At 33.8% G+C, this 142,560-nt stretch overlaps 13 protein-coding genes across 50 annotated transcripts; 5 read left to right on the top strand and 8 right to left on the bottom strand.

The window, feature by feature from the left end:
* The first annotated feature begins 26,835 nt into the window (after positions 1–26,835).
* LOC112747644 (uncharacterized) lies at positions 26,836–31,901 on the top strand. Of its 23 annotated transcripts, none has more exons than XM_025795794.3 (10): positions 26,836–27,225; positions 27,984–28,132; positions 28,810–28,925; positions 29,063–29,133; positions 29,309–29,376; positions 30,210–30,387; positions 30,503–30,587; positions 30,723–30,777; positions 31,136–31,274; positions 31,455–31,901. In XM_025795794.3, exons 6-10 carry the CDS (start codon positions 30,211–30,213, stop codon positions 31,557–31,559), a joined length of 561 nt encoding a protein of 186 aa, XP_025651579.1. In that variant the 5' UTR covers positions 26,836–27,225; positions 27,984–28,132; positions 28,810–28,925; positions 29,063–29,133; positions 29,309–29,376; position 30,210; the 3' UTR covers positions 31,560–31,901. The 23 variants fall into 23 exon arrangements, with proteins under 23 accessions (XP_025651579.1, XP_072074585.1, XP_072074581.1 ...); XM_072218484.1 differs by having other exon boundaries at positions 26,839–27,225; positions 29,072–29,133; XM_072218480.1 differs by having other exon boundaries at positions 26,839–27,225; positions 29,072–29,133; positions 29,260–29,376.
* On the bottom strand, positions 31,743–39,991 carry LOC112747643 (DNA mismatch repair protein MLH3-like). Of its 3 annotated transcripts, none has more exons than XM_025795785.3 (25): positions 39,684–39,991; positions 39,548–39,599; positions 39,375–39,422; positions 38,738–38,892; positions 38,563–38,620; positions 38,173–38,230; positions 37,958–38,050; positions 37,715–37,880; positions 37,572–37,587; positions 37,238–37,458; positions 36,887–36,956; positions 36,718–36,798; positions 35,145–36,506; positions 34,967–35,048; positions 34,769–34,878; positions 34,274–34,347; positions 33,970–34,167; positions 33,594–33,638; positions 33,472–33,525; positions 33,276–33,379; positions 32,983–33,031; positions 32,802–32,861; positions 32,636–32,708; positions 32,275–32,360; positions 31,743–32,197 (listed from the first exon to the last, which is right to left on the bottom strand). In XM_025795785.3, the coding sequence occupies exons 1-25, from the start codon at positions 39,813–39,815 to the stop codon at positions 32,117–32,119; spliced, it is 3,528 nt and encodes a 1,175-aa protein (XP_025651570.1). In that variant the 5' UTR covers positions 39,816–39,991; the 3' UTR covers positions 31,743–32,116. The 3 variants fall into 3 exon arrangements, with proteins under 3 accessions (XP_025651570.1, XP_025651568.1, XP_072074571.1); XM_025795783.2 differs by having other exon boundaries at positions 31,743–32,180; XM_072218470.1 differs by lacking the exons at positions 38,738–38,892; positions 39,375–39,422; positions 39,548–39,599; positions 39,684–39,991 and having other exon boundaries at positions 31,743–32,180; positions 38,173–38,268; positions 38,563–38,608.
* Positions 39,992–65,013: 25,022 nt separating this feature from the next.
* LOC112747642 (uncharacterized) lies at positions 65,014–67,532 on the top strand. 2 transcript variants are annotated; one of them, XM_029292829.2, is made up of 2 exons: positions 65,014–65,234; positions 65,723–67,532. In XM_029292829.2, the coding sequence occupies exon 2, from the start codon at positions 66,047–66,049 to the stop codon at positions 67,181–67,183; it is 1,137 nt and encodes a 378-aa protein (XP_029148662.1). In that variant the 5' UTR covers positions 65,014–65,234; positions 65,723–66,046; the 3' UTR covers positions 67,184–67,532. The 2 variants fall into 2 exon arrangements, with proteins under 2 accessions (XP_029148662.1, XP_025651565.1); XM_025795780.3 differs by having other exon boundaries at positions 65,022–65,294.
* Positions 67,533–78,230: 10,698 nt separating this feature from the next.
* Positions 78,231–82,367, bottom strand: LOC112747639 (uncharacterized). Its single transcript, XM_025795773.3, has 4 exons — positions 81,535–82,367; positions 79,486–80,271; positions 78,855–78,902; positions 78,231–78,781 (listed from the first exon to the last, which is right to left on the bottom strand). Exons 1-4 carry the CDS (start codon positions 81,715–81,717, stop codon positions 78,470–78,472), a joined length of 1,329 nt encoding a protein of 442 aa, XP_025651558.1. The 5' UTR covers positions 81,718–82,367; the 3' UTR covers positions 78,231–78,469.
* A 1,432-nt stretch (positions 82,368–83,799) lies between these two features.
* On the bottom strand, positions 83,800–85,940 carry LOC112747640 (amino acid transporter AVT3C-like). The gene has a single exon (XM_025795775.3). The coding sequence runs from the start codon at positions 85,357–85,359 to the stop codon at positions 84,082–84,084; it is 1,278 nt and encodes a 425-aa protein (XP_025651560.1). The 5' UTR covers positions 85,360–85,940; the 3' UTR covers positions 83,800–84,081.
* A 5,831-nt stretch (positions 85,941–91,771) lies between these two features.
* Positions 91,772–96,102, bottom strand: LOC112747638 (pentatricopeptide repeat-containing protein At2g17525, mitochondrial-like). Its single transcript, XM_025795772.3, has 2 exons — positions 95,957–96,102; positions 91,772–94,203 (listed from the first exon to the last, which is right to left on the bottom strand). The coding sequence occupies exon 2, from the start codon at positions 93,978–93,980 to the stop codon at positions 92,088–92,090; it is 1,893 nt and encodes a 630-aa protein (XP_025651557.1). The 5' UTR covers positions 93,981–94,203; positions 95,957–96,102; the 3' UTR covers positions 91,772–92,087.
* Positions 95,813–99,933, top strand: LOC112747641 (probable protein phosphatase 2C 47). 4 transcript variants are annotated; one of them, XM_072218486.1, is made up of 5 exons: positions 95,943–96,082; positions 97,610–97,820; positions 98,094–98,288; positions 98,647–98,852; positions 99,132–99,933. In XM_072218486.1, exons 2-5 carry the CDS (start codon positions 97,611–97,613, stop codon positions 99,685–99,687), a joined length of 1,167 nt encoding a protein of 388 aa, XP_072074587.1. In that variant the 5' UTR covers positions 95,943–96,082; position 97,610; the 3' UTR covers positions 99,688–99,933. The 4 variants fall into 4 exon arrangements, with proteins under 4 accessions (XP_025651563.1, XP_072074587.1, XP_025651564.1 ...); XM_025795778.3 differs by lacking the exon at positions 97,610–97,820 and having other exon boundaries at positions 95,813–96,082; XM_025795779.3 differs by lacking the exon at positions 95,943–96,082 and having other exon boundaries at positions 97,436–97,820; positions 98,101–98,288.
* Positions 99,934–106,248: 6,315 nt separating this feature from the next.
* On the bottom strand, positions 106,249–107,119 carry LOC140179045 (uncharacterized). The gene is made up of 3 exons (XM_072217376.1): positions 106,881–107,119; positions 106,517–106,768; positions 106,249–106,456 (listed from the first exon to the last, which is right to left on the bottom strand). The coding sequence occupies exons 1-3, from the start codon at positions 107,117–107,119 to the stop codon at positions 106,249–106,251; spliced, it is 699 nt and encodes a 232-aa protein (XP_072073477.1).
* Positions 107,120–108,641: 1,522 nt separating this feature from the next.
* LOC112747636 (glutamate receptor 3.6-like) lies at positions 108,642–113,487 on the top strand. Of its 5 annotated transcripts, none has more exons than XM_025795769.3 (7): positions 108,642–109,223; positions 109,676–109,958; positions 110,064–111,418; positions 111,504–111,781; positions 111,885–111,916; positions 112,014–112,420; positions 112,519–113,487. In XM_025795769.3, exons 2-7 carry the CDS (start codon positions 109,691–109,693, stop codon positions 113,035–113,037), a joined length of 2,859 nt encoding a protein of 952 aa, XP_025651554.1. In that variant the 5' UTR covers positions 108,642–109,223; positions 109,676–109,690; the 3' UTR covers positions 113,038–113,487. The 5 variants fall into 5 exon arrangements, with proteins under 5 accessions (XP_025651554.1, XP_025651553.1, XP_025651555.1 ...); XM_025795768.3 differs by having other exon boundaries at positions 108,670–108,814; XM_025795770.3 differs by having other exon boundaries at positions 108,760–109,123.
* Positions 113,488–114,069: 582 nt separating this feature from the next.
* Positions 114,070–119,184, top strand: LOC112747635 (glutamate receptor 3.6-like). 3 transcript variants are annotated; one of them, XM_025795764.3, is made up of 7 exons: positions 114,070–114,796; positions 115,234–115,516; positions 115,633–116,984; positions 117,070–117,347; positions 117,497–117,528; positions 117,634–118,040; positions 118,389–119,184. In XM_025795764.3, exons 2-7 carry the CDS (start codon positions 115,249–115,251, stop codon positions 118,878–118,880), a joined length of 2,829 nt encoding a protein of 942 aa, XP_025651549.1. In that variant the 5' UTR covers positions 114,070–114,796; positions 115,234–115,248; the 3' UTR covers positions 118,881–119,184. The 3 variants fall into 3 exon arrangements, with proteins under 3 accessions (XP_025651549.1, XP_025651551.1, XP_025651550.1); XM_025795766.3 differs by having other exon boundaries at positions 114,116–114,796; positions 117,634–117,988; XM_025795765.3 differs by having other exon boundaries at positions 114,116–114,796; positions 117,634–118,044.
* An 880-nt stretch (positions 119,185–120,064) lies between these two features.
* On the bottom strand, positions 120,065–124,364 carry LOC112747634 (serine/threonine-protein kinase/endoribonuclease IRE1a-like). 3 transcript variants are annotated; one of them, XM_025795762.3, is made up of 7 exons: positions 123,933–124,364; positions 122,356–123,809; positions 121,507–121,679; positions 120,971–121,217; positions 120,483–120,786; positions 120,265–120,386; positions 120,065–120,193 (listed from the first exon to the last, which is right to left on the bottom strand). In XM_025795762.3, exons 1-7 carry the CDS (start codon positions 124,254–124,256, stop codon positions 120,154–120,156), a joined length of 2,664 nt encoding a protein of 887 aa, XP_025651547.1. In that variant the 5' UTR covers positions 124,257–124,364; the 3' UTR covers positions 120,065–120,153. The 3 variants fall into 3 exon arrangements, with proteins under 3 accessions (XP_025651547.1, XP_025651548.1, XP_029148658.1); XM_025795763.2 differs by having other exon boundaries at positions 122,356–123,835; positions 123,933–124,328; XM_029292825.2 differs by having other exon boundaries at positions 120,065–120,386.
* A 1,823-nt stretch (positions 124,365–126,187) lies between these two features.
* LOC112747633 (protein PIN-LIKES 7-like) lies at positions 126,188–133,032 on the bottom strand. 2 transcript variants are annotated; one of them, XM_025795759.3, is made up of 11 exons: positions 132,667–133,032; positions 129,197–129,391; positions 129,040–129,119; positions 128,819–128,943; positions 128,512–128,633; positions 128,133–128,354; positions 127,882–127,995; positions 127,511–127,611; positions 127,366–127,418; positions 127,088–127,273; positions 126,188–126,647 (listed from the first exon to the last, which is right to left on the bottom strand). In XM_025795759.3, exons 2-11 carry the CDS (start codon positions 129,332–129,334, stop codon positions 126,523–126,525), a joined length of 1,266 nt encoding a protein of 421 aa, XP_025651544.1. In that variant the 5' UTR covers positions 129,335–129,391; positions 132,667–133,032; the 3' UTR covers positions 126,188–126,522. The 2 variants fall into 2 exon arrangements, with proteins under 2 accessions (XP_025651544.1, XP_025651545.1); XM_025795760.3 differs by lacking the exon at positions 132,667–133,032 and adding an exon at positions 129,474–129,960.
* Positions 133,033–137,713: 4,681 nt separating this feature from the next.
* On the bottom strand, positions 137,714–141,108 carry LOC112747632 (uncharacterized). Its single transcript, XM_025795758.3, has 5 exons — positions 140,807–141,108; positions 140,010–140,127; positions 139,336–139,435; positions 138,642–138,728; positions 137,714–138,012 (listed from the first exon to the last, which is right to left on the bottom strand). The coding sequence occupies exons 1-5, from the start codon at positions 140,865–140,867 to the stop codon at positions 137,872–137,874; spliced, it is 507 nt and encodes a 168-aa protein (XP_025651543.1). The 5' UTR covers positions 140,868–141,108; the 3' UTR covers positions 137,714–137,871.
* Between the last annotated feature and the right edge of the window lie 1,452 nt (positions 141,109–142,560).

Here is a 142,560-nt window from a genome sequence, read left to right as displayed (position 1 = left end):
CGGGTTTAGAGAGTATGGAAACTTAGAGATACATGAGGGTTGTCAGTGTACTTATAGTGGTGAACTCATAACAACTGTTGGAGTGGTTCCACCTTTTAAGGAGGATAACCGTCCTTTTATCTTAGGGAGGTTGAGGTATGACTCTTGGAAGTGGGTTGAGAGATTTTAGAGGCAGTTACTTATTTTGAATAAGTGTTATCTGCCAGCTAATCTAACTCCCGACTTCCTTTTAGTGGAGTTTGCGTAGAAACCGACCTCTTCGGTAGAAGTCGGTCGCGAAAGGAGGTCAATCTTCGGATTAGGCCTCTGTCTTATTTGGTCTTGGGCCTCAGTGTTGGGTTAGGGTATGAACAGTGCCCCTACTCGAGTCCAAGCCCTTTTATGAGTTGGGCTCTAGTATACAGCTCGGGGTTGCAGCCGACTTGTTGAAGAACTGACGTGATTTTCAGGAGCCGACGTAATTTAAATTTTCTTAACCATCGCGTCTAATCAAACGTTGCGTCTCTTAGAGGTTTGAGCATTTACACGCGGGGGCGGTTACATTGGTAACAGTGTAACTCTTAAATGGTTGTGTCATTTTACTTTTATGCCCCTAACGTGCTTATAAATACTTTTCCTCTTCTTCCCTTGTTTCGTTTCTAAAAACTTACTTACGCACTCTGTACTGAAAGAAAGCTTCCTTTTTCTTCGATCAACTGCTGTTGTACCTTTGATCCTTCGAAAGTAAAGGTCAGTTTTTTCTCTTATCCTCTTTTACAAATACTTTTATTTGCATGTTTTTTTTTTTTGTTTTGAGAGGAGTGCTGACCATAGGATTAGTGATTCTGTTTTGTTGAGGATCTAACCCCAGGCCCCTTAGAGACCCTGTTTTTTATCCTTTTTTCTTTTCCCTTTGTAGGTTTCATGATCCTTTTCTTTTTAGGAAAAATATGTCTTCTGTAGAATCCCTCGCTCAATGGGTAGATGCTACGGTTCTTGGGGAAGAACCTTTTGTGGATACTGACTATATTACCGACCTTTGTACGCATCACAGGATTTGTGCTTCTGATGAGGATGAGCTGAGATATGAACTGATAGCTCCGGGTCCGGAAGACCGGGTTTGTTTTGGAAGAGCTTCTGAGGAAGACCCCCATTTTATTTTTATGTATGAGAGTTTTTTGACCCGTTTGGGCGTTCTTCTTCTTTTTTCTGACTTTGAGATAGCCGTTTTATCTCATTGCCGGATAGCCCCTACCCATCTTCACCCCAACTCTTGGGGTTTTTTGAAAATTTATCAATTCATCAGCCATGCACTAGATTTTCCGACTTCTTTGAGGATTTTCTTTTTTCTCTTTCACATGACCAAGCCCTTTAGTGGGCAAAATAACAAACAGCAATGGGTGTCTTTCCGGACCATACAAGGCCGGAGAGTTTTCACCCTTTTTGACGAATCTTTTCATGATTTCAAAAATTTCTTTTTTAAAGTGCGATCTGTTGAGGGTCACCACCCTTTCTTTATAGACCAAAATTTTTCTCCCCGCTTTTTCCTGTACTGGCTAGAGGCCTTTCCTTGTGAAAAATATAATTTGGACGATTTATACGAGGTGGAGCTGGCCATTGTGGGGTTCCTCCGAAAAGTATGGGGGAAGCCCCTTATCTGTATACAAAAAAGTTCCTCCAGGGGTCTCCGACCTTTTTCCAGGCCCAATTAGGTAGCGTCCTATTTGTTTGTTTTTAGTCTGGTGATCGCCCAAGTTTTTTTTTTCCGACTTGTTTACTGACTTTATTACCTAATGGTTTTTGCAGAGATGGCGAAGAAGAATTCCAGAGAATCTTACCAGAGAGTCCAGGAGGCCAAGGCGAGGTCCCGCGCTAGGGTTGGCAGCGCTAGGGCTGCTGGCCCTCCTCCTCCTCCCCCTCCTCCTCCTCCTCACAACCTGGGGACCCCCTCCCGACCTATTCTCATATCCTCTTCAGCCTGTTCTCTTCCTTCCCCTCCTCCTCGATCTTCTCCTGAACCAGAGACGAAGAAGCGCAAGACTTCAGGGTCTAGCTCTTCTTTTGAGGCTAAGTCTGATGCGCCTCAGTTTGTTCGGAATTATATCTATCTTCATACTCGTATAAGTATGGATGATGCTTCTGTTTGAAACCACCTTAATCTTCTGGTTCAGGGGAGTGTTAGGGCGGCGGGGGTGTGCACTAAGCTTCTGGATATTTTTTAGAAGACTCCCCTCTGCTCTTTGGGTTCGTCCCTGAGGGTTGAGGAGTTAGAGGGGAGGATTCTCTTATATCAAGAAGCTGAGAAGAGGTTGAAGGAGGAGGTCGCCGAGTTGAAGGAGGAGATGGATAGTCTCCGGGAGAAGGAGAAGAAGTTGATGGACCGGTGTGCCATGGCGGAGGGTCTGAGGGAGAAAGCGGAGCAGAGCTATTCGAGCTTGTTCCAAGACCTTGTGGAGGTGAAAAAAGATTTTGTGAGAGCTCGGGATGCCTACGTGGAGCTAGAGGACTCTATCACTGAAGGAGCCGAGGAGGCGTGGAGGATACTTAAAGAACAGGTTGGGGTTATTGCTCCCGACCTGGATCTCTCTCCTTTGGATCCTGATAAGGTCGTGGTTGATGGGGCTATTGTTTCTCCTCCCCGACCTGTGTCCGAATCCGAGCTGAAGACTCGGGGACAGAGGATAATAGAATTCCCTCCCCGACCAGGAGATGCCCCGAGTTCCTCGAAGGCTTCTGAGAAGGGTTCCGATCATCCTACCCCGTTCTCCGTTGGTGCTGCTCTGACTTTTCTCCTTGGTCCTAATGGTGCTCCGACTGCTCTTTCTGGCTCTGGCGACGATCTTCCTCTTGGTGGTGGTGACCTTCCTTCTTCCAATTGATTTATGCGATGGCTATATGGGGCCCGGCCTGTGGGTCCCCCGTTTTTAAACAATTTTCGTATTTATTTTTTTGTTGTGGCTGTTGATACTCTGACATTTTTTTTGCCCTTTGCGACCGAAAACAAAATTAAAAATACCCTTTTTTGGATAAAGGTTTTAGTTATATTTGCGTTGGCCTGCATGCTTTCTATTTAGGTTTTGAGAAAATCCTTTTTTGATCTTTTTCTTTTGTTGAAAACCCTTTGTTTTGGGAAAACTTTTACCTTAGTTGGCTGTCCCTTACCTAAGTTATCTTGAACTTTTCTTGAAGGCTTGGGACAGTCTTTGCCTTTGGTTTTTTATGGATCTTCCTATCCTTTTTTTTTTGGTATTCCTCGTACTCAATTTTTCTATTGATTTTCTATAACTTAGGTTATTTTCGCGATGCATTTCATTCTTCTCAGACTCTATGACTTGTAAGTCGACTAGGGTCCGAGTTTCTACATGATCTACTTTTATAACCTCTTTACACCGACTTGTACCTCGTCGTTTTATCCTGACGACAATCTAGGTCGGTTCATGGGATTTTTATGTTTTGTCGAGCATAAGTCGGCACGTTTCGTAGAGAGTGAAAGCATAAAAAGGAATTTTGTAAAGAGATATGGGAAAAAGATCTTTATTCGAAGGTACTTTTTTGCTACTAAGGGTTTTGACAATTTTTGTTGCCCCTTAGTCCCCACTTTGATGCCTCGTTAAAAACCCCTCTTCAGGAAAACCCTTTCTTTGGGAAAAAACCGTGAAGTTGGGAAAAGAGTACATCAGGGAGTGGGGTACGCTTTTAACTATAGTACTTTTTCATGTTACAAGCATGCCACGACCTAGGTAGCTCGCTACCGTTTAAGTCGATCACTTTATAGTAGCCTTTTCCTAAGACCTCCCTAATTTTGTATGGTCCTTTCTAATTTGCCGCGAGCTTGCTATCCCTAGATTTGTTGACTCCTATGTTGTTTCTGATCAAGATCAGGTCGTCTGGGGTGAAGCTTCTTCAAATGACCTATTTGTTATATCTGTTTGTCATCCTTTGTTTCAATGCTGCCTCTCTTATTTTGGCTTGTTCTCAGACTTTAAGGAGTAGCTCAAGTTCTTCTTTGTGTCCTTGTATGTTTCCGACTTCATCGTAGAAGCTCACCCTTGGACTTTGCCCGTTGATTTCTACTGGTATCATGGCTTCTACGCCATAAGCAAGTCGGAAGGGTGTTTCCCCTGTGGCAAACTGAGGTGTAGTCTGATAAGCCCAAAGTACTTGTGGGAGCTCCTCGGCCCAGGCTCTCTTTGCATCATGCAACATTTTCTTCAACCCTGCCAGTATGACCTTGTTTGCTGCCTCGGCTTGTCCATTTGCTTGTGGATGTTCCACCGATGTAAACTGATGTTTGATCTTCATGCTGACTACCAGGTTTTTGAAGGTTGAGTCATTGAACTAAGTGCCATTATCAGTGGTGATGGAGTGAGGTACGCCATACCTGGTGATAATATTTTTGTAGAGGAACTTTCGACTTCTCTGAGCGGTGATGGGGCCAATGGTTCTGCTTCCATCCACTTTGTGAAATAATCCACTCCCACTATTAGGTATTTTACTTGTCCCGGTGTTTGGGGGAATGGTCCTAGCAAGTCCAACCCCCATTTTGCGAAAGGCCATGAGGAAGTTATGCTAATGAGCTCCTCGGAGGGAGCTACATGGAAGTTTGCATGCATTTGGCATGGTTGGCACTTCTTCACAAATTCTGTGGCATCTTTTTGCAAGGTCGGCCAGTAGAACCCATCTCAAATTACTTTTCTGGCTAATAACCTAGCCCCAAGATGGTTTCTGCAGATTCCATTTTGAACCTCCTCTAACACCTCGGTTGTCCTTGAGGTCGGGACGCACTTTAGTAGTAGTGTTGATATTCCCCTTTTATAGAGGATACTTTTCACCAGGGTTTAGTTTTGTGCTTCCCTCAGGATCTTTTTGCCCTCTTTTTCCTCTTTGGGGAGGATGTCGAATTTTAGATATTTGACTAAGGGCTTCATCCACCCAGGATCTGACCCGGTGACTTCAAGAACATCTTGAACGGCCTCTGTTTTGACCACAGAGAGTTCTGGGAGAGTTTGTTGGTTTAGGCTTCTGTTGTTTCCTCCTGGTTTGGTACTTGCAAGCTTAGAGAGGGTGTCTGCCCTGCTGTTGAGGTCCCGAGTTATATGCTTGATCTCGGTCTCTTCAAAGCGCCTGAGATACTCCAAGGTTTTGTCCAAGTACCTTTTCATGTTGGGGTCTTTAGCCTGATACTCTCCGTTTATTTGGAAAGTCACCACCTGAGAGTCGCTAAATATCATTACCTTAGTTGCACCAACTTTTTCTGCAAGTTTTAACCCTGCAATCATGGCTTCATATTCTGCCTGATTGTTGGAAGCTGGGAACTCGAACTTGAGGGAGACTTCTATTTTCATTCCCCCTTCATTGACCAATATTATGCATGCACCACACTTTCAACCTTGTTGGAGGATCCATCTACATATAACTCCCACATAGTGAATTTTTCCTCTTGGTCTCCTGCGTATTCTGCTATGAAGTCGGTGAGGTATTGAGCTTTTTTTGCCGTCCGAGTTTCGTACTTCAGGTCAAACTCGGAGAGTTCTATTGCCCATTGAACCATTCTTCCCACAATATCCGTCTTCTGAAGGATCTGCTTTATGGGCTGGTTCGTTTACACCTTTATTGTGTGTGCTTGAAAATAAGGTTGTAGCTGTTGTGAGGCTACTACTAAGGAGTATGCAAACTTTTCAAGTTTTTGATACTTTAGTTCAGGGCCTTGTAGAACTTTGCTGGTGAAATACACAAGATGTTGCCCGACCTCATCTTCCCGTATTAGAGCTGATGCTACAACTTTGTCTGCTACGGACAGATACAGGACGAGTTCTTCCCCGACTATGGGTCGGGTCAGAATGAGAGGTTGGCTAAAAAACCTTTTGAACCCCTGGAATGCTTCTTCGCATTCCGGAGTCCATTCGAATTGGCATCCTTTTCTTAGTAGAGAAAACAGTGGAAGGGATCTCAGTGCTGATCCCGCCAGGAACTTGGAGAACACCTTATTCATCAACCTTTGGTATGTGGTCCCAGCATTTTTTAATCCAAAAGGCATGACCACATAGCAATAGTTTGCTCTGGGTATGATGAATGAGGTTTTTTCTTCATCTGGCTCATACATCGGGATTTGATTGTATCCCAAGTAGGTATCCATAAACGACAAGTATTGATACCCAGAGCTCGCATCTACTAAGGTATCAATACTGGGAAGTGGATATGGGTCTTTGGGGCATGCCTTGTTCAGGTCGGTGTAATCGACGCACATCCTCCACTTGTCGTTTGGCTTTCTTACCAGCACTACATTTGCTAGTCATGCCAGATACTTGACCTCCCTGATGAAGTCGGCCTCTAAGAGGGCTTGTACTTGCTCCTCCACCACTTGAGCTAGTTCTGGTCCGAGCTTACGCCTGTGCTGCTGTACGGGTCGTGATCCGGGGTATACTGAAAGCTTGTGGGACATGAGTTGAAGGTCTATCCCTGGCATGTCGGAAACTTTCCTGGTGAAGAGGTCGAAATTATCTCGTAGGAGCTTTATCAGCCTCTGTTTTAAATCTCCACCTAGAATGGCTCCTATGTTGGTATTTTTTCCTTCTTTTTCTCCAATTTGAACCTCTACGGTTTTTCCCCCCGGTTGCAACCGCAGCTCTTCTTTAGCTTTTACCCCACCGAGCTCTATGGTGTGAACTTCCTTGCCCTTTCCTCTGAGGTTCAAGCTTTCATTGTAGCACTTTCTTGCCAATTTTTGGTCTCCCCACACCATCGCTATTCCCTTAGGCGTTGGGAATTTTATGCAAAGGTGAGGGGTTGACACCACCGTTCCGAGCCGATTTAGGGTAGTCCTGCCGATTAAGGCATTATACGCTGACCCGACATCGACGACTATAAAGTCAATGCTCAGAGTTTTGGAATTGTCCCCCTTTCCAAAGGTCGTGTGGAGGGGTATGTATCCTAGTGGCTTTATTGGCATGTCTCCTAGTCCATACAGGGTGTCCGGGTAAGCTTTTAGCTCCCTTTCATCCAACCCTAGCTTGTCGAATGCTGGCTTGAAGAGGATATCAGCCGAGCTCCCTTGGTCCACCAAGGTTCTGTGGAGATTGGCATTTGCCAGGATCATGGTTATCACCACCGGGTCGTCATGCTCGAGAATGATCCATTGCCCATCCTCTTTGGTGAATGAGATGGTTGGGAGATCGGGAGTCTCGCTCCCGACTTGGTAGACCCACTTTAGATGTCTCTTGCGAGATGACTTGGTGAGCCCTCCTCCTCCAAATCCCCCTGAGATCATGTGTATATGTCTCTCAGGGGTCTGTGGTGGTGGGTCTCTTCGATCACTGTCGTCTCGCTTCCTTTTTCCATGACTATCCGACCTTTCTACGAGGTATCTGTCGAGCCGACCTTCTCTAGCCAGCTTTTCTATCACGTTTTTGAGGTCGTAACAGTCATTTGTAGGATGGCCATACATCTTATGGTATTCGCAGTAGTCGCCATGACTCACCCCCCTTTTTGTTATTAATGGGCGTAGGGGGTGGAAGCCTTTCGGTATGGCAAATTTCCCTATACACATCGACTAGGGAAACTTTCAGAGGAGTATAAGAGTGATATCTCCTCGACTTTTCTACGTCGATCTCCTCTTTCTTCTTGGACTCTCTCTCTCTCTTTTTCTTTCGACAAGTGAGAGTGCCCAGGCCGCCAACTCGGCTCTCGTAGTCTAGCATTTTCCTCCATGTTGATATACTTTTCAACTCTTTCCTGTACAACATTCAAGGAGGTAGGGTGCCTTTTTTATGTGGACTGGGAGAAGGAGCCTTCCCTGAGTCCATTTACTAGGCCCATGATTACTGCCTCCGTGAGCAGGTCTTGAATTTCCAAGCACGCTTTTTTGAACCTTTCCATATAGTTTCTTAAAGGTTCTCCGACCTCCTGTTTCACACCCAGGAGGCTCGGTGCGTGTTTTACCTTATCTTTTTGGATGGAGAACCGCATCAGAAATTTCCACGAGTGGTCATCGAAGCTCGTGACCGATCATGGAGGGAAGCTGTCGAACCACTTCATCGCCGCTTTCGTCAAGGTGGTCGGAAAAGCTTTGCAGCGAGTGGCATCAGAAGCGTCGGCCAGGTACATCCGACTTTTGAAGTTGCTTAGATGATGCTTTGGATCTGTCATCCCGTCATAGAGGTCCATCTCAGGGCTTTTGAAGTTCCTTGGAACTTTTGCCCTCATTATGTCCTCACTGAACGAGTCGTCTCCCCCCAAGGGAGAGTCTTCTCGGTCATTGCGAGAGTTCCGACTTTTAAGGGAAGATTCTAGTTTCAAGAGTTTTTTCTCTAACTCTTTTCGTCGCTCTATCTCTTCCCTTAGGCTCCTCTCCGCTTCTCGTTGTTGTTCTAATTCCTGTTCTAGCTGCTCCAAACGTCCTTGGTGGCCGTGGACCAATCCCATTAGTTCAGCTGCATGGGGCAGTCCTTCCTTTCCGGTCATGTCCGCCTCATTGTTTCCTATGTTCAGATCTTCTTGTTCTGAATCGGGCGTGGTGTGGTCATCTTCAGGTGAGTTGTTTGCCATCGAAGGATGATCTCTCGGGTCCCCGGCAACGGCACCAATGTTACGTTGGGTAACCAGAGATTGATGGACTGGACTCGCGAAGTTGGCCCAATCGTCTTGGGAAGAAGGCCTTCAGGCTTGATCCCGCGTTAAGACCTCCGTCCGACTTGTGTTTGAAGGAAGGAGAAGGGGGTGGTACCTGCAAAGACACTCCGATGCCTAAGTCAGCAAAGGTCTAAGCGGGTTTAGAGAGTATGGGAACTTAGAGATACCTGAGGGTTGTCAGTGTACTTATAGTGGTGAACCCATAACCACCGTTGGAGTGGTTCCACTTTTTAAGGAGGATAACCGTCCCTTTATCTTAGGAAGGTTGAGGTATGACTCCTGGAAGTGGGTTGAGAGATTTTAGGGGCAGTTACTTATTTTGAATAAGTGTTATCTGCCAGCTAATCTGACTCCCGACTTCCTTTTAGTGGAGTTTGTGTAGAAACCGACCTCTTCGGTGGAAGTCGGTCGCGAGAGGAGGCCAATCTTCGGATTAGGCCTCTTTGTCTTATTTGGTCCTGGACCTCAGTGTTGGGTCAGTGTATGAACAATAATGATATAAAATTATATTAATATCTTTATTATAAAATAAAATATAAATATTTTATTTATTTATATTTTATTGGATTTGATAATATTATAAAATATTATAATTTTATATATTTGATTTAAATTATTTATGTAATATATATAATATTTAAATATAAATCTCTATTATAATAATATATTAAAACTAGTAAAACTAAGTTTATTTAATAATTGTTAACAATAATATAATTAAGGATAGTATTAAAAATACAAAAAATATAATATTTTTTCTTTTTTTTTTGTTTGTGTGAATTTTTGTAGTAATACATACTCTTTTTTTTATATTCAAACAAAAAAAAGACTATTTTTTTATCATTTTTTTCTATTCTTATTTTTTTCTCTAACCAAACGTAGAGCTAGAGAACAAATACTTTATTAGCAGTATAAATAAATGGAGAAATTTTTTTTCGATTAACAAATAAGTGAATAATTTAAAAGGGCGAAACGGGTAATATTATAATATCTAAATTGATCGGGCCTAAATAACAAATATCCATAACCTATTACGCAAAAAATTGATTAAGAGTACGTGAAATATGTGTGTTCAGAATAAAATTCAAGCAATGTTATATCTACTTAATACTGATTAAACACCCTTAGTCATAAAAAGGTTATTAGTCTTTATATAAATTATTCTAAAAAAATTTTCTGTTATTTTTAAAACTTAGAAAAAGAAAATTTTCGCCTGTAGAAAATTAGTATTTCAAAGTATGTTTTAAAATTTTAAACGTTAATCCTTGATAAAGATATTTTATACCCGAACCATTACTAAAAAAATTAGTTTATTCATTTAAAACACTGACTTTATTTAAAATTAATGGATTTTTTTGTTAAATATGTATTTTGATGAGAAAAAATTAAATATTAAAAACTATATATATAATTATATACCATAGTTCTCCTGTAAAACTAATGAAAAAAAATCCTTAAGTCATACAGCCGTAATTAATATTTAAGTTTTATTTAGTATCGCCCATTTAAATTATTAAATTGTGACAAGCATGATGTTAAAATAATTATTAATGTGTGCTTATCGATAATATATAACCCAGGGAATTTTGGATTCTATTTTCTCAACCAAAATATTAAGCCATTTTAAATTACACATTAATTAATCATTATTGATTATTTTATCTCATCATCATGTATCATGTATCTTCATAGTTCCCAGTTTTTCATTCGTTTCGTCGAACTTTTTTTCACTTAATGAGATTGATGCAAAGCTAATTTGAGATTTGAATTTTCAACTTCAGCTAGGTTTCCATGCATGGCTCATATGGCTGCTGCTGGATGATTTGATGCACGCTCTCCAGACTCCCGGAGGCATTTCAACTATTTCTAGTAGCTTAGGGTTTTCATGAATCAGCTATACTGTGCTGTGTGGTGGCATTTTATTTGTGATTACTCTTATAAAAAATATTTTCGTATAAAGAAATAAAATTAATCATTAAGATATTGACACTTATTTTTATGTTAAACATATTAAACTAGTTTGTTAAAGGTGCTGAAACGTATTAAACATATTATTTTTATGTTAAACATATTAAACATATTAAACTTCTTTGATAAATATTTAATATTAATTGAACAACTAAAATGTAACAGGTATCAACTCCTTATTAAAATTGGAACAAAATCTTTGTGACTTAAACTTGGAAGAATATTATTGCAGCTGCACGCGTGTATATCAAATTCATACGGCCAAACATTCTGCACGCATATATCAAATATTATTGCAGCAGTGAATTGATCTATGCAAGTTAAATTTGTCTTACAAAATTAAGCTATTTATTTAAAAAAAATTTATGGCCGACTTTCCGTACTTGTTTAAATTTATCACTGCATTCCATTTATATCGTCAAAGTATTTTTAAACAATCACTCATTGTTTGATCGATTGCTCTAAAATTAAATAAATATTGTCTCAGAGTTATCTTTGTGACTGTCTTCTTCTTTAGAGTCCTAACGATTTTTAGACATGGTAGACTGTTAGGGGGTGTTCATGGATCAGATCATATCCGCAGATCTGCGGTAAATATTCACATCCGATCCGCACATTGATCGGATCGGATAGGATCCGATCCGCACTCTTTACGGATCGGATCGCGGATATCTACTCTACATCCGCAAATTCGCACAATAATAATTGAATATATATATATATATATATATATATTTGGTATTATATTTACTTGTTTGTTTTTAGTTAGTAATTATTATTCATATATTGTATTATTTTATTTTTGTTATTTAAAAAAAGTTTGATTAAAAATATTTTAGGAATAAATAAGTTTAAGAATACGAAAGAAATATTTTTATTGAATTTTTTATATAGAAATATAATTAAAAAGAAAATGTTCAATTATGCGGATATATCCGATATCCAATCCGATCCGGTTCGCACATTTGCGGATCGGATAGGATCCGACACAAAAAAAATGCGGATATCATATCCGATCCGATCTGATGAAAATTGTGCGGATCGGATTGAATTTTCGGCCATATCCGATCCGCGTACACCCCTATGGACTGCATCAACAACAATGCTTAACCCGTTGAAGAATGTTGACCGTAATCCTCAATTGCTTGCCATCATTTGCTGGAACTGTTGGAAAACTCGCAACCAGTTAATTTTTGAAGGTTCTACTTCAATGCCGTCTGTCATTCTAGCAAGCTCTGTCAAATTGCTCATTAAAATCTAAAGAACTTCCAGTTTAGATCGTCATCTCCATGAGGCACACTCTTAGTTTCATTCAATTTGATTTATCATTCTTTCTTCTTTAAGATTTTTCTTCGTTTTTCTACCATGTACCATTGGATGAATACCTTCAGTGTCTTGTTTTGAAAAATCTCCACCTTTTATTATGCTATCCTACTTTTGGACATTTTTATATTTCAATTTTCAATAATTAATGAAATATAACCTACTATTTTTAGAAAAAGAAATTCATACGGCCAAACATGGAATTAACAAAATCCTTCATGCTACGATGCAAATTTTGAGGAACCACTCGTCTCTCACACTATAAACAAATATTGAATATCGTCGAAATTATTTTTGAATTTAGCGTCGCACATTTGGACATTTTGCTGAGTTGTCATATCCGCGTGTCGAATATATTTTGAACACGATACTCACCGACACTTGTCCGACACACGTATTTACTATGTCTACCCTTGTCTTAATAAAAAATAAAAAATTCTTTTTCGAACACGCTTGGACATACCTAAATACTATCACGTGTCAGCGTGTTCAGTCTTATTCTTAACATATATTCTTGAAATAAATTTAAATATGGCATATATTATTATTTATTAAAATAAAAAATATTTTAAATACTTGATATAATTAAAATAAGACAATAAAAATAATTAAAAAAATTAATATATATTTTAATATCAATAAAATATTAAAATATCATTACAATTTATCTAACAAATACTTTGTATTTTATATGTATGTGTGTCCCCGTGTCTTATAAGATTTTAAAATTCACGTGTCGCCGTTGACATTACATTATAGGCGTTGACATTACCAGCAAATTTATTGACCTGTAGATTTTTCCACCAGTAAACCCAATTAGTAGTGGAACGCTGTGTTTTGGTGACCTGCAATGCGTTACTGTCGAATTTATCTGCTAATAAATCCGACGGTAGCGAGCCATAAAATTTGAATCGCGAACCCTCTCTCCCTTCATTTTGAAATCCCCCCTCTCTCTCGCTAATGTCTTTTCTCCCACTCTCTTTCTAATCCTCTCTTCTCCTCGCCGCTCTGATGGCCCCCCCGCTGCCGCCGCCTCTTTTCTCCCTCACTGAAACCAGTCCCTTGCTCCTCTCCCCTTCGTCAGCCGCGACTTCTTCTCTCCTTCTTTGTTCGTGTCTCGTTGTCTAGCACCGCCGCAGCGCTTTATCAGTAGCGGCTGTCGTTGCCACTACATTTTTCTCTCCTGAGTTCTTCTTCCTCTGTTTGAAGCTCAGGTTCCACAATGATTCTTTTTCTTTTGTTTAAATTTATTTATGATTTAGTTATATGTTGATTTGTATTTAATAAGTAGAATTGGTAATCATATGTTAATTGCATGCCTTAGAAGAATGGATTGTTAATGAGTGTTGATATTTCATATTTAGGGTTGATAAAATATGACAAACAACTCTTCATCATGGGTTTAGACAATTGAAGATAAATTTTTTTGTTAAAACCTAAATAATTAATAATTAGCATTTTGATGTGACTATATCAAATATTATTTTAGCTATTAAGTTTAATTATTTGTTTATGATATTTGAAGATATAAAATTAATATTATAAAAATTATATTAATTATACATTGTATCTAAATCATCATATGTTGTCTGTGCTAATACTTATGTCTTACAATTTATGCAATACAATAACTTATATGAATTAATGAGAACGAAAAGGATTAGTTTTAATTTTAATATATACTCATTATGTTAATTTATATGAATGCATAGAAAATATAAAACTATTATAAATAAATATGAAGTAATATATCTTGAAGTTGTTGCAAAACAAATCTCATGATGATTGAATTAACATGTATAACAATTATTTGCTAAAATTTTTTAGCACAACTCAAATAAAAATGTTGCATTTTCAATTTAATGTCTTCGTTAAATATTTTTATTAACAACATAACTTGTGAAGTAGGAATGAAAATTCGTCAAACTGAGAAATTTCTACTTCCAACTTAGGTATATTGCTCATTATAGATTTTGTTTTAGGAACAAGTCTCCACATTTAGGATTGGGTCTACTAAAAGATAGCTCGAAGAAATTAAACATTTAAGAGTCAGGTTTATTAATTAAACTTATATATGTGTATAAATCAATTAAAAGTTTTGTTTTTTTAGAAAAAATGTTATTATATATGATGCCCTTATAAATGTATACAATGGTATAAACAAGTTAATACATTCTGTTAGAAATATTGTGAATTTAATTAAATTTTGATTGATGTTGTGGATTGAGGTTGGTTGGATTTATGAAAACCGAAAAGGTGGATATATGTCTAATTTTAGGGGAGGTTATGCCTTTTTTTTTTGAAATAATATAAATGTTGAAGGATTTGTGTTGTACTGTTGTATATATGCGGATTAGTGTTAATAGGTATTCTCTTTGTAGACATGACGACAGAAAACAGAGGTGTCACGAGTGGGTCTCGTGGTCGTGGTAGAGGGAAGGTTTCCACCGGTATCCCAAGGACATCTTAGTCATCGCCTTCTACCTCGACTATCCCGTCGACCTTTGTGACACCACAGGTGGGTCCAACGGACCAACAGTTCATCATGGTCCTGAATCCTAACTACGTGGCTCTTTTTGCTACGTCTCCCTCTGTCCTCTATAGCTCCAGTGACAGAGCTCGTGGTGGGTGATTCCTCTAATGCGTCCCAACTAGATGCCACTCCACCACCTACCGTCATACGAATGAGGATTTGGCCTAATGGTATGCAGGCGTGAGTACATACTATTTTAATGTCTTGTATTTGCAATCTATTTTGAATTTGTTAAATTTTCTATGTTTTTATGTGTTTGCTAATCTTAACTTTTTCACTGACAGGTTTGTACCAAACAACATTGCATGTACACATGATATCTCCAATATGATTAAGTTTATGTACGACAACCGATGGTCGAGATACACGAAGATCCTACTGAAACTAAAGAGCGGTGATTTCAGAAGTAGGCAGTAAGAACCAAATGTGTTGAATTAACTGTATTTTATTTTGACTAACTAATGTTGTTGAATTACCTTTTGCAAGAGAAATTTACATGGGATAAAGAATATGATATCTTGATCAGAAAGATCTATGACCACCAGATAGCTAGGCGACTTCAGCAGATGATGCAAGGCGTTCGTCAGGGGAATGACCACCTCACGTTTTGGCTCCGTCTAGATATAAAGAAGGAATTGCACGTCCATTTTAGTATTGATGAGGGGTTCAAGCATCACTGCCTGACAAACAGAACTAATAGGGCTTCGCCAAGGTCGTTGAAGTATACCAGTGGGTCGGCGATTTTCACGAAAACAAAGAGCAGGCTGGTATGTAGTTTGCTAATCTTTGTTAATTATTACTTAAAGTAATTGTTACTTGATTTATTTTGTTAGTTGGTTTCAATATGTGTAGTCTAAGTCGTTAGACTGTGAAGCGACATTGGCTGAGACTTAATATACTCATTATGCAAGTTTTAATTAATTCTAAGTTTGAAATTTATTCGATTTAAATAAATTAACTGTCATCATAATCACAACATGCGTTACATAAGAGGTCTACAAACAGAGATTGGAGGTCGCGACCCAGCAATCTCAGCCTAGTGGGGACGCCGGCTCCAATGCCTTAGTCGTAGATCCTGATAGGGTTTGGCGCAAGACCGCCTCAGAGCCTTACAAGAATTGCGTCTACAGGCTGAGGTCGTTCTTCGCCAGTGGCCTCCACACCTTCATATTAGCGACTTCTTCTGCCTCTGCCACCAACCCTACCGATCCCGAGAAAGTTGTCGACTTGAGAAAAGAGGTGCAGAAGCTCACACAGGAGTTTCACCAACAAGCTCAACAGTATGAGTAGAGGTACAACGAACTTCTTACACGCGTGGGAGATACAGTTGCCATCAGCTCGGAGCTGACGGAGAAGCTGGACCGGCTAAATCGTTTTCAAGATCAGATGGAGGTGTACAACAAGCTATGGATTGCAATAGGGGCGGGCGGGGGCGGGTTTTCGCCCTATCCAACCCCATCCCACTCTACCATAACCCGCATAAAACCTGTTCCACTCTTACCTGCGAGTAGTAAAAAGTTGAACCCTGACCCGCCTCGTTCCTACCCACCCCTATAATTTTTAAAATCCAACAAATAAAATAAAATTTTAAAATTTATATAATCATCATCACATACATAAATAAATTAAGATAAAAATTTAAATGATACAATATTTTTTATAATTTTACTAATTATTTTATATATATTACACATATTATATATATTATATATTGAAATTATATATATATATATTGGGGCAGGTAGGAGTGGGTATTACCTAAACCAGTCCCGCCTCGCAAAAATCCGACCTAAGATGTTAGGGGAGGGATGGGTACCCGTGGGTTCGAGTAGTATTGTCATCCCTACAACGAGAAGATACGCGTTGGAGGCAACGGCATTGTTGGTACCAGCGGCAATACTATTGGTGGGGTACCGACACCAACACTTAGTCCGTCGCCTTAGCAAGGGGTAGACGACAACGATTATCGGGATATGTAGGGTATTTTGTTAATTGGTTTCAATATGTGTAGTCTAAGTCGTTAGACCGTGAAGTGACATTGGCTGAGACTTAATATACTCATACATTGAAGACCAACAAGGAGAGATTTGTTGATGAGCGGTGTGCGGCTCATTAGGCGAGTTTTAATTAATTCTAAGTTTGAAATTTATTCGGTTTAAAATCAATTAACTGTCATCATAATCACAACATGTGTTACATAAGAGGTCTACACACAGAGATTGGAGGTCGCGACCCAGCAATCTCAGCCTAGTGGGGACGCCGGCTCCAATGCCTCAGTCGTAGATCCTGATAGGGTTTAGCGCAAGACCGCCTCGGAGCCTTACAAGAATTGCGTCTACAGGCTGAGGTTGTTCTTCACCAGTGGCCTCCACACCTTCATATTAGCGACTTCTTCTGCCTCTGCCACCAACCCTACCGATCCCGAGAAAGTTGTTGACTTGAAAAAAGAGGTGCAGAAGCTCACACAGGAGTTTCACCAACAAGCTCAGCAGTATGAGTAGAGGTACAACGAACTTCTTACACGCGTGGGAGATACAGTTGCCATCAGCTCGGAGCTGACGGAGAAGCTGGACCGGCTAAATCGTTTTCAAGATCAGATAGAGGTGTACAACAAGCTAGGGATTGCACTGGGGGCGGGCGGGGGCGGGTTTTTGCCCTATCCAACCCATCCCACTCTACCATAACCCGGATAAAACCTGTCCCGCTCTTACCTGCGAGTAGTAAAAAGTTGAACCCTGACCCGCCTCGTTCCTACCCACCCCTATAATTTTTAAAATCCAACAAATAAAATAAAATTTTCAAATTTATATAACCATCGTCACATACATAAATAAATTAAGATACAAATTTAAATGATACAATATTTTTAATAATTTTACTAATTATTTTATATATATTACACATATTATATATATATATATATTATATTGAAATTATATATTATATATATAATGGGGCAGGTAGGAGTGGGTATTACCTAAACCAGTACCGCCTCGCAAAAATCCGACCTAAGATGATAGGGTGGGGTGGGTACCCGTGGGTTCGAGTAGTATTGTCATCCCTACAACGAGCAGATACGCGTTGGAGGCAACGGCATTGTTGGTACCAGCGGCAATACTATTGGTGGGGTACCGACACCAACACCTAGTCCGTCGCCTTAGCAAGGGGTAGACGACGATTATCGGGATATGTAGGGTTTAGGAATTTAATTTATTTTATGTTTATTTCATTTTATTTTACTTCTTTGACTTTTTATTATATCCAGACTCTTGATATTTAATAAAATCATTAGTTGATTTTTGGTAATTTTAAATTTGTGCCCTAAATTTGTAAACAAAAATTTTAATTTTACTATTAATTGTGGGCTAATTGTGCAAAAAAAAAAGCATACCGTCTGATTTACTGGTAGGATAATCTAGCGATAATTGGGCGCCATAAAACATAATATTGCACCAAAATTACTCTCGAAAAATTCCGACGATAACCAACCGCTTATTTTTGTCGCATTAATTACAAAATCCGCCAATAATTAGCGTCGGACAAAATAATTCCACGGTAAAAATGTTCCAGCGTCATTTATACTGTCAAGTTTAATCCGACGGTAAATTTTTCTTGTAGTGTCACTCATCCTACGTAACATGCATGTGTATCTCTAATGTATACTTCAAATATTCGTTCAGGTATTATTAGAAATTATTATTTTATATTTTTAGAATGTTCAATTTAATTTGATATATTTTAATTTTATTTATTGAGTTACTAAATTGGATTTTATATTTATGGACTTAGAGTTTTTCTTTATTTTAATCTAATAAGAATTTATAAATACCTCATAAATGATTGTAGTTCTCATCAAGTAATTAGAGGAGTGTCAAAGCACATTTTAGTTTCGTGATAAAATCATGGTATGGACAAGTGAGATTGAGTGGGTCTCTCTTATAACATCGGAAAATTGGGTAAAAAGTTGAGTGAGTCCCTTCGATTCAATTATCAAACTATGATGTAGACAAGTTAGATCAAATAGTCTCTTTCTTGTATATTGTATCAAGAATTTTGGTAAAAAATAGAGCGATTCTATTTGTATTCAATTTCAACCTATCTTTTTATTTTTTATTTTTAGTTTCAATTAATCTTTTTTTATTTTAATTTTTATCTTTTTGTTTATCATTAATTACTTACCATTTTGACTATTTCAATACATACCTGATTGAATATATATATTTCCAATTTTTCAAAATTGTAGCGTATTTTTAAGTCTTGTAAAAGTAAAAATGTATTCAATAATAATGAGATATGAAATAATGTATTTACTCTCCTGCATAATAAACAAAAAGAAATGTATTCAATAAGCATCGGTTTTCTATTTGGGTCGAGCGATCGAACAAAAAATCTTAGTGGTCTAAATAAAAAAAAGAATATAAAGTAAAATAGTATATTACGTAAGTATCCTCATTTTTTTATCTAGTTTTTGTCCATCGCAATAACCAATTACCCTCATCATGCCTTTCTCTGTTTCTCGGACCAAATATAAACCAACTCTCCAACACAAAAATGAACTCGTAGCAACAACAACTACTTACGCGTAATAAATGAACTACCTTAATTAACATATGTGTCCATACATATACTGGGTTGGTATCTAGAAATTAAAAAAAAAACACTCTGATTACATATAGGGAGAGTCGCGGAAGAAAAGGGAAAGATTTTGGTAGTGATGGGGGCACTGGTGACTTATGGAGTGGGATTTAAAAAAACAAAAGACAAAAGAAAAAAGAAGAACAAAAAATGAGATTATAAAGTAAAATTATTTTTTAAAATATTTAAATATAAATATAATTATTATATAATTAACAAAAAGATTTATCCGAGCCCTTTTCTGCTGGGTATTTTTTTTCTCTTAGCTCTGCTGCTGCGTGTTTTATTTTTTATGAACGATAGGGCCTTAATTAATTAGTTAATAACTACCGTTTTTGTTTCAAGTTGCAATTCACTTGAGAAACAACAAAATTCAATTTTTGTTGCGATTCAATTTCTAATCAAAACTTTGGACTATAACGAGCTTTATGATTAGGCTTGCTAGCTTCAACATTGTGCTTTATCTTCATCCATGAAAATTTCACCCCACTTTAAATAAATAAGAATGTTAATGTAATTTGTGTTTGGATATTCTTTTGTCAACATATGCTTAGATGTAAAATGATAAAATGGACAATATATATATATATATATATATATATATATATATATTCTATTACTTTTGTATTTAATTTTGTAAATTTATTTAAAGTAATATTAATATTATTTATATAAATTTCATTACAAACAATTTATTATTAAAACAAAAATATATGAATAAGACACAGCGATGATACTATGAAATAATTATAAACTTTTTTTTAAAATAAAATTAAACAATTCAGATCTCAGAGTCTTGATCCAAATTTCGAACTAGCTAAGTAAGCGAGGTTAGAGATTCAACTAACATAGTAATTGTTCATATAAAAATATTTTTTATATGAAGAAAAAATTAAAAAATAATTAAATAATTTAAGATATTAAATTAAATTGATGAATATAATTTTTAACAAAATATTCATATAACTAACTACCAACCAACATACCATTCTGCAATATATATAAAGTAGATCAAAATAAATAATTATCATCACATGGTTGTTTTCAAATATAGGAAAAAATTTATTTTGAACAAAAACTAATTCAGAATAAAACTGAATCCTGAGATACCAAATATTATTCAAATAACATAGTATTCTTTGGAAACAACATAGAACATACAACCACAACCATGAAGAGATGGATGATGAAGAACAAAGCAAACACGCAGTATATTAGATATGAGTTGAATGTGTAATAAGGAAACCGAAATTAAAAAGTATAAATCCAGCGAAGACAAGCGCATGCCTTGATTGTGAATGGAATGTGGAACGCTATGCCTAACTGTTGGGTTTTTTCTCTCCTTTGTGAGGCCCAAGCCCAACATTTTGGGGTGTATTCTTACATTCTAGTGTCACAACCCTAATTCAGTTTTTGAGGTCTTTTGAGAAAGAGAAAGAATAGCCACCAAGTGAGAGAGAAGAGGGAAAAACAGAATTTTCGTTTTTGTCCAAAGCAGTAAATTTCAAATGGCAGTTTCTCAGTTGTTCACCGTTGGATCGGCTTGAAATTTAAATTGCGTGTTCTTATCATCTTGTTCTTCATTCTGATCGGTGGAGATGTGGATTGAAGATTTGCAGTGAGAGAAATTGGCTTCGCAAGAAAGAAATTAGGTTTCCCGTTTTTACACAGAGCAGCAATTTTGGAACGGCAGTTTCTTATTTTTTCACCGTTGGATCGACGTGAAATTTGAACTGTAGATTCTTCACGTTTTTTTCTTCATTCTGAACGGTGAAGATTTTAATTGGAGGTCTTCAGAGGGAGAAATTGGCTTCGATATCAGCTCTGTTTTTTTGGGTATTTTCATCTTCTTGCCTATTATTTATGAGCTTTGGTGCATTGATGTTTTGGCTGGTTATTTGCACATTTTTGTGCTTTGTTTGAGACTCTCTTGTACCTCATTTGATTATAGTGGAGCTATTTTATTGGTCTGGACGACCCGTGGTTTTTACCTCTCACATTGGGGGGTTTTCCACGTTAAAATCTTGGTGTGTTCTTGTTATTGCTTTACTTGCTATATTTGCTTGTTATAGTTACTGCCATATTGTATTGTGAGTGCTTCCATATTGTTCTTGTGTTGGACATTGTTGTCGTTTCCGCTGCTAGGCTCTTTCACTAACACCATGCTCTGCTGACCGAAATCCATGAACACCGTGGCGTGGAGGTGGCGGCTCGGCAGTCTTACTGCCAACTGCAACGGTGGCATTAGTTGTTCAAGTGGTGGCGGGAGGCACCACATGTTGGCCTCATCATCATCCTCAGCTGAATCCAAGCCACTATTTCTGTCGATGAAGGAGGAGTAGTAGTAGTGGAACATCAAAGCTGAAGCAAGCAAAATTAAAGCTAAAATGATCTTGGTTTGGGCCATGATTCAAGTTTTTTTTCTTTTAGTATTTAGTAAGCAAGTGTAGTCGGTTTTAATGTTTATGGAGATGAACAAATTATGAATTTAAGGTAATTTCAGCCGCGAGCCTTCCGAGCCTAACCCATTGGTCGGGTTGGGAGAGTTCCGAGCCTAACCCGTTGGTTCGTTGGAAGCAAAGAGTGAAAGAATCCAAAAGATCCCCCGGTTTGGCAATATTCGTTGACTTGACAATATTCCCTGAAACTGTATTTTGATGTGAAACAAAAAATATAACTAAATTTATTATATATATTAAAATATAATTTAATTAAGTCACCAAAAAAAATATAATTTAAATATAACTTTAATATAATCCATCTACACATAAAATCTTTAACATATATATTTTAAAAAATAAAATAAAAATAATTTTTAATAAAATAATATAACATAACTTTTATATATAAATGAGAATATTTTAATAATTTTATTTTTTACAAATAGAGTCTCATTATACATCTAAGTTTTCATGGCAATGAAATCCAATTAAATTGGTCTAAATTCAATAAAAATTACTTTTATTGCACATGCGCTTCACTAACGCAAGCTTATCAAAATAAAAATACACTAAAATTTCTTAACAATAACACATAAATTTTTTAGTTTTATATTGAATTTAAATTCAAAATACACCGAAATTAGAAATAGAAAAAGATTCAACGAAAAAATTTAAAAATCCGACATTACATTCAAATTCAAATATTCAATCATGAACACCGATTTTCACAAACAAAAACGAAATTATTCAATTACAGGAGTATCAAATATTAGTGAACTACATTAACGAAATTCGAACCAAATTTTATCCATTTAATTCGTTTAAAAACATTTGATCCAAATATTCAAATCATATAAAAGAGTATTAATCTTGAACGAAGAGAACAAAAAAAAACACAGAAAAATAAGAGATGTAGAAAATAATGAGAAAATTAAAAAATAAAAACCACGTAAAAGAAATAGTTATATATAAATGCATAGAAGTAAATTAAATTAAAACTACTTAATTAAATTTGATTGATTAAATAACTTAAATGTATAAATTAATTCTTATAGATATTCTATAGGTCTCCATAAAGCTAGTACTTCTGTCCCAATTTTTGTTCCCTTCAAAATTTTATGGTTCGCATTAAATCCCATTGCGGGTAATATTTGGGAATACGTACTCTTTTTTTAAATGAAATCATTGCAAACATATTAAATGAAACATTATTTGAACAAATAATTTAGTAAGATAAAAATAACTTTGCCAATGAGTAATAGCTCAAATAACATAATCTCTTCATACTCAATTAAGAGGTTATGAGTTTAAATTTCATATCTTTGGTAAAAAAAATAAAAATAAAAATAAGTTTCATAGTAATTATTTATTATTTTTCAGTTATTCTAGAATATATAATTAATAATAAATACAATCTTCTTAAAAATCATAATTATATTATGTTTATGAAAAAATTATGTTGTATTATATAGGTCTATATATATATATATATATATATATATATATATATATATATATATATATATATATATATATATATATATATAGTTATAATGGTAACAAATTATCAACATATAACTTAGGTCAATTTCATTATTATTTTTGACGTTATGAGTATTAGTAAAAACTAAAATCAGTTTTTGTCAACAATTAAGTCAATTTCATTATTATTTTTGACGTTATGAGTATTAGTAAAAACTAAAATCAGTTTTTGTCAACAATTAAGCTTATTTGAAAAATTATATTTATTAATTGTTTATTTTATGTGTGTATCAATTTTATTGTAGTGAAAATTTGTTAACATGGATTTAGATAAATTTTATTATGACTTTTTATGTTATGAGTAAAACCAAAATAAAATTTTGTTGGCAAATGGGTTAATTAAAAAAGAGTTTAATTTTGATGCATTGCAGTGTAAAATATTTTATACCGTTGTATAATTATATCTATTTTTTTAAATGATAATTTATACGGTTAAATATCAAAAGTAATTATTTTTTATTGATGTGGCATTATATAATTAGATACATGTATAAAACTGTTTTATATGACAGTACATTAAAATTAAATTCATTAAAAAAATATATTTTTAATCATCTACTTTACGTGATACTTTTAAGAGTTATGCATAAGAAATGTTTTAAGTAAAATATTTTTTATTATGCCTTTATACTGCATCATTATTAAGAATTAAGGTTTATAATAGTCATTAATTAATTTTAAGAAAAGTAATATTCATTTGTTATTCGCAATTTTATATGACATTCTCAAAGAATTAAAAATAAAAAATATGAAAATTCTTGTGTGATGATGTAACTTGAAAAGAAAAATAATTCAAATGTATTTAGTATAAAATTAATTTAATTTACTTTTGAAAGATGATAAAAATAATTGTATAATATTTTATTAAAGTATTTATAAATTTGATATTTATATTCTTTTAAAAGTCATAAATATGTTTTATATAATTTATATGTTTGTTAAATTATACAATTTTTTTGTTATATCCGATCATACTATTATTATTTTTCTTATGTATTCTATACTAATAAAGAGAAATGTTGGTTTCTTCGAATAGTAATATTGAGCTTGATGTCATGGTACAGTTACAATTTGAGTTAAATTAATCATTTTTCTTTAAAATAATAATAGGATCTAAATGCCAATAACAAATTAAAGACAAAAATTACAATGAAGAATGAATTTTAAAGTTGATTTAAGTCTTGATGCATGATGATACAAGTAATTAGTGTTGTACTTGTGGTGAAACGAGGTTTAAGGTAAGGTAATCCGCTCTCTCTTTTTTTCTTTATACTTGTGGTGGATGTACTCTATAGGATGATAGTTGAAGCTGTGAGGACTAGTAAGATTTCTCTGTTGTTGGTTTTGCAGTGTGTTGAGGTGATGTCTGGTTTGAGTATTAATTTTGATAAATTCAGCTTAATTCCAGTTAATTGTGATAGGGAGTAGTCGCGAAGAATGTGCAGTTTATTGGGGGTGTAAGGAAGCATCCTTGCCTGTTAAATACCTTGGTGTTCCACTTGGAGCGAACCCAAGACTTGTCAAGACATGGAAACCGATTATAGATAAGGTGGAAGACAAACTCAGTTTGTGGAAAACAAAAACGTTAAATAAAACTGGTAAATTGGTGTTTATTAAATCAGTACTTAATAGTCTGCCAGTGTACTACTTGAGCTTATACAAAATGCCAAAAGCAGTAGCAGAAAAATTAATTTCACTGCAAAGGAGATTTTTGTGGAGCAACGAAGATGGCAAGCATGGAATACCTTTAGTGAAATGGAAAACAGTACAAGCCCCGAAAAAGTTAGGAGGTTTGGGAGTGGGGGATGCAGTACTTCGAAATACCGCACTGCTATTCAAATGGTGATAGCGATTTTCTAAGAAAAATTGTCCATTATGGAAGAAGATTGTGTGCTCTTGTAATAACTTAAACCCTAATGTGTTGTTTTGTCATCAGTCTGTATTTGTCAAAGGAGGACCATGGAAGGATATTTGCCAGTTACAAATTAAGGAACAGAAGGTGAGGGAGAAGATGATTCGGGGTTTATCTCTGGAAGTAGGTAATTGTAGACAAGTGCATTTTTGGGAGGACAGTTGGTTGCCGACTGGTATGTTAAAGGACACTTTCCCAAGGCTTTTCTCGATTTCAAATCAGAACGGATCTGTTATAACGGATTGTGGTTTTTGGGATGGGTTAGAATGGATATGGAACTTTTAGTGGAGACGGGAACTATTTCAATGGGAGATGGAATTAGTTAACCAACTTCATGAAGTTCTATAATCAGTCAATTTTACAACTGAGAGAGAGGACCAGCTGGTGTGAAAATTTGATAAATCTGGCTTTTATACTACTAACTCCTTTGTGCAGGCGGAAACACTTCCGGAAGAAATTACGAGCTATAGTTTCACTAGTTCCATTTGGAGAGGTTTAGTACCTCCATGTATTGAGTTATTCACCTGATTTGTGCTAGTTGGTAGAGTCAATACTAAGGAAAGATTACGAAGGCTAGGCGTTATTGATCAGCTGGATAGCGCGTGTGTTTTATGTAAAAAGGATGTTGAGGACCTCCACCACTTGTTTCTTCGTTGTCAGTTTACTTGGTAGGTGTGGTGTGCATAGTTGTTTGACTATGGCAGATTATGGGTTGTTCCAGGGACAATTAAGCAACATTTTGAAAGCTGAACGGGAGTGACTGTAAGGAAGGAGGAACGTAATAGGTGGCTAATTGGATTTTTTGTTATTGTTTGGCATATATGGATGGAAAGGAACGACAGAATCTTCAGGAGTCAAAAAGTAGGAATTGCGAAAATTATTAATAGGTCGCTTAGGAGTTGTAAGGATTGGAGTAGAGTTGATCCAAATGGTTGTTGATGTCAATGTCGAAGATGACTATGAATTGTTTATTTTTACTGTTTAGTTCTTAGTTCTTTGTTGCTCCACCTTGTTGTGTTGAGTTAGGGGTGTCAAAAATCCCCAGGAGGCGGGGATCCCCGCGGGGATCGCCCCAAACGGGGCCCCAATGGTGAAAAATTTTTCCCGTGGGAATGGGGATGGGGAGCAAAATTATCCCGAGATAGGCGCGGGGACCCAAGCGGGGATCTCCGCCCCATCCCCGATAATTCCCCGAATTTTTGAATTTACTTAATAACCCTTACTTTATTTCTAATATAGGGCTTTTTTAGTAATTTCACTCATTGAAAAACCCTAACCCTATTGTTCAAGATTTTATTTTATGGATTATGATTTGCTATGTTATATTTCTGGACTTATAATCTTGGATAAGATATGTTTGTGTGTTTGTAATAATATTTTGTAATTTGTTTTTTGGTTTTTTTGATATTTTTTATTATAATTTCTATATGAATGTTAAACATAGGGAGATGGGGAATGGGGCCTGCGGAGAACGCGAAAAACGCAGGAAATGGGAATGGGGACAATTATTCCCCCATGGCGGAGAACGGGGCGGGGACGGGGAGCAGGAAGGCATCCCCCGGCCCCGCCCCGCCCCACCCCATCCCATTGACATCCCTATGTTGAGCTCCTTTACTTCAAAAAAAAAAAAAGAGTAATTAGTGTTGTTCATATAAAAACCAAAAAATATAATTCTAAAAATGAACCGAACTAAACGGTTCAATTGGATTAATCAGAAAATCAGACTAAACCGATTCAGTTAGCCTTATAAACTGTTTAACAAAACCGGTAAAAAACCGGCCGAACCAGCAGTTAACCTGTGAACCGCTGAAACTGGACGGTTTTTTAAAGGATTTCCGGTTCAAAAACCCCTCCAAACGGCGCCGTTTTAATTCCTAAAAAGAAAACTAAATCCCCATTCCCCACCGCACCCAAGCGAAGCCCCATTCCTATCCTCTCTGAAGCTGAAGTGAACATTTGAAATTCAGAGCACAGAACTCTAGCCCTCCAGCTCTCCATCCCCGCAGCCACCGCAGCCCCGCAACCACCGCAGCCACCGCAGCCCCGCAGCCCCCACAACCCCGCAGCCACGCTTCGTTGTTATAGCCGAACTCGTCTCCACTGGGTAGAGGCATCTCGTGCGGAAGCTCCGTAGCTGTCGCAGGAGCTGTGTCGCCGTTGTAGGAACCTCCGTCGTCTCTTCTGTTCGAGCTCTATCTCTTTGTGTTTGCCGGTGTCGTCGTCTCCTCTGTCGTGGCCGTCACTCCGTTCCTTCTCGCCGCCCGGTAAGCACTGTGATTTCGATTTTGGTAATACTGTGTTCGCCGGTGTCGTCGCTTCCTCGTCGTCTCCTCTGTGTTTCCTGATTTTACTGTTGTTAATAATTGAGTTGCTGATTTAGGGTTTGTCATTCTGAGTTACAGATTTTGTCAATTTTTGCTTATTTTGTTTTGCTGAGTTGCCTATGTTTATGAAACTGGAGTTGGTTATGCTGATTCTCAGATTCCGAATTGCTATTTTGTTGATTTTGGAGCGTGATTGCCAGGATAGAACTTTTGTTGCTGTTGCATTCTTTTTTCTATTTTGTTGATTGTAACCATTGTGAGTTGTTGTTTTTGTTATTTTTTATTTTGTTTTTGTTGATTATAATAATTCTGAGTCGTTATTTTATTATTATGATTTTGGAATAATTTGTTGATTATGATCTGTGGCGCGGCTGCTGGTGTTGCTGCTGCCTTTCGCGCACCAGTAGGTGGTGTCCTCTTTCTTTGCCCTTGAAGAGGCAGCTTCATGGTTTCTATCTATTTCTGCTTAGACTATTCATTCTTACTCTCTCAATCTCATACTATATATAGCTTGTAAATTTTATATTGAGGGAAAGAAAAACTTATTTACCAATCCAATTTTTCTAACATTCTCTATAAAATGTTAACTAGATGTAAGAGTTTACGTTGCTTTGATCATCAATGTGTAAAATGAGTAGCAAACAAAGATGTTACATAGCATAGCCTGAAAACTCATCATTTTCTTTCTTTTTCTTTAGGTGGAGGAGTGCTCTTTGGTGGAGGACATTTTTCACCACAGCAGTAGTTGCTATTGTTTTAAGAGCTGCAATTCAGCTTTGCGCCACCAGGAAATGCGGCTTATTCGGAGAAGGTGGTCTGATAATGTATGATATTGGTTCTTCCCAAGGTAACATACTAGCAGCAATACTATTGAGGGTCATTGGAGGAGTTCTTGGAATTATTAAGTAATTGATTATCTAAGTTATTTCTTTTGGTCTTAAAAGGTATGAAACTCAACATCTTAGCTCTATTGATGAAAGATTATAGGTTGAATTTATATATTTGAAATTATATATAGGTTTTTTAATTTTATTTAATATTTAATTAAACTGGTTGAATCTCAAGTGAACCCTGGTCGAACCAGTAAACTAATAAACCAATAATTTTATCGGTTTATTGATCGGTCCGGTTCTCATAACCTTGCCAAAAAATCAATTGATTGATTTAAAAACCTTAACCTGATTTTTTTTCCTAGAAAAACCCGTTCAATCCTATCATAAGCTAACAAAATGTTATCAGTTATTATTATTTATTAGTCTATTTTTCACAAAAGCACCCTGGCTATCAGAAATAATACGACGGGGTATAAATTATGTTTCTTTGATCGTAGGAATTAGGATTCAAAATTATATTTTAAAACTTTAAACAAATACGAGAATAAATTAAAATTTCTTAAAATAAGCGGAATTAATTTATGGTTTTAGGAACGAAATCGGTGAGAAATGAAACCAGATTTATACCCTAATTTCCTAATTTGAGTAATTTGGTAGGTCCCGAATTCTACGCTGACAAATCCTGCCACAGCCTTACACGCCGCCGTCGCCAGCCGCCACCAGTGGGAGCAAGGACGCCGGAACCATTCTTTCTTGCTCCATCTTGCGACTTGTGCCTTGCGAGGCGCTTCTCTCTGCCTCTCTCACGTGAGCAACCCTTTCTTAGCTACTGACTACCATTTTTTTATGAAGCTAACCAACAAAGGTGATAAGGCATGCTAGTTTGAAGTTGCAATTCAATTTCAAATCAAAACTTGGTTATGGACTTGGTGGCATTGTTTCAGATGATCCAGTGAAGAGTTTCTGAGGGGTTTATTTGGGTACTACAATGTAACAAGTTCACAATCCAATAGAGGTAAGATATTTTCCTACATTTTTATGTATTGAATATATTAGTTAATTTTTTTTTTATCGAATTAAGAGTTTTCAATTCTGAAAATGTATAAAATTTAAATTTGTCGATGTTGATGAAAATATGTAGTGTTTTTTTGTGGGTCCACCATTGATGATTCTCACTTCACTCTTTGAAGCATCACCGTTTCCCCTATTTGCGCTTCGGCTATCTTTCTTTCCTCTTCTTCCAAATCAGATCATAAGGGTAAGTCTATGGCATTCTCACGCTTTCCTTTTGATATTGGGTTCTTTAGGGTCCTGAAGCTGTCATCTGTTACTTTTTTATGTTATCAATTGATTGATGATTTTGGGTAATTCAATTAATTCTGATCTTAGCTGTGAATGATTTTATTATATAGTATCTAATATACTCAACACCTAGTAGCCATCGATTTTCTTTAGCCGGTGATTTTGAATGTGACGGTTAGAATCTGGCAATGAGATTGACATAAAACTAATTTGAGGTTTCAATTTTCAACTTAAGCTAGGTTTCCATGGATTTTGGGATTCCGATACTTGTTTTTCGAAGAAATAGTTGCGTGCTCCAGAGAACAAGCAACTATTTCTAGTGTTTCTGTTGTGTTCATGTTGTGTGCTGTGCTATGGCATTTTATAAAAGATTGCCTTTCAAAGCTATTATAGGCTAGAGTTTTGGACACCAGTTTGCCAATTTTCTGAATTCATGGATTGGTTAACTTTGTTCTTTAATTCCTTTTACCGTTTAACAAAGCGTGTTTGTTCAGCAAAGCTTTGTTATTTTATGATGAATCTTTTAAAAATTTAGGTTATGTTTGGTTGGGGTGTAAACTTTCATAAATGAGCTCATTTGTAAAGTTACATATTAAATTCATCCATGAAAATGTTCCCCCCTATTTTACCACCGAACCAAACATACTCTTAAGATGTAAATTACTTGAATCAATGAACTTGTTATTGTTTTTATCACTGAGAATGTGCGAACTCTCTTGCAGAGTGCAAGTCTAAGAAAGAATTTTCTGATTATTTATATATCTTTTCCGTTTTGCCTTTTGGTTACAGAATGGTAAAATTCACGATGAGTAAGGGCAGATATACGTATACCCATGATCAGAAATATCCCTGCGAAAATGTCGACATACACCACATAATTTTGAAGAGTGGTAGGGCAAATTATGTCTTTGTATACACCTCAGCAGTTCTTGTATTAGCTTCTGCCTTATATCTCTATATTCTTGGGGTAAGCCTTTCAACATTCTTTTTGGCTTTTTACAATGACTTGATGTTTTCAAAACTTTTGGAACTCTTTCATCTGTTTTTTGTTTTTAACTTGATTAGTCCACTTGTGTTAACAGGAAAAATCAATTAGTATTGTATATTACAGCCTGCTTTTCGACATATTTCTTGTCAAGTTATTGCTTCGAAAGCCTGTTAAGAAAGGTGAGGGCCTGAAAGTATTTAAGGTGTTTTGGAAGCTAATTTTTAGTTTTTGTAACCGGCAAGAATTAATGTGTGGTTTATCTTCTAAGTTCGAAAGTTCTTTTCTCACGTTTGAGTGTTTGTACTTGCATGCAGAGTCTGTTGTAATTATGCCAGCTTTTGGAGTACAGCTTGAGACTCACTACATGAGGTATAGCTTTTAGTTAATTGATTATTTATTCGTAGTTCAACAAGCTAGTAAACACCAAGTGAGAAGCCAAATGTAATATCTAATTGTTCCATAGAATAGTCTTTTCAAAGAAAAGGTTGAGAAAGTTGAACGCTGACACTAGTTTCCCAGCCTTTTGAAAATGTTCATGCTTGAGACATTTTTAATGTATGCCTCTGCTTGCATCTGGATTGTACATTTGAGAATACCTTGTCTAATTTGTGTTTAGCTATCAGCAATCTACATCATATGTAAATATTTTTGAGTTCATTTTAGTAGTTATCCAGCATGGTGTTTATGTATATCATCCTTATTTTTGTCTTTGGATACTTTGTCACAGTGGAAAAATCGTTAGATGCTTTGTTCCCATTGACAAGATTCTGAAACCTGTTCTAGTAGAATGTGTGACACCAGTGACTTGTTACTGGACACTATCGTTGATGATTCGTGGGGAATCGGAAATGGTATTAGTTTTCAAGGTAAAATTATTCTTGGTTACATTAGTAAAAATATTAATGGTGGAAACACTGTTGCATGTTTTTAGAAGGCTATACATTTTAGGGCACTTACTAATAACCAAATAGGTCATTTTAGTTTCTTTTCTTTGGACAGAGATCAGTTTAGTTTCTAACAAAGAATCTCTGCATTTTATTTTATAGAGCTTGCATCCACCAGTGAAAATGCTGGTCCATGTATGGAAGGCCCTGTGTGCTGCAACTGATATCAAGGAAGAGGCTTTGAACACATGCACAACCAACAATTGATAGCTATGATGTAGTGATTCAGGACCTGTTTGAAATAATCTCAAAGTTCATAGTTTGGGAAGTATACATTTTTGGCATTTCTGGCCATCTACCGAGGGCTAATCAACTAGATTGTTGTGCCATAAATTAGGTAGGTTGCATAAACAGGAATGTTTCGTGACATGACATGACACATGCTGAATATTATTGCCAAGAGAATGTTTCTATGCGCATTAAACAACTTTACATGTATCGTTATCTTAGCGATCAAATTGGACCTCTCATTATACACCATGTAAAATGACGTTGAATCGGTTATATATCTATCTATATACAATCATCTATAGCACGATTGTCTATCTATCTTGTATATTCTCTGAATGTTCTTCTGTACACTCAATTACATCAAATGAATAAACAGTGATACATCATACATTCTGTTGCAACTAGTAAAATTGAAAGGTCTCAGGTTCCTCTAGCAGAAGATAAACGCTCTGCTGTGCGTTCAACACATACTTTGTGCCTTTGTAATCCATGAAACTTATCATTTGAGCAGCCATTCATTTGTCCAAGCTTGGCTATCTGATTATGCAATGCCTCCAAGTTGACAAGAGGAACAGTTGTCGGTCGCCCATGAGCGCACTGCACGGTAAATTCCTCTATTCATGTCACGAGCCATGCATTCCCATCAATACACATGCAGAGATAGTGGAACGTTAAAAAACACATATCTTACTTGGAAACAAAGTGACGTATGCTTTAGCTCTTCAACTATAAGGGAACACTCTGACGGTAGCAATGAATCCCCAAACATAATTGCACCTACACGATAAAGACATTGATAAACAACAGAGTAAATAATTAGTTTAAGACTTAAGATGATATGATAAAACAAAGGGAGCAATTCCACAGAAGTTCCAGAAACGGGCCAACATTTCCTTTCATTCAACTAAGTTTGTCTGATTTATATCAACATCGAGAAGGCACTGCATAAATTATGTGCAGCCCTCTGTACTTCGGTGAAGAAATGGGACCCAAATATGGAATTCCTGTAAATATAATAAGGCATTTAAAACTCCTTGATATTGGCCACATACCTCTGCATGCTTTCAAATTTAGGACTCGTATAACAGAGGGCGGCATAGTTGATGATCCATCAGTGTCAGCAAGCTAAGATAAAGAAATCAGGTGATGTGAAATGTTCAATTATTGAAGGAATACAATTAAAACGCAACAAAAGCTCAGATAAGGCTTTTTTTAAACCTGCTGAAGAAACTCTAAAAGATCAACATCATTTAAGTTGACACCTAAAATACAAGGAACCTACAAGCAATTACATAACACCACACATCAGTAATATGTAAAACATGGAAGGCATTTAGCACTTCTTGCAAATTGAATTTAAATGAAGTTGATAATAATAAATGCATGGCTCGATGCGAACCGCTATAAGTGTGACGGCCATAGGTTGTCTGTTGAGAACATCCAGATTCCTGCAAGCCAATGAAAATTATATATTAAAAAACCACATCCAACTGAATAAGTTTGATGTAACAAATTATTCTAGTTTAATTTGGGGCCAGACAATAAGATGCACGATATGAGCAAATAAAGGCATTTTCTATCTTGATTCGTTGACAAAACAATAAATAATGAATGACTCATCAACACTATTCGCCTTCTAAAAACATTGATCTAGGAAGTATACAACTTTTGCAAGCCAGCAGACAAGCATACCTTTTATAGGGTTCAGAATGAACATGAATGTTGCACATCCAACCCCAATCTTTAATCTGTTCGTTATAACTATGAAGTAGTTGATAACCAATCTCTGGCAGCACCTGTATAATGCGTTTTGCTAATGGTGTAATCATTTTAAAGAATCAGGGAGAGAAAAGAGTCTCATAGACCCTCTAATTCATAGGATACATACCAGTTCCTGTTCAGCATCCAGATGGGTTATTCCTTTTGCTTCTCCAGATAATACCTACATGTTACTTAGTCTCATAAATAACACTGGATAAATCTTCTGACATTCACCACAAACAAGTTTACCTTTTGCCGCAATTCTTCCAGTCTGATTCTTTCATCTGCAGCATGCTGTAACAAAAGAACTATCAATGTTATACACAACTTACTGCATCTGTAAAGTGTATTATTTTTAAAAAAAATCATTTAGCAAGAATCCAGGCTTGTGTTAAGCCGAAAAGATGCAAATGCATAACCCTAAGGCAATATAACTTAACTGTTGCTTAAAGGCAGATACAAGTAAACGTACACGTGGAGGTGGACAGCCAAATTTTAAGATACAAGCGTGAGATTTCTAATAGAAATTTGGAGGTCAATGAGATTTCCATAGAAACTTATCATTACTTTTGCTTATTTGATATTCAACTGTACTGTATCTGCAATAGTGTACAGCAAGACAGACCTGATCAATAACAGCAAGGGTTCCACCAGCCACAACTGGAATGAATTTCTTATCCACCTGATGGAGAACTTTGGCATCTTCAAGGCATTTCTTACTGATTGCTTCAGGTATTAATGAATCTCCAGCAAGATGCAAAAATCCCGAAGAGATATCAAGTATATTGTTTTGACTTTGAACTTCAACCACTTTATTGTTTTTCTATTAAAAGTCAAAGGTCATACTCACGGTCAGATTACAGTCATCCTCTATAGTAATAAATGTCTCAAATGTAACATAGTAATCCCACGAAGATTGAAAACATAACTGGAATTTCAGGTGAGCATGTCCTCCATTTGATCCCCTGATCTATGGAATCTTGTGCTTCCCTTGAGAACAACTCTGAAATACAGAACAATATGCGACAGCAGTTTAAAAGTTGATTATAAGATGAATGCTTACAAAAGTTTCAACTAACCAAATTAATCCGAAAGTAAACTTTTTCCGCTAAAGAAGATGGTGCAAAATGCAAAGCTTCTACAACTCTTGCCTATGTTTTTTGGTAGAAACTGCTAAACATGAGAGAGTAACTTTCAGCCTGACACAGCACATTGAAATATGCTACAGCAAAACTTCTATTTTAAAATTATAAATATTACTCAAAATAATCTCTGAAGATAGACCAGCTACTAAACAACAGATCTCTGACAACTCATTCTGAATTAAAAGCCGGGCTATATTGAGCATGGTTATGAGCCAAAAAAAAAAGTTTTCAAAAGCTCCTTGTGTCATACTGTAGTTTCTCTTAACAACTTGAACTTACCTCTGAGTGGAGCATTGTTCTGAATGTTGAAACTATCAAACCCATCAATCTCCTTGTTGTCATTACAATGTGCATCTCCCAGAGCATCTGATCTCTGTTTCACATTAGATCTATGATCAGGGTAATTTGAATAGGTCAGTGAAAAATTATTCCCAACAGTTGAGTAGCTAGAGAAATGGTCAACAAGAGCTATCCTACTTGAATTCTTGCAGAAAGTGATCTTCAGTGCTTGGGTGAAGAGCTCCACTAGATTGTTGAGCATATATAAAATCAGAAGCTTCTGCAGATTGAAAAGAGAAGGGGGGAAATATCATGAAAATGGGAATTATTGTTGCTTCAAAAAATAGGAAGGGAAAGGCAAAGGAAAATGGAAAACCTCGATGGTTGAAAGCAGGATTGGAGGCTTGGCCAGTAAGTCTTTTGGCTATCATTCCTGATGGATGGTTGAAAGCAGGATTGGAGGCTTGGCCAGTAGGCCTTTTGGCTATCATTTCTGATGGCTGATTTAAAGATACAAACCTCCTTTTCCTTTTATGGAATGGTGGAGCTGAAGAGCTTCTTTTAGATCTTTCATTATTCTTGTCCAATGCTGGATGTCTCAAATGATCCATCCTGCTTTTGTTCTTGTCATGGCTTTTGCACTTTTCAACACATGTATCAGGCAACAAGCACTCAGATTCCTCAAATAAAACATCTGGCCTTTTTTTAGTAGAATATTTATGACCACGATCAGGCCAGTCAACCTCTGTGTCGAATATCATTTCCGAATCAATAGCATCAGTAAATTCAAAGACATTTCGTTTGGCATTCCTTGAAATATCGTAGACAAAGTCACAGTCATTTTCTTCCTCATCAGTAAGTATTGTACGATGAAGTCCAAGATCATTAATATCAGCTGCATGATCACCACCCCATGCACTGGCTGGAGATGAGGCTTCTTGATAGACAGAATGCCATTCAGAAGTAAATAGCTGATCAACAGTCCCAGAGTTCATTGTTTGTGCTGCTGAATAGTATGAATATGGAAGATCTTCAGCCACTGCTCTAGAGAAAAAATCACAATCTCTAGACAATTTTAATTTTTTCACATTTGAACAGCGTTGAGCACCATAGTCCTTCAGACTGTCACAGTCTTCCCTTGTTTGTTTTCTCCAAAAGCCATCAGTGTGGAGTTCATGTTCATCATTTATAAAGAAAGCCTTCTCTCGCAGGATACTTCCTTTTATAGAACAGCTTTTCAGAAAAGGCTTTTGAAAATCCTCATTTACCTCTACGTTGTTACAAAACCCATGGCTATCATTAAGTAAGCAGTCTTCAAATGATTCGTTGATCATATCAGCTCCTACAGCACAGGATTTTCTTCCCTTTGAAGAACTTGGTGCATCAAAAGGTACATTATCAAATAAAATTTCTGCACTAGGAACATTATCATCTGAAAAGTAATCTCCTAGTGATTGACCATTCTTATCATACATCAATAAACTCTTATGCTTTCCAACAGTTGGCATGCATCTGGCATATGAATCATCCACTAAATTTCCAGAAAAAAGAGTCTGATAAGAGAAGTCTCTCTTGTTTTGTTTCTCTCTCAATATTTCAGTCCCTTGACACAAGTAACCAAGAGAGGTTCTAACATCTTCCCTGTCAGATTGATGATATTCATCTTTGGTTAGCTTGCCTGAAGTGGAAACAGAGAGTTCTTGGGAATTCTTAGTATGGCTTCCAAATCTTGATTTATCTGCAACAAAGATATTTGACAATAGTAGTCCAATGTATATAAAAACAAGCCAGCATGATCCACTGTACAAAAAACAATTATGGGGATATCTACCTTATGTAATGTTCAACCCATGTGTATAAGACAAGAAAGCAAAAAGTAAACGAACAAAATTGATCACACTCAAATAAAGCAAAGGAATCTGTTTGACCACCAAAACAATAAACCTTACCTGCTTCTGTTGAAAGAATGTTGAGATCTTCCCAAGGTTGATCTCCATGTACCATGTAAGTGGACTGATTGAAGGACTCTCCTATAAGAATCCCAGTAATAAATAGTGAATAAAAATGTGAAAAACAATAGCTCATCATACCTATGTAAGATGCAGTGAGAGGGCATACCACAATCTAGGTTTTCCTCCCAGCATTCTTTTATGACCTTCTCAATGAAGTTGAGTATAGAATCCCAATCCTTAATTTGCAGGATATAAAAATGTTGAGCCAGAAAAAAAATCAGATTTATCTAGTGTACCAAGAAGTGATAAGACAATTCCCACTGAATGAAACAATAATACAGGAACCCCAAAAAAGAAATTCTACACATCTCTAATAAATGTTCTGAATTTGGACTAGAACCCTATAAAATTCACTTTTGGACCTTCAACAAACAACTATGAATTATGGAGCCCATACAGCAACAATGATTGACAAACATGGTAAAAAAAAGAGTAAAGAAAAAGGCAAAAGAATTACCTTGAATTGTACCCAAGTTTTTGATGGTTCAAATGTCAAATCATAGAAAGAACGAGGGCAACTTATATTCAAGATATAAGCTGGACATGGTTGAGACCTACTTTTCTTCTTGTTTTCAAACTCATTATTAGTATTCCATGAATTCAGATGCTCAAACCTATTAGCCAATTGACTCAGAAGCTTATGAATTGGGCCACTGCTAACGAACTGTGAGTTAACATCTAACAATGTTAAGGCCAACAATTCAAATGTTTATGGTATTCAGTACTTTTCAAACCTCAGCATATCTACTGTGCCATAATTACACTATCTAAATTTGTAGTCACAAGGATACAGACATACTGTAAAGCCTGCAAAGCAAATACAGAAACACACCAGAAGTTAGCGGACGGGACAGGGACAGAATCTATATCAAAGGAAGAAAAAGTTGATGTATTAATTACTTTTTTAAGATTTTACATGAGAAATATAAATCACCTTCATATTCAAAGCATTGCAAGGGCCAGAGACATATCCAGATAGCTTTATGATATCATTCTCAACTTCTAAAGCTTGAAGAAAGCTTGATACCTCCTCCCCAAAGCCGCTGGTCAAAAGTGCTAGTGGAGAAGAAGCAATTTGTGTGCAGAAAAGCTCATCATCTCTACACGTAAAGTATATAAAATGTTACTAAGACAAATACAAAGAAGATTGACTTTGTTATTTTGCAAGGGAAGATACCTTTCAACATCGATAACTTTGAAGGAAACATTTGGACGCACAAGAGCAAGCCGCTGTACACATTTCTTGATTGATTGCAGCACCTTATTGGGACTTTTATTGCAGAGGTGAATTCATCGGTCAATACAAAATTATCAAACAGATCCATTGTTCATTAAAGATAAATTAAACTTCACAAAATATGTCATTTGCATGGTGGTACAAGAGAAAAGAACCTGGATTGCATGTATTTCCTCCGAACTGGTTGGTTGTAAAATAAATCGCGGACAGCAACTGACAGTCACCAGCTCATGGTTAGCAATGAAATTGTTCTATTAAACAAATGAGATAAAAATGATCATCAAGCATGGAGGAGAAAATTTTAAAGCAAATACTTTTATTGCAAGCAAAAGGAAAAATGATTAGCAAGTGAGAAGTAGCAAACACATTAGATGCCTCTACTAGTCTACGTATCAATCAAGTATTATTGCAATCTTGTATCAATAATAGCTGAAGCGTATAAAAGATTATGCACTAAAGTTGAATAACATCCATGTATTAACAAGTACCACCACCATAATGAGAAATTAAAACCATACAATTTTCAGATTCATCAAAATAATTACCTGTTGTACCAACTTCCTTCCTATCATCATCAACACCAAGATACAAGCATTTGCACCCCTGCAGTAAAACCAGAAAAGTAAACCAGAACAAAGTTTGCATCAAAATCAACAGCAATCATAATATATACTTGCATGAAATAGTACTAATGAACAAACTGCTGGAAATTATCCCCACCTTCAATACTTTTCTATATCCATTGGGCCTTCCGTATGTTCTTGTCACAATTTCCAACAAAGAGACTTCGGAAATGGAAGCTAAAGCTTCCCCACGAAAACCAAAGTTTCCGCTGGTGGCATTCAAGTCATCCAAATTACGAAGTTTTGATGTTGCTGCTTGCACAACAGGCAGGTATCACCGAATCACATTATCAATGACAACATAAACAAAATCAAATTCATGAAAGATAAACAAGAAAAGCCTCTTTTTTTTTCCCTTCCTTATTAAATCAATCCAAAATAAAAACACGCTAGTTGTAGCCTTTTAGAAGTTGAGATTGGCACGTTATAATAACAAACTCAAGCACTCTCCTAAGTCCTAACACAGCTTCCCTTAACGCCAGCCCCACTGGAGAGCTGTGTATAATACAACTTGAGAAGGCAATAAGGATATTTTGATAACCTATAATCGCTTCCACAAAACCATTTTGACTACCTACTTGTATTAGCAATTAAAAAAATTGACAACAAAAATGTCTTTTGACGCCCTCTAAAATTTGAAAAATGAACACAGCCCAAGACTAATACTGCTGCATTCAGAAAAGTTACATGCATTAAGAAAGAAAGAAACAAACAACGAAGTATATGCAATGTACCGTATCTTTCTCCCACCAATTCAAGTCCATCTCGAGCAATTCCACCTCCTACAAAACATACATTCATTGAAACCAAAAAATGAACGAAAAACCGAATGTCCATTGCAGTATATCAAAATTTTTAATCAGGAAAAAGAATACGAAATCAAAATTGCTAAGCAAAATTGAATTACCGTCATCTACTACTTTTACGTAACAGCTCCCAATGCTAACAAACACAGAAACCTGAAAACAACGCACCGAACAGTTTCAGTTTCAAGTTCAGCATTAGAAGCTAACAAAAATTACAGATACTAGATACTACACTACCTTTGTGGCACCAGCATCGAGGCTATTGAAAACTAGTTCCTCGACGACGCGGGTGGAATCGAACAAGAAGATGCCGGAACGCACTGAACTGCGAACGGCCTCCGGCAAAGGTCTTATGCTTGGCGCCGCCATGGAGCTCCGGCGCTGCTGCAAAATGTGATCTCTTACGATAGGGCTTATGCTCCGACGTCGTCGTTTGATCAGAGAGCGCGAAGTATCACGCTGAGTGTCAGTGACTCGGTCTCAGTGTGTTGCTGTTTTCGGTACGCGCAAAAAAGAAATGGCAGTTTGATACTACTAACTGAAACGACTTGCCGTATACTGTGATGTTTATATATCAATAATAAAACTTACGTGTGCAGAAATAAAAGAAACGCTTATTTAAAATATTTGATAACAAAAAATTAAAAATTAAAACTATCAAAATTTATTATTTTTAATTTTATTTAAAATACCATACAATAAATAAAATCATTTAAATAGTTTGAATTTATTATTTTTTATTTTTCCAATATTATTGTATTTTAAAAATAGAAGAATTATTAATTTAATTCACAAAATATTTTTGACAATTGTTTAGTTCTTGAAAGATACATATGTACTAGATCAATTTAACTAAAATATTTTTAACATTGATTTAATCCCTAAAAATATTTTTTGTCACAAATTTGTGGGTCGATTTTTAACATTTAATCCTATTTGTTCAAACTCCATAGTTTAAAGTGCAGTTATTGAATTGTTTTTTTTTTTTTTCATAAACCACACTCCAAGTGACGACACTCGCTCTGTTCAACTTTTTTTTTTAAATTAATAGTAATAAGTTATTATGTATAATTTAATTTTAAAAAAATTATTTAATATTTAATATAATATAAATAAAAATTTAGTTTAATTTAAAGATTAATGAATTTTAATATCTAAAAAATAAATAATAATATTAAAAAAATTAAAAAATATATTATTATTAATATTTTTTAATTAAATAAAAATTTTTAAATTTTATAAAGTGAATTTTTTTTGTGATTGTCTTTTTTTATTTATTTAGTATTAATTTTCTCTGTTTTAAATGTTACAACTAAAAGATCTTTTCCAACTATAAATATTGTGAAAAATAATTTAAAAACAAAATAAAAAATAATTTTTTACTAATTATCTTTTAATTATATTGAAAAGAAAATTGCTGAAAAATTTAACACAAATTCTTTTATCGATAAATTATATGATATGAAAAATCGACCACTTCGTTAATAAAAAATACACATATATTTTTTTGTACTTTAAAATATATTTTCTATCAGTATATTTTTATAATACATCTTATATTATATAATTTTTAATAATATGTGTTATTGGCCTCCCTTAATAACATTTCCGGATCCATTCATGTCACTTGCAAATAACACACAAAGTCTCAATAACGACAAAAAAAAAAAAAAAAAAAAAAACCATTCTTCCTGTAATATGAAAATTAAAAAGCGATTTTACTTTGGTCTCCAAAAATTATATATGACATCTATTTGATTATTGATTTTTATAATTCCAAGGAAACCATTTGATGTACATTCATTTGTTTGTATAGATAAAATAATATGGATAATGTGGGGTATGAATATGACCATTATCGTCTTTAACATATTCATGTTAAAATAAAATGGAATGGAAAGAAATGAAAATATCTAGGGGAGTAACATTATCGATCATAATAATGAAAATGACCATTTCAACTCCTAATAAAATGACGTTGAATTTTTCTTCAAGTAATGTTTACAATTTTCTAAATACTTAATTGATCCTACATGGATTTTTTAGAAATTAAGCAAATGCTAAAAATCTTTTAATGACAAGTCTAATATTTGTACTTTTAGTATAAAATCAACTGAGTTCTATCTAAAAAGATTAGCCTACAATTTTATATTATCTTAATAAAAAAAATAAACAATTAGGATGGTTTGCAAACATCTTTTTAACAGATCCAGATTTTTATCAAATAATGCTTTTTCTAACAGGCTGGAATGACAAATACTATTATATTGAAAAGTAATATAATTAAGATGCTTTCAGAAGAATCAATTCTAAAACAAATAATAAAAATTGGATGACTACCAACACAAACCCAACTATATTTGTTGTTTACTATTAAAAGTATGAATTGCTTCAAATCATAGTAAAAATTTACTCTTGATAAATGGTTATCAATAAATTCTTCTTTCGATATTTCACATTTCTTAATATGTATACACCCACGGTAATATAATAGCTATATTTTTCAGCAAAATGGCAATCAAATTAGTTCATAAGTTTTTATACAATAATTAAATTGGGCTCTCAATTTTTAAATTGATCATATTAATTATTTAGTTTTGAACTGCCAATCAAATTAGTTTCTTTGTCAGTTGATCAATCAACAATCAACAGCGTTAATAAAAAGTTAATGTGAAATATTAATTATAAACATAAACATTTTGCTATGTTGCATATCAGTTAGACTTTTCCATCGACGGACAGTACGACAACGGATATTTTACAGATTTTGAGCGGTATATTGATGGTAGATGACCTGTATGGGATCAGTTTCAAGAGCTATTGAGTGTGTTGTCTCTGATAGATTACATTGACAAGTTCATTGTGAAGTGCATTTGGATGCAGGATACATTCAGTCATTCTCCCCATGACGCAGACAAGGAGACAGTCAAGAGGTACGCGAGGGCGTATATCATGATGCTTTTATCCACCCAATTCTTTGGTGACAAGTCCAGTACAAGCATGCATATTCGGCGGCTACCATGCATAACGAGATTAAAGGACATGGGTGGATACAGTCAGGGATCCACCGCTCTGTCATGGTTATGCTGGTGCTTGTGCCGTGTAGCCAACAGGAATGTGATTAAGTTGGCCGGTCCATTGTAGCTCATTAGTCATGGATCTTTTGGCAGTTCCCGGGTTTCAGGCCCGTTGGGTTTGATGCTTTTCATTGGTCGTTGGCGACGAGGTACGTACCGTTTTATGTAGGGGTGTCAAAAATCCCCAGGAGGCGGGGATTCCCGTGGGGACCGCCCCGAATGGAGCCCCGATGATGGGGAATTTTCGCCGTGGGGATGGAGATGGGGAGCGAAATTCCCCCGAGACAGGCGCGGGGACCCGAGCGGGGATCCCCGCCCTATCCCCGATAATTCCCCGAATGTTTGAAATTTCTTAAATAACCTTACTTTATTTCTAACATAGGAGTTTTTTAGTAATTTCACCAATTAAAAAATCATAATCCTATTATTCAGTCTTTCCTACTCACCGTGTTGTTTGCTGCGCCATCTACTCTCTATTCCCAGTCCCAACTCTCTTCCATCTCCACTTTGTTCAAATTCCAAAACTCCCACGGCACCATACGTTGTTCTCTCCCATAGCTCCAACTCTCTCCGGTTTTCACTTGATGTTAAAGACTATATCTTGTTTTTTTTAGAATGGAAATTGTATTTTAAGATTTTATTTTATGGACTATAATTTACTATGTTGTATTTGTGGACTTATAATCTTGGATAAGATATGTTTGTGTGTTTGTAATAGTATCTAGTTTATTTTTTATCTTTTTGATATTTTTTACTATAATTTTCATATGAATGTTAAACATAAGGGGATGGGGAATGGGGCCCCGCGGGGAATACGGGGAACGCGGGGAATGGGGATGGGGACAATTATCCCCCCACAGCGGGGATCGGGGTGGGGATGGGGATTAATCTGGGGGCGGGGACGGGGAGCAGGGAGGCATCCCCCGCCCCCGCCCCGCCCCATCCCATTGACATCCCTAGTTTTATGGTTGTTATGTTTAGTAACATATATTAGAGATTGTTGCCGTTGTTCATAACATATATTGCGTTTCAGGTGGGCCAGTTAGTTATCAGCCAACATTAAGCGGGAAGGGGCCTAGAGTCGCGCATGGAGACTCATGATAGATTTACTCCGAGCAATGGATGTGAGTGATCTACGGTTGAAGCATTCATTATTAAATTTGTTTAAACTACTTACTGGATGTAAATTGACTTACAATACTCTTCATTTGTTACCAGTTCACGTGGATGCCATATAGCGCACTGGATGTTGTTCAGGTAGTTCATCCTGAGATCTTAGAGCCCCAACATATGGCACTATGGAGTGTTCTGAGGGCATTGATCTACTTTGTCATGATAGAGTGGTATTAGGTGGATAGGGTGCCATTACACTTTCATGGAGTACAGCATCGTCCACTACCTGCACTCGACATTGATTTTCTAATGGCGAAGTTTTGAACACCCTACAGAGTTGGCACATATATTGGATCAGGCAGGCCAACCATGTGTTACGATTTGACGTGGTGGTAGATCTAGGACCATCACAAGCTTACTTGGAGTGGTGGCACGAACATGGGAAGAGATTCTTATCGCCGGAGCTCTTTCTTAGAGACCCTATAGTGGATGCTATCCCAGCCGATGTCACGCAGAGAGGTTCAGGGTGGGTTCCTGAGATGGATCAGGTGCTAGATATTCTTAACAAACGTCGAGTGGAATGGAGACGTCGTGTTGGTACACGAGCCAGTGATCATGAGTTGAGATGGCTCGATGATGCGATTGATGCCATGGAGGGGAGAGGTCGAGGTCGTCGACGAAATAGGGGCGTGGCCGAGAGGGAGGGAGGGGTGGATGTTGAGGTAGAGGTCGACGTATTAAGAGAGGCGGGAATGATGGTGGTGTAGTAGAGATGGAGGTGGAGATGATGATGACGGTAGATCTGGAGGTGGTGGTAGAGGTGGTGGAGGTGGAAATGATACTGGTGGTGGTGGTGGTTTAGGGAGTGGATCTAATGTTGGTGAAGGTGCTGATGGAAGTGGAGATGGTAGAGGTGGTGGTGGGGTGACAGTGGCATTCAGTGTAGTGCTTTAGGGTCAGGAGATGGTGATGGGTTTGGAGGTGACGAGTATTTTGGTAATTATTTTGTTGATGTCTTTAGTAGTGATATATCTCTGCATGAGAGTCAGACATTCATGAGCCTGGGTGAACTCCTTTTGGATTTGCTAGACAATGATGACCTAGATAGTGACTTCAGAGGATCCCACTTCCTAAAGGAGATTAGTGTCATTATCCAGGAGGATGAGGCAGCCCAACGTGAACCGCAGCTCTTTGGACAGCAAACACCTCTTGATGTGGGCCTGAACGAGTCTCTGTCAGGGCCTTTGGATGAGATATTTGAATTGGGTGGCACTCCTCCCTTGGCAGTTGCAGCTGCACCCCCTGATCGTGCTGGTCCATCTATCCCACCTGGACCAATCGGAGGCGAGGATGAGGTATCTCTCATTCAGAGAGCACAGAGAATCAGACGCCACGTCGCTACTTTACAGGATCACATCTATTCTAACTATTTGGATGATTGTTATGTTATGTGTTATTATGTTATCGTGCTATGTCATTATTATTGTGTTGTTGTATTAGGAATTATGTTATTATGGTTGTTATGTTATCATATTATTATGTGATTATGTTTTCATGTTATGTCATTATATAATACTTGAATGACTTTGGAAGGTATATATTAATAATGTTCTTAATTAATGTACATTAAAAGTTCACAAAAATAAAAGTGAAGGTAGCATCGTGTTGAAAAAGAAAACACAATAATATTAATAATGACAGTCTGTTAGACAAGACAACAATAACAATAATTAAAAACTCGAAAAAGATAATACATTTTTCAACAAGTATTGCTAAACAATAATAAAGTGTAATACATGAGACATATGAAAAGGCTACAACAAACAACAACAACAACAAAGCCTTGTCCCACTATGTGGGGTTGGCTACATGAATCAAACGACGCCATTGTGCTATGTCATGTATCATGTCTACAGAGAGACCGTTTACATGTAGATCTCGTTTGACCACCTCATGGATGGTCTTCTTAGGTCTTCCTCTGCCTTTCGCCCTTTGTCCATCTTCCATCTCATCCATCCTCCTGACTGGATGTTCTATCGGTCTTCTTCTCACATGTCCAAACCACCTGAGACGCGATTCAACCATCTTTTCCACAATGGGTGCTACTCCAACTCTCTCCCTTATATCTTCATTCCTTATTTTATCCAATCGCGTATGACCACTCATCTATCTCAACATCTTCATCTCTGCCACACTCAGCTTATGTTCGTGCTCCCCTTTAGCCGCCCAACACTCCGTACCATACAGCATAGCCGGTCTTATAGCGGTGCGATAGAATTTACCTTTAAGTTTTAAAGGCACTTTTTTGTCGCATATAAAACCAAATGCACTCCGCCATTTTGACCAACCTGCTTGGATCCTATGATTTACATCATGTTTAGTCTCTCCATTATCCTGTATGATGCATCCAAGATACTTAAAACTTTTAACTTTTTCTAGGATGTTTTCTCCAATCTTCACCTCTATATTGGGATTTTTCCTTCTCAGACTGAACTTACATTCCATATATTCCGTCTTGCTACGGCTTATGCGCAGACTATACACTTCTAAAGCTTCTCTCCATAACTCCAACTTCTTATTTAGGTCTTCCCTTGACTCTCCCATAAGGACGATATCATCGGCAAAAAGCATGCACCATGGCACAGGCTCTTGGATGTGCTCTGTGAGTACTTCCAGGACTAATGTGAAAAGGTATGGGCTTAAGGATGATCCCTGGTGTAATCCTATACCAATAGGGAATTCTTCCGTCACACCACCTTGAGTCTTCACACTAGTTGTGGCCCATTATACATGTCTTTAATTGCCCGAATATATGCGATCCTTACTCTCCTCTCTTCTAAAACCTTCCATAAGACCTCCCTTGGTACCCTATCATACGCTTTTTCCAAATCAATAAATAATTAAGGGAAACTCTCAGGGACCAGCAAATATATCAATATCTAACCATCATTCAGCCAGCATGCGTTTTTACATTAGGGCTCTCTCACGCGCTATCACAAACAGCTTTCTCTCACGCGCTACCCAAACGGCTTTCTCTCACGCTCCTCTCCAAGGAACTAGCCGCGGAGCACCGCTAGCCGGATACGCTCTTCTACGATTCGTTGACAAAGCTTGAAACTTCACCTTTTACTCTTTGATAATATTTTCTTCTCCGTTGATCATGGAATCAGTGTTAGAAGAACAGAATATTGAAGTAAGCAATTTCTCCCTCTTCTAATTTCATGATTTTTGTAATGATTTTCATAGTGCATCAATGAACACAATGATGATTATGATTATGAATTTCTGAGCTTGCAAAGCATGCTGTTTTTTTTTCATAACAGAGTTTAAATTGAATGTACAGAATTCAAATTATATCTTATTCGCTTTTGATTTTCATAATGCAACAATTCACAATTAACGCAAACTAACTGTTTGATGAAATGACTAAGACAGAAAATATAAAAAATGTTAGTGTTTCTTGTTTGTTGTTTCTGAGTAATGAATAATGGTTTTTAGAAGAATGCCCTGCTACCATAAAACACTCTTGATCCATCTTTTTTCTTCTTACTATTATTACTAACATCATCAATTTTCTGATATGATGTTGTTATTATTGCTGCTTTCATGATTATGAATCACATCACCACAATCTTTATCTTTTCTTTTAGATTTGTCAATTTCCATAGGTAGCTTCATTCTTGTTAATAAGACAAGATGCATCCTCAATGAATCTGATCTAACCTTAGCTGCTAAGAACCTGAAGTAGAAGTAGAAGCATCAAATTTGTAATTGTTCTATAACAGTAAACATGTTCTATGATTTTTTTGGGGTTGGAGGTACATAATTTCCAAGGGTTAGGAAAGTGAGGCTAAGCTAGTTAATAGGTAGTGTTGTGTTTTATGTAGTTGTTTTGTTTTGGTTGGGTTTGTGATGCATTCAAATGCAGTCTGTTGTTGTAGGATCCTGTTTTGCATTCTTTTTTGTACATTTTGCAACCAGTTTAATGAGATTCTCACACATGACTTAGTATAGTTTGTACCTACTTTAATGAGATTTTGATTTACTATCTGATGTATGCTAATTTTTTTACAGGATGTGCCCAAGGTTGGCATGTGTTTTGGAACCATTGAAGATGCAAATCAATTTTATCAGAATTATGCTAAGCGCGTTGGTTTTGTTACTAAGATAAGGTTTACCCGAAGAGTTGGTAAAGATAAGGTTCCTAAGAATCAAATGATCACTTGCAATAGGGAGGGAAAACGCAAGTCTAGAGTTTCACCAATAGAAAAGACCAACTCTAGAACCAACTACAATTGCCCTGCAAGGATTTCTATTAGGTTGAATAAGGAGGGTCTTTGGATTATATCGAAGGTGTGCTTGGATCATTCACATCCTTGTGATCCAGAGATGGCAAAACTGTTGACACGTAATAGAGAGATGACTATGCACATGTGTCGAGTCATTGAGAGGAATGATGAAGCAGGTGTGAGACCAAGCAAAACATATCAAGTATTGGTGGGTGAAGCAGGAGGTTTTTCTAAGATAAACTTAATGGAAAAAGATGTTAGGAACTATCTCAGCAGAAAGGTACGCAATGTTACGGAAGAAATGGATGCTAGGGAGATGTTGAAGTATTTTACACGGATGAAGGAAATGAACTCTGATTTTTATTTTGATATTGAACTTGATCAAAACAAGCGTCTCAAAACTATATTTTGGGCTGATGCTCGAAGTAGAGCAGCATATGAGTACTTCGGTGATATAGTTTCGTTTGATACTACTTATAAAACCAATCGTTATGATATGCCATTTGGTTCCTTTGTAGGGGTTAATCACCATGGTAACTCAGTACTTCTTGGGTGTGGTTTGTTGACTAAGGAAAATTCAGGCTCGTTTACTTGGTTATTTAATGCTTGGCTTACATGTATGCATGGAAAGGCTCCTAAAGGCATTATAACAGACCAATGCCTCGGAATACGAGCTGGAATTGAGAATGTGATGCCAGAGACACGTCATAGGTTATGCATTTGGCACATTACGAAAACGATTCCAGAAAAATTCAAAAGACACAAGAGATATGAAGAGTTACAAAGTGATTTAAATAATATTGTTTGGGAGTCTATTTCAGAAGATGATTTTCAAAATCAATGGGAAGATTTTCTGATTGAATATGGTTTAGAAGATAACAAATGGCTATCAGGTACTTCTCTAAACATGAATTTTTATATTTTGCACATAGGAATTAGCATATTAGTATTTGCTAGAATTCTAACATGTGTTTGAATATGCCTCTAGTACAATTTTCTTATTCTAATTTTTTTTAAGCTTCAATGCATTATTAACATGTTTATGACAACATTTGCATACACTTTTGTTAAGTTTGCTTACAAATTTTTTTTATGTATATTTGTTTACTATGATACATAGATATCTATGAAGAAAGACATCGATGGGTTCCAATTTTTCTTGACAACTTTTTTGGGCTGGTATGAGATCCACACAACGAAGTGAGAGCATGCATTCATATTTTGACAAATTTATAAATAACAAGAGCTTGTTGATTCAATTTGTCAAACAATATGACAATTGCCTTGGATGGAAAGAGCAACAAGAAAGGGAGGCTGATGTTGAAGACTATAAATCAATAATACCTTGTGCCACTAATTCCTTAATAGAGAAGCAATTTCAAGGTGCCTATACTAATGCAAAGTTTAAGGAAGTACAAAAGCAATTTAGAAAGAAAGCAAATTGTATTTTGCACCTTATGAAAGCAGTTTCTACATCTAAAGTCTATTCTATTTTGGAGGATGTATCTACTTCTAAAGAGAGGGTTTATGAAGTTAACTACAATGCGGAAACGAAGGATATTACATGCATGTGTCAAATGTTTGAATCAAGAGGCATATTATGCCGTCATAGCTTGGTTGTCTTAGGGCATGAACGCGTGAGAGAAATTCCAAGAAGATACATTTTGGACCGTTGGAGCAAACTTGTGAAGCGAAGACATAGTGATATTAAGAGCAGCCATGATCCAAGTTTGTTGAATCCAAAAACAGAGAGGTTTGATGATTTATGCTCCCATTCGAACAGTGTTGCTCAATTTGCATCCCAAACAAAGGAAACAAGTGATATCTTACATCGTTATCTTGATATGGCTATGGCGGACTGTCAAAAGCATGTTGCTAACTCATCATCTAATGCCAATGAGTTAGATAATTTGCTTACATCAGAAGATGGTGGTAAAGATGGTGGTAAAGATGCACTGTCCATTTTTGTAGGAGGCTGTATAATAAGCATTCAAGATATTAAAAGCCCTCCTTATGTGTTCACTAAGGGTCGTCCAACAAATAGGTTAGGATCTGAAAAAGACAAGATGATAAAAAAGAAGACCGAGGCAAAGAAGAGGAAAAGTGAGATAACCGAAAAAGAGGTAAAACATTATTTTATTTTGTTACCCATGCTGTTTTTTTACAATAAATAGACTTTAGATGTAGAAACTACTTCCTTAAGGTATATATAAAGGATAATCAGTTGTACTTTATAGCCATGCTGTTATTACTTAGTACTTACACTTGAGTGATAGTTTTTTCTATTGTATATAAAGGATAATCAACATATTGGAGATATTCAAAGTCTCCCTTTCAACGAACAGGTTCATCCAATAGTTTGTGATTTTTGTGATTTATAAACATATGAATTTTATACATGTGATCTAATATATTTGTTTTTTTCTTTTAAATTGTTTCAGCTTCAAGATGCTAACTACAATGTTAATGAGGGATTTGAATCTGATTCAATGGGAGCATCAATGGGAGGATTCATGTCCTTATTAAACTCAATCCATTCATACCAATTCTCAAATGTCGATTGATAGCAAAATCATGTCGAAGCAAAAAGAATTTTATTTGGCAATACATTAAAGAGTTCAATTAGCTGATGATTCATGAGACAATTATTATTTTGGACAAGAAATAATAAAAATGATTAGTTTCATGTGTACAAACTGCTTTCAAACTCCAATACAGCAGCTTGCTGCTCCTATTATTCCATTTATTAGTAATAATAATTAATGCTTGCTTGCTAACTTACCCAATTGGACAAAATGCAGTTATCATCTTCCAAGATTCTTTCCTATATAAATTAAAACAAGTACCAGTTACAATAATAATAATAATAATAATAATAATAATAATAATAATTATTATTATTATTATTATTATTATTATTATTATTATTATATATTGAGAACGAGATGATGGAGAAATTTGTAAGCAAAATAACTATGATATATGCATATATGCTTCATTAAAATGGGTGTAAATTAAATTTGTTTATAGGTACAAAATTAGTTTGTAACTAGTATTTTACCCGTAATAGCATTAAACTACTTTTATAAAATGGTCGTAAGGGACAAAAGTCCCCGTTGGCTATGAAGACCAGAGTATTAAACAAAATTAAATAATAAATTTTTTTGTCATTATTTTCAAATAGAATAGTTTAATTTTTTTACTTAATTTTAACATTCATTATCTAAAATTTGAAATAATTTAACGTGTATATTTTTAATAAATTTGTTATACTTGCTATTTAAAAACAATATTTTTTTCTACATGATAAATTAAACTATCATGTGTGCAAACTGTCTGATTCATGTGTGCAAAATCTCATTAAATTGGGTGCAAAACATCGATATTATGTGTGCAAAAATTCATTACATTGGGTGCAAAATGTGCTAAGTGAGGTGTGCAAAATCTCATTAAATTGAATGCAAAACATCGAATTCATGTGTGCAAAAAATCATTACATTTGGGGTGCAAAATGTGCTGAGTGAGGTGTGCAAAATCTCATTAAGATGTGTGTAAATTATTTGAGTGAGGTGTACAAAATCTCATTAAGACGGGTGCAAATTGTATTTATAAGGTGTGCAAAATCTCATTATAATAGGTGCAAATTAAACTTATTTATAGATATAAAATTAGTTTGTAATATAACCCCATTTATGCTTCCTGATATGAGAATGAGATCATGGGATATAACTACTCCAATTTATATATAAGATCACATAGGATTCATACATAGCTAAAAAATGAATCATTCATTCATTGAAAACTGAAAAGTCTCTGTTGTGTTTGCTTACATTACATGCTACAATGTAACTCTTTCTTTCCTAAAAGAAGCAACACACAATGAAAAATGTACAAAGTAACATGCACTTGGTTCTCGCAACTGATGCCAAAGCCAAGGCTCAAATTGACTCCTGAACTTCCCCAAACATTCATTGAGACAATTAATCAGCTTGGAGATTCAGAAAGTGAGTGCATACTATATAGTAAAAACTACAAAACAATACCTTTCTATAAAACAAGTATATCTAATGATCACTTGAACTTTGTTATATAGAAAACAAGTATATTCAATAACTCCTAAAAAGAGATGGTAACTGTAAGTCTTGAATTTCAGTTTCTGCGCTTCTTAGCAACAGTTTTCTTTCTAAACCCCTTCCCAGCCGAACCAAGGCATTCAATCATCAACTCATCAGTATTACATACTATGTAAGGACTTGATTGAGCTGGAGTTGGCTTTACCACTCTATATTTCTCTGATTTGTTTATAACATCCTTAAGAAGTGCATTTGAAAGTGATGTAAGCATTTGGATGACCAATTGCTTCCTTAGATTAACGCATTCAAACTGCAATAACAATGTTCACAAAGATTATATATTATAAAAAAACATGAACATCAAAAGCAAAAATAAAAACTATACAAAAAACCATTTACTTCGTCCCATTCTGGCATGTTGGAGACATTATTCTCAATACTACTAGGATTCCACATTTCTACCCATTTTATTACAAACAATCCGCAATCATAGCTGAAAAAATAATTGTAGAATTAAGTTAGTCTTATCATGTACATTTATATTATTTATAATATAACATAATTAATATTATGCTTACTTATTTGATTGTCTAGGAAGATTCAAATAAATTGGGATCAGGTCATTCTTTGGTAGCTCATAGTTTGGCACAGCTATCGAGACCATTTGTTGAATCAATTTGTTCTGAAAAAAAAGGTTCATTGTTAATAAATAAAACTATTAAACCACATAATATAATATCATGTGAGCAAAACTATTGAAATTATACCGCATATATGTCTAACTGCACCCTATCTCCTTTAGCCTCTTTATACAAGGAATCCAAGACAAAAAGTCTCTTTTCATAGATGTCATAAGCATATAGCCACCAGTGAAAGTCATAGCAACACGGCCCCAATAACTGCATTATATTATATTTTCTTATTAGAAGTGAAAGTCTTGACCAACAAATCGATTTATAATTTAACAAAGTAATGATGAAATTGTCCAAAACCATAAGTACCAAAGGATACAGAAATACTTCTCATGATTAGGGTTAGCAGATTCAAATGAGGCAAAAGGAGGCATCATTAACTTTAATGTATAAATAAAGAGAAGCTCCAATGCCCATATATCAAGTATAGATTCAAAAACAGAGGATAGCATTAAGTAATATATTCATGTCTATAACTTTATATGTCCAATTATTGTTATTAGTCCAAAAACAGAGGATAGCATTTCTGTTTCATTTCTGTTCCATTATAAATATTTAATAGCATTCAAATGAAAAAAATTAACACAAGGTAACAGTGACAGGGTATGTGGATAGAAACAGGGTTCTGAAAAAAATGCAGAGCACAGGAAATAGACACCCCCAGAATTAAATAAAGGTAAACATTTTTGGTCTAGTACTATAATCTTAAGGGATTCAACTATGGTAGAGAAGTTTCAACTATGACAGGGAAGGAATGAAATTAATCCACAAATAGCATGACACCGAAAAAATAAATACATAGCAAATATAGCTCTGGCACAAACAAAAAAATTAACACAATACATAGAGAACAAAAATTACTCACCCATCTATGTTTTGGAATTTCCTTTTGCTCAAAAAAGCTGTCACCATTCTTTCCAAAATCATCGGGAAGAAGTACATAACTTTTTTTCTTTCTTTTGATCAAGTGTCCCCAATGTGAGAACATCTCTCCCTATATATAAAGAAATAGTTGGATTATAAAGTTTAAACTCTCCAATTATAAAACTGAAAAAGTAGTTTATAATTTTGTATACACACCAAAACAAAAGCATTTATGCAATAGACATCAAAGCTAGGTGGCCTTAATTTGTTGAAAAAAAAGACCATATAATTCAAAACCTGCATTTTACAATGTAATGTTAGTTCCAAAACATAATACACATAAAAATATAAAAAAAAAAACAGAAACATGTCACAATCAAGAAATCTAACCATATTGTTTATCTGATGTCTTGGCAACATTGACATGATATCCTCCCTAACAAGCATTGCTCTAGGTATATCTTTTAAGATGCACAAAGTCTCATCCTTGTTCAACCTATCGTCTGTTGCCCAAAAGTATATCTTATCCTTATCTACTTCTGTTAACTTATTATCCTCTATCACCTTTTCTTCTTCCCCTATTTTATTTTTCTCATCTATCACCTTTTTTTCTTCCCCTATTTTGTTTTCCTCATGTATCATTAGGGAGAATGATGGAATTGATGGTACCACAGGTTCTTGTGTCTTCTTGACTGGAGAAGGTGTATATATATCACAGTCTTCTATTTCTAAGAAAGCTTGTACTGCACTTTGCACAATTTCTCTCCATTCAGGTCTTATTGCATCATCTAAAGCATAAAACAAAACATATACACAAAAATTATATTAATGTATGCACACAAAAATGAGATTTAAAATAGAGAGAAAGTGGAATCTAAATAATAGGAATGTGAGTGCAAACTATGATTCATGTGTGCAAAATATCATTAACGGGAGTGCAAACTTGCTGATTTATGTGTGCAAAAATTCATTAAGGTGGGTGCAAAACATCAAATTCATGTGTGCAAAAATTCATTACATAGGGTGCAAACTTGCTTATTCATGTGTGCAAAAATTCATTAAGGTGGGTGCAAAACATCAAATTCACGTGTGCAAAATCTCATTACATAGGGTGCAAACTTGCTGATTCATGTGTGCAAAATCTCATTAAAACGGGTGCAAAAATTCATTAAAGCGAGTGCAAAATATCAAATTCATGTGTGCAAAATATCATTAAAGTGGGTGCAAAACATCAAATTCATGTGTGCAAAAATTCATTACATAGGGTGCAAACTTGCTGATTTATGTGTGCAAAATTACATAACAAAAATCTCATATATATTCACATAATACATAATGCAAAACAACAAACACTAAGAACTATAATTTATACCCATATTGCTAGGCGATCTCATTGGCGATCTCATGTTGTTTTCATCTTTTTTGTCTTCCCTATTAAATCAATAAAAACAATAATTAAAGATTTGTAGAACAATAAAAAAAAAAAAATCATAACTATAAAAAAAGCACATACACTATTTTTACCTTGTTTTGACCTCTTTTTCATCATCTTGCTTTCCATCACTATAAAGAAGAATACACTATATTTTACTTTACATTCTCTTTTATTACAAAAGATAAATCAAAACTAATTTTTACCTTTCTTTATCTTTTTGCTCATCTGATACATTATAATCTTCCTTTGACATTTTGTTGTCATTATTTTGTTCATCAAATCTATAAAAAAGAAATTTAATTAGTGATAAAGAGTGTTTGTAATACTCATAGGCTTCCCAAAATTTTATTTTTTTTACCTTTCTTTCTTTTCCTTCGTTGTGTTATCTTTATTAAGCTCCTTCGCCCCCCTTTTCTTAGTTGGTGCTCCTGTTGTGTTTTTTGCAAATTTAGCATCAACACCACCTTGCTTAACTAAAAGGGTAACAATACCCTACAATAATAATCACACAGATTATATTATACACTCATCATATTATGCAAAACAGAAAAAAATCCAGAAAAGATTCAGTTCACTAGAAATTAATATTTAGCTTATAATGCTTTTCATTTGCCGACGGAGAAGAGTTGTAGCATAACTAGCATTCCATGAATTAATAATGAATACATGCATGCATCATATGACAGAACCATGGCCAAATTAAGGGGGGTAGCCATATATTTAATTGGTTAAAATTCACAACATATACTACTAGTGTTGCACATGATGCTACAACACAAAAACAGCGCCTGAGAAACCAACTTGGCCAGTTGTTGCTTTAGGAAAATTGGATAACCATTTATAAATACACACAACACAACACAACACAACACAACACAGCAATCTCAGGTCACTTTCAAACTTTGCATATAGAACTCCCAAACGACACTTCTTTTTCCTCCCAACTACTAATTTTAATCAGAAAACTCTATCCATCAGCCAAGAAATGCAACAATATTAAATGCTTCCTTAATTTTCATCCCCAGTTGGTGGCATCATAGCAGCCACATACTTAATTTATATACTATATATATGTCCCACTATACTGCACCTGCTAGCTAGTTGCATCCACATAGAGATAAGAAGGACTACTCTCAGGTATTCATGCATATCCGGTAACCTAGCTATAATAATTTTAATATAAACAGTTAATTATTCCTGATATGAAAATTCAGATGAATGACAGCGCATAATGGTAACTGATAAACATCAGACATGAGATCTTTACTTGCAACATGTTTATAACCATTAACATCAGACATGAGATCTTTACTTGCAACATGTTTACAACCATTACAAGCATATATTCATGTTAATTTTCCATTTTCAAAAAGGGTGCTGTAGTTGCTCTGTCTTTGTGACAAAAATTGAAAAGTGCTAATGACCTACTACTATTTCGGTTGATGGATACTTCTCTTTTCTAAGTTCTAACTATAATAAGCTTTTACTTTGTTCACATGATAAAAAAAAGAAATATTTGGATAAAAAAAGAAGCGAATTAACATGATAAAATAAATAAAACAAACCGTTGGCCTTTGCTTTGATGACTCCTGTGTCAACTTCTTTGCAAGTTTTTCTTTATCCCAATAAGCAATCCATGGTGGTGGAGGCCCCATATAATTTTCCTTATCTCCAAATGTGTCTTTGTGGTAATAGATAATCTACAAGCAAAATAATAAATGTAATGATTATCATCAAAAAAGAAATGAAAAAAGGAAAAAAAGGATAAGTACATTAGACAGATTACCATCAAAACATAAAGACAACCATCAATACTTAATGTATTTTTTCCTTGAATTTTTGAACCCCTTTCATAAGCTCATCATGCACAAATCTTGCCCAATTGTATCTTGTGATATTCTCTACATCAACAATGGCACGTAAGTGCTTTGGGGATGTGACAGCGCTACTTGTTGGTGCCAAAAATGAGCTAATAATGAACATTGTAAATGCTCTCCTAAAATAATCTCTCCCTTTGGATGTTGAAACATTACATTCTCTTGAATGTAATACTTCTTGTAACCATGGGTTTGTCACAGACTTGAATGGGGCAACTAATCTTTTTTGCTCTGAAGTCCAATCTTCTTCTTCTGGAAAACTTTTACCAATTGAAGGTAATCCTAGAGCTAAGCCAATTTTGTCTGTTGTCACATCGATATCCCCCACCACTAATTCCAGTTTGCTTGTTATTGTGTTATATGCTTTAGCAAGTGCGAGGAATAACCGCCTATCAATTTTCCAATCTTGAATAGCCTTCATGGATGAGAATCCCATTTTATCAACTTCAATTTTTTGCTCTTTTGTAAGAAAATTTATCGTTGTGAAAACCGAAACAGGAGAACAACGACATTCTATTACTTTCTGCAAACATAAAGTAAAAAAATCTTATTAAACTGGGTACAAAATATGCTAAGTGATATATGAAAAATTTTATTAAATTGAGGGCAAACTGTGCAAGTGAGCTGTGCAAAACTTGATTAAAGTGAGTGCAAATTGTAAAATTGATGTGTGCACCGCTAGGGGGCCAGCAGTTTTTAGTACAAGTTAATAATCCCAGCATGCAGCATATGCAATATTTTCCCCTATGGTGTACAAATTAAATAACCCACATCATATACCAGCCAAAATTATAACAACGACCCACTAAACAGTTACCAAAGACATGTAAGTAACAGTATGATTTAACATTATCCCATCATTTTAGTAGTAGAGAGAAGCCTAGGGATATATCTACTAGACACAACATACATAAATGGAAGCAGCCACATTTGGACATGGTCCTGTCGTGCTCATGCCATGTGTTGATGTTCAAAGCTAAGGTGAGAGGATCCAGATTGATAGGAATTATATCTAGGCATGTATACTTTAGGCAAAGTTGATGTGTGCAAAATCAAATTAAAGTGGGTGCAAACTGTTCGAAAAATGTGTGCAAAAAATAATTATATTAAGTGTAAACTATGCTGAATAATGTGTGCAAATTCTCATTAAAGTGTGTGCAAAATTTCATTCAGATGGATGCAAAGTGTCCTGAGTAAAGTGTGCAAAATCCCCTTTTTAATTTGTTCATACCCGAGATTCTAGTTCTTCAAGAGTTTTCGGCTGCGTTTTCCTTCTAGTTCCTGTTTCAGATTTCTTTGTAGTTGTACTTCTTCGCGGCATCTTAATATCTGGATCTTTTTCCATTTTCAAATAATCACTGCATGTTATTAAGAAACATACTATTAACAAAGCTAGTAATCAATTATGCAGTAGCCATTATCAAAGCTCTACCACAACATATAGTAAAACTCTAATCTAAAGTCTAAACAAATAAGGAAACGATCATAAAAAACAGCAGATATACATATCACACTACTAATCCTAAGAGATACCCTTTAATATGCTGAGTATAATAGAGATATCATAAAATATTCTCTTTTATTTCTAAGGATATATAAATATCTTCCTTTCTTAGTCCTCCATGATATAAAAATGTTCCCATGAAAATGCTTTGAAGGTCCGAAAGATAAGATAATGCAAACACTATATACTATATCATCATCTATCATTTTTATTTGGAAACACTTATTTTTAGTTATACAGAACTTGTTATTATAATAAGAATCCTGGCATCAAAGGTGATTCACATGCAGGTAATTTATCAAACAGGTGGTGGGCAATCTACTCATGAAAATGGTGTTGCTGCGTCTTATCATATTAAACTTCATCTTCAATTTCCAAAGCTCTACCACAACAAACCTCTAGTAACAACTGAGATAGTAACTTAATGATGAATCAAAATCAAAATCAAAATCAAAATCAAAATCAAAATCAAAAGAAATTTTATTATAGAGTATTTAAAGATTTTTCATGAAAGACAGGAAACATTGAGTAATATTTTTGGGTGTTATTATGAATTTCTGGTTGCATGTTTTGAATGGATACAGAATGATGGACAGCAAGAAGGTAAGAGTTGAAGAAAGCAATAAATGAACAAAAATCAAAACTCATTTACCTTCACATTAATCTTGAAGAAGCATCACGCATTAGTAGAAACGAAGAAGAATGGATAGAGAGCTGAGAGATGTTGTTGCATGTTGCAGAGAGTAACGCTGCTGCTATTGGAGACGCTACTTGAGATGAACAGCGAGGTCAAGAATGCTGATTCGTGTTGAGCGTGCTCCAGCGTTGAGATCAACAAAAATGGCGTGCAAGAGTGTAGAGAAGAGACTAAAATTTTTGGGGAGAAGAAGAGAGCGTGGTAAAGGAGCGTGAATACACGCTCTCTTTATGGGTCTGGGCTTTATTTTATTTGAGGTATAAAATTAGTATTGCTGGTTGTTTGCTGGCCCAAAAGTTAGAAAACTGCTGGCCCCCTAGCGGCCCTCAATAATAAATACTATATGTAGGTCCCTTTTACTACTACGATACCTCTCCATCATCCTTCTTAATAGGTATATTGCTTTAGTGGTAGATCTTCCTGGCATAAATCCAAATTGATTCTCTGTTACTTGTGTCTCTTTTCTCAACCTCCGTTCTATCACCCTTTCCCATAACTTCATAGTATGACTCATAAGCTTAATCCCTCTATAATTTCCGCAACTTTGTATATCCTCCTTATTCTTGTAGATAGGTACCAAGGTACTCTTTCTCCACTCATCAGGCATCTTCTTTGACCTTAAAATCTCATTAAAAAGCTTGGTTAACCAGTTGATGCCTTTTTCTCCAAGACCTTTCCAAACCTCAATCGGGATATTATCAGGTCCTACTGTCCTGCCATTTTTCATCTGCTTTAAAGCCTCTTTTACCTCGAAGTCTCGAATCCTTCGATAGTAGTCAAAGTTTTGATCTTCTTCCCTTGTGCATAATCGACCAAGGCTCGGAAGAGTCTTCTGTCCCTCATTAAATAACTCGTGGAAGTAACTCTTCCACCTTTCATTAATCTTCTCCTCTTGAGCCAACACCTCTCCATCCTTATCCTTTATGCACTTAACCTGATCCAAATCTCTCGTTCTTCTTTCCCGACTCTTTGCGATTCTATATATACCTTTTTCTCCTTCTTTCGTGCCCAAAGACTGGTAGAGACCCTCATATGCTCTTGTTTTTGCTTCACTTACAGCCACTGTTGTCTCTTTCTTAGCCGCCTTATATTTTTCCCAATTATCTGCATTGCGGCATAAAGACCACTCTTTAAAGCATTCCCTTTTTATCTTTATCTTTTCTTGTATACTCGCATTCCACCACCAGGACTCCTTGTCTCTTGGTCCTATTCCTTTAGATTCACCAAAACTTTCTTTTGCTGTTCTTCTAATAACTTCTGCCATCTCCCTCCACATCTCTTTCGCGCTTCCATTCCCATCCCATTTTGCCTCTTCTCCTACCCATCTTAGGAAGTTTCTTTGTTCTTCACCTTTCATCCACCACCACCTCGTCATTGGGTTCTTCGTATAATGTCTTTTCCTCAACTTTTGCTCAACGCGAAAATCCATGACGAGCACCTTATGTTGTGTTGTCAAACTCTCTCCTGGAATAATTTTACAGTTAATGCAAAATTTCTGGTCGACTCTCCTCAACAAGAAGAAGTCGATTTGAGAGCTTGTCATGCCACTCTTATAGGTTATAAGATGTTCGTCTCTCTTTTTAAAACATGTATTTGCGATGAGAAGATCAAAGGTTGAAGAAAAGTCCAAAATAGTTTTACCCTCGGCATTGATCACCCCGAAATTATAGCCTCCGTGAATACTCCCATATCCAGTCACTTCTCTCCTAACATGGCCATTTAAATCTCCTCCTAAGAAAATTTTATAAAATTAGAGTATTAACGTTCACTCTTTACATATAGGATATTCACGTAAATTTCAAACTCTAATGGTTTATTTATGTCATTTGTCTGAAAGAATAATTTTAGTTTTGTGGAAGCAATTTTTTTGGTGACTTGTGGAAGCAAATATATATATATATATATATATATATATATATATATATATATATATATATATATATATATATACTATATGAATTTTTAAAATATTTTAATTATTGACAATTAAAATAATTAATAATAAAAGTAAAATCAAAACATTTTAAATATTGAAATTAAATCAAATTATATATTAGAGATCATTTCTAAATTGTTAGCTAGCGATAAAAAGAAACATAATGTATCCATATATATATATATATATATATATATATATATATATATATATATATGTAACTAATAAGTTGTATAAAACAATGTATTTAATATAGTCACTAAATTTATAAAAGAGAATGTATTTAGCTATTATATTTATAGTCGTTATCTTTAATTTTAAAATATTCCTTATAAATAAATTAAAATAATTAGACTTCACATAATTATAAAAAATAGAACATAATTAAAAAAATCATATACAAACAATATTTTTTAAAAAATGGAATCATAGTAAATAAAAGTATTCCACGTTTTATTTTTTATTAAAAAAATATTTAAAAAGTTCATGTCATTAATTAAGAGAATAAAAAATGAGATATTATAAATTATACAAATAATTAAATTAGATAATAATTAAATTTTAATAAACTATTATTTTTTATAATTTTTTAATCTAATACAAAAATTTAAGAAATTATTACTGTCATATTCAAAAAAAAATATTTGACTAAATTCATTAGTGTATTTTTTATTTGCACTAGGGTATTTATATCCCTCCTAAATAAACAAGCTTTATTTTCATTCTTCAATAAATATTAAACCTGAAAGAGATAGTTAAAAAATACAGATTTTCATTTATCTGTGTTAACTTGCATTAGTAACTCTTTACTATATTAAAATTATTAGCTAACGAACTATAACTCAAATAACATTATTTTTTTCTTTTCATCTAGATATCTTAGGTTTAAATCACACTGATTACAACCGATCAAAACAATTTCCTAACAATTATTGCAACGTGTGATAAGTGTGTGAGAATTATATGAATGTGTTGTGTGATAGCTAGAATTGAAAATTAATCCATCTAAAAAAATATTACAAATAGAACCATGTTATTAAATAATTTCTATGGATCCCAGTGATCGTTCTACAAGTGTTTGAACTACACTCTTTTTCATCAAGGGTTAATATTTGACTTTGCCTTAAGAACTGTTCTTTTGGCTGGTGGGTTTTTTTTTTTTTTAATATTTATTAGACAAATCACAATATAGTGTGATCTGGAGTGACACAACAAAATAGAGGAGATGCAACTAGCTAATTATTAACTGGTATTTTGTAACACAACAATTAGAATTAATAGTAAAATAAAATGAAATATTATTATTTTTTTATTTTAGTTTCTGACAATAAGTGACAAGAATATGAAACAAATTAATTACTACTTTAGTACGTAGCAATTTATTTTATCAATATAAATAACAGTGAACTTTGGAAAATTTCATGTCAAACCACCTCAAACTCTATTACTTTCCTATTATGCCATTCAATATGACATTTTTATGAGTATTCTTTTAATTTAAGATTTAGCTAACTTATTTTCTAAAAAATACGTGTTAAGATTAGTTTTTATTAAAATAACAACCACTTAATTAAATTAGGGTTTATTTATTATGTGTCCTAAGATATATAAACTAATATTATAAATTAAATTTTTTTTATTAAAAATATAAAAATTTTAAATTTTTAATATATTTACTTTGTATTTATTAAATAAAAAATTTAAATTTTTTATCAATAATAAATTTATGAAGTCATATATTAACTAAACCCATTCAATTAATGATTCAAGTTGCAATTACTAGTTGAAGTTAAAATATTTACGTCAATTTTCAAAACAAGGGAGAGTGAGATATAAGCGGCAAGCAAAAAAAAAAAAAAATGCCAGCAATTATTATTAGATAATGTTGACGTGAATTAAGTATAAGTTATCGGTATTATAATTGATCAAGAAACTATTTATAATTATTAAGTAGAATATCTTAAAATTTATAATTATGTTATTTTGTAAAAATAACCTCTATTTGATATTTACTTTCCAGAAAGGAGGGGGAGAAATTAGGGCGGAGACGAGAGATACTTTTCTGCTTTTTGTTTTTGCTTTCACTCAGATTTATTTTTTATTTTTATTGTTAATTTTTATTGTAGAAAAATATTATCTCTATTCTCATTTTTTGTGAGATGTTATTTATTGTAGGTTTTTATTTTTTATTTTTCTATTAGTTTTAACTGATCATTAATTTCTATAAAAATAGAGTCATAAGTATTCATCATATACAATAAAGTAAAATTTTATACAAAAACGATAAACGATAGACAACGATTTCTTTTAAATTGACGCAGTGAGTGGACGCGACGGCGAGGTAGAACACAAAATAGTAGACGAATACGGGAGACGCAGCAATAGAGATGAGAATGAATACGACGATAGAGTTGTAAAGAAGAGAACGAATGCATCCTCAAAGAGGAAAAAGAACGCTACGAACAGAGAGAACGACGTAGTGAGAGTTGATGGCATAGTGAGGAGTGACAGCATGTTGAGAAGGAAAAGTGACGAAAAGGTAGCTGCAGAGAGGTTGAATGGAGTATGGACGGCAGCTAGAAATTTCTAAATTGAAGAAGAGTTATACAAATGAGGATTATAAATTTAGGATTTCTCTTATATAGTATATATATAGCATGTGAAATGACTAATATATATATTTATAAATGATTAAAGACAAATAAGTAAATTTATGAATTTAGACATTAGCCAGACAGATGAAAATTTCTATTCAGGTCTCCACTTTTGTCTCAGAAAAAATTTTACCCTGCGTTTTTGTCTTCATGAAAAAAAAAATTATAGTCAAATTTCTATTCAAAATAGTCTCTGCAATGATTTCTGCATCTCAGAGAATTTTACCATTCCTTAAAAAGATCTTTTATTATTTAAAAAAGTCACATTAATTCATTTTTTAATAATAACTATCATATTATATACATCTATATTATTAGAATTAGTTATATTAATTATATATGGATCACGCTATTATTTAATAGAATAATCTTATATTAAAATGACACACAGTTAGTTTTATTATTGCCTGATATAAAAATAAGTAATATTCACTAATGTTGAATAAAAATGACTATATAAGAGACAATATATTAGATAAATAATTCATCTACTTTACATACACTGCGAATTTAATATAGTATTTGAATAAAATAAATGAATACAATAATATAAAATGGAGAGACAAAATAGTAAATTTTTTGTATTCCGAAATGACAAATTTATCTTTCCAAACAACTTTGTCTTTCACAATTTTTGTAATGAACAATGCTATGAAATTTGTTTTTACTGACAACTGTTCCAAAAACAATTTTTAATGATATTACAACTAGAAGGTTTAAATAGAAAATATAATTTATATGTAATTTTTTTAAATACATTATTGAATATATTTGAAAAAAAAAAGTTCTATTTTCATCTTTCAATCAATGCTCTTAGACACTCTTTAGCTAAATATTTTAAATTGTGATAGATGAATTTATTATTTTCTCTTTTAAAGAACAACTATATCCTTTGAAATTTTAGTGAGGGACAAATTGAATTTGATCTCATAAATATATTTTGTTATACATCGATTATGCCCAGAATAAATTTGATTTTTTAATTTCAAACTAGCATCTTAGAAACAAAAAAAGGTTATTACCGACAGGGGTAGTAGCATATAGGAAAATCAAAATACAAACTAATCTAATCATTAAACTAAACAAGAGAACCTGGAAAAAAAAAAATTAGGGTTGTTGAGAAAAAGTAGCTAATAAACAAGTAAACAACAAGAGTTTAAGAAAGTTGTAAGAAAAATTTGACCTCTTTTGACAAAATATATATAAAAAAACGGATAATAATAAAATAAAAATAACATGTAAGAGTAATTAAGTAATAGCAATTAGGTATTGTAATGCAAATAAAAATGAAGGTTTAGTGAGAAATGAGGCAGTAATTATTAATTATTAGTGGTTTATAACTTTATATGGAAACATAACCAATCCAAATTCCTTAGAAAATAAAGAAAACTAAAACAGAAAAAAAGAAATTCGAAAAATGAAAATTAAAAAAAAAAGATCTTCGGTTTTCATTACACACGCCCTGGATTTTCTTCTCCTACACCACCACCACCAATTTTCTCTCTTCCTTAGAGAGAACAAAGAAGAAGGGAAAAAAAAAAACAAAGCCAAAAAAAAAAAGGAAGAAAACCCTAATGGTACCTCGCCGTTTACTCTTCTCCCTTTCTCTCTCTTCTTTCTCTCTCTAGCAGGATCAGGTACTCATGGACCTCATTTCTTGTCCGTGTGTTCTTCTCTCCAATTTTGATCCGCGTTTGTTGAATTCTCGTTGATTCTTGCGCAATTCGCTTGAATCGAGATTCTCGATTTCATTTCGCTTTCTTAATTTGATTTGGAAGGAAAAAAAAAAAGAAGTGTATCGGAAATATGCAAACTCTGCTATGCATGAGTCTGCTGCTCAAAATGATATTCTATGTGAATTGGAGGTTTTTCTTTGGTTTTTTCGGTGTCTGATCTTTTGTTCTTAGCTCAATTATGCATCCATGGCTACATTCTAATTCGTTAGATAACGATTAGCGTTTTCTGTTGGTTTTTGGTTCATTTTCGTAGAGATTCTAATTCGGATGAATTGAATAATTTTGTTGTGAATTTAGTTTGACTTTGATTTTGCTTCTTTTCTGGTTAGGAACCAAATCGGTGGAATATTTGGAAGAATATGTTGGTTATGAATCGAATTTTCTTCTTTGGAGGGTTCCTGATATCACAACGAAGCAGTTTCTGTAGGGTTTGCTGAGAATCTTGTAGGTTTTTGTTTTTACTGAATCCTGATTTGATCGCGGATGTGGAGTTGGGTTTTTGAGCTAGATTAGTTGACCGTTGATAATTGTTTAGATAGTGTGTGATTGTTGGATGGATTTGAGTTTTGAATTTCGATTCATGTGATGATTTTTTCATTGTTCTTCGTACCTGAACATTGAATTGAATTGGGTTTGAATTAAGTAGAGTTTCCATGGAGAACGTGTGTGATGTGAATCACTTGGATGCTGATGTTCTTCTGCCTCCACGAAAGCGGCTTCTTGCTGGATTAAAAAAACAGAATTCGGATTGTGTTGATGCTGCTGCCTCTCCTTCGACGATTGCTGCTTCTTGTGTCACGGTTTGCGAGGGTGCTCCCTCTTCCTCGTCGTCCTATTCGAGTGAGTTTGAAGCTCGGCTTAAAAATTTGCTGAGTGCTCATTCGAGTAACCCTAATCTTACCCCTGAGGAGGTAGTGGAGGCCTCGAAAGCAGCGGCGGTAGCTGCAAGTAAGACTGCGCAGGCTGCTAGAGCTGCAGCCGAAGAAAAGGCTGAAATAGCAGCGAAGGCAATTGCTGCAGCTAAGAGTGCTTTAGATTTGGTTGCCTCTTTCTCTGATGAGTCGGTCAACAAGGAAAGAAATCTCAAAAAGAACAAACAGAAGAAGCATCTCCCAGTTCAGCTCTTGTACAAAAAATACCAACCTGTTGAAAATTGTGGGACGGATGAAGAATTGGCTCGAAAGTTACACCGAGCCATGAACAGTTCTCCTAGGATCACAAAGAATTCTCCAAACTCGGAATCAAAAGGGAGCAGACAGAAGAAGCCTAGAAGCTCTTCGAGCATGGAAATGACTGAGGGATCTGATGCTGGTATGGCAAATGGACAAGACTTATCTTTGAACAATGGACATGCAGCGGCTGGCAAGATTGATTCCGAAGGCTCCATTCAAGAAGTATGCTCAAGTAAGGAAGACAAGAAGGGACTCAGATATGATAGATCAAACCAAATGGAGATGGATAATGGGGAAGCAGAGTCAAGCCAGTCAAAGGAGAAAATCACTGAAGATTTGTCTACCACAGGTAAGAAGAGAGGAAGGGTGAAGCTAAAAAAGTTGCCATTAAGCATTTGCACCTCGAAAGACAGGGCGCAGCCAAAGGAAGGTGTCAGGGGTAGAAGCACACCAATATCTGAAATGAACTCGGGGAATCATCCTGTTGATAGTATTCCTTTGTTTCCAGTTGAGCCATCCACTGAGAGAGTGATGCCAATCGAGGCTACATCAATGTGGAAGTGCCAGGAGTTCAAGGCACCGGCTTGTATCAAACAAAATAAAGCTGTGCAGTCATAATGTTCAACATAAGTTGAGGTGATTTGGTGCTAGGAGTCAGATAGCTGAGGAGGTAGACATCTTGATGCTTTCTTTTTACATATATGGCCTTTTATCTTCTTTTTTTCCTTTTTGGTTCATCTTTGGTTTTGTAATGGATTTGCGCTGACTAAAATGTAAATTTAGATTTATAGTTGCTTGCATTACTTGTTTCTGTTTAAAGTTGTGTGTAAGTTTAATTGATAGGAAAGCTTGGAGTTTAGATAGGAGGATGCAATGACTTGAACAGCTTTTTCATTATGCTGCAAATTCCTTCCCGCATTTGTGTTGATAATAAAAGAGAAAACCTCTTTGGTCTTCTATTTATGAATTTCCTTCAGCTGTTCAAATTTTCCTTTTTGCTCAAAAGTTTGTTAATACTGACTGATTTAGTTGCTTCATTCTATGATTATATGGTAAGTGAAGTTCATGAAATGGGAATTCTTTGATTAGAATTTTTTAGCGTTGATCAAGATTTTGTTTGTTCTAATTCCACTTTAGCTTAAGTGAGCTTGAGACATCCTAATTAAATAGAATAATTTCCTCATGATTAACTAATGAAGTGAACTATCTAAGCATAGTTAACTTTCTATTATTCAATAATATGTATTTTATGAAATGAATCTTTCTCATAAACTCCTTTAAAAGCAATTATTAGTGTAGTTAGTTAGTGGCACTAATAATCTGATCTTGGCATTCGAATAAACAATATAAGCGCGACTAAATCTCCAAGGTGGTCCCTCAGATTCACAACTTTTACCATTTTAGTCCCTTGAATTCAAAATTACCTATACTGGTCCCCAAGATTCAGTTCTAGACACTATATTGGTCCCTGGACCTTTTCTATTACTGAATCAGCAAACTAAGTGCTGAATTCGCTCTAAATTGCGTTGCTTGACACATGGCTAAACAACGTTGTTTCATTTTAACATGGCAAGTCAGAGCTAGTTCAGCATTCCGTTAGTTAATTCAACGCTCCAAAACGACCTTGTTTTTGTCTTATTTAAGAGCTAAAATGAAAAGATGCTATTGCTAGCTCAGCATTCCGTTGATTGATTCAACGCTGGAAAGAGTTTAGGGACCAATATAGTGCCTAAAGCTGAATCTCCGGGACCTGTATAGAATTTTGAATCTGAGGGACTAAGATGGTGAAAGTCGTAAACCTTAGGGAGGTTGGCCTTGTTCTCTGTTATACTTTTGGCCTACTTTGACTAATATCATCCTTTCCTTATACTTTTGCATATAGTGACAGATAAAAGAGAATGAATGAAGCGACTAATATCATCCTTTCCTTATACTTTTGCATATAGTGACAGATAAAAGAGAATGAATGAAGCGATCGAATATTTCTTTTTCGGAAAAGAAACTTGGTAAAATTCACTTCATTCCAGAATGAAGTGAGGAAGTTAGAAAGATCGAAAGAAGGATTTTCGTTGGACTGACTTTGAAGTTTGACCCCAAGTAGCTCCCAAACAGTATGTTTGACATGTCTTGAAATTAAAAGACGATTGCTACTTTTAATCACTCCCAGGGGTGCTTGGCCTCGATTAACCCAACATTTTGATACTGAGATCCAGAGTGTTTTTTTTTTCTTTTTTCCTTTTTCTAAAATATGTATAAGAAATCACTTTGTTTCAAAGAAGATCGATTTATTCATGACTTTGTTTTTTGCGTTATATGACAAAATGTTAGGATGCAGCTTTGTGAAGTTCAATGAGCTTATTCAGTTGCAGACACAAATATTGCGGAGGCATTAATGGAGATGTGAGTTGACACTTTTTAAGAATATGAATTCATATATGGATTTTGGAGTTAAGCTCTACTTTGGTTGTGAGATTGGTATTTATTCTCTGACTTTTTAATTGCTACAATTTGGTTCTTTAGATTTAAAAAGATGCACTAATATAGTCTTTTGCGTATTTTTCGTCGTCGGAATTTAACGCCCTTGCCATGCTGAACATATTAAAATAATATCGTACGCGTTTTAGAGCTAAAGAAGACACTAAATGACGTCGTTTTAGGGTTTGAACAATACTAAAACGTTACACCCCTTTCTTTTGAACAATAATAATTGTTCAAACCCTCAAACGACGCTGTTTAGTGCATTTTTTAGTGCCAAAGCGTGTATGACATCGTTTTAATATGTCCAGTGTAAAAAGTCTTAGCCACATCACTAACGGCGTTGAGTTCTGACAATAGAAAATATACAAGAGATTACATTGGTGCACTTTTTTAAATATGGGAGACCAAATTGTAACAATTAAAAAGTCAAGAACTAAATCAGTACATCTTGTCAATCTCAAAGATCAAAGTGGGGTTTAATTCATAGATTTTGTAAACTATTAACACTATTGTTAAATGCATTAGCAATATCACAAAAATACTATTTGTATATCAAAATTAGTCATCAATATATTTATGTATCAATATTTATGTGGTATAATTTACTTTTAATATATATTTGTGTTATTTACTTTTAATATATATTTGTGTTTTAATATTTATTTTATACTAATAATTAATTTTGATAACTGATTTTAGTATATATATATATATATATATATATATATATATATATATATATATATATATATAGCATACTCGTTATTATTAATATTATAAAGCTTTCTGACAGCATTGATAAAGTTAATTAAATAAAGCCATAAAGATATAGTTATTAGGTCATAAAGAACTGTTAATTTTGAAGTAGTATTTACATTCGATATTTTATAAAAAACAAAAAGGATATTTTTTGGAGCAGAAGCTATTTCATATGTTAATGATATATGTTGGTATGAATTAAAGCATGAAATGACTCCTAGGCCGACAAGAGTACCCGCTTGTACAGAAACGTGTGTAAAATAATTTCAATAATATGCCACCATAATTATTTCATTAGTGGAAGGTTTAAAACAACAGTGTCTTATGCATCATCATGATTTATTGATTTTAAGTAAGGAAAGGTTATTTCTTCCCGAAAAAAAAAAAGTAAGGAAAGGTTATAAAACATATAAATTATAATGCATGACCACTGACATGAGATATAATACGACATGAGATATGAAAATTTAAAATTTTTATAAAATTTAAAATTTTTATAAGATATAAGAATACGGTATATATATAAAATATAAAGTATTTTTTAGATAAATTATAATAATATTTTAGTATTTTATTAATATTAAAATATAAATTATTTTTAATATTATTATTAATTATATAAAATATTTAAAATATATTTTATTTTAATAATTAATAATATATATTATTTTTAAATTTATTTTAAAAATATATATTAAAAACAAAATTAAATAAACTAATACGTAATGATATTTAAGTATATTTAAATATATTTAAAAAAATTATTTTTTATTAGACATAATTTAAACACAAAAAACACATATTAAATAAATATTATATTAAATAAATATTGTATCTGAAATATATGTGACAAATTAAAAAAATGTCCATATTTCATAACACACAAGTACTGATAATTGGAAAGGTATGAACCGGACCCGCTTGAAAACTAGTCATCAACACATGGCATCTAATAAGCTTTTCAAATATTGCTTTAACTTTTATAGTAACTATCATAAACACAATTTAAATCATTATATATGAATTTGAATACCAAGATAAATTATGAATATGTGATTTTTTAAATAAATTTTCAACTGATTTTTATTATCAATTCAACATAATCGTAATTGAGGGAGATTATAAATACAATTTAATCTTTTCTTTTTTAGAAAAACGACAACTAAAATGCACTGGTTATTTTGTAATTATTATTTAGTTCTCAAATTAACTCGGTCTCCGTACAAAAGAAGGGGGAAAAATGTCGGCATCTTGGAATTGAAACATTATTTTTATTTTTTTATATAAAGAAAATAAAAATAAAAATAGTATTTATTGCATCAGCAGTGTGTGTTGCCACATGCACGTGCAGTAACGGTGACAGTAACAGTAACTGAAGCTGTTACTTGTTCAGTTGTTCTTGCTTTTTACTTCGTCGTTAGATTCAATGTCAAGAACTAACTTTAGGTCCTAACTAACCCCTTACAACATAAGTAGATTACTAGATTTCATCCTCTAATAATATGTGTTATTATTTTTTGGATTTTATAATAAAATCATGATAAAATAATAGTGCTCTATTTTTTTAGAGTTAGTAATTTTTGGTCAAGAATGATTATTAATTAATCATAGTTTTTAAGTGATATATTTTAGATTTAATTAACTTATCAGTCTTTATAGTTTTACTAAATTTTTAATTAGGTCTCTATATTGTTTTTTTTAGGGCAAAAAACCTTAATAAGCCACAATAAGAATGGTGTAACGTAAATACGCCAAACTGAAAATCGTTTCAGCAATAAGCCAGATGTCATTTTTATGTAATTCGAACCAAGGTGGTTCGAACTAGAAAGTTGAATAAATCGAACCAGGGTGGTTCGAATTAGGGAAGTGGAGATTTCAATGTAATTAGAACCAAGCTGGTTCGAACTCCAATCCCATGTAATTCGAACTAGGCTAGTTCGAACTATGGCCAATTCTGCAACACATGTAATTCGAACCAAGCTGGTTCGAATTACCTTTGGAGCGCTCTTTCATAAATCGAACCAAGGTGGTTCGAATTATGGGTGATTCGGCTATATAAGGAGTTCGAATCACCCTCATTCGAACTATTATTCCTCCCCCATGCCCCACAAAATCTCAGAGAAAACGACCCAGATTCTCTCCGAGGAAGACCTGAACGGAATATTCTGCTCATGGGGGACGATCCGGCACGGTTATATCGCTTGGACGGAGTCGCTCATATAACCGGGGTCATCAACGAGGAGGTTAGTACGGAAATATTTTTGATTCTAGCGGTATTTGTGCCTTAGTGGTTTTGCATGTGGGTTAGATGGTGGTTTATGTTAGTGGTTTATGTAGGTAGTTTATGTTAGTGGTTTAAGTTAGCGGTTTAAGTTAGTGGTTTATGCTAGTGGTTTAAGTTAGTGGTTTCTGTTGGTGGTTTATGTTAGTGGTTTATGTTAGTGGTTTATGTTAGTGGTTTAAGTTAGCGGTTTAAGTTAGTGGTTTATGCTAGTGGTTTAAGTTAGTGATTTCTGTTGGTGGTTTATGTTGGTGGTATATGTTAGCGGTTTTTGCGAGTGGGCAATGCAAGCGCTTTATGTTAGTGGTTTAGGGTAGGTGGTTTTCGTTAGTGGTTTTATGTTGGTGATTTGTTTGACTTTTTTGATGGTAGTTGTTTTACCGTAGCTCTTTTACGTAGACCGGTTTAGTTAAGCTGTTTCTTGTTAGTGGATCTCGTTAGGCTGGTTCATTTTAGCGGTTTAGTTGTGCGGTCTATGGATTTGTTTTCCAGTTGGTTATTTTTCATGTAATGTTATGCGGTTTTATTTAGCAGAATGGTATGTTGATGATTTATCGTGTTGCTTATGGTTGTGGTTGGTTTTTAAGCTGGTTCTAACTATGCGGTTCATTTTGTGCACAGCCCCAGCGATGCATTAGGAGCATGCGGCGGCAGCAGGGCATGCGACTTGATGACAGATACGTTCCGTACTTGCAGATGGCAGGTCTATACCATCTTGCAAGGCTGAACGACCGATGGTTCCGGCTAGACGAGGCCCTTGTCAGTGCATTCGTAGAGCGATGGCGTCCCGAGACACACACGTTCCATATGCCGTTCGGAGAGTGCACGATCACACTCCAGGACGTGGCATACCAGCTGGGTTTGCCAGTAGACGGCCGTTACGTGAGCGGGTGCTTGTCAGAGTTCCATATATACATCGAGGGTGGCCGTCCAGCCTGGGTCTGGTTCCAGGAGTTGCTCGGAGTTATACCTCCTCCCAGTCAGGTTCAAAAGTACGCAGTGAACTGCAGCTGGTTTCAGGAGACTTTCGGTGAGTGCCCTGAGGATGCAGATGATGAGACTGTGCGCTGATATGCCCGTGCGTACATCATGATGTTGTTGGGCACGCAGCTGTTTGCGGACAAGTCAGGGAACCGGATTCACATCAGATGGCTTCCGTACGTAGCGAGGCTGGAGGAGCTGAGTACCTACAGCTGGGGTTCTGCCGCACTGGCTTGGTTGTACCGGTGCATGTGCCTGTCCGATATAACCAGCAGACCAGGCTGCGGGGTCACGTGCTGTCGAAGGTGCGAGAGAAAGAAACTCCAGGACTCTGCATTCTCACCCTCTACTAGTGCGAATGCGACAGGTAGAATGTTGGAGTTTCCATTCTGTGCAATCGCGATGAGCAACGTTCCCCCATACTTCCCATACAAATGTGTGCCGTCAATGCTGATTAGCGGCTTGCAATGACGGAATGCCTCGATGCAGGGCGGGAAAGTCCAGAAAAGTCTGTAGAAGTACGCTTGAGATTCGTCCACCTGTCCTCCAACTCGAACCGGCTCGTCTTCAGGACCGCAACACTCCCAGGCATCGTCAGCTGGACACCCAACACCCACCTAGGCAGGTCGTTGTAGGACTCATCCCAGTCACCGTATATGAGGGCAATAGATTTCTGCTTCGCCATCCAAACCCTCCGGTAAGTCGGCCTAAAACCAAAGTGCGCTGTCGTGGCGTTCAGGAGCACCTTTATGCTCACGGATGCATCAGCCCTAACCATTGGCATAATGAACACCGAAATGACATGATAATCCAAACTCCTGTGGTCACTCGAGATGGATGTGGCCAGGCAAGTGTGAGGTCCATTGTACCGTTTGACCTCCCAAATGCCCTTGCGCTTCCGGAGACTCAGTCGAATCAACCATGTGCACCCATTCCCAAACTCGGAACACTTCTCCACATACCGGCGGTGATCGGACTCCACCACCTTGTACTGTACCCCTTGCCGGATGCTGTAAGTCTTCACACTTAAAAGGGCTTCATCTTTATTCTGGAATTGCTGACCAACCTGGAACTCTGTCAGACCACCAGTTCCTTCCGCATCTCTAGCTCCGAATCCAACAGCGTGCCCTAAAACCCCCTCCTGTCTCATGGCGTCCAAGTCCAACGAGGAAAAATGTGGTGGATACTGCTGTGTCCCAGAGCTAGAACCACCTACCGCCAATGCAGGCCCATTCGCTTCAATATCATCAGCGCTGTCATCGTCAATCATATCCGGCTCGACGTCATCCTCATCTTCATCACCCAAAAAACCTTCTCCAACGCCAACAGGTGCAACTCCCACTAAAGCGTTCGGCAAATTTTCCCTTTCCACTACCTCGTCGCCTTCGGTGCCATTGAGGTCAACAGCAAAAGACGGGGAGGCGACAGGTTGGACCACTGGTTCGTACACAGGGACGGAGGAGGAAGCAACAGCAGCCCGGGAACTAGAACCTGCTGGATTCGCTATAGTGTTCGTATTCCGGTTCGAACCGCCAGAGCTGGATACCACATCAACCAGCCGTGCCAACAACTCTGGTGTCCTCACCTCCGGAAACTGCCGCCGACAAAGAAACATTACTTGCAAGTCCACATCGTTATTAATCGTGAAGCAATCATACTTCACGGTATTCTGTAGCACCGTGACTGGAATGCGATAGAAAAACTTCTTCACCCGCTTCGCACCTTCCAGACCGAGCTTCATCAGTACAGCGCTAACAAGGTCATCATAACTCGTCGTAGAAGTTACGATAATACATAGAGGATTCTTATCTGTGAACTTTACTCCAGAATGAGTTTTTCTATTAACAGATCCTCTGTGGTGCACCAAAACCACAAAACTCTCCTCACTATCCATCTTACTCCCTCTAATGAGACTAACTCACGTTTGGAACCATATATATACAGCTGAGTCTCAAACTAATTCGAACCGGTCTGGTTCGAACTATGATTTGTGTAATTCGAACCAGCCCGGTTCGAATTACACCAGAACCGTGTCACTCTGTAATTCGAACCAACCTGGTTCGAATTACGTTCATTCTTAATTCGAACCAAGCTGGTTCGATTTATTACCAACCAAAAAAACCTAATTCGAACTCACCTAGTTCGATTTACTAACAAATAGAGTTCGAACCAACCTGGTTCGAATTATATAAAAATACGATCTGGCTTATTGCTGAAACGATTTTTGCTTTGGCTTATTTACGTAATTTTTGGAGTCAGTTGGCTTATTATGGTTTTTTGCCCTTTTTTTATTAAGTCCCTATACCATATCAGATTTTGTAATTAAGTTTCTACCATGATAAAAATATTAGAATTAATAAAATATTCTGTTAAGAAAAATAAATATGTCTAATACTTGATTGAATATTTTATATAGTTTAATAAAATATTTTATTAATTTTAATGTTTTTATCATGACAGGGACTTAGTTACAAAATTTAATATAGTATAAAGATTTAATTAAAAAAAATATAAAAATCTAATTAAAAATTCGATAAAACTATAAGAATCGACAGAATAATTAAACCTATATTTTATTGTAATAACAAAAGAAAAAGGTGATGTTTCATTACTTAATTAATTAAATATTCTTTTGGCACAAAGTAACTAAATATATATTTGCTTATGTATAATTAGTTAAATATTTTAACTTAATTACTAATGTGAAACATGCAGTACATTACATATTATTGAAACTGAGTTAGGCACATATTTCAAAAACTTTAGAGAACAAAAATGAAGATTTGCATTTGTCTTATTGAGCACTAATATTAATGGATAAAACAGTATGAATTTCGTGGAAATATACAGTTCTTCTACATCAAGTGGGCCTTAATGAAATTGAAAGATGTGTTGTCTTGAAAAATGATTTGTATTCTTATCCAAAAGTGAATTGTGTCAATTTTGGTCACACATTTGTGCACTGTGCAAGATTAACTGCCTCAATGGCCACAACATAAATAAATAAATAAAGTTAATTGCCTCGTCAAAGTGGAAAGGGAAACATTAACAATAATAATAATAATAAATAATACTAATAATAATAATAAGAAGAAGATGACTCTAGCTAATATATATGTATTTAAAGGAGGTATGTTAAAATTATTATTAGTAAACATTTTTAAATCTTTTGTTTTAATAAATAAGTAACAAATATATAAAAATGTTAAAATTTATATTATATATATTTTTAATTTTTAGTTAAATCCTAACAACAAATTATTAATTGATCATTAGTCACTAAAAAAATTATTAATTGATAATTTAATTTTTTTTATATAAAAGTTAGTTCTATTTTAAATTATCATCAAATTATATAATAATATTGCATTTTTTTGGTAACTCGTGGATATAATCGGATACCCGCAAGTTAAAAACGAGTAGTATTAAGATTGGGATATTCTCAACCTGCGAATAAGATAAGATTGAGTTTATATAAAAATCTCAACCTACAAATAAGATTAGGATTGAATTTAAACTCTATCATACCCTATCCATTACCACCCTAAATATTACTTATGTTAATTTAAGGTAAAGTAGTCTTTATATTGGGGAATGTGTTTACTCTAGTTTAATTCATTGAACAAATAAAATCAAACTTGGGCTTACATGCAGCTAATTTTTTTTATATTGATTAAATATATGTAATATATTGTTATTGTAAGATTAGGAGTTTTTTTATATGGTGTTTTATTCAAATTGGACAGTCCCATTTATTTGAAGAAAAAAATAAACTACAAATCGTAGGGTTTGATTTGTATTTTTTATTTTTTAAAATAAAAATTAGATGGTCCGATTTTAACATTAAAATTTTTTTATTTTCAAAATCACAAATCGAACCGTCCGATTTATGATTGTTTGTTTAAAAAAGAAAATAATACAAACAAATCGGTGCCTCCGATTTGTATATCCCATACCAGTGTGAAATACACTTCTCCTCACAGCGTCTTGTTATACACCTCTCTCTCACACATGAAAAATAATAAGCGGTTACATGCTTCTTAAACTTAGTAAATGCAGGCTTATTTATATATGATTAAAAGTTTCATATAATTGGATTAGTTATTTAATTATACTAAATTAAGATATTACTTAGAAAATTAAAAAGCATGTGTTTTTGACTTATTAACAGAACTTGGCATAAGTTAGTCCTTTATATAGTTTTCCAAATCAAGTCAAACATTTCTTTTGTATTATTTAATAATATTTGTGAATAAACAACACCAGCCTAAAAATAAGAAACAAATGAAAAGTAGACAAGGCTAATGCCATGGTTTCACCAAATAAATTTAAAGTCTTCTTGTTTTGTTTGGTTTTTCGGTCTTCCATTCACACATTGGACTCGGATCAAATCTGTGAGAATGAACATTGAAATCAATGAACCCATGAACTCATGTCACCACCATTGCCTCTTAGGCTGCTAATAGCACCATTTCACTTTGGTTGACCACAAATTATGAACTTAGCTTCAAGTCAATTTAAAGCAGTGTTTTGAGAATAGAAACAATTCGATCGATTAAACCAAATTAATTGGAAAGTAGCCACTAGACCAATTTGGAATCTGGTTTAAACAAAAAAATTAGTTAGTAACAAATCAATCAAAAAATCAGTTAATCAGTCAAACTATTCTGATTTTTTAGTATTAATCAACTTAAAATAATAATATATAATTTTTTTCTGGAAAAACATATATTTAAACCAGTTCGATCTCAATTGAACTTTTAAACAACTCTACCAATTTAATAATCGATTTGGTTTTCAGAACCTTGATTTAAAGCTTCAAAGCTTCAAACGTTGAACAAAGAAGAAGAAAAAGCTTCAAGAATACACCAATGACTAACACAAATTTGACAATAAGTGTGCTTTTTATAAGCTTAATCGTTATAGATGAAAAAAGTTTAGCCTTTTGACATTTTGACATAGGTAATGCAAATTCAACTAGAGAGTAATGCTATATCTTTCAAACAAAAAAGGCCTTACTTGTTAAAGCATGAACATATTCTAGAATCAAAGATATAAACAAAATTAAAGCAATAGTCACATTAGAGCAATTTAAATAATTCCTATGCTGTGTGACTTCAATGTGGAAACAGGAAAACATAAAGAAAAAAAAATGTAAGAGCAGACTTGGCTGAATACCATCAGTTACATAAATGTGAATTAATATACACACAAATTCTGTTGTCAGATATCTCTGGTAGAACAAAATTCTTTACTAATTTACATATAAATCCAATACAAAGAATCTTATTAAAACTGGAACAAACAAAAAAAAATTGACAATCAATAGTGATTAGTGTAAAAAAAAAAAAACGGAGATATGTGACTTTGACTATGGCTATGTCAAAAAAACCACATTATCCCCTTCACTTTCCCACCTTGAGTTTAAGGTTGCTCATCCCAACTTCCACGGTTTCCACACTAGACTCATTCTCGTTCGGAGATAACTCACGATTCATCCATGGGTGTTGCAAGCACTGTTGTGCAGTTGGTCGCTTCTCCGGTGCAAAATCAAGAAGTGGTGTAAGAAATTCGGTAAACTCGCGTGCGTCAGTCTCTGGAAACTTATATCTATCAATCAGCAATTTGTCAAGTGCCAAAAATTTTAGCCTCCGGATCCTTTTCAGATCACCGTGCCTGTCAAAGAATTCCTTGGATTGTGCTCCAGAAATCGCAATCTGCAAGCCACAAGTGTTGGATAAGCCACAGTAGCTATTCAAGAAACATGTTGGGCAGTGGGAGAGTACTTACCTTCCGGGGCATCTTTCCGAGGAGCTCCATCATCAAGGCGAGATGATCCTGAAACCAATATGAAGCAAAGTGTTAGGAAATCACTGCTGATGTATATCTATCACTCCAGCATGAAACTTCGAATTTCATGCTGCAATTGAAACAAATGTGTTCTGTTATTTGTCCTCACTTTTTCCTCATAAACCAAACCAACGCACACCTTTCCACTATTGGATGAGGATTGAGAGTCCAACATTCCATCTAATGGTGGAGAGGTGTACATTGGCTCGGTATAGAATGATTACACAATAAAAAAAGTAGCCATGGCATTCAAGCTCTTGTGTAATAATGATGTCAGTTAAAATGATTCAACTATAAAAACAAGTAGTCTTATAACGCTTGTAAGTTCATTTAGAAATTTCTAACTTAAGTCATAAGCCATAAGATTCTTCCAAGTTTGCAGGCTACATATAACTTACTCATCAAATTATCTTTTGTTAAACAACTTGTTAATCAAGTTATTATGTTAACTAGTATATACTTGGTTTGGACGTAAGAAAGAATTCATGATCAAACATTTACAATAAATTGTATATGCATAATATACAAAATTTTAATTTAACCACAATAGTTTACTAGCTGATCATCATACCTCATCTTCACTAAAACCTTGACCACCCTTGGGCGTAAACAACATATCACCAGTGGCAAGCTCGAAAGCAATGCAAGCAAAAGACCACATGTCGACAGAGAAGGAATAGCCGGACTGCAGTATAACTTCAGGAGCTCTGTATTGCCTTGTCTGTATTTCTTCAGCAAACTGCTTGTCAGCCCAACATGCATTTCCAAAATCTACAATCTTGCATCTCATATCAATCCCATCAATGTTTCTAGTAGACTTTTGCTCTTCTCCAGCTACACCCATTGAGGATCTTTTTTCGGATATCTTAGCAACAGCCCTCTTAGCTCTCCTTCTCAATCTTTTCTCAATAAGACTTGTGACTCCACCGTTGATGCCTCCCTCAGGCCTCTCCAGAATTGGAGATTGTCCAGATTTAAAAGGGTCTTTGGCAGCATCAATGGTTGAAAGTAGAAGAATATTTTCAGGTTTGAGGTCAGTGTGGATTAGACCAAGTTCTCTGTGCAAGTAATCCAAACCAATCAAAATGTATTTGCACATTTCCCTAACTTTATTCAATGGAAGGCATTTGTATCGGTTATATTTGATCAGACGTAGCAAGCTATCACCAAGAAACTCGAGGACCATGCAAAGGTGCTGCCCATTCGGGCCAGTGTGTTTAAAGTGGTCAATTAATTGAACAACAAACTTCGAATTTGAAGGGTCACCCTTAGCAATGTATGAAAGAACATCAATCTCATGAAGTGCTGCCTGAACAAACTGGGCTGCACTTTTTTGGATCTTGAGAGCAACATATGACTGCCAAAAAAATTAAAACAGAAGCAAAACACTAACTTAGAGATGATCTAAAAATGAAAATACCGGTTCACTAAAATAATAAAAAGTGACATAATTAAAAATGAAGACGCATAGCCGTAAATGTTTAACCTTTAAAGAAGATTTATGAATCAAACATGAATATTGAATAAAGGTCAAAGGATAAAACTTAGACATAGTTATATCTTCTCATTTTCTTCTTTCTTTTGGCGTTTTTCATTTGATTTTAATTTTTCTAAATTTAAGCATTTACCAAGGTCCCATAAGAAATAATCCTACTTACAATTATAATCTATAAATACAAAAGGCTCCTATAACAGTCACCTCTGGTACTTCAGCATTGAAGTTCAGAGCATAGTTATTTCCAATTTCCATATACATCCCACACTATCTACCTTCCAACAAAGTTAAATATAATGAATGCATTATAAACAAGCAAAAGAAAACCAGAATCAGTTTTCATTTTCTCATGAAATCCCATGTGTTTAATGTTACAACAAAGGAGCATGGGATATACACCAAATCAGCATAAGAACCTATTCAATTTCAAACATGTAGCAGAATGAAAGTGACACATTTATTGTTCATCTGCATAAAGACAAATCCTGAAATCCAAATTTCTAACAAAGGTGGTCACACATTCTGTGAGGACCATTCACCATATCCCAAGATAACATCATCCAATGATTCATAGGTATTCGCGACACACACACACACACATTGAGAATTTATTCCATTTTAAGTTTTTTAGCAATAAGATATAACTATAACAGTGAAGGAAACAAAAAAAGGCAGAGAAAACCAACACCAATAACCCAAAATATCTAAATTTGATCTATTCAATGAAACCAATACACACTCCTCCCCAGATAGCGAAAAAAGACAAAACAGAAACACACATGAAATGAAAAGATGTATACAAAAGGTGCCAGTGGAAGCAAAGAACAGAATATCTTAGAAATTAGGAGCTCCACATCATTTTAAATCACAGAAATCTGAACTAAGAATTCACCATTTTTTAAAATTAAAAAAAATGGCTCTCAAGTAAACTGCACCATTAGTTTCAGAACCGATTGCATTAAAAAGGTTAGTAAAAAGAAAAAAAATAAAAATCAGAACTTTACATCTAGAACACAAATCACAGCAAAATAACAACATTTTGAAGAAAATCAAGGATCATAAAAGGAACAAATACAAACAAGGGTTCAAAAGAGGAACAAATCAAATCAAAGTTGAATAACGTACGGAATTGGTGGTGTCGTAAGCAAGCCAAACGGTGGAGAATTGGCCCCAACCGAGCTTCCTCTGAGCTATGTACCTTCCACCGGCGAACTGATCGCCGATTCTGACGGCATGGTACCCTCCTTTCCGGTACGAATCGAAACCCTCATCGTCCTCCTCCGACCCCGACGACGATGAGCACGACATCACCACCACTCTTTCTCTCTTCTGATCGATCTAATTCCTTCAGATTCAATCCCTAAACGAAGAAAATGAAATCAAAATCACTTTTTTCCCTTCTTCTCCAATAAAAGCTGGAATTTTTTTTCTTATTTCCCCCCTTTTCTTTTACTGTGAGAGAAAATGCTTGGACGTGATGATCACGGAAAGTGAATCCAAATTTGAAGACTTTATTTGAACCCAAAGTGAACCATGTAATTTGTGTGGTTTTGTGTTTGTGGCTTTTGTAAAATCACTCTCTTCAATTCCTCCACTTTTTTCTCTCTTGTGAGATTTTCTTTCTTCTTTCCTTCTTTTCCTTTCCTTCCCCTTTCTCTTCAATGTGAGTCTTCCAATTTTTGTTAATTTTTGTTTTCCCTTTTTGTTCAATTAGGTATATCTGTTTTATTTTTTTCCCCCTCGAATGCCAAATTTTTTCTTGATTTTACTTTTATGCCCTTGGTCCTTCAATGTTGGCTACTTGGAGACCTTGACCATTTTGGGAAATTTGGGTGTTTATGGAATGTGAATTGTATTTTTTGTGAGGTGAGGTGGAGTAATCATATATTTAATTTTTAAAATCAAAATTTTCAGAATAGGGGTTGTGGAGTTGCTGCTCTTTCCTACATCACCCACCTGCCTCTTATTATCTAATCTAATTATCTTTATTTATTTGTACTACTTTTCTTTATGCTTTGCCTTTTTTATTTTTACTTCTTTGTTGGTTTTGGTCCTGTAATTTCATTTTCAATTATTATATTATTTTGGGCTTAGTTAGTTTACCCTTTTCTAAAGCCTTGTTTTGGTGTTTAAACTTGAAGTTTTGGATACTTATGATGCCAAAATTAAGAACTTATGATGAGTAAGCACTCTGATTAATGACAAATTGACAATAGGCTAAGTGTCAATTCCTCCAAAATTGCTATGTCAATATCAAATCCTTAAAAATCTATCATTGCAAGAGCCTTTGCTTTGTGTGTGGCAATTATTACCTCCAGCTCACAGCACACTATTAAGTGTGGTAAAAGAGTACAATTTCTTGGAGATTACATGAATTATAAAATTATTATTGATTGAAGTAATTGCTTTCTTTTAATTATTTAATTTATTTATTCATTTTACTTATTAATTTAAGAGTATGACTAAAAAGGTAAAATTAATATAATATTAGTTTAGTAATTGGGTAGTTATTTGTAGAAGAATAAAGTTCAAAATTAGACATTTACTTGAGAATGAGTAAAGTATTATTGTGAAAATTTAAAATTAATAATGAAAAATAAAAGTAAAACTAATGGAATAGTAATTTCCAAAGGTAAAGAATCTGTCTCATGGTACCATGAAGAGTAATTTTGATGTAACTTCAATGAAGTTAAGACACTTGCTTATTTTCATTAGCAATTAATTGACTGCTGCTGCAGCTTTCTTTTAAATTGCCATGTGATTCAACTTGTATGATTGATTCGGTGTTTGGTAAAATGTGGGTTGAAAGCATAGGAATGGTTTAACAATTTGAAAGGATCTGCTTCTTTATTTCAGGCATTGAATGGCCTACTTTATCAAAAGGTAATATGAAGATTGAAGAGCATTAACATGGGAATAACCCCTTTTTTTATTTATTTTCTTTATATTGTGGAAGAAGAATAATAACTTTGTTATTTTCCACTTCCCCAGAGCATCACATGTGTCGTTATTAAGTCATTTTCATTTTAGATAAATGCAGATATTGATTATCTCAAACATTTATAGAGAAAAGGAGAGATCTACAATATTTATTTTTTATTTAAATCAAACATTTATACATTTAAAGTTTAATTCATTGAATTGTTGATGAAGCCATGAACTGGCATACATGTTGGCCAGACTCAATCTCAGTCCTATTTGACTTCCACAGACCATAATCAAAAGTATATCAAATGCACATACAGTGTAGAGTGGGAAAAAAATCCATTTGTTTTTTTTAAGAAAAAAAAGAAAAGAAAAGGTTTCACTATGCCAACTAAATATAGCTGCAATTTTTACCCCCAATAAATAATAAATAAATAATAACAGCCTGCAACAAGCTAACAAGTATTTCAGCATTCAGCAACTTTATTACAAACTTTCTTCAAAGGTATTGAGAACCAAATAAAAAGAATTCTCTCAGTCATTGAAGACAAGAGTCTACTATGAGAGAAAAATACTTGCATGATCTTAGATAACATTAGATTTAGCTCATTGCAAATCTTATGCATTTTAACAAATAAATCAACCCAATCATGGTTGGCACACTAAAGACCTTACAACATTACATTATATTACATTACTCCACATAAGGGATTTTTCACTTTTTTTTTTTTTTTTTTTTTTGCCTAATTAGGCCTTAGGAGCAAGAATCTCAGATAGTGAAGACCAAGTTCCAGAAACAGCAACAACAAATCCAAAAACCACAATTGCCCCATCAGAAACTAAACACTTCCAACCCAACTCATCCTTAAACACAAGACAATGGAACATTGCAGGCAACACAAAACTAAGCACAACACATATGCTGCTCCCAACAAGTGATAAGAAATCGGCAAAATTAGGCACCAAAAGTGCCACAAGACTCACCACCAACACCAAAACCCACCTCAGCCATAAGCAGTACCTATATCCACAGAACCTTCTCTCAAAAACCTCATAAACAGGGTTCATCATCAAAGGAAAAGTGAAGAACAGGTTAATGCTTAGTCCTAATTGCACCAAAACACTAATCAAACCAGGTCCTAAATTAGTAGTAATTATATCCTTGGTGTTCTCACCAAAAGCAAAGTAACCAAGAACACCAAAAGCACCAAATAAAACAGCAATGAAACTCATCCCAAATCCCAAAACCCTACCAAACTTGTCCTTATCCTTAGTCTCAGATTCCAAGGGCAAAACCATTCCAATCCCTTCAAATGCATACACAGCAACACCAATACCATAGAAGAACACAGAAATCCCACCAAAAGCCTCCAAATTTGGCCTGTTCTTGAGGAAAACAAAAACTTCCTCAACCATCACAGCACCCTTAGCAGAAAGATCAACAGCATCAGCAAATATACTCAGAGGAGCCAAGTGAGTCAAGGTCTTAATCGAATTCAGCCCTAATTGAAACGGAAAACAACCCCACAAGAACAAAACTTTAGCACTAAACCCTAGAAAAACCGGTTTTGTTGCATCAATTCCATTGTTCACAAGAAAAGCCAAAGTGGTGGAAATGAAGATTAGGTAGCTGACGCAGAAACCGGCTTGGGAAAGCACGATCATGGCGTCAACGGTGAATCTTCCAATTGGGCCGCAGATGGTGAATCCCAAATCGCCAAAAGATTGGATCTTTGAGAACCCTAATATGGAATCGAGCTTGCGGCGAGTTTTGACGAGAAGCATCATGCAGTGGTAGGTGAGGAATGCGACGGAGAGAAGCATAAGGAGGCCGGTGACATAGCCGGTGCGCTTGAAGCTGTAAGGGAGACCGAGGACACCGGCGCCGACGATGGAGATGAAGACGTTGGCGAAGGTCTTGAAGTTGGAGGATAGCGGCGGCGACTTTGTAAGAAGTGGTGTATCCTCACGTGGGTATGGTGGAAGCGAGTAGGTTGAAGAGCTTGCTTCTTTCTCGAACCCCATTTCAATCAAGTTTTCAGCTTTGCCGGAAAGTTTTGAATTTTTGCAACGATGAGTTTTGGGTGCTGGTGCTTATGGTGTATGTTTGCTGTTGTTGTTGTTGATTTGTTGGTTCAATTGAATTGGAATTAACTAACGATTGGTTGAATTGAATTGGAATTAACTAACCGATTGCAGAAAGAAGTTGAGAATTGAAAAAGTAAAGAAGGATTCGATCGGAAGGAGGAAGAACAGAGCTGGAAGAACACGTCTCTCTCTCTGTGTGATTCTAGCTATGGTTATGGGCTTATGGGTATTGTTATGGAGATTCATCCTTAAGAATGTGGAGGGTAAATTTGTAAATTCCATATTCATGTGGGGATTATTTTTAGAATTTGTAGGGAAACTTGTAGATAATATAATATTTTATATTAAAGTTTTAGTATATAGAGAATCTAGGATTTATAATTATTAAATTAGATTTATGTGTTTATAAATAATGAATTTATTTATATCAGAATATAGGTCTAGATATTTGAGTAAAATTTTTTAATAATGTCATGAAAATTAAATTATATATATATAATAATAATATCCACTCCTCTTCAGTTTGTTGACTTTGTTCATAATTCAAAGATCTTATTACCTTTGTAAACAAAAAACAATATTTCTTTTTATGATTTTAGAAGAAAGGAAAATATATTACTTCCGAGAATAAGTGAGAGTAATAAAATAAATCGTTTTCCCATGAAAGTTGTACAAGTTGTAAAAACGATGTTGATGATTGATGATGGATGTGCTAGCATCAGCCACCCCTTATGTCATTATCTCTGCACAACTTGCATCAATTTAAGATGGCATGTTAATTTGGACTCGTGTTTAATTGACCAGTTTTCATTTGGAATTTGGGTGTTGAATGATTAAAAATTAGGATCTATGAATCTAATAAAACAAAACCAAAATGTATTTTTTACACCGAAAATTTTAAAATTATTCTAATGTTTAACTTAATTTAGTTTTACTTCCAATATTTTAAAATAAATTTTAGAATAAAATATATTTTTATTTTTAATATTTTTTAAAAATATTTTTAATGTTTAATTTTATTCATTTTTTTATAATATTTTTAATTTAAAATAAAATATGAAATTAAACTAAATGGAAGATGAAAGTACACTATTTTACCAAAATTAAAAACGTTACTTGAATCACTCAAAAGCACAAAATCAAGAGTAATTTGAATTAGACCAATTCGAATTAATAGAGAAGTGTAATTCGAATTTGATCGATTCGAATTATGCATGCATGTAGTCTTAGGATAGTTCAAATTAGTTCGATTCGAATTAGTTCGATTCAAATTATGCATGCATGTTGTATTAGGGTAGTTAAAATCAGACTAATTCAAATTATATATGGAAAAAATGATATAGACATAATAGTAATTCGAATAAGACTATTTCGAATAAAACATACTTTTAAAAAAAAGCTAAACACTCTTCCCTTTTTTTACGGTCGTCTCTTAAGCATTTTAAATTGGAGCAATATCTTCCTAAAATATACTCATATTTATTAAATTTTAATAACATGTAAAAATTTAACAACTTTTTAAATACTATTTTTTATAATAAGAGTACATTTTTATAGACTTTAAATACTTTATAAAAAGACTATTTAATAAATATGTTATTAAAAGAGTATTTAAAAAGTTGTTAAATATTTCAGTTTTTTTTTAAATAGTAGGTTATATTTATTAATTATTAAAAAATAAAATACAAAAATGTCCAAAAGCAAGACAGCATAATAAAAGGTGGAGATTTTTCAAAAACACTACACTGAAGGTATTCATCCAACGGTGCATGGTCGAAAAACGAAGAAAAATCTTAAAGAAGAAAGAATGATAAATCAAATTGAATGTAACTAAGAGCTTGCCTCATGGAAATGACGACCTAAATTGGGAGTTCTTTGGATTTCACGGAGCAACTTGACAGAACTTACTAGAATGGTAGACGGCATAGAAGTAGAACCTTCAAAAATCAACTGGTTGCGAGCTTTCCAGCAGTTCCAGCAAATGATGGCAAGCAATTGAGGATTACGATCAACATTTTTCAACGGGTTAAGTATCTCTGTTGATGCAGTCCACCATGTCCAAAAGTCGTTAGAACTCTGAGGGGGAAGACAGTCACGAAGATAACTCTGAGACCATACGTCTTTAATTCTAGAGCAATCGATCAAACAATGAATGACTGTTTCCGTTGCTTCATGACAGCAGTGGCATATTGGTGATATAGATGGGATGCGGTGATGAATCTGAGCAAGCACCAGAAGTTAGCCATGGAGAGCTTTCCAGATAAATAGCTTAATTTTGTAAGGCAAGTTCAACTTCCATAGATCAATCCACGACTTTTTCTGCTGCATATAATTAGGGCAAAGCTCGAGAGGCAGATGGTAAAATAAATAGCCAATTCTGTAACCTGAAGCTGTATCATATTGCTTGGATTTGTTCAAATCCCATTGCAATTTGTCCCTACTCTGCTGAATTTTAACTGACAAAATCCTGTTTGCAACGTCTTGGAAAAATAATTCTTGAACGAGATTCTAATTCCAATTCCTATCTTTAATAATTAGATCTTTAACTCTTGGAACCAACTCAGAAATAGCCTGTCTATTTGGCATGTCAGAAATCATTAAAGGATACGGAGGAGGCAGCCAAGGATCCTCAAAGGTTCGGATATTCTCACCAGTACCCACAGCCTAATTAAGACCTTTTTCAACAATCTTTCGGCCTTCCAGTATGCTCCTCCATCCCCAAGAAGGTAAGACTCCAATTTCTGCCGTTATAGTATTACCATTGCTAAAGTATTTACCTCTTAGAAATTTGGATAATAAGGAAGTAGGCCGTGTTACAAGTTGCCAAAATTGTTTGCCTAAAAGCGCCAGATTTTAGATTCTGAGATCTTTAAATCCAAGGCTTTCTTCTTTTCGTGGGCGAGTCATAGTGTCCCAGGCTCCCAGCTAATCCAAGCCATCCGCCTTTCAGAATCTTTTTGTCCTTACCAGAACTGAGAAAGTAGAGAGTGAATTTCCGAAATTAAACCATCAGGCAACTTGAAGCAAGACAATGTATAAATAGGAATAGCTTCTCCCACTGCCTTAAGCAATATGTGTCTACCACCCGACGAAAGAAGATTGTGCTTCTACCCTTGGATTCTTTTCCGAACATTTTCTTTGATCATGCTAAAAGAAGCCTTTTTCGATTTAGAGACTGTAGAAGGCAAACCAAAGTATTTATCCTGCGCCTCAATATGATTATATTCATAGAGTTAGCCAGTAGTGTACGAGTAGTGGAGGGAGTGTTGTGGCTAAAGAATACAGCAGATTTATTAAGATTTACCCTCTAGCCACTTATGCTTTCGTAAGAATTCAATAAATGCAGGATATTTGAACATGCTTCAGGATTAGCCTTACAGAATAAGATGGAATCATCAGCAAACAGGAGGTGGTTGACCTTGGGACATCGCCTATATATCTGAAGACTCTGAATTAGTCTGTTTTGTTCTGCCTTGTGTAGCAAGAAGGAGAGACCTTCTGCACAGAAAAGAAAAAGATAGGGGGATATAGGATCTCATTGTCGAATACCTCTATTTGGTTTGAAGAAACCATAAGGTTGTCCTTCTACAATAACAGAATAAGAAACAATTGTCACTAATTCTCGAATCCACATGATTCACCGGGAGTCAAAACAATAAAAAGAGTATTTAAAAAGTTAAATATAGTTAAATATTTTAGTTAATAAATCTGTTTTCAAATATTTTATAAAATAAAAAAATATTTAAAAAGTTGTTAAATTTTTATATGTTATTAAAATTTAATAAATATGAATACATTTTTTATCTTGTTTTTAATTCAATTTATGAGCTGATGCGAACTATTTTAAGACTATATGTATGTATAATTTGAATTGGCCAAATTCAAATTACACTTTTTTACTAATTTGAATTCGTCTAATTCGAATTACTCTTAGTTTTTCTAATTTAAATAAAACTCGTTTAAATTACATAAAAATGTACTTTTTGATGATTCAAGTAACATTTTTTACTTTAGTAAAATTATGTAATTTCATCCTCCATTTAGTTTAATTTTGTATTTTACCCTTTAATTTATGACTCTAAACGATCTATTTAAATCCGAACGTGCATTATTTTAGCTAAATTTTAGTTAAGATAAATCGTTTTATGCTTCAACGATAATAGACTCTCCTTCAAAGTAAATTGCGGTGACTAAAAAAATTTTAAATCCTAAAATAGGATAAAAACATAATTACTTCTACTTATATGTATAATATTATTGTGAGTTTGATTTATTCATGTGATTTATTCCTAAAAATACATAAAATAAAATTAAATATTCTAACAACATAAAATATAAATTTAAAAACTATTAAATAATATTTGTCCTATCTTAGTTTTGTCAAAAATAAAGTTATAAATATTCTTATTATATCACCAAACCCAAACTTTTAAAAATGGTAAAAATTAATTATTTGTATTGTCTAGCAAACCGTAAGAATATATATTTTATCTTATAAAACATATATGAAAGAGATTAAAGTTGGTAATGGTAGAAGAGAGGGGCAAAAGGGATTCATAATGAGAAGAAGGGGAGGATGGAATTAGGATATTGGAATTAGGGTTAGAATTAAAAGTTTTGGAGTTGGACAAAAATTACAAAATAAAATTAAATTAAAAAAACATATATAGAAGTAAAATTTTACTAATTGTTGATTGTAAAAAGTTAATAATATTATTAAAACAAAAAAATTCTAAACGTTGAAAATAAAACTAAATAAAATTAAGTATTAACAATAATTTTAGAAACAAAAACATATACTTTTCCTAAAATAAAATAAATCTCCACGGTTCATGATTTGTGTAGTTGTATTGATGTGACTTTGATACAATCTGTTCCCTTTTTCTTTTGATAAAAAAGAGAATTTTTGTGGATGCTAAATATGCAATCAGCCAAGCCAACTTATGGCTGCTAAGGCATAAGGGTTATATTTTAAATTAAAGTAAGTAACATGTGATGTATCAATTATTTTTATTTGCTCTCGTATAAATTATTTGAGAGGGTTTTTAATTTTTATAGTTACAACACCTACTTGTTGGTACACCATATGAAGAAAAATAAAATAGTACCTACCAAAAAGTATATATATTTTGTGGTAATGCACTAGGCAATGCACTAATGCATATATAAAAAGAAAGGAAAGCTTATAACATTAATTATCAATTATTAATCCACAAATTGATGAGCCCTCTTCTTTTTCCTCTTTTTTTTTCTTTTCTTTTTTTTTTTTTTGCCGCGTGGATTACACAGTTTCATGAATTTGTTATAAAAATCCTCACGTTCCATATCACATCGATACCATATTGAACATACGCATTGACAATATATAGAAATTGAAAGTTGCTAGTAGTTGCAATACTTGCAATTCTCCATAAAAGAAAAGAAAAGAAAATAAAATACTAGTTATAATTCTTAATGATACATTTAAAGTGGTAGAATGAGATATAATTCTCATATTATAATGTATTCGTAGTAGACTAAGATATGATTGACAATTTTTTTTTTTTTTTTGGTGTCTATGATTCTATTAGGTTTTGTCCCCTAAAAGACCCCCTTTTAAAAAAAATTGTATTTTTTGTTGAAGCAACATTTGCCGACAATTTCATTCACAATTTAGACTTAATTCATACAAAATGCCAAGAGACAGTGGCTTTGTGGACACCCTTTCAAGAGTTGTACAATGATTTTTGTTCAGTGTGATTACGGATGAGAAATAAATTTTATAATTGGATGTTGTCATAAAGGTTGAATTGGAAGCAAAATAAAATTTTGAAAACAAAAGAAAATAAAATCTATTGTCTTGATCATGACAAGCCAACCACTTCACTTGTCTTCAAATTGATGCAAATGCTTCTGCCAGAACAAAAAAAACTTGCTTGTGAGTTGTGACCCCATCAATGGGTTTGACTTCTTCCTTCAAACTAAAGTTCATCAACCAACCACAAGAAAACGTGAAATATATGAGGCTTTTGCTTGCATGATGATAAATATTGAGCAAGTAATAATCTAAATTAGTACTAAAAAATTTTAGTTTCTAATAATGTTTTTTTTATTATTTTAGAAGATTTTTAGAATTATTTTTTAAAAGAAATTGATCTGTCTTGAAAACTTCTAAAGTAATAAAATTTGTTATGAATTAAAATGTCTGAATTAAAATTTTTTAGAGATCAATTTAAGTGTTTACTAATTGATAATGAGCTATAATCTTTGGTTGAATCAAAAGCAAGAAGACAGCACACATGTTATGGAACCCATACCCCTTGACATAATATCTGCAATAACTTGATGGAGAAATACTTGTGGGTCTGAGTTTGCATAAATATCTGTTGCTATGATTGGCTGAGTACACATTCTATTATTATTTATATAAATAGTTGTGGCCATGTGGGGATGAGAGTTCCCACAAAATATCCAATGCTATTGATATCTATCAACAGATATGGTGTTGTATGTATTCTAACATCTCTCTTGATTTTTCCTAAAACTATATCCAACAAACTAAAGCTATTGTGGATTTAGATAAATATGCATCTAGATAACATCAAAACCAGTAACAAAAATGGTATTGATTGCATAAAAAATGATGCAACAGTTTTAAATCACTAGAAGAAACAAAACAAATAGTACTAAAGTAGGCCATGTATGTTGATCATATTCTTATTTTTGAAATAATTTTCTTGGCTTAGACTTAATAGTAGTGAATTCCAAATAAAATGGTTAGGAATGATGCCGTTTTCTACCATTTCTAGGAAGAGTTGCAAGGCTTTTTGAAGATCACCCTTCTTACATATAACATTAATCAAAGGACCATAAGTTTCTGCATTGGTTTCACACCCTCTTGCAGTGATATCTTCCATGAACTTCAGTGCACTTTCAACTTTTTCTTGTCTGCAAAACCCTGCAATGATTGCATTGAATGTAGATGGAACTGGAAAGCAGTTATTGGCAATCATTTCATTCATCAGCTCAACCGCTTCTCGGACACAACCGTCTTCGGATAATCTGCGAACTAGGCAATCATAAACTAGAATACTTGGAAATCCACCTTCATCAATCATCTGATCATATACCCTCTTTGCATCCTCAATACTCCCCTGCTTACAATGTTCGAAAATCATCATGCTTCTGTCAACAGCTCTTGGAAACATCTTTCCTAACTTTGTTAGAAATTCAACTGCTTCATCAAAACGGTTCTGCTTGAATAGACCATATATTATGCTATTATAAGGACTAATGTGCCCTCTAGAGCCTTCTTTGCTTTCCTCCATCAGCTCCAAAATTGAAAAACCTTCATTGATTCTTCCTTCTGAACACAACCCTCTAATTATCGTGTCGAATGTAGCGAAGTTCCATTTGATCCCATCTGTTTTCATGTCATTAAAAAGATCCAGGGCCAAATCTAACATCCCAGAATCACAAAAACCAGATATGAGTATGTTATAGGTGTCTACATTTGGAAGACAGCCTCTACTCTCCATTTGCTTCAGGAAATGAATCCCAACTTTTACTTTTCCTACATCACAAAACCCCTTTATCAAGGTGTTATAAGCCACAACATCAAGTGAACCCCCCATGCTCTCAACTCTGTCCAAAACCTCAGCAGCCTCCGTCACACGGCCAGCCTTGCAAAGACCTTCCACAACCTTAGTCGCAGAGACAATATCAGGAACAAAACCCATGGCAAAGCTCTTCTCCAGCATCACTAGAGCCTGAACTAAATTCTCCTCTTTGCAATACCCGGATATCAAAATGTTAAACGTGACATCATTCGGTTCCACCATCTCATACATCAAGCTTCTAGCCCTCCCAACTTTTCCATTTTTGCAAAGTGCATGAAGCAAGGTGTTGTAAATCACAGTGTTTGGTGTGATCCCTCTGCTAGACTTGATCATCTGCAAGAGCTTAAAGCCCTCACCAATCCTATTGGTCAAGCAGAGCCCTTTCATCAAGATCCCAAAAGTATAATCATCCCCAACAACCCCAGACTCCATCATACTCTTCCTATAAAACTCCCTAGCTATGCCGATATCCTCCTTCACAAGGACATCAAGAATGGAGTTGTATATCTTCAAGGAAGGGCTGCTATGAAACTTGTACACCAAGTCAAGGACCTTGATGACCGCACGAGTCATGCTGGCACGGCCGAACCCGCGGACAATTGTGACGAAGATTTCATCGCCAGGAGGGGTGCCGATTGAGTCAGGCATTTCATCGAGCAGTTGCTTGACACTGTCGAAGCGGCGGAAGGTACATAGCTTATGGATCAAGGCACGGTATGTGGATTGGGAGTGGGTGAAGTTGGGTAGTGAGGAGGCCCATCTGAAAGTTTCAATGGCCTTGGAAGCGGATTTCTGTTCAAGGATTAGGTGGCAGACATGGTCCTGTGATGGGGTAGCAGGAGCAGAAGCAGAAGAAGTTGATGAAAGGGAACGAATTTGGAAGGTGAGAAAACGCGTGAGAGTGAAAGATTTGGATAATATAGAATTTTGCAATGCGTTGTAGAGCTTTGGGGGCAGCATTATTTGAAGGGGCCAACAAAATTTACAAAAGGTTTTAACTTTCAAGTAAATGAATCTGTTTCTGGAAATGGCCAAATGGGTTATGTAAAGATAGTAACTTTGATTTGATTACAAGGGGTATACATGGGGAGGGTGAAACCAGGTTTGTCCTAACCCAGACCCAGCCTAAATATATACTTGGCCTATTTTTTAGACCATAACTCAATTCTAGACCCGATGAAACCTATACAGGGTGAAAACCAGAACTTTAATAATAATTTTAAAAGGAGATAATCAAAGCACAATAAACAAACAGAACACCAAAACAGCACAATAACAATAATCAGAAACCTTATAATAACAATAATCAGAAAAATCAACAATAACCACGTCAACTAAATTAAGAACAAATCAGAATAAAACAGGTAATAATCAGAGCAAAAATTCAATTTACTGATAATCAGAACAAGAATTAGAACACCAAAATACCATCACTAATTAATTTTTTCCAGATAAAAAAAATACCATCACTGGTAATGAGAAGTCAGAACAATAATCAAAATACTAATCAGAACAATAATCAAAGCACCAATCAGAAGTTATTTGCATAAAGACAAATCCTGAAATCCAAATTTCTAACAAAGGTGGTCACACATTCTGTGAGGACCATTCACCATATCCCAAGATAACATCATCCAATGATTCGGTGTGTGTTTGGATCGTAGTTTGTCAAACTGGAGTTTAAATAAAAGTGATTTTATATAATTGATTTTGGGTAGAAGTGAGTTTGTGTGAATATGATTTATGTTTGACAATTCTATACCAAAACTGATTTTGATAAAATAAATATTATTTGGATAATATTAGTTAAAATCACTTTTAGATAGATAATTACTTAAAAGGACATGATATTAAATTATAATGTTATTTTTTTATACATATTTATTTTTTTTTATACTTTTTTTCTTATATGTTTTTTATATAATATATTTTTAGTATTCTTATTACTCTTTTTTAGTACGCTATAATTTTTAACTACTATTATTATTTATGGTTAATTTTTTTGTTTAATTTATTTTATACCTAATGGGATTAATAAATTCTATTATAAGAAGATAATAATAAATATAATACACAAAAATCACAACTATAAAAATATATAATGTCAAATAAAAAATTAATAAAAAATATAAATAATAAATAATAAAAAATGCTCATATAAAGAGAAATAATAAAAATTCTATAAATAATGCAATAACATGTATAAAGAATAAAGTTGGTAAAAGAAAAATAAATATTGAATGTAGTGGCTAAAAGCCCGTGGAAAAGTTAGAAATTATTGCTTCTTATAAATATGGTTTTGTGAATAAAATCACTTCTAGGTTTGTAGAGAAGAAAATTAGCCAAACCAAAAATGAAAACTTACAAAAAACTATAACAGTGACACACACATAAGTATTTGTGACACACACATTGAGAATTTATTCCATTTTAAGTTTTTTAGCAATAACACATTACTATAACAGTGAAGGAAACAAAAAAAGGCAGAGAAAACCAACACCAATAACCCAAAATATCTAAATTTGATCTATTCAATGAAACTAATACACATTCCCCAGATAGCGAAAAAAGACAAAACAGAAACACACATGAAATGAAAACATGTATACAGAAGGTGCCAGTGGAAGCAAAGAACAGAAGATCTTAGAAGTTAGGAGCTCCACATCATTTTAAATCACAGAAATCTGAACTAAGGATACAAATTCACCAAAATGGCTCTCAAGTAAACTGTGCACCATTAGTTTCAGAACCGATTGCATTAAAAAGGTTAGTAAAAAGAAAAAATAAAAATCAGAACTTTACATCTAGAACACAAATCACAGCACAAAACCAAACAAAATAACGACATTTTTGAAGAAAACCAAGGATCATAAAAGGAACAAATACAAACAAGGGTTCAAAAGAGGAACAAATCAAATCAAAGTTGAATAACGTACGGAATTGGTGGTATCGTAAGCAAGCCAAACGGTGGAGAATTGGCCCCAACCGAGCTTCCTCTGAGCTATGTACCTTCCACCGGCAAACTGATCGCCGATTCTGACGGCATGGTACCCTCCTTTCCGGTACGAATCGAAACCCTCATCGTCCTCCTTATAATAACAATAATCAGAAAAATCAACAATAACCACATCAACTAAATTAAGAACAAATCAGAAAAAAAACAGGTAATAATCAGAGCAAAAATTCAATTTACTGGTAATCAGAACAAGAATCAGAACACCAAAATACCATCACTAATTAATTTTTTCCAGAAAAAAAAAAAAAAGAAAATACCATCACTGGTAATCATAAGTCAGAACAATAATCAAAATACTAATCAGAATAATAATCAAATCACCAATCAGAAGTTCCAAAGATCAACATTAATTATTTTTTAAATAAAAAGGAAAAAATTGGTTTACCTGAGCTTGAGAACAGGGAAAGGGGCAGTTGAGCAGAGGTGGTTGCTGACTGAGCTTCGCCGGGCCTTCTAGTGGTGGCGGGGCTAACCTTCGCGGGGACTGATGGTGGAAGAGAAGAAGCAGACGAACGGGGGCAGCAGCGCCGGAAAAATAGAGCAGAGAAGCGCCGGCGCATTGACTGTCGCACCTCGCAGCCACTGATGGTGTCGTCGTCACTGAGAAGCAGTCGAACAGAGGAGATTCGGCGCGGGCCAAGGTGACTCTGAGGCTGATGAGTGGTGACAGTGGCGAGTGGTCTCCGGTGAGAGACAGACAGAAGAGGGGGTTGTGCCGCCGTGCGTGCCCTAGCCTCTAGCCAAGTATATTTTTGTTTTGGAGTACACCGGGCCGGGGACCCGATATATGGCCCGAATCCAGTTGAGATATAAGATATTCATCTGAATGGTGTTCTTTTTTCCGGGTCGGGTCTTCGGTCCATGAAAAACCCATTTAGGCAATGGCCTAAAGTGTTAGATCCAAGATTGTACGATGTTGTAATGAACTAACTACCACAAGAACAAGGCCATGTCAACTATAAACACAAATGGCAGCAGAAGAAGGCACGTGTCCCCCAATCCCCCTTTATACAATGGAGAGCCGCAAAAACTGCAATTGCCAAATGCCAATCACATGTTTCATATTTTTATTGTGTTATTATTATTACTATTACCTCCATTTCCTCCCCTTCACTTCCTCTCTCATATTTGGGTCTTGCTTTTTCTGCTCTTAATCTTCACCCTTTCACCTTCATTCTCCTTAATGCTACAAAGCTCCAAACAATTCCCAAGACCATGTGTTTATTGGTTCCATGGATTATATTCTACAAGCTGACAATGGCACCCTTTATTCCTTTGTCACATAGCAGCATCATGATCTACACCATCGTTCATGCTGTTGTTGGATTGCACCTTAAGTGCTAGTTGGCCTCTTTTCTTGGATCAAGTGCATCAGACCCACGTTCTTTGGGGGAAAAAAAATAAAAATAAAAAAACAGCTGTTTTTGTGCTGTGAATCTTCTAATAATGCATGTTCATCCACTATGGAGATTGAATGAAAATGAAATTTTTTATCTTGTGAATTGGGTATATAAAAAATAAAGGATTTTTTCTTGTCTTTTTTATTGGTTGGTTTTTTGGGTTATGGGACAAGGATGGCACCAGGGCCTGGTTGCACATCTCAGACGACTATGTTGAGTGGTGGTGGCGGTGTCGGGTGTGTCGATAACAGTACTAGTAATGAGTCTGCCATGGAGGATCAAAATGGTGACACAGTTGGGAATTTGATTCACAACATTGGGAAGCCTCCAAGGGACCATTCTGTTATGAGACACTGCACCAGCTCTTCATGGTTGATTGAACCGGTTAGTGTAATAAATTTAGGATCTTTATAATTTATAATCATCTTGGTTTTTATGTTTATGTGCACTCATTTAGTTTATGCAGCCATCAATGACTGAGTTATAAGGTGTTAATGAATTGGTATCCAGATGTACACCTAGATTTGCATCCCTTAAAGATTGCAGAGCAGTTTAATAGAAAACTATGCTAACACATTATTCCTTAGTTATTGTTACTATGATGTGTTAATTAATGATGCAATGGTAATTATGGCTTTTCCAATGTTTTTATTCTAGGAATCAGATATTATGATTGTAGGATTGAAAACAACTAGTGAGGAAAAATCAGAATTTTCACCAAAATTACGGTCTGGAAGTTGTTCTGAGAAAGGACCAAAGCAGTACATGGAGGATGAGTTCATCTGTGTTGATATTCTCCGAGAACATACTGGTCCATCAGTGAACCTTCCTTCTCCAGCAGCATTTTATGGGGTATGTGTTCATATTACTTAGGAATTTCTTTGGTGAACGATAGAATTGAGTGAAGAGTGAAGATTTTTACTAAATTTGTAAAAGAAACGATCTTCAATGTTTATCCAAATTTCTCTCTTCACTATAACATTATCCATCAGTTCTGCTATTAATCTCTAATTCAAGATACCTTTTTTTGATGTCCTATATTCTCTCTTTCGGTACATCCTTGGATCAATGTATTTGGTTATAATTTGTATCCAGATACATGGATCCAATGATATTGAAGAGAGGTGATTGATTGAGTAAATGAATTTTTGTCCTTTGATTGGTTAACTTCATGATATGATCATAGGAATAAGAGTTAATATCTGAACAGGTATTTGATGGGCATGGTGGCATTGATGCAGCATCATTTACAAGAAAGAACATCCTTAAGTTTATAATTGAAGATTCTCATTTCCCATCTGGAATCAAGAAAGCTGTAAATAGTGCTTTTGTGAAGGCTGATCATGCATTTAGGGATGCTAGTTCTCTTGATAGTTCTTCCGGCACCACCGCACTAATCGCCATTGTCCTGGGAAGGTTAGGATTGCACACTCTAATTAGATTAATAGGTTCTAAAAGATACTAACATGAATCAAATTAGTCCTTTTAGTAACTTTCTACTGTTGTGTCACTGTTAAGTGTCATGTGACACATAATAAACATTATCTTTCAATAACCAAATTGAGTTGTTGAATCTTTCAGGAACTATTATGAACATTAAGCATTCATAATAATACTGTAATGTAATGTGTTTATTGTATTGGTCTATTGGATTGAATTTTAGAAACCAATGTGTTTGCTGATATGATTATGCAGGGACATGCTAATTGGGAATGCAGGGGATTCAAGAGCGGTTTTAGGGAAAAGAGGCAGAGCCATTGAACTCTCCAAAGACCATAAACCAAATTGCACATCAGAAAGACTAAGAATTGAGAAACTTGGTGGTGTGATCTACGACGGATACCTCAACGGCCAACTGTCAGTGGCTCGAGCCCTGGGAGACTGGCACATCAAAGGGTCTAAAGGGTCCAAGAGTCCCCTGAGCTCAGAGCCAGAGCTAGAGGAGATTGTGTTGACAGAAGAAGATGAGTTCTTGATAATGGGGTGTGATGGACTTTGGGATGTGATGAGTAGCCAGTGTGCTGTGACAATGGTTAGGAGGGAGCTGATGCAGCACAATGATCCAACAGAATGTGCGAAAGCGCTTGTCGCGGAGGCAATCCAACGCAACACTTGTGACAATCTAACAGTTGTGGTTGTTTGTTTCTCTTTGGATCCTCCTCCAAAGATTGAGATTCCTAGAGCTCATAGGAGAAGGAGCATTTCAGCTGAAGGCCTTGATCTTCTCAAGGGTGTCTTGAATGGTAGATAGATAGATTCATTTATCATTATAATTGCTTTTTCTAACTGCTCTTCTTCAATTCTTGAGGCTTGCTTCTTCATTTGTTATTAGTTTCAGAACATTTTAGTCTTATTCTTTGTTAATTTTCTCAGTGATAGCTCATTCTTTGTTTCATTCTCCTCACACTTTCATCTCATTTGATGCTTCTTTATATATTTTTGTATTCTGTAAATAGAAAATTGAGATTAAGAATAGACATGGAAAGATGTTTAAATACTCTGCAATCTATATTATTAGGTTTTGTGGTGGAAAAAGAAGTAATACTAATATATGATTAGAAGTTTTCAATTATTTTTAGGTGTTTACTCTTATATAATAATTTATTAAAGGATAAATTATATTTTGTCTTTGAAATATGTTAAAGTTTTAAAAAATATTCTTAAATTTTATTTCGTTTTAATTTCATCCTATAAGTTTTTTATTTGTATTAAATTTTAAGAATAAAAAATATATTTTATTCTTTATTTAAATATATCAGATCGTTTGATAATTTTTTAAGATTTATTTTTATATGAATACATTTTAATCACTTTGTTTTTCTAAAAAGTATTAAACTAAAATATTTTACATTAATAGTAAGAAATGATCGAAATATATTACTTTAAATTAAATTTATTTGTTACACTATAAACATTTTATAACATTATAGTAGATTATATCTACTAAAATTTAATATTAATCTAAAATCAGACTTTTTTTTTAATAAACATTCAATCAACATAACATGTTATAAGAACAGATTTAGTCTCACAAGTCCAATTGTTAATTAATGTGACTGTAAACAAATTCTAAGGAATATATACTTTTGTTGACATCTAGACTTTGACCTATCTTTACTTCTCTTGGAAGAAATTAAAATTAAATAATAAAGTGCACTTGTAATGACAAATAATAATAATAATAATAATAATAATAATAATAATAATAATAATAAAAAATTAAACAATGTATTGATTATAGATTAAACAGGAATTACAATAAATAAAATTTAGTAATAAACAGGTAACCGAACTAGTTAACTGTGACGAAAATGGATGCAGAAATTTGAAAAGTAAATAATTGCGGTTGGTGTGTGGGTCACTCAGCATCCGGTGCCCCATTACCTCCATTAAGGTGGTATCTGAGTCTAAATTCGTTTGCACTTTCAAAAAGATAAAATGCACTTTGGGATTGATGAATTAATTACTCATTCACTACTACTAATCAATGAGATTAATGCGTTGACAAACACAAAAGCCTGGGGTTAGGGGTTGGGAGTTAGGACTCATGAAATGCCCAAATACAGTACTTATGTGCATAAAGAGCTGTGATATTATTGGCAACTGTTTATTTACTTTTCCTTTTTTTGAATTATAAACTTAACCTAACATATGTTTTTAAGATCATACGATAAAATTATTAATAGTAGAATATTTTAATTTTTTAATAATTATAAATAAATATATTAAAATTTTTAATTTTTATTTTTAATAAAAAAAATTTAATTTATAATTTTAACATGTGTCTTTAAAATATAAAATAACAAATTTTTTATTTATTGAATTTTATTAATAATTATTTTTATAAAAAATAGTAACTGAAAATCATTAAATCATTGATATAAAATTATTTGATTAAATTTTGTAATACAATATATTACATCTTAATTATTATCTTTACATAAATATATATTATATTTATGTGAGTAATCATCTACTAATAAATATATTAAAATTTGAAAGTTCAGATAAAAAATGTAAATCAAATTTATATTTTTTAATTTTATGCATTAGATATATTAAAAAAATTAATTTCTTTTGATTTTATCCCCTTAACCATTGTTTTTACTTTTTAGGACTCTTTTAGCTAAATTCTTTATTTATTATTGTAATAGTTTTATATCATGAATTTATTAAATTTAAAAATTAAATAACGACGGACCTTGCTAACAAATTTCATAAGGATGTTACTTAATTTTTTAATATTTTATGCGTTGCAAAAACCAAAATTCTTTTCTTTTACTTTTTTTTAACTAATTTATTTAGAATGCTGTTAAGCCAAAATCTTCAAATAATAAAGATTATGAATTAGAATATACTTGTTTTGAGACACCAGAAGTGATCTAAATTTAATCTAAGTATTATCATATACACTAAAAAGAATAGTTTTTTTATTTTTCATTATTTAAAATATTTTATGTTCAAGTTCTCTAATAATTATATACAAAGTTTAAATTACGAAAATAATTATTTTCCTATAATGAGACAAATGCGCTTTGATGTTGATTGTTGAACCCTGAAATAGTTTGGTAAAATAAGCTCAACATAAATCAAAACAAATTAATTGTACAATCTCAAAATCTATTTGTTAATTGTTTTTTTTTCTCATAATCCATTTTGAATTTTTTATGGTATTTACAAACTCATTAAGTCAAAAATTAATTTTTTGTGACTCAAAATTTCATTTATTAATTTAGTGCTAACTAATAAATTATTATATATACCAGATAAAATTAATATCCTCCAATATTTACCAAAATAAAGAAATGAGCTAATCCAATCAATTAATCCAAATTGGTCATTTATTTAGGAACCTTGACAGTTGACAATGAATAGAGAGAGCCAAATACACACTACACTACAAAATTTTTCAAACACGTTTATTTATTCATTCATTGAAATTATCCATTTCTTCCTTCCATGCCGTTTTCTCTCTTACCATTGATTTACCAACCTTCCATTCATAGAATATTAAAAGAAAATAAAGCTTTTATATATAAAATTTTTTAGGGTAGTGCTAGGGAGTCAATAGCCTAAGTGTATAATGGGCTAAACCTTTGGTTCATGAATAAAATGAACATCACTCACACTATCCAGAATAACCATCAGAATATCAGGGATAATAAACATCTCATGTCTTAAGTTAATTTTGGAGTTCACCAAGTTTCGGATCTAGAACTCTAATACCATGTCATGAACCCACTCATTCCAAAAGCGTAACCTGACAGGACAATGTAACACTAATGGTCATATCTCTAATACTTTCTAAACCTCTATTGTACACATTGTACGCTTAGACCATTGGCTCCCTATACTTTTCCAATTTTTTATTTTGTATTCAAAACAAAGATTTCTAAAGTAAAGTACCTATAAGCAAAATTTTCATCTATTGAGTTTTGCTAATAAGACAATATAAAATTTCAATCTTTTCTCAATAAATATATTATTAGAAAATACTGAAATTTTTTAAATTTTTAATAAAAAATTATAAAAAAATGCCTTAAAACCACTTATTAACTATTAAAAAAATGAAGTGATACATGAATTTGTATCATATCACAAGATATATTATGGCTTTTTTTACTGAAATGCGCATGGAAAATTCTTTAATTCCCAATATACACACAATTCGATCTTCCTTCTCAAATACACACGGTCATTTTGCTTGAGTCAGCCACGAAATGGTTCTAGACAGCAAATCAAGAATGATGAACACGAAATGGTGCATTGGGTTTGACACGGGCCACATCTTCTGCAGCAGACACGAAATGGGAGACCTCGCTTGTGACACACACGAAATGGACAAAACAGTGGAATAATACTTTACTGTAATCATGTTTTCAATTTTTATGTATTATTCAAGGACTTTTTACAATGCAAATTGTAATCATGTTTTACATTGCCAACAGTTTAACATAGATTCCATTTTTTCTCAGAATTTAAAAGTATCATTCTTTTGATTTTGATCAACATTTATTTTTTATTAGCTTACATGTTTTTCTTCTCATGATGCACTAGTTGATATTCTACTCTAAAACATGTTTAACTGGCTGCAGGAGCAACTTTGTGAAAAGGAACGTACAATTCATGAATTGAAAAGGAAAAAGGAAGAGAAGGAAAGAGAACTGTACACCATTAAAATATTTTTGCATAAGGGAGCGTGATCATTCAAAAGTTGAAAGAGTTCAGCATATGAAACAAATACATGATCTTTAAGAATATATTCAAGAAAAAGACAGGCAACTTATTGAGTTGCAGGAACAGGTAGACTGCTTACATTGTGTGCTTTGTTTCTATGATAAAAGTTTATTAGAAAAGCTGTTGCTTTATATTTCTCTATGATTTACAGCACAGAGTAGCTCAAGAGAACCTAATGTATAAAGATGAACAATTGAGCCCAAGCTTGGATAAACCGTATTCGTGAGATGGATGTTTTCTAATCAACAACAGCAGGCTGGATTGCGGCAACGTACAGAGCAGTATAAACAGCTTTGGATGGGTTTCAGAGACAGGTTTATCAGCAATCCCGTCTTTGCTTAAAATATTTTTGTTTTTGTGATCCTTACTTCTTATTTTTACCGACAAAATGTATTATTTTTTATTTTTGTTTATTCAGATTGACATTGATGAGATGCATTATCACTGTCGTGCTTTCAATTCGTGTCTGCTATCCCTAATTTGGTTTGTCTATTTCGCTTCTGTCACGTTTAAAATGGATTTCCTCTTTCGTGTCTGCACTAAGTGAAATGGTCCTTCCATTTCATGGCCACCGTGCCAGGAATGGTATGGAAATCATTTCGTGCCTGTCATCCTAAAAATAGCCCTGCGCATTTTGAAAAATATTTTCACATGTGCACATTCTAAGAATTAAAGAATTTTCATGCGCATTTCAGTAAAAAAACCCATATATTATATACTATGTTAAAATAACATACATATCATGCAATAATGCTGCCAGCAGTTAGGTTAGGTGAATGCAGCCAAATTTTATTGCTTTTACCTAACCATGAATAATTCCACGCAAATTCCACCGCATTATTAATGCATTTTATTATTGAAACTTTTTTAGCTAATTTATATTTTTATTAAAATTTTTAGTTATAATATTCTAAATGAATATTCTTAATACACGTATTCACGAAATTTTAATAAGTGTATTAAAATTTGCGTTAAAATGATAAAAAAAGATTTATTATTTTAAAAAAAATTTATCTCCAATATAAAAGTCAAACTCTAACCTATCCTTTCATGATGCATGATAAATACCTCATGAGTGTTACTTTATAAAAATATTTTTGCTTAAATATGATAAAAAAAAATTTAATATAGAAAAATTATGGATGCATACACCAATAGAGGATTTTTTTTAATATAAAATAAAAAAATTCATTAATTTCCAAAAGAAGATATTTAAACTTTATTTTTGAAAATACGATCTTTTTGCATTAAAGGCAAGTTCGTCACACCCCTGACAAATTCTATGTTGAGTTCGGCAAACTATAAAAACTAATGGAATTATTTTCATTTGTCCTTTTCTGTCCTTTCTCTACTCAAAATTTACTTTATTCATTCTTTCTTTCTTTCGACGTTTGTGGAGTTCGTTATCCACGATATTCTCAATTTTAGGTTAGTAAATAATATACTAGTTAGAGTTACTGTTTACATATTAGTTAAAGTTATTAGTTAGAGGTTGCATGTTATTTAGAGTTACAAATTTATTATTTACATGTTAGTTAGAATTACCGTTTACTGTTAACTGTTTACATGTTAGTTAGATTTTTTATGTTATTGTTGAGTTGTTGTTTATTGTTTATAATAGGTTAATTAGTATAAGTTGTTTGTCAATTCTTAAGTAGTTTAAGTTGTGAGTTACAAGATAATTAATTGCATAATTAATTAAGTTAAGTTAGAAGAAAAAGAAACATGATTAGTGAAATTTAGGATTCAGTTAGTTATTAATTAGGGGTTGTTTAGAGTGTTAGTTGACGACATCATATAATTGGGTTAAATTTAAATTAGTAAATTTATAAACTGAAGAACTAAGGCAGACAATTATAGATTTAAATATAATTTTTAAGAATTTAGTTGATGTAAAAGGAACTGAGTTCAGTATATGTGATTTTATTTTACTAGAGTATGGTTAGATGGAGCAGCAGTTATTGAGTTACGAGGAGACGATGTACAAATTGGATCAGACTGAGTACATTGTTGGCAGGCTTGATCGAGTGGTACAATTTTTTCACTGTTGCTCATTGTATTGTAATTAATAAACATTGAACTTGTTATTTTATGTGTTCACTGCCCCTTTTTTTATTTTTTTATCTCCGTTTGGTAGGCGTCTCAGATTTTGAGTACCAGGCAAAATTTGATGACATATTCGCCGGAGCAGATTAGGCCATATCTCAGAAGAGTCGGGTTTGAGTATGTGGCCTATATGGTTGAGTTTGAGTACGACTAGCCACTTGCATTGGCGTTGATAGAGAGGTGGAGGCCTGAGTTCTACACATTTCATCTATCATGCAGGGAGATGACTATCACCCTGCAGGATGTGGCCTATTAGCTGGGACTCAGGATCGACGGTAATCCTGTCAGTGGATGCATTGGTGGTTGGGAGCAGCACCATCAGGGACAGACCATTGATGAGTTATGTTAGCAGCTTCTAGGTGCTGTTCATGACAGCGTTAATACACTCGGAGATATTCGTCGTCATGTGGCCAAATTGACGACCCTTATCTACATACTGCGCCCATTGTGACCGAGGCATTTCTTCAAGCTAGTTCGTTATTGCTATATTTTCGTCCCTCAGACGGCCAAAATAATGAGTGAACTCACGCTGTGACTTCGAATACGCTGCGTTTATCAGAATCTTCTTCAAGTCCTTGTTCTTGAAGCGAGTCATGAAGTTGGCGGCAATGTGTCTTGTACAAAATGCCTGGAAGGCGTGTGGTGATTTCCACAAACTTTCCTCATCGTTCAACGCACTATCAATTGATTTATATCTATTTGAAATCACTAAGACACCGGGTTATGGTGTCACATACTGCCGCAGATACGAAAGAAAGAACGACCAAACCTCCTTCGTCTCACCCTTAACAACGACAAATGCAATAGGCAAAATGTTTGTATTGCCATTTTGAGCAATGGCCATCAGCAACGTCCCATTGTATTTTCCATATAAATCGGTACCATCGATGGAAATAAGTGGCTTACAATGCTTAAAAGTCTCAACACACGGTGAAAACGTCCAAAAAAACTCGATGAAACATGACTGTGTCGGCTGAACCAGGTCAAGGCTGTGTCACAAGTTGCACCCAAGTACCTAAAGACCTATCATTGGGTACATATACATAGTGTCTTTCTTAATAGCAAATAACCACATTAAAATAAATTTTACCAGGCAAGTACATCTGCATAGCGAATAACCAATGAGAAAACTCGCTGTATGACTCCTCCCAATTGCCATATATTCTAGCAATGACTCTTTGTTTTGCAAGCCAAATCTTTCTGTAGGACGCCTTGTAATTGAAGTGATTCTCCACACCTCCTTGCAGCACCCTGATGCTGATTGTTATATCTGCTTTTACCATTGTGAAAATGTATTGAGCAATCACCTTCGAATCCAACCTACGATGGTCTTGACCCATTGATGTTTGCATACAAGTATGAGGATCAGTGTATCTCATAACCAACTACTTTTCTTGCTTTCAGCGATAAGATATGAGTATGCTCCAAGAACAACCGGGTCCAAACTAGATACACTGTGCATTATATATCAAATGGTCACTCTCTACTATTTTATACTCCGCAGCCCTCTTGATGCTGTATATTTTAACTACCAACATGACTTCTTCCTTATTCTGAAATTGATGTCCAGCCTCGAACTCATTGCTTTGATCCTCTTCGGGGCCTCCTTGGGTAAATGACCAATCCGAAGTCATTGTATCGAGATTCAACTGGGAGAAGTGGTCCGGCCGGTTATACGGTCGAGAAATCGTAGGTTGTGTCAGAACGATTTGTGTCTCACCATAGTAGTTCATCTCTTCTTCCTCGTCGCCATCATCAGGAATTTCGGGTGGTTCGTCATCAGCATCGTCTCCGTCATCGGGGTTAACTTCATACTGATCCATCATCGGATCCCTGATAGCAGAACCTTCATGACTTTCAACATCGTCACCCATCATGTCAGCATTCCGAACTTCAACATTAGACCCCTCTTGACTACCTTCAGGTGGCATATTCAGATCGACCATCGTCTTTCGAATATTCCGTCTAACAGCTAAAAACTCAACGGACTATCATCGACAGTATCTACAGATGATCCTCGACCACCCAACTCAACCAAGAACACGAATAATTCAAACAAATGAACATTTGTCCATCTGTTGTGCCACGACCTTATAAGACGTACGTCCTAGTCGTCACGTAAACGATACCTAATTCAAAAAAATATAAATATTTCTCACAACCGTGATCTAATAAATATACTATCAACAGAGCCAAGACAACTGTGATATACCTTTTATATAACAAGCTGTCATCTACTTGTGTCGGATATCTGTAGTAAATTTTTCACCATCTTTGTATCTTGTTGCCCGATAGAATGCAATATCAGATTCTTCAACGCCGTTAGACTGTTGATTTCGGGTGTCATATAAGTAATTATCGGTTGCCCAGATTTAAAAACGATAGAACCCTCTTGATCGTATACTATTTCACTATTATAATGAATTGATAACAATGAATTCCTTGATATTTTTGAGAAAAAATGTAACTACTAGAAAAAAGGTGGAGAAGGAACTTGTGGTATTCAGTTCCGTTATCCAACAGCCTCACATTTATTTTTGAGATCCAACATAGAGTTTGTTGGAGTGCGACGAATTTGCCCTTAATACAAAAAAAAATTGTATTTTTGAAAATAAATTTCAAATCTCTTCTTCTCGGAATTAATTAATTTTTTTATTTTATATTAAAAAAAATCCTACCAATAGACATTTATTTAAAAAATAAATTTTGCTTAATATACCAATATAACATCTATTTATTCAATATACCAATACAGCATCTATTTAAAAAATAAATTTTGCTTAATAGACATCAAAGTGAAATTCTAACGTATCTTATCTTGATATCAACATTTTATTTTAATTTATCACTTAAATATTTAACATGACGTTTTAAACATTTATCATAAACAAAACTTTGCTTCCAAGTTCCTTGGTTCTCAAATTCCAACAGTCACAGTCACACCCACTTCACTACACAGCTAAGCTACCTTGATCTGAATGAAGACAATCATCTCAATTCACAATGTGATCTATTCATGCTGCTTGCTAAATAGGGTGGGGTCCCTCTTCCTCACATCAAACCAAAAAGACAACAATATACCATGTTATTACTACTATTTTCTTGGCCATGATTCAATTTCATGAATACTATTCCCTACACCACCAACATCACTACCATAATCTCACTCAAATTTTTATTTTTTATCTTTTCTAAGCTTTATACTTGTTTCAGAATATTCTCTACTTTTTTTTTTCTATTCTTTCTTCCCCCCATAGTGCCCAGGTTCTCCAAAGTCCTTGTGGTCTTCCCCTGCTTCTTTTCTGGGTTCCATATTCCTCTGCAATTCATGGCCACTGTTTAAAGTTTGTTTTTTTATGCCTTTAGTTGCCCCTAACCTCACGTTTTCTGCACCATATTTTTACCTATATATCCATGTCACTTCATTTCTACTGAATCTACAAGGCATGTGCTTCTTTAATTTTCCCAGTTGTAGTAGTTACAATTCTGACCTTTTTTCAATAAAGTTATCTTCTTCACATGTTCTATAAGCTGTTGCTATCTTGCACTTTTTTTGCTTTATTAACAATCACTTTAGGTGTATATTTTCTTTATCTATCTTGCTCCTTTTGTTGTTGTTGATTTGATTATTGTTTTTTGGGGATATGTTGTTTACTGTTTTCTCTTTGGTCTTTTATTTCCCCCTAGAAATTTGTATGAAATTTTCAGATTTCAAAGTTCATGATTTCTATATTATAATCTTTTTTTTTTTTTTATTTGTACAAATGTCACCTGTTATCTGGATATTAGTGTATGATGGCACTTTGACTTCATATTTTACATTAAAAAATGGTTGGGGTTTTGTTTATTCACTTGTTTGTTGACAAGGGTGATAATTGGTGGCTATGGCTTTTCAGGCAACTGGTCTAAACATGGTTAAAGTTTGGTTCTTGGTGTTGATTATTCTCTCCAATGGATTCTATTCAAATGGGGCAGACATGCAAAATTTCACAGTACCTGAGGTTGTAAATATTGGGGCTCTCTTCTCTTTCAATGGCTCTTTTGGTAGAAGTGTAAAATTTGCTATAAAGGCTGCAGTTGATGATGTAAATTCTGATCCATCAATTCTTGGTAAAACAAAGCTGAATCTCATACTGCAAGAGGACACAAAATACAGAGGTTTTCTTAGCATTTCTGAGGGTATGCCTTTCATGGATATCATCATATCACCCTTTTCTTTTGTGTTCATGGCTTATAGATGATGTTGCTTTAACTTTGTTAGATCACAATTCTATGCCATTACAGTTTTGCAGGTTGCAACGAGACATACTGTGGCTATAATTGGTCCCCAGTCATCTGTTACAGCTCATGTCATAGCTCATATTGCAAATGAGCTCCAAGTTCCTCTGCTATCGTTTTCGGCTTTAGACCCTACCCTTCATTCACTTCAGTTTCCATTCTTTATTAGAACAGGTCATAGTGATCTTTATGTGATGACTGCAATAGCAGACTTTGTTGATCACTTTGGGTGGAAAGATGTTATTGCTTTCTATGTGGATGATGATAATGGGAGGAATGGAATCGGAGCTCTAGGCGACAAGCTCGCCGATAGGCGTTGCAGGATCTCGTTTAAGGCAGCTGTGAGTCCTGATGCAACTGATGAGGAGATTACTGATGTGCTTGTTCAGGTGGCTTTGGCAGAGTCAAGAGTTATAGTTCTTCACCTCAACACTGTTTGGAAACTCAAGGTTTTCAATCTTGCAAAGAATCTTGGGATGATGGAAACTGGTTATGTCTGGATAGGTACTACTTTTCTTTCTGCTGTGCTTGATATGGAAAGTCCCTTGTCTTCAGATAAAATGGATGATATTCAAGGAGTTATTACATTTCGTGTTTACACACCGGATTCTGAACTCAAAAGAAGGTTTGTTTCTAAGTGGAAGAATTTGACTCAAGCTGATAGTGCTAATGGAGGCCCTCTTGGTTTTACTCCTTTAATTCTATATGCTTATGATACTGTTTATGCTCTTGCACATGCACTTGATTCGTTTTTCAAACAAGGGAACAGAATCACTTTCTCAAATGATTCAAAGTTATCAGTGTTACAAGGTGACAACTTGCATCTTGATGCCTTGAACATCTTCAATGAAGGACCTTCCTTGCGGCGAAGCATTTATGGGGTTAACATGACCGGTGTGACAGGTCCATTCAGCTATACATCTGATGAAAATCTTGCCAATCCTGCATTTGAGATCATCAATGTAATTGGAACAGGCTCTAGGAAGATTGGTTATTGGTCTAACTACTCTGGATTATCAGTTCTTCCTCCAGATACTCTTTATTCCAAGCCTGTTAATAATTCCAGGGAAAGTAAAACTTTACTTCCAGTGATTTGGCCTGGAGACACTGATCAAAAGCCCCGTGGTTGGGTTTTTCCCAACAGTGGAAGGCTACTAAAGATTGGAGTACCAAGAAGGGTTAATTACCATGAATTTGTGTCACCGGTAAAAGGCACTGATATGTTTCAGGGATTCTGCATTGATGTGTTTCTTGCTGCAGTGGATTTGTTGCCTTATGCTGTTCCCTATAAGTTTGTCCCCTTTGGCGACGGTCGCATCAATCCTAGCGCCACAGACCTTGTCCGTCGGATCACAACCGGTGTGAGTATCATTCCAGTAGTTTCTTTATGCAATTGGGATATATTATGACAATGTTCTGAGATTAACTTGTTTGTTTCAAAACTAGGAATTTGATGGTGCTGTTGGTGACATTGCCATTACTACAGAAAGAACAAGGATGGTGGATTTTACACAGCCTTATATTGAGTCTGGTCTAGTTGTAGTTGCACCAGTTAGGAAGGCAGAATCCAATGCTTGGGCGTTTTTGTCGCCGTTTACGCCCATGATGTGGGCTGTCACAGCTATGTTTTTCTTGTTTGTGGGAGCTGTTGTTTGGATATTGGAGCATAGAGTTAATGATGACTTTAGGGGACCTCCCAAGAAACAAGTAGTTACTATCTTATGGTAAGAACATAGCAAAGTTTATATTGAAGTTGCAAAATTCCACACTATCTTCACTTATTTAGATATGGATATGTTGTAATCCTTACCTGTTGTTGTTTTGCAGGTTCAGTTTTTCAACTATGTTCTACTCACACAGTTAGTACTATTTCTTCTCTCTAATGAAATTTATGCCTAAATGGTAGCTTGAATAGCTTCCCTTTCTAATCAAGTTGCTTTTTTGTATGATTTGTAGGGGAAAATACAGTTAGCACTCTCGGTCGCTTAGTGCTGATTATATGGTTATTTGTAGTTCTTATAGTTAACTCGAGTTACACAGCGAGTCTAACCTCAATCCTCACAGTGCAACAACTTTATTCACCCATCAAAGGCATTGAAAGTTTGGTAAATAGCAAGGATCCTATTGGTTACACTCAAGGTTCTTTCGCGAAAAATTATTTGATTCAGGAAATTGGCATTGCTGAATCGAGGCTGGTTCCTTTGAACACACCGGAGGAAGCTGCTAATGCTCTTAAAAAGGGTCCCCATGGTGGTGGTGTCTCTGCATACATTGATGAACGTTCCTACATAGAGCTCTTCCTTTCAAGCCGGTGTGATTTCACTGTTATTGGTCAAGAGTTCACTAGAGATGGTTGGGGATTTGTAAGTATAGTCCTACTTTGATCTTAAAAGATTGAAAGCAGCTTAAGAATCTTGTACTAAGTACTAACTAATACTCTTGTCCCATCAATTTTCTTCAGGCCTTTCCGCGAGACTCGCCTTTAGCAGTAGACCTGTCAACAGCAATTCTGGAAATGGCAGAGAATGGAGACCTACAAAGGATCCATGACAAGTGGCTTCTGCGCAGCGCCTGCTTGTCGCAGGGGACGAAACTGGAAGTGGAAAGACTAAACCTTCAAAGCTTCTGGGGCCTCTATCTGCTATGTGGCTTTGCCTGCTTCATTGCTCTCTTGATATATCTCATACAAGTGACTAGGCAGTACTTCAAGCATGGCTCTGATGAACTTGACCCTTCAGAGCAGGGCTCATCTTCAGGATCTGCGCGCCTTCGGAGCTTCCTTTCATTTGTGGATGAAAAGGAGGAGACAGTTAAGAGCCGCTCCAAGAGAAGGCAAATGGAGAAGATCTCATACAGAAGCAGCATTGGATCATCTATGAGCTCAAACAAAGACTATGCTCAATCTTCTCCATACAAAAATTTTTGTGCTAATGATGCTCAATCTTCTCCACACACAACTGATTGTGCTAATGAAGCATGATCCAACCACATGATTTTATAGCCTCTGATCTCAACTTCCTCTGCACCACCACCATCATTATCACTTTTGCTTTGAAATAGTGGTATATATTTTCTCTTATTCATTACACATGATATCAAAGTTGAGAAAACCAAACCGGATATTGAACCAATGAACCGGTTAAATTGATGGTGAAAACTCATGTGTAGTCGACTTCACGTGAAGTTGATAACTGAGAGCCGTTAGATGAAAATTTAGTCAAATAATTCAAATCATTTAACAATTTTCAATTATCAACTTTACGTGAAATCGACTGCACTGAGTTTCCACCTAAATTGATAGGAAATATGTATATGTAGCTTAAGTACAATACATAGGTTTATGTATAATGTATCTTCTTTGAAAATTGATTGTAATATGTAAGTATTATTTTATGATGATTATATATGCTTAAAGGTAATTATTATGGTATCTTTTGAAAGTTAGAAGATAAATTATGTACTTTTATGATATATTTTTGTATAATAAATTTAATTATATACGTAATAAATTTCTCTGTATATTTCATTTGAATATGGAGTATTATATTTGAATCAAATTCTAGATAATTAATTAATTTATTGCATCATTTTCATCTTCATGAGATTATAAAATTTGAAAAATAATTGAGTAATTTTAAAATATATTTAATGTGTGTTTCAAAAATTTATTTTTATCACAACTTTAACAATATATTGAATTGATTAAATATATGATTATGTCTATAGTTTTTAAAGAGTACTATAACAATTGCCATAATTAATATGCTTTTAGCTTTTATATAGACATTTTTTTAAATACAAATAAGTTTTTGGTTTTATTGTTTAAAACTAAGCATGATACTTGGCTCTTTAAAATAAGTTTTTGGTTTTATTTAGTTAGAAATCAACAAAGCATGATAATTGGCTCTTGAAAAGTGTTTTTTTTAGGTTATAAAATTTTGAAGGGAAAATAAAAAAGAAAAAACTTGAAGAGTCAAATAAAGTAAAATAAATTCTACAACTTTACCACTTCACAAGCACAATGGTATATAAGGGTTTTCAATTTCTGGTGTTGTGAATGGGAAAGGAATTATTGGGAAGAGTAAAAAATGTCAATTTATGTGTTTACAATGATTCCTGAACCATCAGTTTCCAAATTCCAAACGAAACTTGCAAGAACAACATCAGTCACATTTTTCACACCACAGATCAAAACAAAAAAGCCTAGAATGGTGGATGACGTTTCTGTTCCACACTTTTCATTACACATTTTGGAATCACAATAATGCTGATGGAATCAATTGAATGCACCCATTGCTTTCACCTTCTTATTGAGCTCATTCTTCTCAATTCTTCTTCATTTCAAAGCACTAAAATTGTGATTTTTGAGTGCTAAAAGGGTCCCCTTTTTTTATGACATTTAATAATCATAGGACAAGTGGGAAAAGCATATGTTCCATTATTAGATTTAGGAACATTATTTTCAGCACCAGTAACAGTAACATCAACCATCGCCATCATCTTCAATATTCTCCACTTTGTGTTCCTTTTCCCACAGTGCTTTTAGGTTCTTCAAAATGCTTATGGTCTTGCCCTACTGCTTCTGCTTTTGCTGCCATATTCCTGTGCAATTCATTGCCCACTGGTTAAAGTTTGTATTTTTGTTCTTCAATTGACCCAAGCTTCACTCTTTTCTGCACCATTTTGTGGACAATATATCCATTATCACTTTCTTGTCTGCTGAATCTACCAAGTACAAGGTATGTCGTTTAAATTTCTAGTAAAGTTATGTTCTTGACATGACGCTATTTTCTGTTGCTATCTCACACTTTTTGGTTTTTTCTTTTGCTTTATTAGCACTTTAGGGCTATATTCTTTTTCCTTCTTGGTTATGTTTTTGTTATTTATTTCCTCTCCGAATATTATTTTCCCTGGAAATTGATAATGACACATTCAATTGGCTGAAGACTGGGGAGAAAGAGGAATATCAAGTTTCCTAGGTTTGATCTTAATAACAAAGTCCGTAATTGGGAGTTGCATGTTATGTTTAATAATATTCTAAGTTACAAACGTCACATGTTTATTTAGTGTTTGACTAAATAATTTTTATGAATTTTTTAAGTATAAGGTTGTGGGGTTTGTCACTCCACATGTTTATTGAGAAGGCTAAGAATTAGTAGTGCCTGCTGTTCTCCAGGAAGCTTCTTCAAACATGCTTAAAGTTTGGTTCTTGGTGTTCATTGTTCTCTCCAATGGGTTCTCATCAACTGGGCAAGACATGCACAATTCCACAGTACCTGATGTTGTAAATATTGGGGCTCTCTTCAATTACAATACCACTTTTGGTAGAACTGTAAAAATTGCGATAAGAGCAGCACTCGAAGAACTGAATGCTAATCCATCTATTCTTGGTAAAACACACTTGAATGTCATACTACAAGAAGATTCTAAATACAGAGGTTTTCTGAGCATTTCTGAGGGTACGCCTTTCATGAATATCACCCTTTTTGTTGTGCTTAAAGCTTAAAATAGTCTTCTTTTAGGTATTGATGAAATTGCTTTTACTTGGTTATGTAACAATTTTATGTCATTACAGTTTTGCAGGTTGCAACAAAGCATACTGTGGCAATAATTGGTCCCCAGTCTGCTGTAACAGCTCATGTCATATCTCATATTGCTAATGAGCTCCAAGTTCCGCTGCTATCATTTTCGGCTTTAGATCCCACCCTTTCTTCACTTCAGTTCCCATTCTTTATTAGAACTAGTCATAGTGACCTTTATGTGATGACTGCAATAGCAGACTTTGTTGACTACTATGGGTGGAAAGACGTTATTGCTTTCTACGTCGATGATGATAGTGGGAGGAATGGTATTGAAGCTTTAGGTGATAAGCTTGCGGAGAAACGTTGCAGGATCTCATATAAGGCACCTATGAGCCCTGAACCGACCGATGAAGAAATTACAAACGTGCTTGTTCAGGTGGCTTTGGCAGAATCACGGGTTATAGTTGTTCACGTCAACATTTTCTTGGGCCGCAAGGTTTTCGATATTGCAAAGAGTCTTGGGATGATGGGAAGTGGGTATGTCTGGCTAGCCACTACTTTCCTTTCTGGTATACTTGAAATGAATACTCCCTTCCCTGCAGGATTTACAAATAATATTCAAGGTGTTATTACATTTCGTGTATATACACCAGATTCTGAACTCAAAAGAAGGTTTGCTTCTAAATGGAAAAATTTGACTCAAGGGGAGACTGCTAATGACCCCCTTGGATTAAGTGCTTTAGGTCTCTATGCATATGATACTGTTCATGCACTTGCTCATGCACTAGATGCATTTTTCAAACAAGGGAACCGAATTACTTTCTCAAAGGATCCAAAATTATCATTACTTCATGGAGACAACTTGGGTCTTGATACATTGAACATCTTCAATGAAGGAAATCTTTTGCGCAGAAGCATATATGAAGTTAACATGACCGGTGTGACTGGTACATTCAGGTATACATCTGACAGAGACCTTGTAAATCCTTCATATGAAATCATGAATGTGGTTGGAACAGGGTTTAGGAGTATTGGTTATTGGTCCAATTACTCTGGATTATCAGTTGATCCTCCAGAAGCTCTTTCTTCCAAACCAGCCAATAATTCCAGGGCTGGTAAAATGTTACGTCCGGTGATTTGGCCTGGAGATACTACCAAAAAACCTCGTGGTTGGGTTTTTCCAAACAATGGAAGGTTATTGAAAATTGGAGTTCCAAAAAGCATTAGTTACCATGAATTTGTCTCACAAGTACCAGGCACCGATACATTTGAGGGATTCTGCATTGAGGTATTTCTTGCTGCAGTGAATTTGTTACCTTATGCTGTCCCCTATAAATTTATCCCGTTTGGCGATGACCACAGCAATCCTAGCGCCACTGAACTTGTTCGTCTAATCACAACGGGTGTGAGTATCATGCAAATAATTTTTTTGCACAATTGAGATATTTTATGTCAATATTTCTGATACCATTGTTCTTCTTTCCAAACAGGAATTTGATGGTGCTGTTGGTGATATTACAATTACCACAGAAAGAACAAAGATGGTGGATTTTACACAACCTTATATTGAGTCTGGTCTAGTGGTGGTAGCACCAGTTAAGAAGACAGATTCGAATGCCTGGGCATTTTTGGCCCCATTTACGCCAATGATGTGGGCAGTCACAGCTATCTTTTTTCTATTTGTGGGAGCTGTTGTTTGGATATTGGAGCATAGAGTGAATGATGATTTTAGGGGCCCTCCCAAGCAACAAATAGTAACTACTTTATGGTAAGGCCACGGTTCACCATCTTTTGCCTTTTGAGAACACAACCTATGCTAATGTTGCATGCAGTAATTATACTGATGCAAAAATCAGTCTCTGCTTACTTATACTTAGATCTTAATGTGTTGTTATTTTCATTTGTTGTTTCTGGCAGGTTTAGTTTTTCAACCATGTTCTTTTCACAAAGTAAGTGCTCTTTCTACTTCTTTGTCTTTTAACATCTCTTGCTTAGTCAAGCTATTTTTATTTATTTATTTAACCTTTTTTTGTTGATAATTTTATGCTTTGTAGAGGAAAATACAGTGAGCACGCTTGGTCGCTTTGTGCTGATTATATGGCTATTTGTAGTTCTTATAGTTAACTCGAGTTACACAGCAAGTCTGACCTCAATTCTCACTGTGCAACAACTTTCTTCACCAATCAAAGGAATTGAAAGTTTAGTGAATGGAAAGGATCCTATTGGCTACACACAAGGTTCTTTTGCAAAAAATTATTTAATTGAGGAAATTGGCATTAACGAATCCAGGCTTGTTGCTCTGAACACACCGGAGGAAGCTGCGAATGCACTAAAAAAGGGTCCCCATGATGGGGGTATCTGTGCATATATTGATGAGCGTGCCTATATGGAGCTCTTCCTTTCAACCCGGTGCGATTTCACTGTTATAGGTCAAGAGTTCACCAGAGATGGTTGGGGATTTGTCAGTATTATACTGAACCTAGTTTTCTTTCTTTTTACTTGAACTTTGCAATTTACTTGAACATTGCATAGGCATGAATTTCTATCAACAACCCTTAATTAAAGAATAGAGAGGTTTAAGAATATGAGAAATGATAGTTAAAGAGGTTCACCCCTTTATGGAGTAGTATTGATCTTTCTGTTGCTTTCATATCATTCCTAGATTTTAACCTTTCTGAATTCTTGAATTATTCCTGGACTGCATGATCATAATGTTTTATTACCAGCCATTCAGAATCTAGTTTAAGATTAGTTCACCTTGCTAAATTCTTGGTTGCTTTATTTCAACTTTTCTTGTTCCCTCAATCAGGCCTTTCCACGAGACTCTCCGTTAGCAATAGACCTGTCAACAGCAATTCTTGAAATGGCAGAGAGTGGAGACCTACAAAGGATCCACGACAAATGGCTTCTGCGCAGCGCTTGCTTATCACAAGGCACAAAGCTCGAAGTGGAAAGACTAAACCTTAAAAGCTTCTGGGGCCTCTATCTGATCTGCGGCTTTGCCTGCTTCCTTGCTCTCTTCATATATCTCATACAGATAGTTAGGCAGTACATCAAGCACTCCTCAGAGGAAGTTCACCCTGCTGATCAGAGCACGTCGTCATCAGGGTCCTCGCGCCTTCGAAGTTTCCTTTCATTTGTAGACGAAAAGGAAGAGAAGGTTAAGCACCGTTCCAAGAGAAGGCAAACAGAGATGACCTCATGCCGAAGCAGCATAGTTGGATCATCCATTAGCTTTAGCTCCAACAAAGACTACGCTCATTCATCTCCACACAAAAGTGATGGTGGTGGTGAAGCATAAGCCAACTTTTGTCTATTGTCTATACATGATTTTGTGGCCTCTCTTGCCAGCTGCAAAAGCACCAACAGCACTCCTTGTATCTTTTGGAACCATTATTATGTTGTTAGAACTTAGGATATAGTTTTGGTTAATCATCACAATTTCACTTATATAGATAGCTCTAGGAAACATCTAAAACAAGTTGACCTTTCAATTTAAGTGCAATACTTAGGTTATAATCTATCTATCTATCTATCTGTGAAAGGATTGATTGTAATTTGTAATTATTATATAGTTATATTAACAAAAAGTTTCAATAGTAGAAGATATGATTTATATAGCAGAAGTATTTTGGGTATATCATGGTAAAACTAAGAAGACGATATCTCTCAACAGTAAGGTTTAATAATTGGACTTGCTTAGCATGTTTGATAACATAATCACTAATAGTATAAGGTTAAATAGAATAACCTTTTTTTAAAAAAAATTATATTGTAGTGCTTGATGAAGTTTCGCATAAAATATTAAATTTTATATTATATAATATTATCTTTATTTACTTATACTTTTAAATGAATAAGCACTAAATAAAAATAATAGTAAAATAAGAAATTTGTTAATTATTTAAATAAAATTTTAAAATATATTATTATTAAAAAATTTATTGAATTTTAATTGATAGTAAATTTTATTACTTTTAGTCATTTATTATATCATTAATTAGCTTTTTTTTCGTTATTAACAATAAAATTTGATCTCAAGACATCACACATTTTTTAAATTATTAAAACATTTTCTTTGATATATTTATTACTTTACTAATAATTTTTTTATAAAATTCAATTTATTACTTTATTTTCTTTGTTATTTATTTAAGATGCTACATAACTTTAATTAATGTGTATAAGTATGTCTGTATGTGAGGTTTGAACATGGAGGGTTGGTTTGGTCTTTGGTGTGTATGGCATGAGAAGATGGTGGAGAAATATTAGAGGATTTGATTGAAAATTAAGAATAAATTGTCCAAATAAATTTTATATTTAAATATTAGAGGATCTATTATTGAAGATTTAAAGAGAGCCTATTTATATTACAAAAATTGTCCATTTAACTTATTTTTTGTCGAAATAAAACAACAGAAAAATTCAGACTGTCAAAGGGTCATAGTGTCGTCTAAAACCTAAGATCATAGATTATACATTATATACACTAAATCATAACTTTCCTGTATTACTAATTGGCGAATACATACATCGTATTACAGTAATATATTACACTGTTAGACTAGTGCTAGTTAACCATGTCGATGTGATTGTTCCATGGCCTCTCTCAACCTGTTCATTCACTTTGTATATAATTTATGGTCATTAAAACAAAACTAAAGCACTAATTGTCTCTAAAATACCTTTGAAAACATTGATCTTCCTTGCAATATTCGTATATAACTCTGTATACTTCAATCAAGAGCCTTGGGAACCGACTTGCAAAATAGTCATTGAATCCTTCTGGAACAGATCCTACAAGTTCCTGCTCAGCCAAAATGGTAGAAAATAAGACTCATCCTCAAATCTTTTTTTTTTTTTTTAAAAAAACTAAGTAAAAAGTTCTAGTTCAAGACAAAACCTGAATTTCTTGAGGTAATTCTCTATAATGATTTAGCTTGTTTCTCATGACCCTTAATAAGTCTCGAACACTGTCATATTTATATCTTCTGTAACGACCAATATTAGTAATGAAAGCCGGTTCCATCTTTTCGTCCCATTTTGCACCTAAAGCCATTGGTGCAATGCTTTCTAATGTCCTAAGAAGATCAGAATCAGTCTCTCTGTCCTCAAGTTCCACCCTATCACTGGCGTCTCGAAGAAATGAAAGTCTCATCTCAGAACTCCAGAAAAGAGGATGGTGCAACACTTCAATTGCCTTTGGCCTGTTAATAAATGAAATCAACTTTAGTGGAGTTGTAAATTCATCAAAGCAGGATAATTTTTAAATAAAATTGACTCTTGAAAAATATACATGGTTTTGAAATAGATAACACATTTAATCTACATAATGTACTTTAATATAGGTATTCATGCTCTTTAAATAACAATGAATGGGTAACAATATACCTTAAATTCGGATCAGGGTTTAATAAACGAGAGATAAGGTCCTCTGCCTCTGGAATGGACTCTATTAAAAAGAGATCCTTTCGATTTTTTAGAATATTAACATCGCGCTCAAGGCGCTCTCCAAATGGATGTCTTCCCCCAGTCATACAGAAAAATAGGACACATCCCAAACTAAACAAATCTAAAGCTCGTGATTGGCGTCCTTGAACAAGCTGCTCTGGTGCCTGCCACCCTGAACTCCCACATCCTACAATATGCCATTACACTATTAAACTAAATGCAGGTTTCAGATTAACTTACTTTGTTTCAGAAAGGTTAATTATTAAAAAACAGAAAACTTTTGGTATAAAAGCTTTTCTTGTAGAACTAAGCAAAACCAAAACAAGAAAAATAAGAGAAAAATTCCAACTACCATGATTTATCAATCACCAAACTGATATAGGATAGATTCATCTAATGCTAGAAACCACTGACAATTTACATAATCAATGCTTAGAAGCAGAAATAAAATCTTGTAAGAGATCCAGTGTGCTGACCAGTAACACTATGACCCAACGTAGACATATCTTCAAGAAGGCGTTTGCTAATTCCCATATCAGAAAGCTTTGCACATAGTGATCTTTCTTTGGTTATCAAAACATTTTGGGGTTTCAAATCCCGGTGTATTATTCCTAGTTCATGCAAATGAGCAAGCCCAGAAATTACATCCCTGTGTTGCAATAAAAAAGTGAACTTGTAGATGTAATTAGAACAGAGGAAAAAAAAAAAAGCCACCCACATGTGCAGGCACACAAAACCGCATAACAGATGGGTGCAAAATAAAAACTTGAGATTAACATCCATATTTGAACTGTGACTATCAAAATGTAAACAAATCAAGTCTTTTGTGTGCATTCTTAGTGGTTTAGGTTTAGTAGTCTTTTTCTTGCTTTATTATGCCATGCTTGTATTCTTTCCATCCTCTTTAAGATTCAAACTTTCCTCCAAATTATTCTAGTCAATTTTGTCATCATCTCTTTATGAAAACCCTACCTTAGACTGGCATCCACATTCATGACCATCTCTTTTGATTGAGGCAACACTCTTCGACACAACATTAATTGGATAAATTTTCTTATCCTTAAAACTTAAATACCCCATAAAACCTTGCTTCTTCAGGCGTTAGTGATTAATATCAGAAATTGTTGTACTAGTTTTTATTGATAAGCAATTCAACAACCCATGCACGAGACATGTTGCTTGTTTCAAAAAATGGCTCAGGTATTATATCTAGTCCAATAACTTTCCTCATTATTTCTGATGCTTTGGCAGAGAAAGAGTTGTTACAACTCTTATCACATTTGTCACATCTATGCATTTTGCATCAAATAAGTTGTTTTACTAACCTCATTAGTTTAAGTAATAGCGATGATGGATGGCCACTTGCTTTCCAAAGATATTGCACGTCATCCTTCCCTGTCTCCACCTGAGCCTTTATAACAATCTTAGAACCTTGATCCTTGCTATGCACTGGGTTTTCTGATATATCAGAGTAATTTTGAATCAAATCATCCAAGTTGCATATACAACGCTCCAAAGCAAGATAAACAAAATCATTATCATATTCGACCCCATACCATCGAACAATGTTTGGATGGCAATCAGATGCAATAAGGTTTTGGATTTCTTTGCTGGCTACATCATGATGAGCTTGAACAAGACGTTTGACAGCAACTTCCCGACCTTCATATATCCCCTCCAGAACAATGGTACCATTGCTACCCTTAGCAATTTCTTTGTTTAGTACAATTAGTTTACCAATCTTCCGTCCATCAACATTATTTGTCAGTATATCCTCCTCAGCTGGCAATGAATTCCTATCCTGTTTGTCAACAACGATGGCATTCCTTCCAGACTTACGTGCTCTCTTTTTCTTAGAAGAAGGACTTTTTAAAATTGCCTCAATGTTTTGGTCCTTCTGCACTCTCTTTTTCTTAAGGCAGAAGCAAAAGATCAAAATGCAGAGGATAAATCCTATAAACAATATAAGAGCTGATGTTGTTGACCATTCAATCCCCTTGCTCACATGAATTTTACCAGGTCCAGCCATATCCATAGGAAACCGGTGGAGCATTACTGCATGATCATTGTTATCATAGTTGATTTTTGGTGGCAAAGCAGGCAAATGATTTAGCACGGCCCCAGGAAGCATCATTTTACTATTAGGACCATGGGGAACCCTATTTTTGTTAGGTTGCAATGGAAGCATCAGTTCTGAAGAAGGGGTTGGGAGCATATCAAACTCTTGATAACCCTCGGATAATCTTTCAGAGTTGCCATGTTCTAGCAGAAAATTCTTCCTTTGGCGATAGACATCTTTTAGTTTTCTGTCATGACATGCATACGGCATAGCAAAACGTAAGCCACTGTCGAAAGCATATTGACCTCCTGCCTCGAATGACACCCGGTCAGAAGGATACTCATCATGTTGGCAATGTAATACAGCCTTAAATTCAGCTACTTTCATGGTCCACAAAACCATTCCAGATCCAGGACCAACAGATTGCAAAAGATAATCAGTCCTAAATATCTTGAGTAAAAACTCCGGCGGATTAAGCTGTGCAGGATCAGCAAGCTCACTACTGCTTGTACCAATGTCAGTAGCCACATTCTTCCTGTCATCACTCCAGCCGGCGGCGGACGAATCATCAAAGGCTGCAGTGGTATAACTTCTTACAAGCCTTCCGGTTTTAGCATCAACTTCAAAGACAGTTGTTCTTTTGGATCCAAGAACAACTGCCCCATCTTCTGACATAACAGGCGTATCCGCAACATAATCAGCAATAGATTCCGAGAGCCTCTGCAGGCACAAGAAAGCAACAGGGACTGTCACAAGAAACAGTTTCAACACAGAAATAGCATTCATTACGAAACTTTGAACCCTAACAAGGATTAAATTGATGCGATAGGGTTAAAAAGATACCGTTTTACCAAAGTGGTTGTGATGAAGGATGAGTTCCCAATCATCACCGCATTCGATGAGTCCAGATTCATTGGCGGAATTGAGAGGTGCCAGGTAGGAATGGTAGATGGGGGAACCGGTGGAGAATGACCAAATTACCCTGCCGGAATCAGTGTCGAGCAGATAGAGAGTGCCATCTAGGGCTGCAATGAGGCCCGTAGCAGGTTGACGGTTGGTATGGTGGTGGAGAAGAGAGAGGTCAGAGGCGTGTGAATCTGAGAAGGATATTTGAGCTGCGAGAATCGACAACACGAAGAAATGGAAGATGAAGAGACAAATTTTCATGTGTGCGTGGCGCAACAACCGGGAATCAAGCACGGAGATCCAAGCTGTTCAGATTTCTGAGCTTTTCTGTTTACCAAATGCTCTTCACAGTATTGTTTAATATTATTCACTTCTTTTACTATTTTAATTTTTTTAATTTAAATTTATGAGTCCTACTAAGACCTAATAGAGTATTTGTACAATGTATATAATGGGCTATTTATTTAGCTTAATATGGCTATTTATTTGGCTTAATATGAGTTAAAAATAAAAATTACCCACAAAATAATAAATTTAAAAACTCTTGTTTAATTATTTCACATCAAATTTTAAATTCTCTAATTTCAAATTTTAAATTTTTTAAAAATCCAGTTAGTTATTTTAAAAAATAACCATTTGAAATCTTTCAATACTCTCTTCTTTTTCAACGGGTGGACACCCCAATAATCATCTCATTTCACCGTCGTTACTTGGCTTGCCACACACCACTCATCCTTAATAAAAATAACCATCCACTTAAGGATAAAAATAATCATCCGCATACCTAATAAATTGAACATCTAACATATTTTAATTATATATAACCAAACTCAATCCAATCAAAATAATCATCTACATAAAAATAAAATAATCATCCGCTTACCTACTAAAATGATCATCCTAAATTGACCATTAAAATAAAAGAAGAAGATGAATAAACAGAAGAAATTATTATTGTGGTGAAATATAATTTTAAAGGACTAGTCATGACAAAAGTGGCACTGTTGTGAAGCATACGGCTCACATCATGAAAGAAGCTAACCATGCTTGGATCCGAAGAAGAAGAGCATGGTGGTATCATCGGTGAGAAGAGGTTTGAAGAAATGGGAGAAAGCGAAGCCGGTTCGAAAGAGAGGCACCAAAACAGCGGCAGCAACGTTAGGCTGAGCGTCGGAGGGCGAGGCGCATCGGGTTGACTGGCGAAGGTAAGGACAGTGTTGGTGGGAAGATGCGGCGGCCTTGATATGACCGGCGAGAAACTCAGTGACGCGAGGTGAGAACCAGAAAAGATGACGGTGACTTTTGGACGTGTATCGGAGATTATGGTAAGATTAGAAATAATCGTAAATACTACATAGTGTGAATGGATTTAAATACTAATCTTAATTTTCAAATTTTAAATTTTAAAATTAAATAATTAATTAATAATCTAATTTTTAATTTTAATTTTACCTTTTTTTTAATTCATTGTACACAATTAATATTAGTTCCCAATACTTTTTTTAAATTTATTTATACTAATTTTTTATATTTAATTTTAGACATTATATTAATTTTTAGAATTTTTCTAGTAATAAATCAACAAATTAAATATTTTCTTGATTGACTTCTTATGCTTTATGCTGAATACAAGACTGAATAACATCATTTTGTTTTGCTAATTAAATAAAATAAAAAAATTATATAATATACAAATTATTATATTTTTTATTTTTTAAAATGATTTCGTTTTTGCTTTATTTAAGAACTAAAATGAAAAGATATTATTTAGTTATATATTTTAATATGATAATTCAAAATTAACTCAATATTTTTCGTTAGTTAAATCAAATATTAAAAAGATTTGAGATCGTCAATATGATATTTCGGAGACCAATATAATAAATTTTAAATCTAAAAGATTAAAATAATATAAATTATGAATTTCAAAAACCATTATAAAAATTTGATTTAACCTTTTAGGATGTGAATAGGTTAAAATATCTACACATAGATTACAAAATTTTGTTATTAAATTTAATAAGTGAAAAATATATATAATTTAAGAGTTAAGAGTTATTTTTTGAAAAAATCTGATTGAGCAAACAAAGAAAGTCATTTTTTGAATCAAGTGTTAAGAGTTCTATCTTAGACATGAAACATAATTCAACGAGAAATTAATCGTATTAACAATAGATAAACTTGGCAATGAATTAAGAGAAACTTGTTTGGAATTAAGCAATCGTTTATTCTACAAAAAAATATATATAATTTAATTATATTATATACATACGAAGAACCTAAAGTGAATTAAATGACACTATAATGAAAATACATGGATTTTCCCCTACCTTTTTTTCCCTAAAAAATTAATCTTCTTTGTTTTTTTTTTTCACCTAAAAAGACATGGGTAGAATTAAAAGAATTATACATAAGCTACACAATTGAAATGGCTACTCCTCCAAAGATGAATTTGAGTGAAGCAAAGAATGCCAAAATTGCACTGAAAAGAATATTGATAACATTTCTTGTTCCTTCATTTGACCAATTAAGCCAAGACCCACAAAAGAAATGTTGACCAAGCTGTGAGTGCTATGGCTGCAGCACCATATGTCCACAGTAGGATAACTGAACACTCTTCGTTTCCTACATCAAACAACTGAGCCATGGTACCTGCATAAATATCATCTAATACTGTTACCAACAAGTAACTCTTAGATTTGAAAATCATAAATTTATATGTCTCTTGTTTTTTGAAGAGTAGTCAGGAATGACTTTGTTACTTTCAAGCATTAGGATATGTAATATGTTTGGTTTGTATTTCTATTTGGAAAAGTCTAGGGAGCCAGCAACTTTATTAAATTCTGGTCAGCATGTAACCAGCAAAGAAAAGTGAGTCATTGGATGAAATCTCACACCATTAAAATCATCATTGATGGCTATTTGATGGCTACAAATCACAAAAGTTGCTGGCTTCCTAACACTCCTCTTTTTATTTTTAAAACGCAAATCAAATGCACCCTAAGTTGTTGGATGTGTTTTGGTTAGTATTTTGGGCAATGCAAGAACAAGTTAAACTTCAACTAAAAGAATTCATGGAATGAGTCACTTACTGATATTCATTGCTGGTGGCATGGCATATTGCATCACTAGGACGTACTGGAACAAAGGATCCACCGGGAGGAAGCCGAAATTCGCTGCCGCCTTGACGATGAACAAACCAATAACAGGAAGCAAGAAAAGTCTGGCAATGATGATGCAGAACAAGGTCAATGGCTTCACACTTGTTGATTTAAACCCTGCATGAGTTCAAGAGAAAAAGTTAACAAAACAATTTGTTTTTCTTGTTGCTCAAGATATCTCTCCATGGCTTCTAGTTTCTTTTGTATACCTTGAGTGAGGTTACTACCAAGCAAAAGAGTGATGCAAGGAATTGTCGCATTCCTGAAGGATCATTAAATTCAAAATCAGTTTACTATGTGGCATGTAAAACTTGACAACATGTTTGGTTTTGTGAGAAAATTTAAGGCACATACCCCAACAATTGAAGAGAATCTTGGATCACCCTAAATGGAGCATTGTCTCCTATTATTAAGTTCCTTAGCCATGTAACAGCACCAAAGATGAAACCAACGAACTGATTATGGAATCATAAGAGGGAAAAATTTTATCAGTAACCAATTTAAGTAAAGTTTTCGTTTGTATTTTGGGCCGAAATCTTTCCTATCCACCATCAGACAAGGACGAGTTCATTCCAATAATGTAAGTGAAGCTCGCACCTCATCTGATAGTGGATGGATGATACGTCTTCACAAAATATGATCATGACTATGTTCAAATAATACTAATCGGCCGAAAAACATGAAACAAGAAAAAATAAGTAGAGGGAAAGAAAGGAGGAACTCACTGTAGCTATTGCTGGAGGTGACATTAGTTCTTCCAAAAGTTCACTCAGAAATTCTGTCATTTTATGCCAAAATGATTCTTTTCCTTTCACACTAGTATGATCATGGTCTACAACCTGCAAAATCAGACTCATTTTATAATCTAGTAAAAATGATCTAGGAAATTATGATTGTTTATTAAAGCAAGTACTAAAATTTCAGATGATCACTTTCATATTGTGGGACTAATCAACTTCATAGGATTAATTCTTACATTTTGATTTTCAAAGTCTCCAACATAATCGGACAGCGGCGGCGGCACTTCTACGGCTACATTCTCATTGTTGTGTCCCTTGAGAAGAGCAGTTTCTGCATTGGAATCAAGACCATTGTTGGGTACCTTTATGATAAGATCAGCAGCCTCAAGTGCCTTGAATTTCATTGCTCTGCTTCTTATGGTCCTATAAGTATAGGTCCATATGAATATGCCACCAAGCTATAATCAATACAAAAAAAATCATTAAGTATCTCGATTTTCGCAGCAAAAATGAGTGAAGGGGAACTGGGGAAGTGCTTGAAATGCAAAACCAGATCCATTTTGCACTTCAAACTCTTCAAGAAAATAGTTTTGAGTGTAGAAAAAGATCAAATACCGCCATAGAGAAAGATGCATAAGAGAGTGCATTGTTGTGACAAATTTCCTTTTCACCAAATGGACCTCCACCCTCATTACAGATAGCAGGTACAATCACAAGAGGAAGGTTTCCCATATTTCCTAATCAAAAGAACCATAAACTCGAAATCAAAATCTTTTAAGGTAGAAACTCAAGTGCAGTTAACTTCATGTGAAGTTAATAGTTGAAAGCGTTAGATGACAATTTAATCAAACCTGTCAAATCATTTAACGACTCTCAACTATGAAGTTTTTAATTGTTTAGATATAATTCAAAGTTATGGTACCTGATGAACATGCAGCAATAATAAGGCCTTCTACTTTGAGATTAGGCTTGAGTAATTTCACAAGTATCCATCCTATGATGCCTCCAATTAAGAATGTAAGTCCAACATTAACAGGCATAAACCACCTGCACAGAATTAAATCCAGTGAAAAGGGTACAAATGGCAATGTGATAAAAATGCAAAGCTTCCAAGAAAAGTAAAATCTTGCTTATTATATATACCATGATATCATATCTTCAAGTGTAACACTCTTGGCAAAACTGGAAAACACAAGTGAAGGAGTGAACACAAGGAACACAACCTGCATATAAAAATGGTCAAACAAATGTTACAAAATTTGTCCTTGCATTTGTAACAAATTAAATGCATATTAATTACCTTATTCAATGATTTCCTAAAGTTTGGAGAAAGAAGATTATCAAAATACTGAGTTGCCATGAGTGCTCCTAATCCACTGATTAGTAGAACCTGAAGAACTGGCATTGAAGCCACCACCAACAGATCCAAGAACCCCATTTTCTCTCTTCTCTTCCTTTTCTTTGGTCCCAATCAATATATATAGATTCTTCAATTCTAAGAAGAAGGGGAGGCACAACGTTAGAAACATGTCACAGGAAATATATAATTAAAAGCGTGACCAATTAAGGACAAAAACCTTATGACTAATTAATTAGATTATGGTGATTCATGATGGCCACCAATTGCAATATGAATTTGACTCCTTTTTTTTTATAGTAGAATGAAGTGAAGATGGGTAAGAAGAAAAACACTAAGGCAAAGAGATAATAAGGGAAGGATCATTCTAATAACAACAAATGGAGACATAACTCAGAACAAAGAAGCAAACAACAAAGTTGATAAAACTCCCATGCTACAGTTTATGTCATACAATAAAAGAATATGAAAACTCAGGTGTAGTCGACTTCACGTGAAATTGATATCTGAGATCTATTAGATGAAAATTTAGTCAAATCAGTTAAATTATCCAACGATTCTCATGTATCAACTTCACGTGAAGTCGACTGCACATGAATTTTGACGTTTATATTTACTAAGACAATTATTATCTTTTGATTTAATTGAATTTGCGGCTAGTCACAGAGCCGTGTACTTCTTTCCAACTTGGAATAACTAACTATTTTGTTAATTACCACTTACAAAACATTAACTTGTTAAATTGCAAGTATAAACTAGCATTACGTAATTAAGCTTAACATGATCTTAATTTGCCACTTGCACATGCATGTGGAAAGTGGAATGAAACAGCTACAATATAACAATCAATAGATAAAAGTCACTATTGCAATTTATTATATTATTGAATATTTTGAGTATTGGCCTAAAAATTGGCCCAACCAATACTCTAGAGTTTAAATAACAATTCATTACATTGGATTAAGACTCTTATCAAATAGTACCATTATCACATTTATGTGTTTATTTTTATTATTGATTAAAAAATCAATATAAAATTTTTAAGATTAATATATAATTAGTATTCACAGTTTATTGGTTAAATCTCAACGAGTCCAAAGAAATTTTTTTTTTTTGGTAGGTTTGAATTTTTCAAATTTCAACCTAGTTGGAGACAATGCTATTATATTATTGTGTTGTGTGTATAAAATTATTAAAATATTAAAATGTTCACATTATAAATCACATCCTAGGTGACTAGATGCTACCTCCCCCAAATAGAAAGGTCCATTTCATTCTATGTGTTTTGTCCTTTTTGCCACTTATTATAATTAATTTTTTAAAATTGGAATGAACAAGTGGTTGAAAGCAACATGGGAAAACATGGTACGATGAGAAATTATTATTGTCTAGGTAGTAACTAGTTTAAATGAAGTTGATGAATGATGACTCCCCCAATAAGAAGACTAATTCATTTTGGTTATTAGATATTCTAATTAAGTAATTATTCTTTCCACTCAATCATATAAAAAAAATCCTATGTTTGATGTGTTTTATATGTAAACGCCAACAATTTTGATGATGAGGCTTAAAGACTTTAATTTTAATTTGTTTCCTTCTCTTTTTAGTCTCGGTTCTTAGAATATTGGTAATGTTATTAGTTAGATAATTATTCTGATTTTTTAAGCATCTCATAATAAGTCTAATTGTATGTTGGTGTACTTAGCACATAAATGAATATCTATGTATCTTATTGGGTAAATAACTGTATTAAGTCATGGGGAAAAAATATTTACGCAAATCAATTAAAGTAAAAATTGGTTCATAAATTAACTAGTTTATATTTTTATGTAGTTCAAAACAGCATAATTCAAACTTTATTTGAATGTAATTCGAATTATCCCGATTTAAATTACATAAAAATATGAATTACATAAAAATATAAATTGGTTAATTCATGAATCAATTTTTACTTTAACTAATTTGTATAAATATTTCCTCCCCATGATTTAATACAATGATTTGCCTTATCTTATTTGAATATAAAATATAACATTTAAAATTAAATTTTAGATAATAAATTTATTTAATAGTTATCTATTTGCAACCTGAAAACGGTTTACATAAAAATTAAAATATGAATAATGAAATCTTTGTTTGAATTATTTATTGATCACGTATAGCTTATGTATATATAAAATTACAATAAGATAATAGGTCTATATTATTATATTTATATAAGAGGAGATTGAGTATATTTGACTTATGGTGGTGGCTGTTAAACCGACAAATACAATAATGTTCATGTCCTTGCCGCCACGTTTTTCTCACACCATCGATCATATATTAATTAACCTTAAATAAACATCTCAAAGCTCTACATTTTTTTTTCAATGTCAAACTAACAATGCAAGTCTTCATGTGCACCACAACAAATTCGTAGAGTGGTTATTTAGTTTTTTAAATTTAAAATTTTTCATATTAATTTTTGAGATCTAATTTTTTACCCTATATATTGATTTTGGATTCTTTAATACTAAATACTAACTCTGATTTGTCATGTTAAACATAGAATAATGTTATTTTATTTTAGTGTTTGAACAAAACAAAAACACAAAAACAAAAAAAAGGTTTATATAATGTATAAATTATTTTTTATTTTTTAAAACAATTTATTTTGATTTGTCAGTTTAAAGTAACATATATTATGGAATTTAAGAAATACTTAAAAGATAAGATCAACAGATATTAGCACAAAATTAGGTACAATTGGGCAACTGGCCAAAATATTAATACGAATTAAAAAGATACGGAAAAGAAAAAACAACCTGGAAGTTTGATTATAATTAAAAGTTTAATTTTAAAAAGGACAATGTGGAGGTCACAGATCCAATTAAACTTTGATTGACTTAACTGGTTACAGCTAATTCACATATTCGATTATTTTTTGAATTCTAAAACTAAAAATTATTAATTACTTAACATATAGTCGCATATTCTCAGCTTACTGGAATAAGGAAAAGTATATACAATCTTCAATTATTTATATTATGTACATTCATGCGCATTCCCTGTAGCACAATCTCTAATGACAAAATGAAAAAAGAAAGTTTTTTTTATGTTTTGATAAATATATTAAAAATTCACTTTTTGTATACTTTTTAATTATAAAATAAATTTAATTATTGATATAAATGCTAAAATAATCTAAAATAATCATTCAAATCATTTAACGATTCTCAATTATCAATTTCGTGAAAAATTGACTGCATCTGAGTTTTCACCATAATCATGCCAATTAGTTTGACTAGGTTCAAATTAAAAGATAATTAGTATCTAATTCATTATTCTTTGTAAATTGTCCAAGAAAAAAATAATTAAACACTTGAAAGATGCAATAATAACGAAGCTGAATCGAAAGAGAAGTATGAAACCTGGGAATCAAAGGGTATATGAAACGCGGTTGAAGAAGAAATCTTGAGCTTCAATGCACGTATTTGCTTAGAATAAACCTGGTCTTGTATTATATAAATAGAGAGATTAGAGAAAGAGAGCAAATTGAGATTATGGAAATCGAAATCGAAAGAATATATAATAAGGCTAACAAGTTGTTATATGACACTGTGGTTTGATTCAATTTTGACCAACCAACCACGCGTTACCGGCCATCACATGAACACAACACACCAAAAGATTTTTAATTTAAATTTGAAAATAATACAAATATTTTTATGAATATGTATAATAAAACATCTTTTTTTTTTTTAATGTACACCAAACTTTTGAGATTGCACGCTCCAATTTTGAAGGGGTTGTGGTTATGGATATGTATAATCTACTCACCCACACGGTGGCAACTTTCATTCAGTCAGATACACGCTTTCCCATGCAAGCTCCTATATTCCTGGATGTGTGGTTAGCCAATACCTAATATTGAGTTGGTCGAGCCATCAGTTTATTATTTCAATTGTCCGTTAAATAAGTATGAGTTTAAATATTATCTTATATATACAGCGATTTATTAATTTGCGACAAATTTTACTTAAATAGAATTTAGATATGTGATAAATTAGTTTTGGTCTATTGAGTTGGAAAATTTTATAGACAACTAAAAAATAATAATTAAGATGTTAATTAATTTTGTTTAGAATAACATATTTTTTATTTCTAAAATTTATTAAACATTTTAAAAATATTTATTTATTTTATTTTAATTTTATTTTTAAAATTTTTTATTTTCATTAAATATAATTTTTAAAAAATTTAAGATCAATCTCACAATAATAAATAATACTTATATTTAATTTGTTTATATTAAAAATTATTTTGTAAAATTATTATTAAATTTATCTTAATTCTTTTAAAAATTAATTATCAAAAATATATTCGATACAAATAAAATTTTTTTAAAATAAAATTAAAACAAAATAAAATTTAAAAATATTTTTAAAATTTTAACGAATTTTGAAAATAAAAAATATACTTTATTTTTTTGTTTTTCTATTATTATTATTATTATTATTATTATTATTATTATTATGCATGAGATGTGGATGGAATTATGGAAAGTAGTCACGTCAGCAGTGACAGAAGAAGTAGTAGTATTAACAACGTGCAACATTATATTAATAATCAAATTTTATGCGTAAAATTTGTGTGCCGCCAAGGATTACTGAAATCCAAGCTGGAAGATCCTTCGTTCATGATTCATTGATATAGAATCGTGGACAACTTTTCTTTCTCATCAATCAATTCTTACTATATAACTACCTATATACTTTGCATGCACTAGTTCAACATTGCAAATTACACAACTCACTTTAACGTTCAATCATATCAACGACAATATTTGACTACACTTTCTTTCTTTATCCTATAGAAATTGAGCTAATAACTATTGTTTAAAGGTTTGTTTAGGTGAGGTTTTTTTTTAAATTAAGTTTTTTTTAATTTTTATTTTATAAAAAAATAAAAATAATTTTATGTTTGGATAATTTATACAAAATAATTTTTTTATTTATTAATTATATTTGAGTATAATTATTTAAAAATATTATTTATTTATTATGTGAAAAATATATATTTTTTAAAAAAACCTTTAAAAAAAGATATAAATTGTAACTTTTCAAAAAAGATATTTTTTATTTTTTAATATTTTTATTTTTATTACTAAAAATTTACTAAATATGCTAGAAGATAAAAAAAATCTTTTTTTCATTGAAAAAAAATCTTTTTTATCAACTTAATGACACCCAAACAAATACTAAGATTGCATTTAAAAAGATGATTGAAATTGAAAAACAGATATTGAAAGATAAAAATTAAAAAATTAAGAATAAATTAAATATTTATATTATATTTAATATAAACTTGGTATCTTATTTAATTTAAGATAAATATAAAAATAAAATAAAGATATTTATTAAAAAAATTATTATTAAATTTCAATTTTTGTCTCTATAAATTTAAATTATTTGTGTTTTTAATTTCTAAAAATGTTAAAAGAACTAAAATAATGTGCTTTAGAACTGAAATTTTAATTCTAATATTTAGCTACTAACACAATATTAAATTTTAATTATAATATTTGAAAACAAACACTATCTAATTTACGACAAGAAATTATTTTATTTGTTGCATCTTGTAATCCTCTATCTCAATTTCTGGTTTAAGTAATTTTTATTTTAAGCTATTTAAATATTAACACTTAAATAAATATAAAATTTAGTTTTATTATATTACCAGTATAAATCAGATTTATATATTTAGATATTTTTTAAATAATACATTTAAAAATTAATTACTTTTATTAATATAATAGTATATTATTAATATCTATATAAAAAAATTTTATACTGACAATATACAAAAATTAAATTCACAAATATATATTAACTGGCTAAAGCTAGTGCACTCCAGGTAAAATAGGGAGTGCAGCACTCTTTAAAAGTTAACCTACTATCAAAAGTGATTAGGTAAATTAAATTTATTTATTATTGTTATTATTTTTTTTTTGTTAGGGGGTGAATAAACAAACCGACACTAACAAAAAAGAACTAATTCGCTCGTTTAATAGAGGACTATCTTTACACAAAAAAATACCCAGAAAAATTTAATCCAATTCCTCCATTACTTTGTTATTGTTGATGTGATGTCTTCAAGCATTTTCACTGTTTTGTTTACTAGTAGGTGTTTTTACTATTGTTTTGTCTAGCCACAGATTTTGATGCTCTTAAACCCACTCCATTCCACCTCTACTATAAATAGACCTTCAAAGCCGAAAAAATTTCTGTCATAGAAAAGGAAGACGTTGTCTGTCGCTGCTGCTAGTTGGCTAACTCCAAACTGAGAACCGGTCTCCATGAAGGCGCCATGATTCTCAAATGATGACGCAGTCAAAACACAAAATACATGACAGTTATAACAAATTCATTATCTTTTATTTCAGATTATCCTCAACTTGTACTTAATAGAATGAAAAATTAAAATATAATTTTATTTAAACAATTATTTGTATTATTTTTTATTAATTTATTCAAAAAATAATTAAATTTTGAAGCTAATTGGTATAAAATATTACAGATATAAAACTAAGAAATTTTTTTATTTGTATAAGAATGAGCCTAATAAATAATTATTCTATTTAAATATAATTAAGAATATTTCTTTCTTTGTCAATGAGTTATAATTCAAATGACATAGTCTTTATATTCATCTAAAAGTTAGTAAAAAAAAAGAATATTTCTTTTTTTTATTAACTTTTTTAAACATTAATTATTTATTTACATACTATATAAAAATATATGAATATAATATTTATTGAGTAGACACAGTTACGTAAAAAAAAATTTATTGTCATAGTATTTGAACCAAAGAAAAAAAAGTATTATTTTAAAAAAACTAACAATATATTTTTAATAATATTCTTAATACAAAATAATAAATTTTAAATATTTTTTAAATAATATATATTAACTAAAATAATATAATTATTCCAAATAATATATTATAAATATAGTAAAATGACATATTTCAATAAAAAAAATTGTTAATAAAAAATTATATGAATTTTTGCTTCGCACAAAATAAAATTATTATATGTTTGTTTGTTTTTTATGTTATATATATGGTTTTTTTAATTAAATTAATATAATACAAAATTTTTTATTATTCTATTCATATTTAATGTTTTAATTTTGTTTTTCACAAAATAAAATTATATATATATATATATATATATATATATAACACAAAAAATTTTATCATTGTGTTTATATTTAATATTATAATTTTATTTCACATAAAACAAAATTTATTTAAATTTTAATATTATATACATAAAATATATATATAACACAATTTTTTATCATTGTGTTTATATTCAATATTATAATTTTATTTTACACAAAAAAAAATTTATTTAAATTTTAATATTATTTAAATTTTTTTCTAGATTTAGTATATGAATTTTTAACTTATTTTTTATGTATTATTTATTTTAATTCTAAAGTTCAATAATTTTTTTTTACAGACATATTGTTTTTAATATTTATATACTATTTTTTTATTTTGAACTTCATTCCAATATAACAAATAAAATATAACAAATGAAGAGTTTAGATTTAACGAATTTACAGGGTAGCAGCACTCCATACTTAGTAAGGAGCGTTTAAAAATGAGCCGAAAAGAAAAGGTCACTTTCATGTCTTGGCTAAGAAGTTAAAATGTTTTGCCACAATAATTGGTTGAGTTTTTCTTTTATTTTTTTCACTGCAAATAATTGTTTCGCCGCATATAAACAAAACAACAAGGGTCCCACTGTAGGCAGCTCATATAGAGTACTATGTTTTTTTTACCAAAGATAGGAGACTCGAACCCGCAACCTCTTAATTGAGTATGGAAAGACTATGCTATTTGAGCTATTACTCATTAGCATATAGAGTACTATGTTGTATGTTATAAAACATTTTTTTTATATTGATATTCTGATTCAACTACCAAATCCAATGATATCTTTGGTTGGGGTAAAATAGAAGTTACAAAACTTACAATAAAAATGTTATAAATATACTTGATGAAATGTAAAATTACACATAAATCTACACACACACAAGAAAAAAACACTATATTCCATTGTTACCACCAAAAAAAAGTTAAATGAGACTCCCCCACAAATATCAATTCAAGATTTAAATCACATTGACATTAAAAATTTAAAATTATGCACCAAACCAACCATGAAAACTGAATTGATGTTGAATCACCTTGTGGGAAATTCAACACCTATGCATGAATCCCAACCTTATGTTTGGAACATACTATGTAGGATCAACTTCAGATCCTACACAACATGTACCTGAAGGGATTCAATAATGCAAATGTAATATGGAGTCATCATTTTAATGTTCTTAGTTGTGCCATTCAACCTAAGTTCAGCAAGAACCATGCTTTATTGGTGGTGCAAAGTTATTCAACCAGAGGGAAAAGAAATAGTTGATTACTTGATTATGATAAGCAAAATTCACTAATAAAACATTAAAATCCAGTACTTGATGATAAAGTTTCGAGATCATTAAAAGAATACGATAGTTTGTGATTAAATCTAATAATATATGGTCTAATCACTAATAATTCATCCATTATACAGATGATTCGACTTCCTCTGACCTTGCGACGTAGCCGTCTGTTTCCGTGGGTTCATCTGACCTCAACTGTGCAGAAACACCATCAATGGCAGAATTCAGCTCGGCTATTTTCTCCGACAGCACCTTGCGGGTCCTCTGTTTTTATCACAGTGGATAACAACAAAATTAAAATACAGTACTTATATGTACACCATTCATGAAAATAGACCACTCAAAATTTTAGTAAAAAAGATCAGAAGTCCTAAATTCAAAGAACAACTTCTGCTCCACTAGTAAAAGAAATTCTCTTTACAAGTCATTATCAATTAATGGCATGTGCCAGAGTTAGTTAAGAGTTAGCATTATAACATAAAGCTTAATCTCAAGAGTCATTTCTTTACCACCTATGTTGCTCAACTAGTATATGCCATGGGAACTACCAAAATTCTAGTATTTTTCAGCAATTTAGTTCTGTTGAAACTTTGTCAGGGAAATACTGACAGAACGTGTGGTTAGAAGAATGTTTTTACATTCCTAGGAATTTTACACGAAAAATCTTATATCGGAATGATCTTACAATATAAGATTCCCAAGAATGTGAAAACTTTTCATGAACCACACATCTCTCGACAGTAATGGTTTTATTGTAAATGGGTAGGAGGTAAATTCGTTATATTATATAGTCTGTAGACTCGTATTATTCCTGTTTCGCACACGTTTAGAAAAAGAAAAATACTCGATGAAGATGGTTCAAATGAATTATAATTGCAGGGTTAATTCCTGACCTCAAGAGCTTTTTCTTCATCGTACATAAATTTCGGAAGTTTCTTCATGATTTCTGTACTGTCAGCTGCAGCTAGTGCCCTGCTTATCTGGACAGTTCATAACACGCAAGCCAAAGATAAATATTTATATGCCTCTAAACTCATTACACAATCATTTTAAGTTAAAAACATCATATAAAATACTGCTCAACAGCAGTTCATAAAAGAAGGTTCATGTAAAAACAAATATATATGACCACTGCTATCAAGTAAATGGAGTGTGTTTTCGTGTGTGTGTGTGTATATATACAAGTGGAAAAATAATGTGAAAAAGAAATAGAAGCAGTTTTTATGACACCGAAGGGAGTCAACATAAATAGAGTCAAGTTCGGTATAAATGTGCTGATAGAAAACGAAGAAATCACACTGAATTTGATGCAGGTATAGTTAAGTTGCTGGGATCACATCTGATTTGAGTAATACATAAATTGGGTTAAAGTAAAAGGGACTGCAGTGTATTCTTTTTCCTGACTAAATTCAGCAGAATGTATATATATGGATAATGGGGATACTCTTTTTTTATTCGGTAGTTATAGTGAGAAACTTATAAATGATAAAAAGCTGAGAAACAAAATACCTTGTGAAATCATGAAATGGCTCAAGAAGAGAAAACAAATAGTTTAAAAAATGAACAAAACAGGTTCGAAGGACATACCTGAGGTGCATATAGACAGCCTAATGCTCCAACAACCAGTCCTCCCAATACAAAGCCACCAACAAAGATATTTCCACTATTTTGTCTTCCACCATCTCCACTGTACCAGCACAGCAATTAAAAACACTATAAAGTTAACACAATCCCAATGTATCCCCTATGAAAGATATCTTATGCTTGTATTACTTTAGATATGTAAAATGACTCACAGTAGCAATGATCACAACACACAATAAAAAACAAACTAAGAATAGCCATTAGTTTGCAACATTTGCGGTTGCCTAGTTGGCACTTGGCAAATTATATGTTAGGTTTATATACCAAAAATAGTGGTCAAGAAACAGCGCTCTCAAAAGCTTAAACAGTTAGGAAAGAAATATAAATAATTTTTATATATATCATGTCCCCTTATGCAAGACACCTTTGGGCTTGAAGCATCGGCAGTGCATGTATCGATCTCTTACCTTGTGTTGAAAGTCTCAATTTCAACTTTTGTAAGAATGATCAAATTCAAAACAAAAAATGTCGTACAAGTTCTAATCTCCTGTCAATTGTCAAAGACCAACTCGACCAAAAGCTTAATCTACTAGGTGCAGGCACACTAACAGTTTTATATCTAACAATAACCATGTGAAAAAATAATGGTGCACCGTAAAGTCACGTCTTAGTCGTACCTTGCTCGTACTACAAGTGGTAGCTTATGCGTTGCTTTAGCCCTAACAGAGGAACCTGGAAAGCATTCACTAGAGCTGATTTTCAAGAAGCATTTATCCATTGGTTTTGATAAAGAACCTGAAATTAAATCATTTTAAATGTTAATAACAAGCTTCCAGAAACTTTGCTAAATGCTAATGTTAAATTCAAAACATGTTGACAAATGACAAAATGCAAATTAAAACAAAGCATGTGAGTATCAACATTCTCCTCCAAATGACAACGTACACAATCAGATCAAGATACATAGCCACTTTCATTCTTCTCAACAAAACCTAGCACACTAAGACATTACAAATTTGTCACATGCCAATCATTGTTTACCAATTGTAGTGGATCATTGAGTTTTTTAGCCATCAACAAAATCGCGTTCTCTCAAGTCTCAAGGAAAATCAAATTTCAACCTAACGTTTTGATTCTGATTAAGCTATCCATTGGTTGGAGCTAGACAACTAAGTCACAATCAATTAAAAGATCCTTTAAATTTTGCTCACATTTTCTGTTTGATTTAGAAATCAACAGGATTCAGGAATCATAATAATAGAGTAAAAAAATGTGAAAAGTGAGAATCACAAAAACAAAACAATACCAAAAGCAGAGGAAATAGGATCAAAACTGATATAGAGAACAACACGGAAGATACATTTGCAGTGTGAGAAACATTAATGCGTAGTTCAGAAAAAAAAAAAAAAAAGGAACAGTTTTGAGGGGTGCCCATTACGGCAATGACGATGATAACAATGAATAACGAAACAACCTGAAAGAAATTGAATCTCTGGAATCTTAACCATGGCCACTGATCCTGATAGAACAGCCATTTTCTTTCTTTCTTTCTTTCTTTCTTTCTGGACTTTCAGCAAACAGGTTCAGAGCGAAACTGAAAAACCTACGTAAATGGGAGTGGAAGTTGTCAACTTGTCAGTTCCTTGTAGAAATCGAAAGAATATATATTGCTGTTCCAAGTTTCAAGCTTTCGATAATAACGAGCGCTCTTCTTTTGGGCTCTGACCAAACCTCACAAACACCCTTTTTGGGGGAACATTGCAAATCTAGTGGCCCAAAAACAAAAACCTTTGTGTAAATTAATTAATCATTGTCTTGTCTTGTGCATTTGACAAAAAAAAAAAAAAAGAGTTAATAAAACATTACTCATGGTTTGTAATTTCTTGAATTAAAAGATGTTAAATTTTAGGAATTAAGATAACTTAGATTTATATTTTAAGGACTAAAGTAAGCTTTTATTTCAATGCATATTATATTTCTTCAGAAAAAAAGTTCTATATGTTATGTTTAGTAGTATATTATAATTTATAAAAAACAAAATTTGTTATTTTTTATAGTATTTAAAACTTATTAATACTAAAATTGGGTGAAAACTCAGGTGAAGTCGATTTTCCGTGAAGTTGATATCTGAGAATCATTAGATGATAATTTATTTAAATCAGTCAAATCATCTAACGGCTCTCATGTATCAACTTCACGTGAAGTCGACTGCACCTGAGTTTCCACCCTAATCTTATTAATTTTATATTCTAATAAATTAAAATTTTCTTATCCTATAACTCACAAATTAAAAGCGAAAAAACAAGATAATTTACTCTTTCTTTTCACATATATTTAGTCATATAGACATGGTTTGAAGTAACGTATTCTCATATTCTAAATTATATTAAGTCTTAACATATTTTTAATGTTATTTAATCAAAGATTGTTATTAGTATTCATATTTACTTATTTAGTATGTATAGTGTTAGCATTTCCTCTCCTTTCAGTTTTTTAGACAGATTCATGTTGAAACTCTATTCTTGGTGGCAGAGAAAGCATGGTGAGAGAAGAGAGATTGCATGAGCAAAATTTTGGGATCTTCTGAATATGAACTCTAATTTCAGAATCATGGCCTTACTTCAAGTACACGTTACACTTATATATATAACTTGTCATAAGCTTGGCTACTCTAACTGCTTAACTACCTATACTACTATCATCAACTAGTTTCTTACAATAACTACAAGTTAACTGATTCAATTATGACAGCTGGCTCAACTTGCTTATTATAAAGCAAGTGTTAGGCCTAGTATTTGGGGTAAAAAACGTTATTAAGCCATGGAAGGAAACAATTTACGCAATTCAGCTAAAATGAATTCTGATACACTATTTCACCAAATATGACTTTTATATAATTCGAATCAATAAAATTCGAATTATATTTACACGTAATTCGAATTGAATCACATCGAATTACTCCCAAGCAATATTCGAACGTAGTTCGAATCAAATTGTATCGAATTCTGTATGCATAGTTCGAGTTATATTAACTCGAATTACTTGGAGCACGTGGCCTAGGGTAGTTCGAATCAAATTGATTCGAATTACTCACATTTCGAATCAAATGGCTAATTACACATTGTACAATAAGATACTAGAAAAAATACTATATAATATAAAAAATATATACTAAAAGAAGTATAAAATAAGATTATAGTAAATTAATTTTAGTATAAAATTATTAAA

This window comes from Arachis hypogaea, chromosome 15 (genome assembly GCF_003086295.3).
Source record: "Arachis hypogaea cultivar Tifrunner chromosome 15, arahy.Tifrunner.gnm2.J5K5, whole genome shotgun sequence".
In the NCBI taxonomy this organism is placed as follows: Eukaryota; Viridiplantae; Streptophyta; class Magnoliopsida; order Fabales; family Fabaceae; genus Arachis; species Arachis hypogaea.
This window is presented reverse-complemented; position numbering and strand designations above follow the sequence as displayed.

Coding starts and splice junctions, on each gene's coding strand:
- LOC112747644 (XM_025795794.3), top strand. CDS start 30,211: ATGGTAAAATTCACGATGAGTAAGGGCAGATATACGTATACCCATGAT. Junction 30,388..30,502: donor TATATCTCTATATTCTTGGG/GTAAGCCTTTCA, acceptor TTGTGTTAACAG/GAAAAATCAATTAGTATTGT. Junction 31,275..31,454: donor AAATGGTATTAGTTTTCAAG/GTAAAATTATTC, acceptor TTTATTTTATAG/AGCTTGCATCCACCAGTGAA.
- LOC112747643 (XM_025795783.2), bottom strand. CDS start 39,815: ATGGCGGCGCCAAGCATAAGACCTTTGCCGGAGGCCGTTCGCAGTTCA. Junction 38,893..39,374: donor ATTGGTGGGAGAAAGATACG/GTACATTGCATA, acceptor TTGTGCAAGCAG/CAACATCAAAACTTCGTAAT. Junction 32,862..32,982: donor TGGCCGTCACACTTATAGCG/GTTCGCATCGAG, acceptor AATTGCTTGTAG/GTTCCTTGTATTTTAGGTGT.
- LOC112747642 (XM_029292829.2), top strand. CDS start 66,047: ATGGAGAACGTGTGTGATGTGAATCACTTGGATGCTGATGTTCTTCTG.
- LOC112747639 (XM_025795773.3), bottom strand. CDS start 81,717: ATGTCGTGCTCATCGTCGTCGGGGTCGGAGGAGGACGATGAGGGTTTC. Junction 80,272..81,534: donor CTTACGACACCACCAATTCC/GTACGTTATTCA, acceptor TTTTTTTGGCAG/TCATATGTTGCTCTCAAGAT. Junction 78,782..78,854: donor TCGGAAAGATGCCCCGGAAG/GTAAGTACTCTC, acceptor TGTGGCTTGCAG/ATTGCGATTTCTGGAGCACA.
- LOC112747640 (XM_025795775.3), bottom strand. CDS start 85,359: ATGGGGTTCGAGAAAGAAGCAAGCTCTTCAACCTACTCGCTTCCACCA.
- LOC112747638 (XM_025795772.3), bottom strand. CDS start 93,980: ATGCTGCCCCCAAAGCTCTACAACGCATTGCAAAATTCTATATTATCC.
- LOC112747641 (XM_072218486.1), top strand. CDS start 97,611: ATGGCACCAGGGCCTGGTTGCACATCTCAGACGACTATGTTGAGTGGT. Junction 97,821..98,093: donor CTTCATGGTTGATTGAACCG/GTTAGTGTAATA, acceptor TTTTTATTCTAG/GAATCAGATATTATGATTGT. Junction 98,289..98,646: donor CTCCAGCAGCATTTTATGGG/GTATGTGTTCAT, acceptor ATATCTGAACAG/GTATTTGATGGGCATGGTGG.
- LOC140179045 (XM_072217376.1), bottom strand. CDS start 107,119: ATGGGTCAAGACCATCGTAGGTTGGATTCGAAGGTGATTGCTCAATAC. Junction 106,769..106,880: donor TGGTTATTCGCTATGCAGAT/GTACTTGCCTGG, acceptor CTTGTGACACAG/CCTTGACCTGGTTCAGCCGA. Junction 106,457..106,516: donor TTTCTTTCGTATCTGCGGCA/GTATGTGACACC, acceptor ATCAATTGATAG/TGCGTTGAACGATGAGGAAA.
- LOC112747636 (XM_025795768.3), top strand. CDS start 108,758: ATGAAGACAATCATCTCAATTCACAATGTGATCTATTCATGCTGCTTG. Junction 111,419..111,503: donor TCCGTCGGATCACAACCGGT/GTGAGTATCATT, acceptor TTTCAAAACTAG/GAATTTGATGGTGCTGTTGG. Junction 111,782..111,884: donor CAAGTAGTTACTATCTTATG/GTAAGAACATAG, acceptor GTTGTTTTGCAG/GTTCAGTTTTTCAACTATGT.
- LOC112747635 (XM_025795764.3), top strand. CDS start 115,249: ATGCTTAAAGTTTGGTTCTTGGTGTTCATTGTTCTCTCCAATGGGTTC. Junction 115,517..115,632: donor TTTTCTGAGCATTTCTGAGG/GTACGCCTTTCA, acceptor ATGTCATTACAG/TTTTGCAGGTTGCAACAAAG. Junction 116,985..117,069: donor TTCGTCTAATCACAACGGGT/GTGAGTATCATG, acceptor CTTTCCAAACAG/GAATTTGATGGTGCTGTTGG.
- LOC112747634 (XM_025795762.3), bottom strand. CDS start 124,256: ATGAAAATTTGTCTCTTCATCTTCCATTTCTTCGTGTTGTCGATTCTC. Junction 121,218..121,506: donor GTTGGGTCATAGTGTTACTG/GTCAGCACACTG, acceptor GGCATATTGTAG/GATGTGGGAGTTCAGGGTGG. Junction 120,194..120,264: donor GAAGATCAATGTTTTCAAAG/GTATTTTAGAGA, acceptor GTGAATGAACAG/GTTGAGAGAGGCCATGGAAC.
- LOC112747633 (XM_025795759.3), bottom strand. CDS start 129,334: ATGGGGTTCTTGGATCTGTTGGTGGTGGCTTCAATGCCAGTTCTTCAG. Junction 128,634..128,818: donor TATTGCTGCATGTTCATCAG/GTACCATAACTT, acceptor TCTTTTGATTAG/GAAATATGGGAAACCTTCCT. Junction 126,648..127,087: donor GCCACCAGCAATGAATATCA/GTAAGTGACTCA, acceptor ATATTTATGCAG/GTACCATGGCTCAGTTGTTT.
- LOC112747632 (XM_025795758.3), bottom strand. CDS start 140,867: ATGGCTGTTCTATCAGGATCAGTGGCCATGGTTAAGATTCCAGAGATT. Junction 139,436..140,009: donor CCACTTGTAGTACGAGCAAG/GTACGACTAAGA, acceptor GTGCTGGTACAG/TGGAGATGGTGGAAGACAAA. Junction 138,013..138,641: donor ATGAAGAAAAAGCTCTTGAG/GTCAGGAATTAA, acceptor TGATAAAAACAG/AGGACCCGCAAGGTGCTGTC.